Source organism: Centroberyx gerrardi, chromosome 2 (assembly GCF_048128805.1).
Source record: "Centroberyx gerrardi isolate f3 chromosome 2, fCenGer3.hap1.cur.20231027, whole genome shotgun sequence".
NCBI classification, from domain to species: domain Eukaryota; kingdom Metazoa; phylum Chordata; class Actinopteri; order Beryciformes; family Berycidae; genus Centroberyx; species Centroberyx gerrardi.
The window spans coordinates 38,174,141-38,292,950 of record NC_135998.1 but is presented as its reverse complement, the minus strand read 5'-3'; the positions used below and the strand labels follow the sequence as shown (position 1 = coordinate 38,292,950).

The window sequence follows — 118,810 nt, the reverse complement described above, 5'->3', positions numbered from 1 at the left end:
GAATTCTGTGTTTTTAAAGTGTTCAAATTTCTTTTCTGCAAAGTAAATATTGAGAATTTAAACAAAATAAGTGAACCACTGAAAACAATTGGAAATGTATAGATTCATTAATTTTCAAATTTTTTATTCATTTTTACAATTCTTTCCAATTTTATTTTCCAAAATTTTGAAAAGTTCCAGTAAGTATTTCCAAGTTGCACGGTTGTTTTGTAACTGTTGGAAATGATTTTTCTATATCTTCTGTGAAAGGGAAATGTTTTGAGGAAATATTGGAATTTTAAAAGAATTCTGGTATTTCAAAATGTATAATTTTTTTCATATTTTCTGTGAAGGGGAAATAGTTTTGGGAAATATTGAAATATGTAATGCATTTTTCGAAATGCATTCTTTTTTTGGAAACGAAAAAAGGAAATTTATGGATGTTTAATTTATTCATTTTTCCTGTATTTTCGAAATTTTGGGGGAATATTTCCAATTTGCATGATTGTTCGTAATTGTTTGTTGGAAACTATTGGGAAATATTATAATTTTAAAAAATTAGAAAAATATAGTTTTTTTTTAATCTGTTTTATAAATAATAATATAAAAGTATAATAATTATAAATACAATTTGGGATTTTTCTATATTTTAGTTAAAGGGGAGAATATTTAGAATTCTGGGGTTTTACTATTATGAAGGTTTTCTGCACTTTTTGCAATAGGAGAAAACACATTTTTGTTTTATTACATACACAAAATGGAAATTTATGTATTTGCAGATTTTTAATTCATTCTATACCTTGCCATTCATTAAAAATTTATTTTCCTGAGATTTAAACATTTTTCCAGCAATTTTCCAGGAAGGTTTTCAAGTTTCGTCATTGTTGTTGGCAAATTTTGTAACTTTTGATATTTTTCCTGTGAAGGTGGAAATATTGCTGGGAAGAAAAGTGATATGAATAATATAAAAAACAAAACAAAAATAAAATATAATAAATAATATTTTGCTAATAGTTTATTCATTTAAATAATTATTCATTTATAACTATTCGATTTCATTTTTCAATTCTTTGTTTCATTTTTATATTTACATTATAAATACATTCTAATATATTCATTTTTCATCTATTAGTATCCTCTTTAATTAGGGGTCCAAGCACATAGTGCTGGAACCCTATTGTTTTTGCTGGAATTGTTCTTTCTTTCTTTCTTTTTCTCCGCTGAAAGTATCTGTAGCTCAGAAACCATAAAGCAACCATATTTGGCAGGTGGGCCCCCCACTAAGCATCCCACACACATTGACCAGATGGTGGCGCTATAACAAGCAACTTCACATTTTGGCCAATAACTTCTGAACCGTGTGTCGTAGACTGGAAATTATTGTGTCCATAGATTTGTTGGAAGGTGCCGAGTCCACATATCACTTTCAATGTCCACCATGTTGGATTTGAATATTGTATTTGAATTGATTTAAGAAACAGTTTTTTCGCAACTGATAGGCAGTTCATCTGATTCACACAGAACTTGGTGTGTACAATCTTGGGACTGTCCTCTTTCAAAGTTGCATAAAGGTTATTGATAGGCCAAATGGTTTGGCTTTTATTGATAAATATACTTTTAACGGAACACACCCTAACACTAAATTCGCCATAACTCATTAACCATTCATCTAATCAAGCCAAAATTTGAAACACATGTTGAGCATCCACAAAAGCATTTTGAGCTCTACCACTAGTGGGCACTAAAAATGCAAAAAGTTCATATCTCATAATTGACTGCATAGATTTTTATGAAATTCTATACATGTTCTAGGATGATGTCCAAGTCGATCTGTGAAATTTGGTGATGATTGATGAAAGTGGGCGTGGCTTATTGCATAATAACCAAATCTTCATAGGTTTTAAAGTCACAACTTCAAAAATTCATTAAAGGATAACACTGGTGTTTTCTTACTGTCAACAAATCCTATGAAAATAACAAAATCAACAATGTGTTCGCTCTACATTACTTTACAACTTCTCACGTTCCCTTTTTAGCCTTCAAACTGGAAGACATTGGGCCTCATTCATGAAACTTTTCTTAAATTGTTCTTACTTTTGTTCTTAAGAAACATGCCTACGCAAAACCAACGTGGGATTCATGAAGCAGGCGCAGAGTCTCGATTTTTGTGTATTCCAAGTGTATCTGATGATGAATGCCACTTGTTCCTTAATTGGATGCGCGTGCCTGTTGATGCTAATTAGCATAGGTAGATGCCCTGGCAACTCCATAAAAAGTCTGCTGTCTGAAGGGTCGTGCGCAAATGGAAAGCATTACTGGAGTGGTGGAGAATGGCAAACAGACCCAAGAAGAAAAATTCAAACTCTGAAATAGAAGTGTTGTTGTCGGGAGTGAGAAAATTTTTTTTTTTTTAAAAGTGTAAGCGGTGGAGTGACAGCAACTGAGAAAGAAAACATGGCAAGAAATTACTGATACTGTCAATGCTGCAACATCAGAAACACACCTTGAATTAAATTAAAAAGAAACGGTTTGACTTACAGTTAGAATCTAAAAAGCGAGGGGGATAGTCTAACTCCAAATAGATGCAGTTTATTAGCTTCAGGCGGAGGGCAGGGTGCTGCCAAAATGTTTGGGGAAATAATATGGAGACTGTGCTGTCAGGTGTCCAGTCATCAGCGGAGTTGGACACTGGTTTAATTCAAGCAGCATCTCCATCTGATGGTAAGCTCAGACTTTAGACTATATAATAATACTGTTGGTTTTGAATGTAGCTGTTGACAGGAGCTTTCTTCCTGCGGTGTCCAAGCTCATCCAACAGCCTTCCAGCTCAGTATGCTGCGCTCGCTCTGTGGCAGAGCGAGTGCACGTATGCTATGTAACTCGACTGTACATGGTCAAATCTGCCCCAAACTTCACATGTTTGATAAGGGTCATGGCCTCAAGACATCGACATGGCAATATTCAGTTATAGTCATAGCGCCACCTACTGCCAAAACAGGAAGTGGTTTGTAACTCCACTGTACATGGTCACATCTGCCGCAAACTTCACATGTTTGATAAGTGTCCCGGCCTCAACATTTCTACATGCCAATTTTCAATCACAGTCATAGCGCCACCTACTGGCAACACAGGAAGTGGTTTGTAACTCAGCTGTACGTGGTCACATCTGCCCCAAACCTCACATGTTTGATGAGTGTCCCAGCCTGAACACATCCACAGGCCAATATTCAGTTATAGTCATAGCGCCACCTACTGGCAACACAGGAAGTGGTTTGTAACTCCACTGTATATGGTCAAATCTGCACCAAACTTCACATGTTTGATGAGAGAGCCAGGCTGAAGACATCGACATGCCAATAGTCAGTTATAGTCATAGCGCCACCTACTGGCAACACAGGAAATGACACGTTATATACTGAAAATTCTGAGCCGCGTCGACAGGTCAGTGTCCAGTAACGATGCGGCGGCTGCGGCACACCCCGACATGCGCGAAGTGCGAGGGCCCGATCATCGCTGCTTGCAGCTTTAATTTTTCTCTTATATTTGTTCTTGCACAAAGCAATAAGAGGAAAATAAGAAAATCCTACATAGAATTCATGAAATGTGCGCTGACAGCCAAGTCTGTTCTTACCCACCTGCATATGTTGATGAGTTGCGTTTGATCTTAAATTGGATGTGCGTGCCAGGCAATTTGCAATTAGCATAAGGAAACGCCCCAATAAACCTATATAAGGGCAGAAGACCTAGGTGCCGTGTGCAAACCAACAAGCCACAGCAATTTGACAGGTAACATTAAACTCAGACAAAAGAAGAAAAGAAAGGAAAAAAGGAAAGGAAAATGCCACCTAAGGGTAGCAAAAATAAAAAAACCTTTTTGTCTGCAGAGGTAGAAACTCTACTTAATGAAGTTTTGTTAAGAAAAAATATCTTATTTTCAAGTGTGAGCAGTGGGGTCACCGGTCCAGAAAAGCGCAAAGCATGGCAAGAGATCACCAGTGTAATGAATGCTGTATGTGCAGAAGAAGGAACTCTTAGTGAAATAAAAAAAAAATGGTTTGATCTGTGACAGCCACGGGAGGGGGCCAGGAAACCGTCAAAACAACAGACATGCGCATCGGAGCCGTGGCGGAGTCCTTTCTGAAGTTGTTACTCATCAAGAACAAGTAATAGAAAGTTTGCCCGTTGTGAATAACTCCAACAATGTGGTTGCAATGAAAAGATTAACTTGACAGAAATCACCGGCCAGACAAAAGCCGGTGCTAAGCCTTAACTAACAGACTGCTGTCTGATCTTCACATGTCAGTTTGTGTCTTTCTACCTTCTGTAATGTTTTGTCTGTCTGTCTTCTCAAATTGTGCTCGGACTCTGCGATCGCTGCTTGAGGCGATATTTATTAGTGTGTTGGTCTAACTGACCACCTGTCTACCTGACCACCTGTCTACCTGACCACCTGTCTACCTGACCACCTGTCTACCTGACCACCTGTCTACCTGACCACCTGTCTGACTAACCTGTCTAACTATCCACCTGTCTAACTGACCACCTGTCTAACTGACCACCTGTCTGACTAACCTGTCTAATTATCCACCTGTCTAACTGACCACCTGTCTGACTAACCTGTCTAACTATCCACCTGTCTAACTATCCACCTGTCTAACTGACCACCTGTCTGACTAACCTGTCTAACTATCCACCTGTCTAACTGACCACCTGTCTAACTGACCACCTGTCTGACTAACCTGTCTAACTATCCACCTGTCTAACTGACCACCTGTCTAACTGACCACCTGTCTGACTAACCTGTCTAACTATCCACCTGTCTAACTGACCACCTGTCTAACTGACCACCTGTCTGACTAACCTGTCTAATTATCCACCTGTCTAACTGACCACCTGTCTGACTAACCTGTCTAACTATCCACCTGTCTAACTATCCACCTGTCTAACTGACCACCTGTCTACCTGACTACCTGTCTGACTAACCTGTCTAACTATCCACCTGTCTAACTGACCATTTGTCTACCTGACCACCTGTCTGACTAACCTGTCTAACTATCCACCTGTCTAACTGACCACCTGTCTGACTAACCTGTCTAACTATCCACCTGTCTAACTGACCACCTGTCTGACTAACCTGTCTAACTATCCACCTGTCTAACTAGCCACCTGTCTAACTGATTAACCAACACTGATTATTATGGGATGTCCTATAGTTGTTATGGGCTGTGCAGTGTTATTATGGGCTGTCCTGTGATTGCAAAACCTTAGAACCACTTAGAAACACCTTAGCAACCACCTAGCAACCATATAGAAACCCCTAGCAACCACATGGAAACACCCCAGCAATCACCTTTTACATCCTAGCAACAACCTGTCTAACAAATCACCTGTCTTACTGACCCCCTGTCTGACTAAGTTGTCTAAGTACCTGTCTAACTCATCACCTGTCTAACTGATTCAGCTGTCTAACTACTTACCTGTATAACTGAACACCTGTCTAACTGACTGAGCTGTCTGTTACTCACCTATTTAACTGCACCTGTCTAACTAACTACTTGTGTAACTGGCCACCTGTCTAACTGACTGGCATGTCTAACATCCTGTTTAACTTAAGTATTCTTATATTTCCAACTGCTTGCAGCAAGCCCACACAGTTGCTTTAGGAACTGTTTTTCTATTTCTTCTTATCCCTCTTCTGGATTTTTTTCGGCACACTTTCTTTGTCTACAGTTTTTACATTACATAGAAATGTCATACATCAAACGGTGCGATCTATGTCGAGTGAGTGCGCGTGTATTTTTCTAAGAGATCTGTCACAAGGTTTTTTGACATATTCACGATTAAATGCAAATTTTAGATCAGAACTGGCAACATGACAACTGGCAACCTAACAGTTCATGCTAGGGTGAGCTCCTCTCCGCCAAGCAAGGATTTTAACCTTGTGTTTCTGACAGTGAAGTTCCGGTTTTTCTGCCATTAACGTTTATGTACACACCGGGACAGTAACGCTCTCATTTTTGTCCCACTGTTGGTCCACTAAGTATTTTCCAGAGCAGAGTGACCATGACCTGCATTGTAATAAACTGAAGCGTGCTGCATGCATCGGTAAAACGGCGATATGATAGAAATGTATAGATTTCACTTTTCACTGACTCCGCGGCTATGGCTCGTCTGCTGCGGGGGGTTCGGGGAGAGAGAGTTAGAAGACTGGACTGTAACTCTGGAACACTTCCATGAGATCAATTATGGATGTACAGACTTTTATTCTTCATGAGCAGTCTACAGCAGAGTTAGGCGGCTGGACCTTAATCAATTACAATTCTGGCCATTCTTGGGATTTTCAACACAGAGGGAAAAGCCCGTAGGCCGTGTAAACACACACGCACACAAAATATATACATCTATATTATATTGACGTTTATTCAGATGCGTGTGCACAAAGACAGTCTCCTGCTTCAGAGCGAGGTAGTGACTGAGCTGCTGTCTGGTGAGACGCGATCTACCGCTATGAAACTTTCCAACGGTTCTATGCTGTTAATGTATGCTGATAAAAACTATTTTTGCGGCCCAATGTTTAGTTACAATTAGATTGAGCAAGCAGATGTGTGTTTTGTGTAAAAGATTTGGGATTTATTCACTTTGGCGAATGTAAGACCAGATCAATCTCTCTCTCCATATAAACTGAACCTAGGTCTGCTAACAGTGAACAGTTCTCTCTCTCTCTCTCTCTCTCTCTTTCTCAAATTCAAATAAGCTTTACTCTCAGGACAAGACAATTTGTGTTGCCGGAGCATTTGCAAGAATATAATCATCAACAATCATATTAATGTAACCCCAGTCCCATGTAGCTAGGAAATATTGACTAATTGGGGTGTTGTAGTACAGTGGGACGGGGCCTGAGTTCGTCTAAAGATGGCGCTACCTGTGATAACTGTGATAGTGAAATAAAATAACTTGGCGGTGCCTCCAACAACTTTTAAGAAGTAAACACAAAATTTGGTACTTCCCCTTTAAATAATAAAAGTTCACTTTAACCTAATTTATATTTATCCAAATAGTTTTACCCTTATAATTACAACACAGGATTTAGTTGAAACAATCAGAAATATTTATTACACAGTTAATAATTGGATTTAGAAATTAGTTAACCAGTTCACTGTTGACCTTTAAGTATGCATGTATAACAGTATTCAAAACTCTCATATAATGCACTGGAAGGTTTGATACACAAATGACCACGGTTAAACCCACTGAGAGAATGTAAAATCAAAGTGACCAGGTCAATTCAAATGTCCACAGCCCACACTCACACACACATTCACACAGGGCTATTAAATGTAAACGAAAACAAAACGTTGCAGGCCCGTTCGATGCTTGGGAGCGTGGAGGCCAGAAACGAATGGCCACTTCACTGGGTTTTAACCAGCACAAACAAAAAAGCACGTGCAATGTGTTAGTGTACTCACGAAGCCTCACAGTCAGAGATGGAGATGGGGGGAAAAGGGGCAAAGGCAAGGTGCAGTTTCAGCGGCAAGGGGACGGAGCGTGCAGCAACACGGTGCGGAGAAACCACGCTCAAGTACAGCAGCTACAGTCTCTCTCCACGGTCCAGGGCTCTCCCGGTCCTCACTCTCTCCCTCTTATGGCAAATGTCCGGTCCTCTGGCATCTTCACAGAGTTCACACACATCGACCACAGGACGACTCTCCGTCAGTCTTGGAAGTTAGGAGTGTTTTTACTTTTACAGTTTACAGCTATCCAACTCGGACGCCGATAAAAGCAGGCTCTGCTACCGCTAACTTTGCTGCGGCACGTAGGTGACGCTAAGTCCCTCCTACCTGAGCAAGGTGAGGACAGGATTGGCTCTACAGACATACAAAGATGGGAGAATAAAATAAAAGATGCTTCACTACCCCACAACAATCGAGGTCTCCTTGTGCTGACGTTACCCATGAATGATTTTTAAGATAACACCACTCTTTTATCTCTGACTTGTGACTGTATATAACATGACTGTTTAACATATTTACACTTCATGAACTATTATGTATTACCAACACAAACATTTTAATATCTGTATATGAATGAATGAAACTAATAGCCACAGGGCTACATTAAGAAGTCTTTTATTATAATATAAAATATTATAATAGTGCATATTGTACAACAACAATTCCTATCTGTTCATGTTCATTCAGATAGCTTGGAAATATATACAGTCAACATTATTATTAAAATAGTACCTGGAATACAATCTAGCGATTGCTAATCCACGGGTGTCTTCAGCCAGGACCACCCATCATCGTGTGTTTCGACTCCTTTTCCTGGAACACTCTCAAGGTGGGGAGTCAGCAGTGATTGGCCAGATCACTGCCCACCCGTGGATAGCTTCCAGCTTGGTGCTGATCTTTCGCACCATATCTAACAGGAGGCGTTTTCTGCAGCACTTGCCAAGCGCTGCACTGCTGATCTTCTGTTCTTCCCCTGGATGCCTAGTGCTGTAAGCATCGTCCTTGTCGACTGTGCAGGAAACTCATGGCAGCCAACTTCAACTGGATAAACCCAGACTTTCCATCCTTTCTCCCACACCTCGTCAGCCAAGGTTGTGTATTTGGCTCTCTTATATTTGTTGGCTTCCTCACACCTCTCCTCCCATGGCACGGTCAGTTCTATCATTACCAGTTTCTTTTCCACCTCAGCCCCAAGACTATGTCTGGATGGAGGGTGGCACACCGCAGAAACCATAAATTTGCCTTTAGTGATTTCCTTAATGTGAGCATCGAATGAGAGAGCGAAAGTAACGCCAAGGTTTTTTACTGTGGGACTCTGGGTAATTAAGCAATCCCCAAAGTTCAGGGTAAGGTCTGCAACAAGAGGTAGTTGGGTTTTTGGGCCAACAACTAGCATCTCTGTTTTGTTGGCTTTTAGTCACAAGAAGTTTTGTGACATCCAATTTGTGACAGTGATTAGACATAATTCTAGGTTTGTAAGTTGTGAACGGTCGTCAGGTCTAATTGGTATGTAAATTTGAGTATCATCTGCGTAACAGTGAAATTTAATACCGTAGCTGCGGAAAATGTCACCATGAGGTAGCATGTAAATGGAAAAAAGCAAAGGCCCCAGCACAGAGCCCTGCGGTATGCCAAAGTTAACTTAAAAGTATTCAGATACAGTATTTTTATGTGAGACACAATGGGTTCTATCTGATAGGTAGGAATTTAGCCAGGAAAGCGCAGAGTCGCGGATGCCAACGTAGCTCGCTAGGCGGTTTAAGAGAATATTATGATCGACTGTATCGAATGCTGCACTCAAATCAAGTAGGATAAGAACAGAAGAAGAGTCGGAATCTGAGGCGAGGACCACTTTTGTGAGAGCAGTCTCAGTGCTATGGAGAGACCTAAAGCCAGATTGAAAGGGTTCGAAAAGACTATTACACGAGAGGTAGTTGGTTAGTTGGGTAGAAACTATTCTTTCCAAGACTTTAGAGAGGAAGGGGAGATTGAAGATTGGTCTAAAGTTATTAAGAACATCAGGTTGACGTTAGATTTTTTGAATATTGGGAGAAGTTCCTTAACCAATTTAGCCTAGCCGGGATCCTTATCCTCTTTCTCTCCCTCTCCAAGATGTCAGCCAATTCTCTCAGCACCTTGTGTTGAGACACATCACCATTGTGTCTCACATAAAAATACTATATCTGAATACTCTAAAGTTAACTTTGGCGTACCGCAGGGCTCTGTGCTAGGGCCTTTGCTTTTCTCCATCTACATGCTACCTCTTGGTGAAATTTTCCACAGCTATGGTATTAAATTTCACTGTTACACGGACGATACTCAAATTTACATTCCCATTAGACCTGACAACCGTTCACAAACCTTCACTTACAAACCTAGAATTATGCCTAATCACTGTCACAAATTGGATGCCACAAAACTCCTTGCGACTAAATGCAACAAACAAAACTGCTAGTTGTTGGCCCAAAAACCCAACTGCCTCTTGTTGCAGACCTTACTTTAAATTTTGGGGATTGCTTAATTACCCAGAGTTCCAAACTTAAAAACCTTGGCGTTACTTTCGACTCAGCTCTCTCATTCGATGCTCACATTAAGGAAATCACTAAGATAGCATTTTTCCACCTTCGCAATATCTCGAAAATTCATTCCCTGCTAAATACGGTGGATGCTGAAACCTTAATACACGCTTTTGTTTCATCAAGACTCGATTATTGTAATGTCTTATTCTCTGTCCTACCTGCAGTATTAAAAATCTACAACTCGATTTGACCACATTACTCCAATCCTGACCTCCCTTCACTGGCTCCCAATTCAAGCCAGATCTGACTTTAAGGTGCTTCTGTTAGCATATAAATCGTTATATGGGCTTGCACCATCATATTTATCTGACCTCATCATCCCTTATATTTCCCCTCGTGCCCTCCGATCGCAGGACGCTGGCTACCTGACTGTCCCTAGAATCAAGAAAAAATCAGCAGGCAGTAGAGTGTTCTCCTACCAAGCTCCTGTCTCTGGAACCAGCTACCTCTTACAGTCAGGGAAACTAATTCTGTCGAAATCTTCAAATTTAGACTATTTATTCTCGCAATCATACGACCTAAGATAGCACTGCTGGCTTGGGCTCGACACAGTCTTTTCTCTTACCTTAGCTTAGACAGTATTTATATAGAAATTTGCAGTTGGGAACATAGCATAGCGCTGCCTCCTGGTTGCACTGTGTCTAATCACTTCCTATCTGCTGTCTGTACGAGTGTGTCTGTGCCCAAATACGTCTGGGTTTGTGTGCTGCATTTGCACAGCTCTGTGTGTGTGTGTGTGTGCGGCTGGTTTTCTCCTCCCTTTTCTCAGATTCCAGTGCAGTCAGCAGACAGGTACTGCCCCAGCTCTCATGGTTGTTGGCGCCGGCCTCGGTCCCATCCCTGCTGCTGCTCCCACCTGATGTGTGTCAGACCCTGTGTGTTCTGTGTGCAGCTGTTTTTCTCCCCTTCCTCTGTGTGTGTGTGTGTCTGTGTGTGTTGTGTGTGTGTACACGGCTTCCTCTCTCTCCTCTTCTCTGACTCCAGTGCATTGTTCTACCTGGCAGTGACGGGTGCTGCCCTGGCTCTTCGTCAGTGCTGGCCTTCCTCTTCCCTGCTGCTGTTCCCACCTGGACGCTGAATTACGACTTCTGCCCTCGTTTTTCAGAATTTCTTGGGAGTTTTTCCTTGTGTGCATTAGGGTCTAAGGCTGGGGGTGCCGGGTAGGTTAGGCTGTAGAATAGGTAGATTGTATGTCTTGCTAAAATCTGCTCTTGCCTACCCTGTGTTTTTCGCTATGCTTGTCCTATATCGAATGATGTTAACCCTATCCTAAACCCTCTGTTTTGTGGTGTTCCCCAAGGTTCGGTCCTGGGCCCCATGCTGTTTGCATTATACTTGCTCCCTCTTGGGCTGATAATTACAAATTTTAAAGGTATCTCCTTCCATTGTTATGCAGACGATATTCAATTATATATTTCGTTTCATCCACAAAATGTTTCAAAACTGTCTGTTCTACTGAAGTGCCTCAACTCTATAAAAGATTGGATGGCTGATAATTTTCTTCAGCTAAATACTGACAAAACAGAAGTTCTTGTTTCTGCCCCAGATGACGTTGTCCCGAAGGTGATGGAAAGTCTTGGCTCTTTATCCTCTTCTGTTAAACCTACCCTCCGTAATCTAGGCGTTTCTATGAGCCAGGCTTTGAGTCTTGACCAATATGTAAATTGTTTGTTTCGTTCCTGTTTCTACCAGCTGAGAAACATTGCTAAACTCAGGTCCATTGTGTCCATAGCTGAGATGGAGATGATTATACATGCGTTTATTTCCTCCCGTCTTAATTACTGCAATTCTCTTTTCACTTGTCTTGGCAAGACATCCCTAAACCGCTTACAAGCGGTCCAAAATGCTGCTGCCAAGCTTCTCACCAAGTCCTCCAAAAGGTCTCATGTAACACCAATCCTGTTGTCTTTACACTGGCTTCCCATCAAATTCAGAATACAGTTCAAGATTCTTGTAATCACGTTCAGAGCCTTGCATGATCAGGCACCTGCTTACATTAAAGAGCTACTGCAGCCTTATATTACCAGTAGGACTCTGAGGTCCTGATCAGGGTTTGTTGGTTGTTCCTCGCTCCAGGCTTAAGACAAAGGGTCACTGTGCTTTTGAGGTTGTAGCTCCTAAACTTTGGAACTCTCTCCCACTGGACTTAAGATCTGTGGACACTGTGGACACTTTTAAAAAGCAGCTCAAGACCCATTTGTTTAGACTTGCTTTTGTTAAATTTTTCTTTATCCATTTTTGTGATGTCTTATGTTTTTAGCTGGATGTCTGCATTTAATGTCTGTTGCTCTGTTTATTATTTTGCTTTCTTTGTTTTATTGTGAAGCACTTTGTGACGTCTGTTCTTGAAAGGTGCTATATAAATAAACGTATTATTATTATTATTATTATTATCTGCGCAGGAACTAGCTTGCAGATCTCTCCAGCGCCTCCGCTGTTGTAACTGTGACCTCATACAGGATCAATAGCCAGGTTATCCTTGGGAGAAGGCCATGCTGGTACATCTAGCCCTTGAATTTCCCCGGGAGCCCTGACTTGTCTATCTTGTGGAGACTTTCCTTGAGCTGGTTTTGCAGGTTTTTGATGCTTTGCGTGTCCTTCAGGGTTTCATCATACCATTTGCCTAGACACTTCAGAATCAGATTTATTTCAGAATCAGAATCAGAATAAATTATTAATCAATCAAGAATTAATGGGGTTATTGGTGATAGGAGAGATTGCTTCCCCTTGGATCTCCAGGGTAGACCTGTTGGTAACCTTGCCTCTCCTTATCATCAGGCTTCTAGACTTCTGGGGTTTGAAGGTCATCCTAGCCCAGCTTGCTGTCTCCTCTAGTGCAGTGAGGATCCATCGGGCTTGGACATGTGTGGTGGTAGTGATGGTGAGGTCATTGATGAACCCTCTGTTTGGTGGTTGTCTGATACCCGCATTTGTTGTGGGCCCTCTGGTCACCTCTGCTGCTTTGATGATCAGGTTCATTCCCATCACACACAAGATCACCGATGTGGTGCAGCCTGTGACTATCCCTCTCTCCAGGGCTAGCCATGAGGTTGTGCTGTAATGTCAAATAAGTTTATAGTAGCAGAGAATATTTCTTTAAATTTAGGGTCATAGGTTTCTCTTATCTTGTCATTAGACATGAGAACAGAAAGTGTATTTCTGTCTCTATTTCTATGAGATTGCAGTGCTGCAGAGCCTCTGGTCTTTAGTTATCCATTTTTTTTCAAACCTGGAAACCTAAAGACCAAACCTGGAATTTTTTTTTCAATTTCCAGGTTATGGTCCCCAAGTCTATATATAAGAATGTTTCTTTCTTTAACTCTATGAATGCAAAAGTATTTATAACACCCAAAGAAGTAAGCGACGGGAAGTCAGATCGTGAGCTACAGTCAGACGGTTAGCATACAGAAAAAGGTTTGCATGCATACATGAAAAAAGTCCAATTTACTTTACATGTCATTCTCATGGTTTTGGATGTTATGTGTTTACAGGACAGTTGCAACCTGTTATCGTTGGCTCTCGTAAAATTAGCCGAAACAGCCGCGCGAGCATGACATCTATTGGTTGCCATGGTGACGACTGCTTCCAATTCATCCGGTAGAGTGGTGAGGGCGTCCCACAGTTTGTCAAAGTATTTCTACCCTCCACCTTCATTAGAAGGTCCTCCACAGTTGCGAGTGTAACTTGATTTGGAGTGACACTTGGTGGTGAAGTGGTAGTGGTAGAGGCTAGTTGGTTTGGGACTGGGCCAAGGCCACCATGGAGAGCAACAAACACAAAGAAAAGGGTGGTGCTGAAAAAATATGTGATAAACAGCTGAAGTCATTGGAGAGTGCCCTCATTGTGTCCTCCATCTCTCAGTGAGTATCTAGTTAAACTATAACTGAACAAAAATATAAATGCAACATGGAAAGTTTTGGTTCCATGTTTCCTGAGTTAAAATATCCCATTAATTTTCCATAAAAAGCTTATTTTTCTCAAATCTTCTGTACAAGTTTGTTTACATCCGTTACTGAGCATTTCTCCTTTGCCCAGAATTTCTCTCAAATGATTTTCTCATATGAACTGTAACCAAGTAAAATCTTGAAAATTGTTGCAGGTCAGTTTAGAAGTCCGTCCCTGCTAATACTACTGCTACTACTACTGCTACCACTTCTATCACTACTACTAGTTCTACTGCAACTACTACCACTACCTAGTCCAAACACCAAGTCAAAGGGACTGTTGCTAGGACAGCAAGCACACTTATATTTTCTACCTGAAAATTTAGCCTTTTCTAGTTATTATTATATCATTATATATTTCTGGTTACTTTTTGTTTTTAATTATTTTGATTACTATATTACTATTTTATTTTAATTTTTATTATATATTTATTTGTCATTTGTGTTATTGTCATTTATTTATTATTTGATTTGTTTTTACTTATTTGTTTATATTATTATTTATCATAGTATACGATATTTTTACTTACGGTATTAGAATTGTCCTTATTTTTTTTTAATATTTTTTATTTTTCCACATTTAATAAATGAATAAAATGAAATGACGTCACTCCCACAATGCCTCGCCAACCCGGAAGCGAAAACACTATCACCTCCAAGTTGTTTTGCTCGCGGGTCACGACCGATAAAAACCCCCCAAAATCCGCTTTTAAATGCAGTTTAACCGCGAATATCACGTCACGTAAATGCATCATAACATCTAATATTCCATAACGGGACCCAACTGACTTTCCCCCACTGATGTCTTCCAGGCGGCCGGACAGCTTCGACGGGCTCGGCTACCGCGGACGAGACGAGCCGCCGTACGGAGCGTCCTTCCCGGCCAGGCCGCTGGGAAGCTCCGCGGCGGAGCTCCAGCAGCACTGGGTCACCACGCCGCCTGACATCCCCGGCAGCCGCAACCTGCACCCATCCGAGCGGACACCGCTGTACGACGAGCCGCTCGGAGCTCCCGGGGCCGGGGGAGAGGAGCCGCTGCCCGGCGTGCCGCCTGCCGGTAGGTCGGTGGGGACGGAGGGACTGAGGTTAGCTAGTTAATGGTTGAAAGGGAAGTCTATGGGATAGACTAACGGCTACTTAGCTAATACACTGAACTATATGTTAGAATGTAAACCATACTGTATATGTCAGGCTAACAGATAGTTAGCTAGGAGGCTAAGGATAGCATGGGATATATGGAACAGGCTAATAGAAGTCCATGGAACAGGCTAACTGTTAGCTAACAGGCTAATGATAGAACAGGAAATCTATGGAACAGGCTAACTGTTAACTAATAATGCAATGTAAACCATACATATTAAGCTAACTGTTAGTTAGCTAGCAGCGTAATGATAGAATAGGAAATATATGGAACAGGCTAGTTAACGGCTAGTTAGTTTGGATGCTAATCATATACTGGAAAGTATTAGGAAACGGCCAATAGTTCGTTTAGCTCGCATGCTAATCACAGACTAGACTGTCTATGGAAGAGGCTAACAAGTTTGTTTCATGCTAACTGCAGCGCCAGGTGGGCGGGGCTAAAACGCAGCAGGCTCAGCTGTCAATCACCAGGAGAGAGGAGTTCTTGTCTGTATTTGGCTGAGGTGTAAAGCAGTTTTTTGTCTTTTTCGTTGTCTTTAATTTTCTTTTACTTCTTCCAATTGTTATTAATAGATCATTAATGTTACTTTTATTATTGTAATTATTAATAAAAGTATTTTTATCTCAGATTATTCCTTATTTTTAAAAATGACTCATGTTTATTGTTTTTATTATAGTATTTATTTTATTTGAAGTATTTATGGTGCATTCCATTGGAAGTCAGCCTTTGCCCATTAGGGTTAACGGCAGCTATCTGACAGCTCGTTACATTAGCAGGCGAGTTCATACAGCAAAGACTTCTATCTACTAACAAAGCGCAAGTCACTGAATTAAGTTACAAATGGAAACTACAAAGTTGTTACAACACGTTTTCATAACACAAAAACTACATATCAAGTAAAATCAAGTTTTATTAAGTACAGATTGATGCTGTGACGTCAGCTGTGTTTATGTCGGAGAACTCGTGCAGAAAGAATCTTTCCCGAATTTCCGACTGGGAACTCCGACTTGAACGACCGTTCTGTTGCACTTCTCCGTGTTGGAAGTTGTTTTTCTCTGAGTTCCTTGTACAATGGAATGCACCATTAATTTTATTTATTTATTTTATTGATTATCATGTTTCTGAATATATTTATATGATTCATATTTTTTGTTTCACTTTTTTTTATAGTGATTATCATATTTATTTCTGTATATATTTATATGTTTTTTGGGGGGGTTTCTTTCATTATTTTGGAGTATTTATTTCAAATTTTTATTGATTATCATTTGTTTCTGTATATTATGATTTTTTTTGTGGTTTATTTGTGAATATATTTAATGCTGAATATTTTTATAATTTTATTTTATTTTATTAATTAGCATATTTATTTCTGTATATATCTTTATGATTTTTAATTATTATATATATATTTTTGTTCATTTCAGAACAGCTGAATCGTTTGGCCGGCTTCGGCATCGGATTCGCCAGGTACGAAATGTTTATAGAAATATTTTAATTATTACTTTTATTATATTTCAGTGTTTCCTCTAGGATTTTTTTTAGCAGCGGGGGGAAAGGGTTTTGTTGTACCTGGGTGGTGCGCGTGCGGTCGGAATGAATATCAATAGGTAATTAAAAAATATGAAATAAATTGACACTTGACTGCAAAACAAACTTTAGAACATACTCCACTCTCCTCACTTTCTGCCCTCTCTCCTGCTTCACTCTGCTCTCTCCTGCTTCACTCTGCTCTCTCCTGCTTCACTCTGCTCTCCTGCTCCACTCTGCTTTCCTGCTCCACTCTGCTCTCTCCTGCTTCACTCTGCTCTCTCCTGCTTCACTCTGCTCTCTCCTGCTTCACTCTGCTCTCCTGCTTCACTCTGCTCTCTCCTGCTTCACTCTGCTCTCCTGCTTCACTCTGCTTCACTCTGCTCTCTCCTGCTTCACTCTGCTCTCCTGCTTCACTCTGCTCTCTCCTGCTTCACTCTGCTCTCCTGCTTCACTCTGCTTCACTCTGCTCTCCTGCTTCACTCTGCTCTCCTGCTTCACTCTGCTTCACTCTGCTCTCCTGCTTCACTCTGCTTCACTCTGCTCTCCTGCTTCACTCTGCTTCACTCTGCTTCACTCTGCTCTCCTGCTTCACTCTGCTCTCCTGCTTCACTCTGCTTCACTCTGCTTCACTCTGCTCTCCTGCTTCACTCTGCTCTCCTGCTTCACTCTGCTCTCCTGCTTCACTCTGCTCTCCTGCTTCACTCTGCTTCACTCTGCTCTCCTGCTTCACTCTGCTCTCTCCTGCTTCACTCTGCTCTCTCCTGCTTCACTCTGCTCTCCTGCTTCACTCTGCTCTCTCCTGCTTCACTCTGCTCTCTCCTGCTTCACTCTGCTGTCCTGCTTCACTCTGCTGTCCTGCTTCACTCTGCTCTCTCCTGCTTCACTCTGCTCTCCTGCTTCACTCTGCTGTCCTGCTTCACTCTGCTTCACTCTGCTTCACTCTGCTCTCCTGCTTCACTCTGCTTCACTCTGCTTCACTCTGCTCTCCTGCTTCACTCTGCTTCACTCTGCTCTCCTGCTTCACTCTGCTTCACTCTGCTCTCTCCTGCTTCACTCTGCTCTCTCCTGCTTCACTCTGCTCTCTCCTGCTTCACTCTGCTTCACTCTGCTTCACTCTGCTCTCTCCTGCTTCACTCTGCTCTCCTGCTTCACTCTGCTCTCCTGCTTCACTCTGCTCTCCTGCTTCACTCTGCTTCACTCTGCTTCACTCTGCTCTCCTGCTTCACTCTGCTTCACTCTGCTCTCCTGCTTCACTCTGCTTCACTCTGCTCTCCTGCTTCACTCTGCTTCACTCTGCTTCACTCTGATCTCCTGCTTCACTCTGCTCTCTCCTGCTTCACTCTGCTCTCCTGCTTCACTCTGCTCTCTCCTCAGCTAACCGGCCGGTCAGTGAGCTAGCAGCCGCTCAGCTAACCGGCCGGTCAGTGAGCTAGCAGCCGCTCAGCTAACCAGCCGGTCAGTGAGCTAGCAGCCGCTCAGCTAACCAGCCGGTTAGTGAGCTAGCAGCCGCTCAGCTAACGCCAGCTGACGTTGCCGTGATCCGCTTTTTATTTCTCTTCACAAAAAGCGCTCCAGGCAGCGCTTTTTCCACATCAAAAAATTTTACGTGTGAACGCAGCCTTTTAATCTACCTTTCTCTCTCTTCTCTTTCTTTTTCTCTTCTTTCTCTCTCTCCCTCTCGCCTCGGCCGGGTGTCGCCACTTCTGTATCCGTCGTTTCAAATTAAAAGCCCTCTGCAGAGTCGTGTAATTACGACTTCATGACATTTCATAAAATTCTGAAGCAGCTGCGGCAATAATTTTGCAGTGGCGGGCCACGCTGCAAAATGTATATAACGGAAACTCTATTTCAATAATTGAATTATTTTAAATTTTTTCATTGCAATTTTTGTAAGACTTTTTCATATTTATAAACTTTCATATTAGTAAATTTACGATCAATTATTATTCTTCACAAAATTAAAAGAAATGGTGGAAAAATTTGCTTTCAGAATTTTCCTGGAAGTTTTGGTAATTTTTTTTTTAAATAAAAAATTCAATAAGAAGCAACTTCTGACAGTCATAATTACTTATTGTTATGTTTTTTTTAATAAACCATTTCATGAATCATAATTGATTTTTTTTCAGTCTGTTCACAGAAAATGTGCTTGCTCATCCGTGCATTGTTTTCCGCCGCCAGTGCCAGGTAACAACTTTCCTCTTAATTATTCATGAACTCATTACTTAACCCTAATTGACTTCTGTTTATATTTTTGTTTTTAGTATTTTATTATTTTGTTTGTATAATTTTTGTTTTCAAATGAATTATTTTTTATATATTTGTACACATTATAAAGTAAGGTAACAAGTTAGCTTGTTGATGCCGAATTATTAATTAGCTCAGTAACCCCAATTGACTATTACATTATATCATTTAGCTTTTGTCCAAAGTGACTTACAATAAGTGCATTTTGTCAACAGTAGTGAAACCAACTGTGCATCACAGTCTTCATCAGCTAAGCAATTAATAGGAATAAGTAGCATTCGTTGAATTTTTTTTTGAATAAAGACTGGTAAGAAGACAGGTGACGGGGGACAGAGGAGAGGTAGAGTTGAGTGTCGTCAGCATAACCGTGATAGGAGAAGCCATGAGAGGACATCACATGGCCGAGGGATTCCATTTTATATGCTTTTTAAAATTTTTATTATTTTAATTTCAAATTTAACATGTAAGCAATTTGGAGTAAGGTAAGAAGTTGGCACGTTAGCCCCCTAATTAATAATGAGATTATTTAAACAAGGGTGCTCCAATCAGGATTTTTGGGGCCGATCACCGATCGCTGGAAGCAGGGTCTATTTGAAGCCTTCTATTCATCGTGTAGCATTATTTATTTATTTAACTATTCTTAACAACATTGTATATTAAGTATTAAAATTAAGAGATGAGAAAGTATCATGAATTGACAACTGTTTATTGGCAGCGACATGTGCAACATATTCCACTCTCTCTCTTAGAGACACAACTTAAACCACAGCAGCCTACGCTTGGTTATTGGGAGCAGCTTAGAGCTTAACAAATATAGCTTTCCTGTGGAATAAAATAAATACAATTTTATAAAATAAAAATTTGAATAAAAGCTAAATGTGCACAACACACCAAGTTAGAACAATAAATTATATATAGGCCTACTGAGGCAACAAAAATCAATTCCAATAGACGGAAAACACAGGGCCTTTATCAATTTACTCCAACTTTAGAGACTATAAAAACTGCAACATAACAAAATATTTTTCAATATTAATCTGGATTGAGGGAGCAAACAGTCAGAGTCAGAGTTAAAAAGTAAATATTAACATTTTCAGTCACTCAGTGGATACTGACTAGCACCTACAGTAGCCTATATACAGCTAACCTGCTGTGTTCCCAATAACGTTAATAACCCTTAGTTCTTCTTTTTGGGAATTCAGCCGGTCGTCTTCTTGGCATGGGAAAAATGTTGTGCATACAGTACAAATTGCAGCAAGATATTGAATATCACTGCGGACTCACAGTTTGACCGATCTGAACACCATTTGACACACTTGATATCTACCATCTAGAGAATGTCTGACAATTTTGGTAGCATATGAATGAAGACTTGTGGAGATATAGATGTTAATTGATTTTGTATATTTTGAAAAATATAGAGTGACAGACTTCTGAATTGACCATAGGTTGCAGTGAGGCAAACTTTTGTCACAATTCAGTGGATGTGCTGAAAACATTTCAGCTCTGTAGGATGTTTGGGTGATTTATTTAGATTTTTTGAATTTTGGAATGTGAAATGTCTAGAAATTTAGATTTCTTGTAATAAGCCACGCCCACTTTAATCAATCATTACCAAATTTTATGCATCGACTGAGTCATGACCCTAGATCGTGCAAACCGAATTTCGTACGAATCCATGTAGCCGACAATTACTGTTCAAGATTAAAACAGCTGTGCACACATGGTCATTGATGATATCTGAACATATTCACAAAGTTTCCTGATGATTGGACAATCGGTCATGAAGTTACGACAATTTAGCTGACAGGCCACGCTCTCTCTCAAATTTAAAAATTATTATCCTCGAAACGACAGTAGATATCAACAACCTTTTAATAAGATAAGTCTGTAGATACTACATAAACATTTTGGTGGTGATCTGTCAAACGGTGTAGGAGGAGATGTTAAAAATGTGTTTTTCAAAACTTTAAAAATATCTCAAAAACTTTACAGACGCACCTTGAGGGTCCATATGGCAAAGTTTAGAGTATGGTCACCTGTATAATGTGGACCAAGTTTCATGAAAATCGGACTTACGGTGTGGAAGTTATGGCCTTTAACGTAATAATTTAATTATAGCGCCACCTTAAGGCCGATTGGGTTCATTTTTCTGGACCTAGTAATGGTTACCAATATCTGTCATTGGGCCAAATTTGATGTCTCTGCGATGTACCAACTCACGGGAATTTGCGCCAACGTCGATGAACAATAATAATAAACCAGCACAAAAACAATAGGGTTTCAGCCCCTTCGGGGCTTGAACCCCTAATTAAGCTAAATATTTATATTCATTTTATTTTTAATTTTATGTTCGGCCAGTTCACAAATTTTCTACAAGTGAACACTTAATATTATATGTACTTTTTCATTTACTCTATTATTGTTTATCAATTTTATTTTTTATTCCATTTTATTTATTTTTATTTTTACTTATTTATTTTCAAGGTTTTTCATTATTTTTACCAGTGTAAAATATTTTTGTGTTGATTATTTAAATGATGTGAAAGACTGCGTTCTAATTGGTTGATTGCAGGTGAACTACCACGCTCAGTGTTTCCACCTGTCTCCCTTCAGCGCTGTCGCCGTCATGTACGCCATCGCCAAGGCCCAGGTAATGTTTGTAAACAATATTACACAATCTGAAAAAAAGAATATGACAAATATTTACTAATATAATAATTATTAAAAAAAAAACAGGACAAAAATTGGGTTCAAAAAGGCCTTTGTTTAATTTAAAAATAAATATTTGTGTATTTTTAAAATATGAAGGCTCAGTTAATGTTTATAAATCTTCTCAAATATGGAATTAAAAAAAAAAAAGATGACAAATATTTAGGACAAAAACTTTAGTTGAAAATCAGCTTTTAATTTAATTTAAAAATAAATATAAGGTATGTATTTTTTAAATATAAAGGCTCAGGTAAAGTTTGTAAATGATCTGCTCAAATATGGATCCATTTTTAAAAATATGACAAATAATTAGAACAAACGTGTGGGTTGAAAAAGAGCTTTCAATGTAATTTTAAAAAATTAATATAATTTGCGTATATAAAAGTTTTGGCAACAATTTTGACCGGTGGGATTAAATGGGTTAACCCATTTAATCCCACCGGTCAAAATTGTTGCCAAAACTTTTATAAAGGCTCAGGGCATGTTTATAAACAATGTTCTGAAATATGAAAAAATGACATTCAAAAAGACCTTTCATTGGTGTTTTATTAGTGTTTTCAATTGTCACTTTGTTTTACATAAACCAATTAACATGTGACATAACCAATATTTTTTTACTTAAAGGTATAATATGTAACATTTCTGCATTAAAATATCTAAAAACGACTAGACCTATGTTATTTTTTTTTTTGAGTTGTGTACATTATCCCAAATGTTTCCAACAATGTTCAAACCCAGAGAAATCCCTAATTTTATTCAAGGTAACCCCCCTTAATCCCCTTTACCCCCTAACTTCCGGGGAAACACGGGAAACACCAGCTGATACGTCAGAGAGTGAGGAAGGAAGTCGGCGAACTAGCTAGCTAGCCGCTCTAGCCTCTCTGTTGTTTTTTTCTTTCTATTGTTTTTATTGCTCACTCCTGATGGATCACGATTATTCACTCCCGTTTGCTGCGCGTTCTGTCGCCGAAGCTGTCCCCGTAAAAAAACTCCCATGATCCCACGCTACTTCAAGACGTCATCAAACTACGTCTTTTGTTATTGTTTTGATTGAGAGACCCCCAGCGGCAGAAATTACATACTGTGCGTTTAATTACATAATTATTTGTCAGAATTTATACTCCCAGGGCCCAAAAGCAATGTGGAACGACATGGGCAGCATGTTAACATTAATATTTTTTGTAATAATGATTTCATATTAGGGAGGTCACTTTGATTTATTTAAGCCAATCAACATACAATATAGCTGGCATATTTTTCAAATGATTTGACTTCATTACATTGTAATTATGTGATTTATTCCCCCAGCGCAAAAAAGCACTATACAAACGCATTGCCAAAACCTGAAAATTATATATATATTTTTTAAATACTTTGAACTCATTTTCACTTTGTTTTACATATGCTGGTCAACATACAATAAAACCATCATATTTCAAAAAAAATTCTGACATCATTACATACTAATTATCTGTCATTTATGCATCCAGGGTCCTAAAGCGTTATGGAAAGGCATGGGCAGCACCTTCATCGTGCAGGGAATCTCACTGGGCGCCGAGGGGATCATCAGCGAGTTTACTCCGTTGCCACGGTAACCGCTACTGCTACTGCGAGTACTACTACTTCTGCTGGTAGTACTAGTACTGCAGGAAGTATTGGTACTAGTACTGAGTGTTTTCTTCTTCTACTGCAGGGAATTGCCGCACAAGTGGAGCTTGAAGCAGCTGGCTGGACATTTACTGCTGAAAGGGTGAAGAAGAATTATCAATATTTCTATTCATATATGTAGGGCTGGGCAATAAAACGATAATGATATCTATCACGATAGAACTTATACTCATTATAAATATAATACATGCTCGATAGAAAGGTCGATAGAAAGCATTGCTTGGTTGATTAAGTAAGCAACTCCACACAGCGGAGAGAAAGCCTTGGAACAAAGTTAGGTTACACAACCAACGCATCAGCCAATCATATAGCAGAAATGGAGAAACCTCAAACCAATCATGTAGTATGATGTATGTATCATGTAGTCCTGCCTCGCATAGCGGGGTTAGGTTGCTGTACAAATCCTACACGTGCTTTCTGTATTGGTTGCTGAAGTTGAGAAGAGTGGTGGAAGGAAGGGAAAGAAAGAAATGAGTGTACCGTCAGAGAGAGGTTTGAGCGTCGGCTCGGAAGGAATCTTTAGAAATCATGTGAGTTGGCAGATTTTTGATTTCTAGTGCCCAGTTGCATTAAAAACCTTAGGTGTCATTTTTCCCTTTAGGCAAGTAATTCTTTAGGAGCGTTGCACGAAGCACCTAAAATGATCTCCTCAGCTAAGGGCTTGTATTTAGCGTTTTACAGTAGTTTCAGCTGTAACACCTCGGTTGAGTCCCTTGTTACTGTGGCAACCGCTCGCTGCACAATCCACAGAGGCTCAGCAGAGATCGCTATTATTTTGAAATATCTACAAAACTCAAAACTCCCCTTGCAATTTCATCAAAGTGTACATTTTTGGGACACAACACGAACACTGGAAGCATATTTGGCTATCTGGCTAGCCAGCTTGAAGCCTCCTACACATAAAACATAACTTTCTTAATATTCTTAATATTTCTGTAATATTAATTAATTTGAAAATAATAGGAATATTATAGCTGTAAGCAGCAATACGGCGACCAGGCTCAATCTAGCCATTTAGTAATTTATGCCATTAACAGAAGATGTCAAACACCTGCTTTGAGTTTTCTGCACATGAAACTTCAAAATGGCCACAGTTCACCAGGGACTTGAACTCACCACCTTGTGGTCCAAAGACCTGATCTGAACCACTCTGCCAACTTCTACTTCAGTGTTCCACACTGAAGAAAAAAAGGACAAGTGATTGGTCATAGGTGATAATCCCACATTTCTAGTATGAAATGACCACAGAATTCAAATTTTTCATCTACAACATGTCCTCTGTCTGCCAAAATATTTTTGTGAAGATTCAGAAAAAATTGGCATATTTATTAAGAAAAATTTGTAAAGTACCATTTACAGTAAAACATTTTAACCCTTTCATCCCTAGGCTATTTTTTTAAATTTTCGCCTAAATTGACATACCCAGATTGAAACAGTAATAACTCCACGACTGTAAGGTGCAGAGGCACCTTGTCTGACAGACAACACCTGGGAGAATGTAGATCAAGTGAAAGTTTTTATTTAACTATCATTAGGCCAGAGTGAAAGCAGATTAACCACAGCAGAAATTTTACATTTTACCTCCACCTGAACAAAACTCTAAATTAGACAGTGAATGACATCATTATAACAATGAGCCAGTAGCCATTGATGTTACTGAATCTGTTCTACAAGTTCTGAACTGCAACTCCTCCAAATCTGATTATATAGAAGTGAATAATAATTGATTACATTCATATAGCACTTTTCTAAGTAGTCAAAGCGCTTCACATATCGGGGGGGGGGGGGGGGTTTGCACCAGAACGCTCACCACACATCAGCTATCTCAGTGGAGAGTAGAGGACTGAAAGAGCCAATTAGGTAACGAGGGATGATTAGGTGGCCATGATGGAAGGAAGGCCTGTTTTTTGGGGAATTTTTGGCAGGGCACCGGGGTTACACCCCTACTCTTGCAATGAGTGCCGATGGGATCTTTATTGACCACAGAGTCAGGACCTCGGTTTAACGTCTCATCCGAATGACGGGGCTCTCTCACAGGACAGAGTCCCTGTCTCTGCCCTGGGGCTTTGGGGATATTATTCATGAGACCAGAGAGAAGAGCACCTCCTACTGGTCCTCCACAACAGTTCTACAGCCATTTTAGTAAGAGTAATAGTAGGCGGCCTACAATCAATACAATTGATTTCCATTACAGTGGGATAATTATACACTATGAAGCCTTTTCAGATTATATATGAACCATGAATCATTAGATTTTACCTTTGTGCAATTCATAAATACAAGAAACAACCAAATACACTTTTTCCACCTTGGGTGGGGTTTTAGGAAAAAAAAGTGTAAAATGTCAATTCTCCTCCCCTCAAGGCCAACAAAAGAACAAAAACGGGGAAACCGCTGCAATTTAGGCTAGGCCTATTTGTTATCGTGCCACGTCTGGTAGCAGTTCCTTTTAGAAGTGAGGCACAGAGGGACCGAGACCGTTTGTCTAGGACAGTCTGAAGATGCCATGTACCTAAGTCTGGTGCAAATTGAACAAACAATATGAGAGTAGTTTGATTTAATTAGTTTTACAGTTTTTGAAAAAATCTGAGTGATGGACTTCATAATTTGCACTAGGTTGCAGCATATGAAAGTTTTTTCTCACTCGGGCCTACATTTTAGTGAAAGTTGCAAAGCCGTAGCACGTAGGACTGATTTTTAAATTAATTTTCAGTTTTGAGTTGAGTTTGAATTTTCAGTTTTACAGTTTTTAACTTTAGACGGTTGCTATAGTGCCACCATGGGGAGAATTGGCACTGCTGTGCAAAATTTTGTGCATTTTCATTCACGGGAAGGCAGTTTTTGTCAGAAGAAAGAAAGAAAGAAGGAAGAAAAATAATACCAGCAATAACAATAGGCTACCAGCCCTGTGGGCCGGTCGCCTGATGAAGATGGCACAAATACTTCAGAGACCAGGGGAGGCCCCTTAACATTTAAGGAAAGGAAATGCCCTTAAGGGGCTTTCTGCAACCCATCAGCAATAATATATGATGACTTAAATTGTACTACCTTGCATTTGTGTTTTGGAAGGCACTGAACTCATTTTCATGTTCTCTTCTCATTGAAAGTAAAAAAAGCCTCCAAATAACATCGGTATCTTCAGCTGTCACTCAAAAGGTCATTTTTAAGCCTGACAAAGATGACTTGGCTTATATCATGATATATATCGCTATCGACTGATAAAAAAATATTACATTGTGATAAAGATATTTGCCATATCGCCCAGCCCTACATATATGTATTCATATTTGTACTGTTATATATTAGTATATATATAGTGTATTAGTAGTGCTATATTATTTTCTTATTGCTTATTAAAATATTAATTGATAGTAGTGGTATTTTAATTGTATACATTTTTTTCTTTTTATTTATAGATTATCTATATTTATATTTGCTCTTTAGTCTTTTTACTGTGTTTTTAATGTAACTATATATATATGTTTATTTTATTTGTTTACTATTATTTATTATTAGTAGTGCTATTCTAATAGTATATTAAACATTTTTGATAAAATTTTAATATTTGCTAGATTTAGTAGTATATTTTATTTGTTTTACTTAATTTTTTTACTATTTGAGTAGTATTTTTATAGTAAATAATTTTTTCAGTTTTTTTAATATTAGTAGTTCTGTATTATTATTATTATTATTATTGTTAGTAGTAGTAGTAGTAGTAGTATATCGTTTTTTTTACTAAATTGTATGTTTTTGTAATAAATTATTTCTTATGTAATTGTTTTAGTCATTTAATTTGTAATACATTTTGTAATAAATTATAATTTTATTTTTCACTAAATTTGTGTATTTTGCTTAAATAAATTATATATAAATTTGTTTTATTATTTACTATATTTACCATTTCATTTACTGGGATTTATTAGTAGTAGTATGTGTGTGTGTGTGTGTGTGTGTGTGTGTGTGTGTACATATATATATATATATATATATATATATATATATATATATATATATATATATATATGTGTGTGTGTGTGTGTGTACACCTTTTTTTTTCTATTACTATTCTATAACATCATCTCTCTTTTCTCCATTCATTCTCTATGTTCGCTCATTGTCTCCTCATTGTAACTCTCTCTCTCTCTCTCTCTCTCTCTCTCTCTCTCTCTCCATTCATTGTGTATGTCATTTGGCCGCAGCCTGACTGCCATCGTCGCTTTGCCCTTTTACTGCGCCAGTCTGATCGAAACAGTGCAGGTAAGAAATATGAATTATGATTTTTAATACTTACACGATGATCATATGGTTTCTGTTTCGTAATTATCTATGGAATTTAATAATAAATTCTGTTTTGGAAGCGTTCTCTTGGGTATTGTTATTTTACAATTTTTTTGCTTATTTTTTAGGCTTATATATCAGCAGAAATGGTTAGTTTATGGTTTAAAATTTATTTTCAAGTTTATTTGTGATTTTTTATTTATCTAAATTATGAAGAGTAGTTATAAAACAGAAAACATTTTAGTATTATTAAACAAAATCTTTATATTTTTATGTTGTTTTTTTATTTATTTTTATTGATTTATTTTCAGAATTTTCTTAGATTTATTCATCATTTTATATATTTCCGTTATTTAGGAAATGTTTTAAAAAAATTGTTAAATTAAAAACTTTTTTTCATACATTTTTCCAAAATTGTTTAGCGTTCCTAAATTTTAAGGAAGATTAATGCAAATTTTCAAATTTATTATAATTTTCTCAACACCCGTATTTCTGAAACTCGTCCTTATGAATTATTAATATTTTTCCATGGATAAGTCTATATATGTTTTTCATTATTTTCTTAAAGTCGTCTTATGGAATATTTTGATTATATAAGTGTACCTTCATATGAAAGGAAATATTTTTCAATTTTTTTTCTCTCTCCTAAAATTTTCCAAACATTAGTAATTTTAGGTTACTTGCATAACCCCCATTCTCTTAGTAGCATGAGTGAGATGTCTCACTGTGGCATACGCCTCCATGCGTATGTTCAGAAGCATTTATTCCACTACGGCAGCCCTGAGTGGCTGGCAGTCGTGATGCGTGCGTCCGGACCCTCCTCCTATATATAGGGCTGACGCTGCGTCACTCGTCATTCAAAATAAGCACACCTCTTCTTGCTTCACCCCAGTAGCAAGTAGGGCGGTCTGGTGAGACATCTCACTCATGCTACTCAGAGTGCCGGGGTTATGCAAGTAACCTAAAGTTCTCTTTCATAGCATTCGTTTTGATGTCTCACTATGGGATATGGAGACTCCCGTAACGTCCCGTAAACTCCAAAACTAACTTAATTCTCTCTCTTTTGCCCCTCCCCTCTCCCTCTAACCCCTCCCCTCTCACAGAGTGACATCATCCGTGACCCGCTCCCGGCCCCGCCCCTCTCCTCCCTGCTGGACTGTGTCCTGGAAGGCTCTGCCCGCCTGCTGGGCCTGGGCGTTCCACACAGCAAGCGCCTCCTTCCTCTCTCCTCGTTGCTCCTCCCCTCCTTCGCTCACGCCGTGCTCCGCTGCGCCGCACAAGCGCTCCTCCGGCGAATCGCGTTGCTCGTGAAGCCAAAACAGGAAGTAGAATCCAAAATCGACGCTTTTTTCCCGGAATTGCTGACTGAGTGGGTGGGGTCTCTGGCCGCCGATGTCATTGTTTTCCCGCTGGAGACGGCGCTGCACCGTTTGGCCGTTCAAGGCACGCGCACCATCATCGACGGGACGGACGGTGATATCATTGGTGATGTTGTGCTTCCTGTGAATAGTCAGTACGAAGGGTTTTTTGATTGCTGGCGCGCGATTGGTGGGAAGGAAGGAGGGGCGGGGTTTTACCGGGGGGCGGGGGCGGTGCTGCTGCAGTACGCCATGCAGGCTACGGTGCTGCTGGCAGCGAGGGCGGGGCTTAGAGCACTGGAGGGGCGGGGCTAAGCGAGAGAGGGGAGGGGCTCAGAGTGCTGGAGGGGCGGGGTTAAGAGAGGGGGAGGGGCTAGTTGTGGGGGCGGGGCTAGAGAGAGAGCGAGTTGACTAGTTATTTGGCTACCTGGATTCCAATTTGGCCACTTAATTAGTTGGCCAGTTAATTGGCTAGTAACCTAATTAGTTGGCTTGTTGGCTACCTATGTAACTAATTGGCTAGTTATATGGTTACTTAGCTAGATACTTTATTAATTGGCTAGTTGGCTAGTGAGTTGGCTACCTGGTTTCCAATTTGGCTAGTTAATTGTCTAGTAACCTAATTAGGCGACTTGTTGGCTAGTTGTCTATCTGTATGGCTAGTTACATTACTCATTGGTTAGTTAGCTAGTTAATTGGCCACCTGATTTCTTCATTGGCTAGTTAATTGTTTAGTAACCTAATGGTGGCTTGCTGGCTTCCTGTATGACTATTTGTCTAGTAAGCTAAATATATGGCTAGCTGGCTATTTGTATCACTGTTTGGCTAGTCAGTTGGCTACCTGGTTTCCTGAGTGGCTACCTGGTTGGTTATGTGGCCAGTTTGCTGGTTAATTGGCTAGTAAGCTGATGAGGTGGCTAGGCAGTTATTTAAGTGGCTAGGTGGCTCGTGAAATGGCTAGGTGGCTAGTTATATGGCTATCAAGTTAATGTGGTGGCTAGTAAGGTAATGAGCTGGCTAGCTAACTAGCCAGGTGGCTAACTGATGACTCGCTCTGTCTGTCTTCTGCTGTCACTTCTGTTTTTGCCTCCAATGAAGAAAAAAACCTGTGTCCAAATCAAAACCGTTAGCCACAATCCCCTCTGCTTTTCTATTGTTGTTTTTCACACGTTGCCATGGAAACTCATTTGCATCACTTCCTGTTAGCATGAGCATTAGCGTTAAACCTGTGTCAAAATAAGAGTCTTTTTTTTTTTGGTGTTTGTTTTTCGCTGACAGCTGAGTGGTCGTTGGGGTAAAAAAAAAAAAGAAACATCTGAAAAGTAGTTTTGTGATTGACTGAAAAATAATTTTTTAGATTGTTTTTGACTGGTTAAAACCATGGAAACTCCAAATCAATTTTTGTTTTGTTTTTCGCTGACATCTTATTGGTTGTCGGAAAAAAACTACAAATTTAAAAATTAAACAATCTTTAAAAATTAGTAGAATTAGTGGAAATTGATAAACAAGGAGGCTCTGCAATTGGCTGAAAATGTATTGTTTTTCTTAAAAACAATGCACAACCACAACATTTTTTTTTTACAGTGTGGGAGAATTCAGAAACTAGCAGAGTGAAAAGAAGCCGTCCTATTGGCCAGCAGCTGAAATCTGACTGGATTATCAATTGAATTAATGAAATAAATAAAATAAAATAAATGAAGAAACAAATTAAATTCATAGCAATTTTTTTTTACTACGAGTGGAGGAATGATCTAGCCAATTGTGTAAGAGGATTGCAGTGTTTTTTATTTTATTGACTGCATATATGAAAGTGCTTTGGGGTTTTTTTGGGGGGGGGGGGGAGGGGGGTGGTTTGTCCAACATTTTCACAAATTTTGCATTCATTTTCATCGCTGTTCATAAACAAATGGGTTTGGGTTTTTTTCAAAAAAATTGATGGTTGATTTTTCCTCCAGTCTGTTTAAAAAAAATTGAAATATGAAAAATGTACAAAAATTATATGAAAGAATTATGAAATAAACTCAATTTAAATGCGATATTCAATTAAAAAATTCAAGACACATGAGTGACATTTCTGCCTAGCGACCAATAGCAAGGCTAGTTTCCAAATCTTATTTAAGGGGGTGGAGCCAATTTTGACGTGTTTTTTTTTTTTTTACGTTTGTTGTATAAAGTTGTAAAAATGGAAAAAATATTCTAAATAGAAAAATAGATGTAGGTTAAATTATTTGTGATTATTAAATATAAACAAAATGTTGGACTGCAAGGAAAATAAACTTAGCAAGTAACAAAACGTTTGACAAACGAAAGGGAAAAATAACACTGAATGCAATTTTTTGCGTTACTTTTTTTGCATTTAGTTTTTTCTCACAAGAAATTTTTTTTTTCCACAATGGAGGTTATTTATTAAAAAGTTTCAACATTTTTCGATTCAAATGGGGGAAAAAACCCCAAAACAATTTCAAAAATGAATCACTGAAATTGAAAAAAAAAAACTGTACTAGATGTCAATTTTCTTTTTCTTTTTGTTCATTGATTTTGGATTATATTGGTTCATTTAACACAATTTTTCTGGAACTTTTTAAAAAAGAATCATTGAAATGTTTGGGGGAAAAAATTGTATTTGATGTCATTGGTTTTTCCTTTAATTGTTTTTCATTGTTTTTCTTTTCTTTTTTTTTGGACAATTTCAAAACAGAATCACAGAATCAAAAACTGCACTTGTTTATTTGTTTTTCTTTCTGTAATTTTCTTGTAAATTTGTGGAAAAATAAACATTTTCTTCTGGAATTTTTTGGAAGAATTGTGAGAAAATTTTGCTGTAAAGTTTCTTCAAACATTGAATGAAATCAAATAAAAAAATAAATATTAAATGTGGAAAATTTCCTTTTTTTTCATCTGTTTGAAATATAATGTAAAAAAAAGAGAAAACAAATTTAAGAAAGTAATAAAGTAAAATAAATAAATCAAATATATATATATAAATATATATATATACATATACATATATAGAAAATTATATTATTCAATGTTACTATTATATGTATATATTATATGGTTATAAACATATTAAAGTATATGAGCTTGTTGAATAATGGATTCCTCATGAAAGAAAGTAAGTTCTAAAAGCCCCTATGTGTAGGATTTGAAAATTGTTGATTTTGGCGATAGTGGTAGTGCCAAAAAAAGACACTGTCGCAAACGTCTGTGACCTCTTAGTGGCGTTTGTGATACCCCGCTCCATACAGCTGGAATATGTAAACAAAATAATGCTGCAGATAACTGTAGCTCAAACATTAGTTCCTATATTAGTCCTAATCACAGCAATGTACTATGAACTAGTTTGCTATTGTGAGAATTCAAGTTAACAGATGCTGTCGTTGTGAACAGCCTATCCAACATTTACTATTCTGATGCTACGAGCTGCAGCTAATGGAAAATGCTACCGCTAACAAACTAGACTAAACACAAATCAAGAAACATAGTTGGAGTATGGAGTTGTATTAAATGTGGTGATTACGGCCGATCGAGCTGGCAGAAGGCAGGACACATGAACCGGACACAACAAGGAACCAGACGGACAATGTGAACTAAACAAGGCAATTACAACCCACACACACACTGGACAGAAGGAACGCCAGGGTCTGCTCACTGTAAGTGTCTATGGTTTCTTTCCCTTCTGTAGCCAGGTACAGGTAGCTGACTACATAAATAAACTAGGATGCTGTCGGGGGCCGACAGCGAGGGTTTATCCCTGAAATTCCCCAATCCTCGAAGGCCCCGTTAAGTCAAATGTAATAAAAAGCCATTCAATAATCAAACAATAAGACTCCAGGGTTAATCTTCCCAATTATATTGGTTGTATGTCCCAAATATTTTTATTTTGCCAAATAATAAAATTTTTCCTTCTGGGCTAATCTAAAGTTAATTATATTATTATTACTCCTAAACACTCCAAAATGAATGGATGTAAACCTTTAGGGATTGTCTCCCCAGTAATAAAGGGTATGTACCTTAACTATTTTTTTAACGCTCAATAATAAATGTAACTAATTAAATATAGCCGCTAGTGGCGATGGCTGGGTTCATGCCAGTACAGCAGCCAGAGCTGAAATGTGGAAGTTTGCATTAAGTTTACTGTCAGTTTTGTCATATCAGGCTGTTGAGCTGTCAGGCCCCGAGCATCAAGTCTGATACTGAAGAATGTAACAGCAAGTTAAAAGGTTCAATATCCAACTTCGTATTAACTTTACTGTGTCTAGCTGTGCACTCAAAACGCTGCTGTTGGGCATGATTACCAAGTTTCATAGCGATTGGTGAAAGTCTGTTTGAGTTATAATCTAAAATGTCATAGGCCACGCCCACTTTAACTAATGACGACCAAACTTTAGATTTTGACAAGGACATGGTTCTAGAGCATGTGTAGCGAATTTCGTGCAATTTCACCTATTGGATTAGGAGATACAGTTTTCTGGCCTCTGTGGCGCCCCCTATTGGTCAATATTTCAATGGCTTTGCCCACATGTTCATTCATTCATTATATGTTAACATGTTGTCCAAGAGTCATGATGATTGGACCATCTATCACAAAGTTATAACAATTTAGCTTATAGACCACGCCTCCTTCACAACTTTAAGAGTTAATATATTCAAAACTACAGTAGATATCAACAATCAATGAACAAAATTTAAAGAGCGTCGGACCGTAGATGCTACTGACCGATTTTGGTGGTCAAACGGTGTAGGAGGAGATGTTAAAAATGTGTTTTTCAAATAATTCTAAATATCTCAAAAATTTTCCAGGTGAACCTGAGGGTCCTTATGGCAGATTTGTAGAGTACGGTCAGCTGGACATGTGACCAAGTTTCATGTAAATCAGACAAACGGTGTGGGAGATACAGCACTTTAAACTTTTTATTTTTGACCTTTGATTATAGCGCCACCATCAGGCCGATTATAATCATAAACATATCAAAATCAAATCAGTTCTTCCTCTAGGGGTCATCAATGTCCATACCAAATTTGAAAAGATTCTTATAAAAACTGTTCAAGTTATCGTGTTCAAAAGAACACGTATCCCCAAAACTCATTTCGGGGATATAACTATGCCATTACACATAACCGCAGATATAAACTACACGGGTCCTAAAAAAAATAGTTAAAAGCTTCGGTAACACAATTTGAGACCCTTATTTGTACTTCACTTACATGTGCAGGAGAAAGAAAGCCAGCTCTGTGTCGGTCTTAAACCCTTCAGCTCCCGTCTAGCTCTCTGGCGAGTGAACGCCCGGCCAGTTAACTCTGGTCTGACCTCTGACCCTGTGCTTTGTCACGCTCCTTCGTAGCTCTTTTAGCCTCTTATAGAGTCAGTGCTGGGCACGACGGGTCCGTGGGGCTCCTGGGGTTCGGTGACCGGAGTCTCCGGTCTGCAGGCCCGGATTAACACAGTGTGGTGCCCAGGGCGACCTCACCTGAAGAGCCCCCTTCCTTCCACTTCACATGCAAAAAAGTGAAATTTACTATGGCAATAAAGATCATAAATTTACATTAACTTAAACTATACAGGCTCAACACACATACTACAGACAAATGTAAGACAATGTACTAACCGACAAATTACTTTATACCATAGATTGACTTGAGCCTACAAATGCCATTTTAGGCTTTACACACAGAGCTATGCTGTATCAAATTTGCAACTCACATCAAAGACATCATGCTACAAGTCATTGTTTCCACCATACATTTCAAAGGCCTGAATGAAGACTAAATGCCAAACCATTACAGAGCATGACTAAAAAAATCATAAAACAAAAAAGAAAAAATTCATTACACAGACATCTAATGCAGCTTCAGCACTGCAGACAAGGCCCCACATACCACCAATAAGGCAAGCTCAGTGACTGTAGCAAGCAGTCACTTCAGGTGAGGTGAGGTGACAGTGGGAACTGTCACATCACTTCAGGTGAGGTGAGGTGACAGCGGGAACTGTCACATCACTTCAGGTGAGGTGAGGTGACAGCGGGAACTGTCACCTCACTTCAGGTGAGGTGAGGTGACAGCGGGAACTGTCACCTCACCTCACACATTCAGACAAAGTATTCAGGGATGGACTGGGACTTCTGTCCAGACCAGGACCAGGACAGGCCGGACACCAACCATCCTTGCTGGTGATTTCACAACACACCCTGCCAGCTCCGCGGCTCAGATTAAACTGTGCCTGTCATTTGATGTGAGTTTGTTTAACGTGGCCCAGCTTCCCGGTTGGGTGGAGTTTGCGTTTTTAAGCACTGTGATTGGCCTGAAGGTCCAAACACCGCCCAGCTGGTAAACTTGGTATAAAAACTAACCAAACCAGTTGTTTAAGCCACCAAAACTTGTATAACAACCAGTCCTGCTCTGTATTTATCACCTACACGCCAATACGATTCTTTCTCTTTATACATTTTCTTTTTTAGTATCAAAGGTTAATTTTGGCCGTGTATGCATTCCCACTAGAGAAATAAAGAAAATATGTACTTTTAAAAAATACTTTTAAAGGTGTAATTGTGGTTTGAATGCTGTGGTGCCCCCCCCCCCATCGAGGCAAAATGGCACTCGCCCGATGCCATATATGGATAATCCAGCCCAGCCAGTCTGCTGTGTTGCAGGGGGCCGGGGACCGGGTTCCAGGGGGCCGGGACGGGAACTTCAAGCCTATCGATCCGCGGGGCTCCCGGGAGCTCCGGGTCTCGCGCTGCCCTCCCTCTCCCTCTTAGCTGTTTCAGCCTCTTCTGTTATTGGCTTCTTGTTTTGTTTTGTTGCAGAGGGTCCAGCAGTTACAGTCCTGTCTTCCATGTTACCACTGTCTGCCATATTGATTAGCTTCACGCTGTTCAATCTAAACAACTAACCTGCATTCAAACTGCGTCCATCTGGCCGTCTGGAAGTTCTGGAGAAGTCCAGAATGGCCGCTTGTTGGTACGGCTGCCGGCCGCTGGCTTCCGGCCGCTGGCCGCTGGCCACTGGCCCATTCCGCGCGCACACATTGCTAAGATCTGGATGACAGTATATATCTATATATATCTATATATATGTATATATACAGTCGCCACAGAGGGCGCTAATGCAACCGTTTGGTTCCTGAGCCTCATAACACCCAAAGAAGTAAGCGACGGGAAGTCACATCGTGAGCTACAGTCAGACGGTTAGCATACAGAAAAAAGTTTGCATGCATACATGAAAAAAGTCCCATTTACTTCACATGTCATTCTCATGGTTTTGGATGTTATGTGTTTACAGCAGCGCCTGAATTGGACCAAAAAAGGTGCCAGTATGCTAATTCAGCAGTTGCATGACATGAGCATCACATGTGTCTTGGACATATTTATATTTATACACATATCTTGGTAATATATCCCACTTCAAATGTATTTTTGTATGCATTTCATTACATACAAATATAATATTGCATATATGCTACGATAAAACCAACTGAAAATGAAACAAGACTGCAGTCAGTTTAGCTGCAAAACAACTAGACCTAACCTACCTTGCCATTTAAAAAAAATCAACACAGAAAAATGTGCTGGGTTAGTGCTGTAATAATATCAGAGAAAGATTACATCAGAGAAAGATTACATCAGAGAAAGATTACATCAGAGAAAGATTACATACTTACAAGCATACAGAAGACTGATGCAAATAGACAGAGGCCAATATTGTCTTTATATAACTGACGACAGAGCTGTCTGTGCTTTTTGGAGGCAGTGGCAACAAAGCAATATTGACCTGTTGTTGTTGACAGTCATGATATAAGAAAACTAGCATTATGTAACTTTTTTCTCTCTATTGGCACCTGACCAGTAGTGTTGATTGAACATATTGGTGTTTGATTACCATGAATTTCTTCATGATTGACACTTTAACGGCCCTGTGCGCCATCAGATCAAGTGAAGAGGCATCACTCTGCTCACAATATAAATGTATTTATTTTTTTCTACACAATTAATATCCTTCCATTGTCGTTTTGCCCACAAAGTCCTGCATCAGAATGTAAGCCATTATATTCTTTACAATCTGCCTTTGCGGGGCAAAACGTCAGTAGAATGTTTTTAATATTGCAGAACACGTAATGACAAGAGGCTATTTAATTTAGACCAGAGTGACACCTCTTCACTTGATCTATGCAGCTTTGTTTTCGGATGCAGTTTGACTCCCTGTGTGAGCGGAGCTGCCTTCAGTCTGCAGGACGCTGTCTCCTTAAATGAAGCCCTGTCAAGTCTATGGCGCACTTTTTTCATACGGAGACTCTCTTCATTCAACTAAGGCGTACCAGGAGGTGGCGGTACGCAATAAGAAGTAAGGGTACTCATGTGGACAAAAATAAGAAGTGCTGGTACGCAATAAGAAGTAAGGGTACTCATGTGGACAAAAATAAGAAGTGCTGGTAGCAATAAGAAGTAAGGGTACTCATGTGGACAAAAATAAGAAGTGCTGGTACGCAATAAGAAGTAAGGGTACTCATGTGGACAAAAATAAGAAGTGCTGGTACGCAATAAGAAGTAAGGGTACTCATGTGGACAAAAATAAGAAGTGCTGGTACGCAATAAGAAGTAAGGGTACTCATGTGGACAAAAAACAGAAGTGCCGGTACTCAGTACCGGTGACTACCGGCCCATTTCAGGCACTAGTTTACAGGACAGTTGCAACCTGCTATCATTGCCTCGCGTAAAATTTGGCACGGCAAAACAGCCGGGCGAGCATGACATCTATTGGTTGCCATGGTGACGACTGCTTCCAATTCATCCGGTAGAGTGGTGAGGGCGTCCCACAGTTTGTCAAAGTATTTCTACCCTCCACCTTCATTAGAAGGTCCTCCACAGTTGCGAGTGTAACTTGATTTGGAGTGACACTTGGTGGTGAAGTGGTAGTGGTAGAGGCTAGTTGGTTTGGGACTGGGCCAAGGCCACCATGGAGAGCAACAAACACAAAGAAAAGGGTGGTGCTGAAAAAATATGTGATAAACAGCTGAAGTCATCATTGGAGAGAGCCCTCATTGTGTCCTCCATCTCAGTATTCCACTTACACTATACTGAACAAAAATATGTTCCATATTCCATGTTTCCTGAGTTAAAATATCATATATAATAATATAATATTAATTTTCCATAAAAAGCTTATTTTTCTCAAATCTTCTGTACAAGTTTGTTTACATCCTTGTTACTGAGCATTTCTCCTTTGCCCAGAATTTCTCTCAAATGATTTTCTCATATGAACTGTAACCAAGTAAAATCTTGAAAATTGTTGCAGGTCAGTTTAGAATAATATCATATTGTGGCGGACTCTATAGACATTATTCACCATAATCTGTGGTTTGGGTATGTTTAACACACAGTTATATTGTGTGCTTCTCAGGGTTAAGGAGACACGGTCCCTTTAAGAAAGTCTGGTTTTCTGAGTCTGACGTCAGCTTGACGTATGTTGTGTTTTTGCTCTGTGGGTAAAAAATAAATGACACACGAGTTGGTGTAGTCAACGAGAGAAGTTGTCTGTCTCAACTTTCCTGCCACTTCTACAACTCTGTGTATTGTACATAGTGTTCTTTGGATATTTATTATTATTCTCTCTTATCTCTACTTTTTTTATACCTTGTGTTTCTTGATAAATGGCATTCAGAGTGGAAGGCAAAGGAAGAATTTCATTGTACGGGGAAACCTGTTTTTAACTGTGCATATGACAATAAACGCTTTGACTTGACTTGACTTATACCATTGGAGAAGGAACTCTCTGCTGTACTGGATTCTCGTGGTTTGTTTGTTTGGCGATTCTTGGAGACACATGGTGAAGTGAAATAAAGTCCACAGAATGAAAAAGATTGACGCATCCATCGTTCATTCCTTCACTCCACTTCCCATGCGTTTTGGGATCAACGGGATTAGTTGCAGATCACAAGTAACGACAAAAAACTTGCGCAAACAAACACACAAACACAGTGTTGCACCTGCTGTTCGCCGCATGCGCAGCGCCCCTTAACTCGCACCTTCAGCAAGCACACAAATTATAATAATAATAATTAATAATTGTAATAAATATAAGATGTTGATTTTATATGGTATATTGATCTTTTCCACTAAAACGATTGTGACTGTAAAAAAGAATTATGTCAACAATTGTATTTTTTTTTAAATTTTATTTATTTTGTTTTACATATTTTTTATCTAGTTTATTATTTTTTTGTAATTTAATCTTCTTATATTTTAGCTAATTTAATTGTATTTGTTTATTTTTTTTTTTACATATTCTTTTCTTTTTTCTTTTTGTATTTTATTTTTCTTATTTAAGTTTTATTCTCCTTTTATTTTTTTCATTTTTTTTACATTTTCTTATCTTTATTTTTATTTTTGTATTTTAGTTTTTCTTATTGAATTTTAATTTTCTTATTTTTCTTGAATATATTTTATTATCTAATTTTATTTATTTTATTTAGTTTTTTTATTTTATGTTATTTATTTCAATACGTTTTTTTCTTTTTATTTAATTTAATTTTATAAGCAATTCTTCTTATTTTTACTATCTCACTTTATTTTTTATTTAATTTCATTTATTCATTCTTTATTATTTTATATTTAATAAATAATATAAATTAATATTAATTTCTTTCCAAAACGGAACAAACCTTTTTTCGCCCAGCGGAACCTTTCATCCCTGACGTCACTTCAGGTCGGAGCCTTTTTACCCCAACACTCTCCATGTGTTTTCCCACAACATGGGGCGAGTTTAGTTTCCTGTTCGCTTTCCATTACTTTTAAAAAATCGTATAATTCAATAGAATTAACGTCAAAATTCACGTTAAAACGATGCCGGTTGGCGGGAAACTCGGTGGCAGCTCTTTATTCTCCGGGTTCAGGGTTCTCGGGCTCCACTCCAATCACCTGCCGCACGCGCTCCGGTACCACAAGAAGCACCGCGAGTTCTACGTGGTGACAGCGGTCGGTAAATGTTTTCACACATACAATGTAAGTCTCATTTTTACTATTTCTCTTAACGTACATAAACCAAAAAACGCTTTATTTTTCAGGTATTTTGTCATATTTTTCCGAGGTTGTGTTAAAAATGTAGCAAAACAAAACCTCGGCTAAAAATTCGGCTTAAAGTACTGGTCACCAGGGTTCATTGAAAAGGCCTATCTATTTCCGACGCCGCCTTGCATAGCGGCAAACGTAACTCGCGTCGTCGGAGCGACTATTAAATCTAAAATGTAATATTCACAATTGATATTTTTGTTAGTTATGTGTATGCCGCATAGAAAAGGGATTATTGTTGATTCGAGGCAGCGCAATGGTCACGCTCGAGACATCGAGGAACGAGTGCCGGTAAGCAAAAGAGCAATAAATTGACAGATTTTGTAAAGGAGTCTGGTTTACTGTTATTTTCATTTAGCAAATGTGCCAGATCGGCTCGCTTGCGCGACTAGCCGCAGATGTTTTCACTTTAACATTAAAAATATAAAATTTTGAAGATTGAAATTTAAATATAAGTTTATGAAGTCGTTGACAAAATGGCGACTTTCATATTTGAGTCGTTAAATATGAAAATTATCGCGATTTTAGAGAGAGAAACGCGTCGGAAAAAGATTGTTTTTAGCCCCCCAAGGTTGAGCGTGTTGCGTTCAAAGACTGTCGGAGTCGGAAGACGCGTTCAAATATAGCCGGGAAATCTGAAGATTCTTTTCTTGTTTGTTTGTTTTATTTCCTGTTTGATCTTAACGACAGGAATTAGAAATAGTCTATTAATACAAAAAATAATTTAAAAAATGATAATTTTAATGGGTAAGTGGGAATTTTCTCATACCTGAGTTTGAAATTAAGGAAAAAAAGAAAAATGCGAAATGCGACAGAATTTATATATGAAAACAAAGTTATTTGTTGTTATTGTTATTTACCTTTAAAAAAAACAAAACATTTTCAATTATTTTGTTATTTATTTGTTATTATTTATTTATTGATATTATTTTTTTTTTAGGTTAACAAATTGGGAATCACCGCCGTCAGTAAGTATTTGAATTGAAATCAAATAGTGCATGCTACTTTACAATGGCAGTCTATGGGGATTCTATTAGCATGCTTGTTTAGAATGAGAGTCTGTGGGGATTCTGTTAGCATGCTAGGCTAAAATGAGAGTCTATGGGGATTCTATTAGCATGCTAGTTTAGAATGAGATTCTATTGGGATTCTGTTAGCATGCTAGGCTAAAATGAGAGTTGGCTGATGTTGTGATGTCATCGTTGCTAGGTAACAGTCTATCGGAGGACATTTCCTGTCTGGCGGCGGACAGAATGTTGGTGTTTGTCGCGGCAGGAAGTGAGATCAGTGCCTTCGCCAGGAACAAAGAGGTACTGCAGCATTTTTTTCCTGTATTGTTTTTTTATTATTTATTTTATCTTTTTTCTTTCTGTTTCTTTTCTTAGAGATTTCAAAAGCAAACGTTTGCACAACATTTCTTATCATCTGTTACTCAGATGTCATATTTAGATTGTATTTAGTGGTTCTGAACAGTGTTTTCCTTTTAAACCTTTTTTAAATTTGTCTTTCTTGCTAACAAAGCTGAGACCAGCTCCCTTAATGGGATTTTAGGGTATAGGATGGGCTGTCCACCAGAATACTTCTACACAGTTTGGGATACATGGTTCATTTATGGATGACATTAGAGTCCAATTCTTGAAGTTTCAGAGAAAATATAAATCATTACACTACCATCACAGTTTGGGAAAAGACAGAATTTGAAATATTGAGTTTTTCTTGTCCAATTTCTCCATTGACCTCCAGTAAATGATGGACAGGAAAACCCCACTGAAACTGCACCTTGTGGATTTTCAATTATAGTGACTGGAAAGGGATGATTCAATTTTCTCTGAAACTTCAAGAACTGGACTCTAATGTCATCTATAAATGAACCATGTATCCCAGACTGTGTAGAAACCCCAGGGCCGGACTGGGAAAATCATTCAGGCCGGGAAATATAGCGCGAAATATAGCTCCAGTCAGGCCACTTTTTAAGCAGGGGGTCTAAGGGTCCCCCACCAGGAAAATTTTAGTTACAAAGACTTCATTTCCTACTATTGCGCATGCGCACATTGCGATGACGATGCTAAAACGATGTATCGTGCAGCCCTAGGTGGAGGCATTTCTTGCATGTAGCTCCACTTTGGTTTAATGGTCATTTGCGCAGTTGGACTAACCGGCTGCGATGACGCAATTCAAACAGTCGTTAACCGTTAAGGTTAATCGACGTGATACATAACAAACAATAAATCGATCATCAATTTTTGTTGGACATCCCTACTACTCAATCATGACTTATGGCCCATTGGTAGTCTGTCACAGTGTGTGTCTGCTGAGACCCTGCCTTCTGCCTGGAGCTTGTTATTTCTGAATTTTCAGGACGTTTCTGGGTGTCGACCTTTTGTCAGCAGGTGTGTCCTGCAACCAAAACCAAAACACTGCTGAATTCTTTTATATCTAAAAGTCTCACTGGCTGCGGTAGTGGTCCGAACTCTAAAATAGAGCAACTGGTCAGAGCTAGCGTGTATCGTGAGCTGGCAGCTAGCTACCATTAGCGTAGCTTCTTTGAAGTAGAAAAGCTGATAGCTAAGCTAACAGCAGCTGCCTGTCCAACAGAAAACAGGCCGACTCTGCGTCGCTCATCCTCATCCTCTCCTTCAATACTCTCCAACAGGTGAAGGCAACAGATTCACTCTGGTTTTGGAATGAGCCTTGTCTGCTTGGTGTTTAGCCTCACTGTACTTTTTTTTTTTTTTACTGGTTTTTCCAATCTGGCAACCGCAGGGAGGAGGGGTCAACTTTTTCAACGATGGGTCAACGATTTTATACTCAATATCTAGGGTAATCTTTTAGCATGGCAGATGGGGCACAACTTTATTCTAGGCGACCCAAGAAACATGCAGTGCAAGGAAAGATGATGGGCGCAGTCGTAGCGCTTCTGCTGCTAGCATCCGCCATGACACCCACTAAAATGATGAACAACTGCTGTGTGCGGGCGCAGAAAATGGCAACATGGAAATGTCTCAAATTATACTCAGCGAGCTGCGAGATTTTCGGCGTGACACCAAAGAACAGCTCAAAGACATCATGGAAGACATTAAGACAACCAACAAGAGACTAGATGAAGCTGAGACAAGAATTCAAGAGACAGTCTAGCGAGGACGTCATGACCGAGATGCTAAAGCTACAAGTCCAACTCGAAGAGAGAATAACGGACCAGGAGGGGCGTTCCAGGCGTGAGAACATTAGAATATACAGGCTTACTGGAGGAGCCGAAGAAAATTGCTCTTCCACGATTTCCTTCGTGGAAGGCATGTTAAAAGAAAAACTTGGACTACTACCCTCCACAGTTCTCCAGATTCAGAGAGTGCACCGCGCCCTCGCTCCCCGGCCCGAGAGAGAGGGAGCCCCCCCGAGGTCTGTAGTGGTGAAGTTTCTCAGTTACAGAATGAAGGACGAAATTCTTAAACTAATGTGGCAAAAGAAAGGTTTCCCCTGGCAGGATAAGAGAGTCAACATTGATCACAACTATGCTCCGTATGTCCTCAGAAAGCACAAGGAATATACAGAAGCAAAGAGTGAGGGAATATTGATCTGTGAGGGAGACTTGAATGTAAGGTTAAACCCTAGACTAGACTCCTCAGGCCTTAATCCCACACAGTCAAAGCCTATATGTAGAAAAATTAACACTCAACACACAAAGAAATGGGCATTATAGATGTATGGAGGGATTACTATCCTACTAGCCGAAGTGGGAAGTAAATCAATGAAACTTTTATCTTATAGATTACGTAAAGAACAAGCAGACAATATATAAAATCAGAAATCCTCAAACAAAAATTGAGTTTTGAGGTTTTCTACAAGAACTTGTATTTACAGCCAAACAGATAACGATGCTCAGATAGAGGCATTTCTCAACACTTTGAATTTACCCACAATCACTGAGGAACAGAATGAGAGCTTAATATTAGAAATATCTGCTGAGGAGTTAAAAACAGCTGTTTCCAGACTAAAGGCAAATAAATCCCTGGGCACGGATGGCTTGATTGGAAAACAAACACAATGTTCTGAGCCTCTGGGACTCCCACTCATCCCTCACTGTTGGCACTAACAAAAATATGTAAATATATGTAAAAATATGTAACACTTTATTAACATGTTGGTTTTGATTGGCTATCACCTGGGCTACAGCTGGGTATTCACGCGTGTGGGAAATTAATGAATCAGGTTAAATTACCGTGGCAGATTCTGTTAGCGCAGAGTTTCATGGAAGAGCCGCTTCATCTGTTGGTGGGTGATGTTCACGCAGAACGGAAGACGGGACGCTGTCGATTGAGCCGAGGTCAAAGGTCATGTTCTACAATGTGACTGATCTTCATATTTTACCTTCAAAGAAAAAACTAAATAAATACATGAAAATGAATACATTAAAAAAAAAAAGCATATGGAGGCACTTTCAGTTTGACCTTTCCGATATCTGAGAAGATCATGGTCATTTATTTTTTCTTTGAACCTTGAAGACCTTTGGACCCCGATGCCATCCATAGGTGAAGCTCCCATTCCTCACTGTGCTCTTTCTGACACTGAATCATCCCTCACCCTGAAATCCACTGAGATTCCATTGAGATGTTATCAGCTTTTGAATGTCAAATAATGTTCAAAACCTCCAGCTACAACCTAAATATGAGACCTGAGATATGAAATGTTGATATATATCAAATATTGTCACCCCTTGCACCCCGTTTTTCATTTATTTGAATTTTGTAACTTAACTAAAAATATATAGAATTTTCTCATTACTTTTAGTGTAATAGAAAACATTGTATGGGTCTCACACAAAACAAATAAAATTTCTTTTTAAAATAAATTTGTAACCCAACAAATTGTGCTAAAACTCAAGGAGTGTACAAACTTTTTCACAACACTGTCCATACAGGAAAACAACAATAAAAGTCTGGGAGGGAAATTACTGGTAAAATTGAAATGTATAAAAATTTTCTGCTTATATCTTTCAACTTTTTTAGGGGTTTCCCTCCCAGACTTTTATTTTGTTGTTGTTCACTTCCTGTGTGGACAGGAAGTGAAGCTGTACTTTTTCTTGCTTTTTAGATTTTTTTTTTGTATTTTTTTCCATTCATTTTTTTGTATTTTCCATTTTGTTTCATTTGTCAGTTTTTTTTATTTCATTTTTTGTCCTTTTAATTTAAAAAACAAATTTAGTTTTTATCTTTTCTTTTTTTTTGTTTTTTTTCAAAATTAAAAATTTTTCTTTTTTTATCCTTAATTTGTATTTTTATTTTTTAAATTTTGTATTTATTTTCTTAATTTTATATATTGATTTCCCTCCCAGACTTTTATTTTGTTGTGTTTTGTGTGTGTACAGGAAGTGAGGCGGTACTCGGCTCACAGACAGGAAGTGCGTCTTCTTCTTCCCCTGGGAGATCAGCTGGTGTCCGTCGACGCCGGCGGTGACCTCATCGTCTGGGACACACAGGGCGGCGGTGAGGTCACCTCCTGTTTCCTTATCTCCTTTCCTTCTTTCTTTCCCTTCTGTTTTTCTTTCTTATTTTTTTATTTCCTTCCTTTGTTTCCTTTGGCTGACTGCCTGCCTGACTGACTGGCTGACTGACTGGCTGGCTGACTGACTGACTGACTGGCTGACTGACTGACTGCCTGACTGACTGCCTGACTGACTGGCTGGCTGCCTGACTGACTGCCTGACTGACTGGCTGGCTGCCTGACTGACTGCCTGACTGACTGGCTGGCTGACTGACTGCCTGGCTGACTGACTGACTGCCTGACTGACTGCCTGACTGACTGGCTGGCTGCCTGACTGACTGCCTGACTGACTGGCTGGCTGCCTGACTGACTGACTGGCTGGCTGACTGACTGGCTGGCTGACTGACTGCCTGCCTGACTGACTGACTGCCTGGCTGACTGACTGACTGCCTGCCTGACTGACTGACTGCCTGCCTGACTGGCTGGCTGGCTGACTGCCTGACTGACTGGCTGGCTGCCTGACTGACTGACTGCCTGCCTGACTGACTGGCTGGCTGACTGACTGACTGCCTGCCTGACTGACTGACTGCCTGGCTGACTGACTGACTGCCTGCCTGACTGACTGACTGCCTGGCTGACTGACTGACTGACTGCCTGCCTGACTGGCTGGCTGGCTGACTGCCTGACTGACTGACTGACTGCCTGCCTGACTGACTGGTCTGCATACCGTGAGTACACAGTGTACTCTACACTTGTTTTGAATTGCGAATGAATGCTTATTCTCCTGAGTTTTTTCCAGGTTTGAGTTTTGAATTGACTGTTTTTTCTTTTGAATGAACTGAACTGTACTGATTGTTGGGGAAATTGTGTATGGACTCCTTATTGAGTGGCGGACTGTTTGATCAGTTAAGTTTAAGCACATCTCACTCCTTCAGTTTTCATACATCTTTTGTACGGTTAATGTTGACCCTGTATAATATTTATAATATTTTGTCAGACTTGACTCCTTACTTGTTTCCTCCTTTATTTCCTTCCTTCTTTCTTTCCTTTTTCCCTTCTTCCTCCCCTCCTTCCTTCATTCATCTTTCTTCCCTTTCTTCCTTCCTTCATCTCTTTCATTCCATTTCTTTCTTTGTCTTTCTTTATTTCCCTCACTTCTTTTTCTTTCTTTCTTTCTTTCTTTCTTTCTTTCTTTCTTTCTTTCTTCCTCCCCTCCTTCCCTCTTTCCTTCCATTCTTTCCTTCCATTCTTTCCTACCTAAACCAATAAGGAGAATGTTTTTACCCATCATGCCTTGCTCTCTGTCAGATATTTACCTGCGGCTGCAGTTTGACCCACTGACCTTCGACCCGTCGGCCATCTTGCACCCCAGCACCTACCTCAACAAGGTACTGCTGGGAAGCTCCCAGGGTGCACTGCAGCTCTGGAACCTCAAGACCAGGTTAGCATCTTAGCATGTTAGCATTCCAATTGGTTTTCCCATTCATGTCATCGTCTATGCCTATGGTACACAATAGGTTTTTCCATTCACGTTAGCATCCATGCTAATTTAACACAATGTTTTTTTTTCTATTTATGTTAGCATCCAGGCTAATTATACACAATGTTTTTTTTCCTATTCACATTAGCATCCATGCTAACCACACATAATGGGTTTCAGTATCGCTGCTGGCGCTCCTGCTAAAGTTTTTGTTTTACTTTTCTTTTTAAAAGGAAACATATTTTTTAGAAAAAAAAATGCCCCCTTTTTTCATTGTTTATTTATTTATTTTATTAATATACATATATTTGTGTGTGTATATATTTATTTAATTTTAATTAATTAATTCATTATTATTATTATTTTTATTTTTTTATTTTATTTATTTATTTTTCTGGAAAGCTGATACACTTAATTATATTTCCTGTGTTTCTGTTTTTTTGTTATTTAATTTTTATGTTTTTTTATTAAATTTATTTGAATTATTTCTCCTACTAAGATTTGTATGGTATATGTAATTGTAAAAATCCCAGTGATTGTGGATGGAAATTATTATTTATCATCAAATCATCAAAGATAAAGCTAATTTATTGCTGAGAATGTATGTTGACATAAGTATTTGCTAATTCATTCATTCATTAGCTTAGCATTAGATTTTTAGCCCCGTGACATCAGGGGCTCTATGGATGTTATCGTCGGTCGGTTGGGCGGTTTTAATTAAACTAAATTTTTGCTATTCTACTCGCTGTGTCTAATTTTGAATATGAACATGTTTTATGAATAGTAATTATGTTTTTTCAGTAAGCTGCTGTTCAGCTTCCCTGGTTGGTCAGCAGGAGTCACTGTGCTGCAGCAGGTCAGTTCATGTTTCCATGGCAACATTACTTCAAAAATAGTCCTGTTAAAGAAGAATTTATACCAAATATTGACATGAATTTTTTTTAAATGAACTTAAATGTATTTATTTGAAAAGTTTACTATTTATTGTAAGAAATTGCAATTGATTGTAATTCATCAGTTTCTAAAAGTTAACTAGATTAAGTGTATTTTAATTACTTTGATTTAGTGTAAATTAGTAATTGTAGTGTAATTATAAAAATTTACTACAAAAAATAATGGGAATGAATTAATTTCAATAAATGTACAAAATTTTCCATGGATTTTTTTTCTAAAAATAAGTAGGAGTAAATTTATTAAATAGTTTTTTTTAAATAGTAAATTTTAAGTTTTTAAAAATGTAGTAATTTGTTAAAGATTTTTTTAAATTATCTTTCCGGTAATTACATTTAAATGTAAAAAATTGATTGAAAAGTTCATATATAGTTCATCCATAAGTTAGTATATATTGTTTAAAAAATAATTTAATAATTTTAATGAATTATATATTAATTTGTTATTGTAATTTATTTCACTTTTAAATAGTTTCTATAATGTATTGAATATTTTATTTATTTTCAGATAAATTGTAATAAATAGTTGCATTTGTATTTATTTTTTTCGTTTTTTTAATTAATTTCACTGACTTTGGACATTAATAGTTAAATGATATATAATACTACTGTTATATTTATTTTAGTAATAAAGTTTTTAATTTTAAATATTAAGAATTTAAATATTTTCAATTATAATTATTTGTTACATATTTTATTAGTGTCTTTTATTATTTTTAAATAGTAAAAAATATTTTTCCTTCCATTTGATTGCCTAACTGTATTTCTTTCCCCCTGAATGAATTATGCTAATGATTTCATTACCCATATTTTCAATTATATTTATTGTTACATATTCTATTATTGTTTTATAATTTCTAGTATTATACATTTTTAATAAAAATAGTTTTCCTTCCATTTGATTGGATAAATGCATTTTTCCCCCTGAACAAATTATGCTAATTACCTTATATATATTTTGTTATTGTTTCATAATTTCTCTTATTATAGTTCTTTAATAGTTCTACACTTTTTCCTGCCACTTGACTGGCTAACTGTATTTTTTTTCCCCCGTGAATAAATTATGTTAATAACCTCATTACCCAGAGTCCCGCGGCGGACATAGTGGGCGTCGGCACGGCGACCGGCCGCATCATCATCCACAATATCAGAGTGGATGAGACGCTGATGAGCTTCACACAGGACTGGGGACCAATCAGCTCGCTTGCTTTCCGGACAGGTGATTCGCTCTCTCTCTCTCCTATTCATTCTCTATGGAACTCGCCCTTTGTTCGGTCCTATTTAACTACTGTTTGTCTTTCCCATTCATTATCAGTTCAGTTATATCAGATTGATTGGCTGACTTTTTGTCAAGAGACAATCCCCATTTTCTTCTATGCTTTTCCATCGAGATCCTAGAGCAAGAGCACTGTCTATGGAAAGCACAAAATATGGAATCAAGCCTTTACTGGGGACAAAACGAGAACAAAAACAAGAAAAATGGAAGAAAATTCACCATCCATCCCTAAGGACTCGTCTCACCAACCAAAAAGGATCATCCAACAAAATAAGCCCGTCAACAAACCAAAACCCCCGTCCCAGCCCAAAGGAACAGTCAGCAGGTTGTTTTTTTGGTAATTTAGTGTTTTTTATTTTAAAGTTTAAATTTCCCTTTTAAGGGGGTGATTACATACATGAGGGCATACGAAATAATACAGATTACTTTTCACCCCCTATCACCCACCATCCCGCCCTCCATGGGACACACAAAACAGAGCGATCGGGTCCTAAAATATAAATAAAAATAGCAATATCCAGTTAAATGTTAAATTAGTCAGAGTTAGAATATTGAATGCATACAAAGTAAAATTGCTATTGTAAAAATAAAGGGGAAAAATAAACAAAAAGAAAACACAAGTACACTTTAAATTCATGTCAATAGCAAACATTTAACATCCTCTGCAGCATTCCTCCACATGCCAGTGTTTGTGTTTCAGCATCGTTAACCCTTGCTGATGACAACTCCAAGTATATCATGTCAAGGAGAGCTTGTAACCAATGTTTTAATGAAAGTAGTTGGGGAGGTAGCCAACGTAGAACTATGATTTATTTTTGCTGCTGTCATGCCGGCCAACCAAAGTTTGCTCTCTCTCTCTCTCTGAGATCTCGAACCTGGAGTCGTCGCTCAGCAGGAGAACAGGGTCTAAAGGGAAGTTAGACACCTTGTTCACTACCTCGACCCAGAACCTCCGCACATCTGGACACTCCCATAAGACATGCATCAGAGTGCCCAAAATCCCCAAGTTTCTTTTACGTGGAGTTAAACATGTTCTGTGACAAATTTTATAGTGAATTAACTGATGATTTGGGTTTTTAGATGCACCAAAAACATTATCCCATATATTTCTGCAGGGGGATGTGCCATGAGGCTGTCATAAATGTAAGAGACTATCCCCTTGTGTGGTGCTCTCTCTATCAAAGACACTATAGGGTGGCTAACTAAATCTGATCCCCAGGGAACCTTGTATGACCTAAGAGCCGATCTCAGCCTGAAGTAGAACAATAACACATTTCTTGGAATACCAAAGCGAGATATCAAGTCTGGGAAGTCAAGAATTGATTGTTGACTTGAGACATCGTCCAATATTCTTATGCCTTTTTGGGCCCATGATTCCAAAGTGAAGGATTTGCCACCTGACAGCAGATTTAAGTTATGCCAAATAGGTGAATGTTTGTGCCATTTTGACTTGAAGCCCAAGTATCCATGGTTTGTATTGTGTAGGATATTATTGGTCCATATTGTAAAGTGCATTTCCTATGATTTAGGCCAGAGAAGGCCACATCCCGGAGCCTTAATGGTGAAACCAGTTCTTGTTCTAAATATTTCCAAGGAGAATGCATCTCTGTGCCAAACCAGTAGTATAAGGAGCGCAACACAAAAGACCAATGATATAACTTAAAATTTGGACAGGCCCACCCGCCTTGAGACTTATCTCTTTGTAGAGTTGACCACTTAATGCGAGGTTGCTTTCCATTCCTAACAAAATCCCTTAACAATGAATCAAGCTTCTTCCAATAATTTACTGGGGGTGACAATGGTAGCATCGAGCTCACAAAATGAATACGGGGGATCACATTCATTTTTATTGTGGCAATACGGGCCGGTATTGATGATGGAAGAGGCCTCCATATCCCAAGATCGTCCTCAATCTTCCTCAAAATAGAGGAGTAATTGTTCTTTGCTGTTACAAAAACACAGGGGCTAATCTCTATATCACCTTACGTGCCACTGGTAGGCCGAATGCCCATTCTCCCTGTGTCTGTACTGAGTAACATCAGAATCGACTTACAATTTACAATTTCCCATTTGGCAGACGCTTTTATCCAAAGCGACGTACACATGAGATTTTAATACAACACAAGCAGGGATCTAGTCAGGAGAGAACAACGAGAGTAAGAGCCATGAAGCTAAGATCTGGTCCGACAGGACAGAGCAGCCGCGAGGCAGATAAAGAATTTTTTTTTTTTTATAGATTACACAGTCACATATATATATATATATATATATATATATATATATATATATATATATATATATATATATATATATATATATATACACACACATTCGTTTCAGTACATTTCATTGAGATAATAAGGTATTATGTTGAATACAAACTTAAATAAATTATGTTAATATATTGATCAACAGTTAATCAATTGAATACAACTCAAGAAGTCTTGATCTCAAAATTCTACTGAAGTATTTGCTATTAAATGTACTTAAGGATCAAACATAAAAGTAAATTTGAAGGTTTTGTAAACCTATCGGATGCTTAATCATTTTAATCAACTTAAACCTCCTCATCAGACTCCTCTCTGCCCTCTTTGCACGGTCCATGCGGTCTCCCTCCTGGTCCTGACAGTCCTGCACAGCATCACAGCTTCTGTGGATCATACTCCTTGATCTCTGGGCAGGACAGCTGGACCATAAGGAGATCTGACAGTGTGTCAGACCTTTTTCACCTGTTTCATGGTATTAAAACCTCTTTCACATTCAGCTGTGGAGGCAGGGAAGGACTTACTCCTTGTAAATATCGCCACATAATAGCTATTTAGTTAGCCTAACGGTAGCTAGCAGCAGACCGGCGGTAAGTGACAGTGGAGTAGCTGACGTCCCGTACGGTAAACAGTGCCGCTAAACTAGGAGAGCTTAGAGCCTAGAGCTCAGATTCAGAGAGCACTCTGTCGCTATTAGTAGCGACATAACAGGAATGTTTCACCAGGTGAGATTCTCCCTGAAGGCCCCCTGGTGTGACCTACAAAGCACGGTTCGAATTACGGGGGGGATTGGGGGGGTCTGACCCCCCTAATTAAGACTTGGACCCCCCCAAAAGAGGTAAAAACAACAGGTCAGGGGGGTCGAAATATTTATATATCCTTTTTACTTGTATTCGTAAATATTACAATATATTTCCCATATTCATGCCTAGAAGAATCTTGTAATACGATTTCAGACACCCCTAAAGTGGACCATACCATTTCTTAACCTTGACGTTAGTTGAACGTCTCGTCTGCCTGCCTCACTCAAACAAGGCTTTAAAGTCTATGCTCGCGTGCGTCGCGCAAGCCAATGGAGACGCCAGGGCTGCCAACTCTCACGCATTGACCGTGAGACTCACGCAATAGACACTTCCACACGCTCTCACGCCACAAGTCCATTTTCTCACGCAGTGAAAAACAAATTCATCACTGATAACGTCGCGGCGCGAAAAGAGACGCTGACAGCGCACGAGACGAGACAGAGCAGCACCGTGCAGCAGAGAGTTATTCAGACCATCGGGGGGAAAGCGAGAAGAAATATACACAAATCTATTATATTGTAGGCCTAATTTATTCCCATGCATGCTGCTCAGAGTAATCTCAGTCAGCGGCTCTTCTGCGTCTCTCCCTCTCCTCTCGCGCCACGCAGGCAGGAGTGAGAGTGAGTTGCTATGGTTACGGGGATGCTCTGTGTCTGTCGCTCTGAAACTTTCTCGCGATCCCATAATAGGTTTTTAGGTTAGTATGCCTATGCAAAGTCATGAATGTAAGCACCTCAATGCTGAAATCTAGTAATATAACATAATTTTACATTTTTGGTTAACATTATACAGGGTTGCTGTTTCTTGACTTAATCCAAGAGGTTAGGTGGTGTAGAAATGCAGGAAATTTGTTTTAAATTACAATTTTTTTCCTGGGGGAGGACCCCAGACCCCCCTGCCAATTATGTAGAGAACACTTTGTTGGTGACCCCTGACTACAGAAGTTGTTGTGTGGTACGTGCCCCATGAGCTGGTGTAATGGATTTGATTTATCATCATCTACAGACTGCAGACATTACGTTAAACAAGCAAGACGCTGTAAGGATTGTAAGACTTCAGTTTACTGAAGCACGCGTCTGCGCTGTACTGGGTTCCCTTTACGCCCTGGAGAAAAAGTTGACCCCCCCCGATTGTCATTGTATAATTCGCACTCTGCTACAAAAGGAAGCTCAACCAGTCATCTACGAGTGGCGAGTGCTTCCTTTTGGGACTCCTGGCAGCCCCTGCTGCGCCACGTTCGCCCTGCAGAAGCACATATTCGATCATAGCCAACCAGGGGAGGATGTTCGTGAGTCAATCCAGAAATGCTTCTACATGGACAATTGTCTACAAAGCCTGCCATTGCAGGGAAGGGTTGGGGGGGGTTGGGGGGGGTTGGGGGGGGGGGGGGCTGAGGCTGACTGTCTGAAGCTGTTGTTATTGCTGTGGTGGTGTTTTGTCTGTGTGTGCGCATTAGGGCTGCACGATTAATGATATTAAAATCGCGATCTCGGTTCATACCTCTATGCGATCTCATTCCTAAATGACAGTGATTCTGCCGCATGTTCATTAGGGACATCCGTTGCATCAAACCAAGCGCTCCTATCAAGTGACAACACTGCGTTTCACCACGTGACGACATGCAGAGCAGCAGAAACCGGCAGAAGGAAAACAACTCCAGAGAGAGACATAACAGAGAACAATAGACACTTCTAAATAAGATAAGAGAGATATAAGTTGATTGTTTTTATGATAAGTGTTAGATTCATCAAGTATTTGAATTTAGCTATTTTGTCTGTTAAAAAACAAGCGCATATCTTTGACAGGCCGACAGCGCGTGTGTTGAAGGGGATTAATAAAGTGCTATCTTATTCAATGCATTGCCACATGGTTATCAATTAAACTACCTAATTCCACTAACGTTACTTAAATACCACAAGGTAATGATGCTACCAACCTTAACGTTTGTAGGGCAGCAGATTACGAGTTATCAGGTTACTGTTTACATTAGTGATGCGTGGGTCAGGTTTTTTTTCAACCCGCAACCGCCTGATCCAACTCATACACACATCCGAACCCGCCCGACCCATTTTCATACACATAAAACAACGACCCGAAACCGATCCGCAACCAGAAAAAAAGATTCAGGAAGCCAGGTAATTTTCCAAAGACTTGTGTAACTAAGGCTATACTTAATGCTGCACTGTGCAGTGTGCGCAGGATTGATTGATGGCAGGATTGATTGATTAATTAATTTTATTTTTGGGTATAAAAGTACAGGCAGTAGTACATCCCAGAGGATAACACGTAAAAGCGTACTTAAACACTTGTTTCCAACGTGGTCCTCGAGGATAAACCAGCTGGAGATTGAACCGGAAGTTTATACCGTTAAATACATTTAAATTTCATTGGAATTTAGTCTATAATTACATTGTGTGTGTACTGTGTGTTGCCCATTTGACCTGCAAAGTTGATGTGACAGTCCCATTACATCCACTATCATATTTTTTGTTGTTTCTGTCTGCATCAGGCAAAAGAGTGCAGTAAAACTGTATAGTAAAAATTGTTCTGCTTAAGAAGTGAGAGAGAATCATGATCTCAATTCTAAGCAAGAAAATCGAGATTCTCATTTTATCCAGAATCGTGCAGCATTTATTTGTATTTATTTACACTGTCTCTATTGTTCGGGTATTTTTATTTTAGTACCTGTTTTCTTTTATGACCTTCCTGTACTTGACACATACTTGACTTCCTTGGTGTTCACCAGTTGCTGCTGTGGCACCTGAATTTCCTCAAGGGGATCAATCAAGTGATATCTTATCTTTAACTAGATGTTTCATTAAAGAACATCAAAAGTCAAACTCTCTCTCTCTCTGTCTCTCGTTCTCTGTCTCTCTCAGACGGCCCCCCCCTCGTGGCCTCTGGCAGTCCGCAGGGCCACATTGCATTCTGGGATTTGGAGCGGCGGCAGCTGGTGGCTCAGCAGAGACACGCCCATCGCAGCGCCGTCGCCGCGGCGACCTTCCTGCACGGCCAGCCACTGTTGGTCACCAATGGAGCCGACAACGCCATCAAGGCATGACGTTTTAATTTAGAATAATTTATGTTAATTATATGGGATTGATATTCATGCAAAATGTGAAATCCCAAAAAAAATTCAAAATCTGAAGATGCTAATTAGAAATGTTTGGTTATGTACAACTTTCTTTAAAAAAAAAAAAAAAAGTTTTATTAAATAGCCTACACACAAAAACACTATAGACAAAAATATAAAGGAAAGGGGGATTTTAATTTATTAAAATTTAGGTTAATGATATGATGGAATTGGGATTCATGCAAAATGTAAAATACAATTTAATAAAAAATAAAAAAAATAACAAAATCTGACAATGTTACATGTAAATTGTTGGTTATTTATGACCGTTTAAAAAAAAATTGAATATAAAAATTCATAGAAAAATATAATACATGAAAAATTAGATATTACATGCAATTACAAAATAATTCAATTGGATATATTTTTTTATTATTTTTCTTATATTAAATATTTTATATTCTGGTAATATATTGTTTTATTTGATTTTGGGTTTTTTAATTATGTTTTATTATATATTTTTATTATAATTTATGTTAATGATATGGGATTAGTATTCATGCAAATTTTTAAATACAAAAGATTTAAAGATGCTACTTTTTTTTTCATGTACGACTTTTCAAATAACAAAATATAAAAAAATAATATAAAAATATAGAAATATTACATGAAAATACCAATAGAAATCTGAAATATATTTTTGTATTGTATATTTTTATTAAATAATAAATATTAAAAATATTTTTTTATATATTTTTTTATTATATATTTTTTATTAGTATATTAGTATATTTATTAGTACAAGTTAATGATATGACAATTGATGTTCATGCAAAATATAAACATTTTGTACAAAATCTGATGAAAATATGAATGTACGACTGTTTATATTATATATTTTATATTGTATTATATTACATCAATTATTATAAATATACTATATATTTGATGATATACTACTTTATTTAAATAAAAATAATGAAAAAAAACAACTAAAAATGATCAAATGAATGAAACTACACTATGGCTAAAAAATATATTAAATCTTATATATATATTAAAAATATAATATATTTTTTTTATTCTTGTATTTTTTATTCTGTTATGTTTTGTTTAGTTTGTTTTTATTTGAAAATAACTGCATAATAAATTTGTTCATTTAACAAATAAAAATGTAATATATGAAATGATACATTTCCCAATATATTCATAATATTACTTGCAAAATATTTTATACATTTCAGAACTTATTTTTAATTTTTTTATATATTTTTTTCATTTTATCATATTTTATTTGCTTATATTTTTATATTTTATACTGTATTTATACTTATATTTTATAGTCACTAATTTTTATATTATGAAATAAAAAAAGCAATAAAAAGGGCTAATAAGTGGAATATTTATAAATACAGTATATCTACATATATATATTTATATTTCATAAAACTAATAATGTAATTTTTATTTAGGTATGGATTTTCGATCAGGAAGGGGGCGGAGCCCGGTTGCTAAGGAGTCGCCAGGGCCACAGTGCCCCGCCCACTACCATCCGTCACCACAGCAACGACGGACAAAACATCCTTAGCGCTGGTAAATCACCTGCATAGAGAATTACTTTTCATATTCATAGAAATGTTCTGTTTTCTTTTTTCTTAATTTTTGTATCTGTATTTTATTTTATTTTTATGGGTTTTGTTAGTTTAATTTTGTCTTTGTATTTTCAGTAAAAGTAATTTTATTTATATTTTTTTATTTTCTGCCATTAATTTGTATTTAAAAAAATATTTTTGGAAAATAAAAAAAATATATTATTTTTTTTAAACCTATTATTTATGGTCTTTTTTATGTTTTTAGATGTATTATATACCTTTTTCATTTTTTTGTCTGTTTAATGATTTAACTTTTATTATATAACTTTATTTTTAATACATCTTAGTTTTGATTTTATTACTGTTAGTTTTTTATGTTATTTTGTGATGCTGACCCTAATAATTAATAAAATAAATAAATAATACAATAATTATTACTACTTTATTTTATATTTACATTTTATTTTAGATATAGTATATATTAGTTTTTATATATACATGGTAGTATATTGTTTATATTTTCAGTTTATTTTTAGAATTTTAGTTCAGTTTTTTAATATAATGCTGTCGTTTTTATGAATTTTAAAAATAATTATACAAGTTTGAGATATTTTAAATGTACTATAATTTTAATATAATTTTAATTATTTTTTAACCAGTAATATCAATTGTCATTGTTTATTTATTCTATTTTTGTTATCATTTTAACGTCATGTATACTCTCTGCTATAATTACTGTATGTTTTAAACATTTTTCAGATTTTGTAAAAATTATTTTGATATGTTTCCAAAAATGTTTTAATATATTTTTAAATGTATTTTTTCATCTCTAGGTCAAGATGGAACGCTGCAGTCTTTCTCCACTGTTCACGAACGCTTCAACAAGAACCTGGGTCATGGTTGGTACCAAACTGAAAAAACTTCCACTTCCTTTCTCACTTCTCACCGGCAGAGAACATCTTGCACACTCGAACCCGACACCTCCTCTGATTGGTCAGCGCCTGCCCTTCGATTCAGCATCCGTGCTGTCCACCAATCAGAAACGTTTTCGCCGGCATTTGATGTTTGGTAACTGGTGTGCGTCTTTTTCCTTGTATTTCCCATTTAAACCTACGGTTAAAATAAATAGAAACAGTGTAGGGAGGTTGGTGAGTAGGGAAAGATGGGAGCAGGGAAGGAATTTGAAGGAAGGAGGCAATTAAGAGAAGGAAGGAAGAAAGCAAGGACACAAGGAAAGAAATAAATAAACACAGGGCAGGGGGGAGGAGGGAAGGAAGCAAGTAATGAAGAAAAGAAGAAGGAAGGGACTAAGGAGGTTAAAGCCCCTGTGTGTAGAATTTAGTGAAATACCAATAAGGGTCTCAAATTGTGTTACCGAAGCTTTTAACTATTTTTTTAGGACCCGTATGGTTTATACCTGCGGTTATGTGTAATGGCATAACGTTAGTTTATTTATGTAGTCAGTTACCTGTACAGCTACTGAGCTATGTGACCTAGCCTAGCAAATTAGCTTCAGATCGGTACAGAGCCGGCTGCCGACAGAGAGCGGGGCTGCAGAAGGGAAAGAAACGATCTATAGCGACTTATTAGTGAGCAGACCTGGCGTTCTTCCTGTCCAGTGTGTGTGGGTTGTAATCGTCGCTTAGTTCACATTTGCCGTCTGGTTCCTTGTTGTGTTGGTTTATGTGTCCTGCCTTCTGCAGCTCAACAAATGCTGCTAAGAGGTTGTAAAGACATGTGCGACAGTCTTTTTTTCCACTACCAGTAGGAGTCGCCAAAATCAACAATTTTCAAATCCTACACATAGCGTCTTTAAGGAAGGAAGGAAGCAATTGAGGAAGATAGAATGCAGGCTAGGAAGCAAGTAAGGAAGCTAGGAATTAGGCTAGGAAGCAAGGAAACAATTAAGAAAGGAAGCAGGTTAGGACTCTAGGAAGGAAGTGAGTAAGGAAAGTAAGAAAGAAATCTATGAAGGAAGAAACAAAGGAAGCTCGGAAGGATGAAAGGAAGCAAGTTAAGTAAACTAGAAATCTAGTTATGAGGCAAGGAAGCAAATGAGGAAGGAAACAGGTTAGGACTCAGTGAAGGCAGGAAGGGAATAAATGACAGAAGGAAGGAAAGATGGAAGGTAGGAAGCAAGGAAGGACGCTAGGAAGCAGTTAAGGAAGGAAGGCAAAGTGAAATTCACAGATTTTTTGAAAGGACTTTGGTTGAAAGTAGGGGTGGAACCGTTCACCGATTCACCGGTTTAAGATCCGGCCACATCGATTCAAACAGCTTGTATCGGTCAGCGGTTGAGAGCAAATCACGACTGAATCGACGCTGCCGTTTCTGTATCGGTAAAGCCGTATATGACATCATCATGTATCACATCAAATATTACTGTAGCAGGCGACTGAATTAATTTAGTTTCGCACAGTGCGTCGGCTTGTTAGACCCGGTGCTGCCTGTCAGTCTGAGGAGGGAGGCGGCTCCTCCGACCCTCAGGCATCTTCAACCAGCTGCAGCCGCAGAGACCAACTGCAGGTCTAGACCTGCAGTTCTAGACCTGCAGTTCTAGACCTGCAGTTCTAGACCAGCAGTTCTAGACCTGCAGTTCTAGACCTGCAGTTCTAGACCTGCAGTAAGTGTAGCCTACCTGCTTCACTCTTCATCTGCAGGTAGTTCCAGACCCTAACAGAAACTTATTTGAAAAATGTCCTGAGTGTATCATTTGCAATGGAATTACAAATTACCACAGGTGGTCCTAAAACAGCCCACTCCCCCTAGAGCAGCACCAAGGTTTTATTTTTTTTGTTCATTTTATTTTATCTGCACAGCCTTTCACTGGATTTTTTTTAGTTAAGCCTGCCTACTAGATTTCTTATTGCAACCAGTGTGAAGGATGTAGTAGAATTAAAATGGAACATTTTCCATTATAATGAATCACATCGTATCACATCTAAACTGGACTGAATTGAATCGTATCGAATCGTTGGCTGCTTAAACTGAACCTTACATGACTCGGATCGTTGATCCCGACTGAGAGACATATCGAATACTCTGAGGAGAGATACACCCCTAGTGGAAAGGACTTGTCTGTCACTCTGCCGTTCTGTCAAGCGAAAACAAATCAATAACAAAACTGCTTTTTTCTCAACATTAATTTCTGATCGCTGGATGTTTTCGAAGCCAAATTAACGAGCGGCTCCTCTTCCTGCGAGCCAGGAACCGTTAAACTCACACTTTTTTTAATGGACTTTGGTTGAAATGTCTCTCTTTCCCATTGTTTCTGTCACTATCATTCACTCAAGCAAACAGACTGAATCGATTACAAAATTGCTATTTTCTTGACTTTACTTTCTGATTGGTGGAATTTTTCAAAGCCGTATTAACGAGCGGCTCTCGACTAATCAGATGCCGCCTCGGGTTCGACCCTCCGACGCTGCTTCCTCTTCCTGCAAGCAAAGAAACATGAAAGAGTAACTAAACCCCAAACCCAAATCTGTGGTGAAGAGTGTAGAGTACAACAGGTGGTGACATCACCTGGCACAAAGACCAACCAATAGCAGATGGCCAGTTCAGTACCCTAGAATTTGGTTGAAATGTCTCTCTCTCCCAATGTTTGTCTATGTCTCTCGCCACTGCCAGGCTCCATCAACAAGAAAAAGGAGCAGAAGAAGAAGAAGGGGCTGGCCTATGAGGAGCTGCGGCTTCCTGCCATTACTGCCTTCGCCTCTGGTGGGCGCTGTTGCATTATAATCTTTTATATGATATTTTGGAATATTCTCAGCCATTTTCTTGTATTACATTATATTACATTACATGGTCTCTTTTCTCCATTAACTTTCAAGCTCTCTTGCCCATTTACTCTGTTATGATTGACAGCTGTGGCTCGTCAGTCAGACTGGGACGGCATCGTAGCGTGTCACCGCGGCCGGCCGGCTGCCACCACCTGGAACCTGCAGAAGTGCACCATGGGAGCTCACCGGCTGCTGCCGCCCGGTGGCCGAGGCGACGACAACGCCGCAACGGTAAAGAAAAACAGCAAAAAAGAATATAGCTTCAGCCACAGGCTCCTCCTCCCACGCTGCAGGTTGGAGCGCCTCAGGCGTTCCTTTGAGCCGACAGCCGTTGGACTGTTCAACAACATCAGTGACCCCTGTGCCAGCCAGACGTGACCCCCCCCCCCCCAAACACTCACACCCCCACACCCTGCACAATAACTTGGACCTTGGACTTAGACCCTTCCCCCAATCTCCTCCTTCCCCTAACCGGCTATAATAACTGAACTCCAGACCACTGACTATGTGAATGTGTTCACTGTGTGTGTGCATATATGTGTGTACTTATTTATTACTAGTAGTAGTATTATTAGTATTGTTATTAGTAGTATTATTTGCATTCATTTGCGTTTTTGCACTGTCTCTATAGTTTTATAGTATCTACATTACCTTTATCTTCCTGGTACTGTTCTGCCAGTTGCTGCTGTGGCCTAACCTAACCTCAAGGGGTGCAATCTTATCTTATCTTATCTTATCTTATCTTATAAGTAAACACAAAAATCAGCCAAACAAATGCCCCAAAAATATCAAAAAACAACTAGAAAACACATGACAAAAAAACAAAAAACAAAACAAAACAGAAAAACTACCAAAAATAACAATAAAAATACAAACAAAAAACAATCAAAAATATTAAATAAAATAAATAATAAATAAAACTTAAAACAAATACAAATAATAAAAAACAATACAAATAAAAAATTAAACAAAAAATACAAAAACATATAAGACAACAAACGCCACAATACACAAACGCAACAAAAAAACGCAAAAAAAAAACAAAACAAGAATACTAAAAGATTCAACTTCCTTTTGACGTCACCTCACTTCCTGTCTCTCTCCCACCTCACAGGCTGTCGACATCACTTCCTGCGGCAACTTTGCCCTGATTGGCTCATCGTCGGGCCACCTCGACGCCTACAACCTGCAGTCGGGCCTTCACCGCGGTTGCTACGGCGATGATGGCATAGGTAAGGGGGATGGGGTGGAGTCGAAAGGGTTCGGCCAATCACATGTCTGCAGGTTTAAATGGCGTGAAATGCAGGTTTTTTGTTTTTTTGCTCTCTCTCTCCCATTCATTCTCTATGTAACTCGCCCTTTTTTTTCTGCCATTGACTTCTCTCTCCCATTCTTTCTCTAGAGGAAAAAACTAAAAAAGAAAAACAGAATAGAGCAGAAAAAGACAAAATGACTGAAAAATAACATGAAAACGACAGAATTGAGCAAAAAAAAGATGACCAAAAAACAACCAAAGACAAGAAATCAAACAACAAAAAATTACTAGAAAGTGACAGAATAGAGCAGAAAACAAAAAGGTTTTTCTCCTATTTTGCCATTTTTTAATGTTCTGTTGTTTCTCTTCTATGCTGATGGTCTGTGATTCTCTCTCAATTTTCAATTCTCTCTGTCTGTCTCTCAACTGCTATTAGAAAATGGAAAATGACAAAACAACAAATGACAGAAAATGAGAAGAAAACAGAAGAGAAGAAAATAACAAGACAAAAATTGACAGATTGACAAAACAACAAAATGGCAATTTTCAAAAAATGACAAATTGACAAAAAACAAATGATTAAAAAAATGGACAAAAAATGACAAACTGACAAAGGACAAAACATGACAAATTGATAAGAAATTATGAAATGACAAATAAAGACAGAAATTGTCAAAAAAAGCCAAAAATGACAATTTGACAAAATGACAATTTCTGTCTTTCTGTATTTTCTTTATCATTTTCTGTCATTTTGTTTATTTGTGAAATTTTTTTTTGTCTGTTAATTTCTCTTTCTGTATTTTCTTTGTCACTTTTTAACAGACAAAAAACAAAAAATTCACAGAAAACAAAATGACAAAAAAACGCTAAAAAGTGACATTGTAAATGTCTCTTCCTATTTCTTCTTCTGTTGTTTCTTTTCTTTTATTCTTGTTTCTTTCTATGCTGATGTATGATTTCTCTCTCTGTCAAGAAAACTACAGAATAGAGCACAAAATGACAAAAAATGTCAAACGACAAAAAATATTTTTTCTCAGTTTTTTTTGTTTTCTTATGTTTCTCTTTGCTAATGATCTGATTTTTCTCTCTCTCTCTCTTTCTGTCTGTCTCTCTCCCTCTCTCAGCTCACAGTGGGGGGGCCGTGCGAGGCGTGTGTGTTGACGCTCTGAACCAGCTGACCTTCAGCGCCGGCGGCTCTGATTGGCTGCTGAAGATCTGGCGCTTTAAGAGCAGGAAGCAGGAGGCAGAGCTTCAGCTGAGTGCTGCGCCGGCCGCCATGAGGCTGCACCGAGAGAGGTGAAAAACATAAAAAGAGGATAATTTCAGAAAATGAAAAAGATAGACAAAAAAAAACAAAAAACATTACAAAAACAACAAAATGACCAAAAAAAAAAGACAGAAAATGACCAAAAGTCAGAAAATGACAAAAACATCAGCAAATGACAAAAAATGACATCAGCGAAAACAACAAAACCAAAAATGTCAAAGATGACATGACTGACAGGAAACAACAAACAAAAATGACAAATAAAAACATTAGAAAAATGACAAATACAGAAGATGACAAAAAACAAATGACTGAAAATGTGAAAAAAGACAAAATGATGAAAATGACAAAAAAAATTTGTAGAACACTATGAAATGACAGAAATGACAAAAAAAATAAATGATTTTTAGATGTATAAATCACAAGCTACCTGACATGCTAACAGGCTAACTGGCTACAAAAATAGAGCAAATAAACAAGAAAACCTTCAATAAAAATTTGTTTTTTACAAAATCACCAGAAAATGACAGGAAATTGCAAAACAATTACCAAAAACAAGTCAAATGACAGAAAAACGTTAGAAAATGACATGAAAAGGCTAGCATAAAACAAGACAACAAAAGAAATAAAATAGTGGAAAATTCAACAAAAAATGAACATTCTCACTGACAGATTAACACTATCGATATTATTTTTTTTTTTCCATTTGTCATTTTTTGCATTTGTCATTTTATTATCTTGGGTTATTTTGGTCTTTTCTGCTCCATTTCTAATGTATTTTTGTTTGTTTTTTCCCCCATACTTTTAATATTCTTTTGTCATTTGCTCAAGTTTTTTCAGATGTTTAGGTAATTTCTTGCTCTATTTTGCTTTTGTTTTTTGTTTTTTTGGGAGGGGGCTGTTTTAGTGTTTTTTTGTTTCTTGCAATAACAAAAAAACAACCAAAAATGACAAATCAGAACGGAGTAAAAAGTGGCACAAAACTGACATGCTAACTGAATAGCTAATAGATGGGTAACTGACATGCTAAGGGGCTAAGTGGCTAACATGGTAACCTCTGACCTGTTTTTTATCTGACCCCCCCGTGACCTCTGACCTTTAACCCCCTTTTCTCTGTCTCTGTTAGCGGCATGCTAGCGTTGGCGCTGGACGACTTCACGCTGCTGGTGGTCGACACGGCAACCAGGCGCATCGTCAGGAAGTTCACAGGTCACAGCGGCAAAATCAACGACATGGTGGGTTCCGAAATGCTAACATGGCTAACGCTAACAAATATGTCTTGTTGGAAGTCATTCGAAACTAGCATGCTAACAGAAAACTCCCATAGACTCATTCTAAACTAACATGCTAACAGAACCCCCATAGCCTCCCATTCTAAACTAGCTTGCTAACAGAATCCCCATAGAGCCACATTCTAAACTAGCATGCCAACAGAATCCCCATAGAGCCACATTCTAAACTAGCATGCCAACAGAATCCCCATAGAGCCACATTCTAAACTAGCATGCCAACAGAATCCTCAGACTCGTTCAAAGGTTTTCTTAATTTTCCGTAATGTTTTGTCTGTTAATGTAATGTTTCGCAATTTCACGTTGTTTACATTTGTTTTTCATGTTCTTTATTTCTATAACAAATCCCGTACACTTTGTTTAGGTTTTAGTGGGTGGGTTAGGGTTTTATATGTTATTGTATTCATTTCTTCATATTTCTAAATGTTTCATACAGACCTTCAGTCCAGACGGCCGCTGGCTGGTTACCGCGGCGATGGACTGCACCATTCGCACCTGGGATCTCCCCTCCGGATCGTAAGAATTTTATTAAAATACAATGAATTTTATTAAAATAAATCCTTTTTATTTAAAATATACTTTACATATTTACCAATTATTTTACAGTGTTTATTCAAAATAAAATGAATTTGTATTGCAAATATGTTTAAGATGTTTATTCATTTTTTAAAGTGTCTTGTTCAGAAATATTTTTCAAATTTTTTTGTCTCTATTTTGAGATGACAATTTTAGAATTTGTCATTAATTATACATTTTTGTTTTTATTTCAATTAGCTATTTATACATTTACATATTTGTATTAATACATTTTTTTTGGTGTTATACTTCACATTAAAATTAGCGGTCGGTCGCTCTGTTCTGCAGACTCTAAAGCGGGACACCAGTTAGATTCCTGGCAGAGACGCTTCCTCAAAATTCAACATAGCAGCTAAGTTGGCACGTTAAATATACTGCAAATTATAAAAGAGTAAATATTTATTTTATTTAAATTGATAAAATAAGTTAAATTTGTGTTTCGAATTTTAATAAATATATTTAAAAATAAATAACATGAATTACAGAAAAACCACCAATAGAATAATGAGACTTAAGGCTGATTTATGGTAGGGCGCTCGACACCTTTGATAAGTGTCGCTCGACAGAAAATAAAGAGCCGCGCGACGTTTGTAATTTATGCTTTGGCGAAAGGTTTCAGTCGTCTCCATGGTAACCAGACGCTATCCTCCAGCCGGAAGCAAGGATAGTAAACATAACCTACCTGTCCCGTAGATTTTTCCACCGACGTTTGCAGTCCAACATACTGATATTCAGGGTATCGGCAATCTCTTTCCACGACGTTAATACCATCTGCGCGTCTTTGTATTCTTTCATTGAAGAATCATGCAGGTGGCGATACTGTCTAACTTGTTCTGCCAGTCTTTCATCTATACCCTCCATATTTGCTACGAGCTAAACTAATTAAACTAATTAAACAAGGACGAAAAAGTTACAGACCAAAATATCAATAAGGACGTTCAGTTCAGTGAAAACTACAATCTCCATGGCGACGTTAGTGTGACGCAATGTGACTATCCAATCACATTGCGTGACAAAATGTGACGGTGTCCGCGACATAACAAAATTCTCCAGGTGCGCAACATGAAAGGAAAGTGTCGAGAGACTTTTTCTGTTGAAAATACGTCACTTATGTCAAGCGACACTTATCAAAGGTGTCGAGCGCCCTACCATAAATCAGCCTTAAGTCTCATTATTCTATTGGTGTTTTTTTCTGTAATTCATGTTATTTATTTTTAAATATATTTATTAAACTTCGAAACACAAATTTAACTTATTTTATCAATTTAAATAAAATAAATATTTACTCTTTTATAATTTGCAGTATATTTAACGTGCCAACTTAGCTTTGTAGTTTTCTATTTTTTATTTTATTTTTTTTTACATTTTTATTTTCCATTATATTCATTTATTTATTAATATTTCAAATTTAAATGTTGTCTCTCTTTCTGTGTAGTCTAGTTGACTGCTTCCTGGTTGCCATGGCGCCGGTGGGTGTGTCCCTGTCGCCAACTGGAGACTTCCTGGCGACGGCGCATGTCGACAGCCTGGGCGTCTGCCTCTGGTGCGAGAGCCAATCAGCTTTCAGGATTTTCTGACGGAGAAAAAACAAATGAAAACTAATCCTGAAACTAAAAGAAAAAGAAATGTAACTCTGCCCGGCAACAGCTGACTGGTTTGTCAGTTGTTAGCTGTAAATCCTAAAACCAAAGAAAAATATAAATAACTGTTACCGGTCAGATTTCCATTTTTATTTTAGTTTTATCAGGTTTTTTTGCAATATTTTTGACAGCCAATCAGGTTTTAGTCATTTTGTTTAAAGGTCTCATCAGGTGTAAACCAGGACTCCCCTTGCCTCTGCAGTGTTTCCCCTAGAATTATTTTCAGGCCCGGTGGTACGCACTGAAAAAAACCCGCAACAGACGAGGTGCGGGACGGCGTATCGGCGCGGTCGGCTTCGGTCAGATGGCGCAGCAGGCGGTCTGCAATTTATATTTGCGTTTAAATTTTTGTTCGCTTGGTATATTCCAAACTTAAAACAAAGTTATCACAAGGAGAGGATGACTTAATAAGCTGCAATTATTGCATAAAAATAAGCTGTGTAACCTATGACCTTTGCAAAACATTAGCATTATGATCTTTGCAAAACATTAGCATTATGTCTTCCATCTTCTTAATTTCTCCCTTTCTTCACAAACTCCCTCATATCAAAGCTGTCACGTTTATAGAGCTCAACAGTGACCGCCCACTTTTGAACGGCTCCGGTTCCAGGAAGTGAATTTCCCATTCATTCCTCCATTGACGTTTCAGAAAACATTTGATTCGGAGCAAAAAATAAATAAATTGGAAAACGGAAAAAAAGGCAAAAAAAAACCTTTGCCTTTTTTTCTGTTTTCCAATTTCTTTTGCTCCGAATCAAATGTTTTATGGTTACGATTCATCTCGTAGTTGGTTGGCTTGGTTACAGGCTTAAAACTCTTTATATAAGGATTTTCTGAAACGTCAATGGAGGAATGAATGGGAAATTCACTTCCTGGAACCGGAGCCGTTCAAAAGTGGGCGGTCACTGTTGAGCTCTATGTGTTTTCTCAGCAAGAGTTGTGACTTGTGATCAGGCAATAATTAGGAAAGCCTAGGGGACCTAGATCTCTCTCTCTCTCTCTCTCTTTCTCTCTCTCCCTCTCCCTCTCTCTCTCTCTCTCCCTCTCCCTCTCCCTCTCCCTCTCCCTCTCTCTCTCTCTCTCTCCCCCTCTCTCTCTAAATAATGACATAGGCCTAAATAAATTAAATAAACAAACCTAAACATGTATCCTTGTTTACTTTTGTGGTAATTCAGTAACAGACGCGATTTTCAAAAGACAAGTGATAATTCAAAACCAGAGAGACCATCATCCTACAATGTGTTGCATTTAAAACTTGCATTAGTACAGATGGATTCATCAACAACAGTGAAGACCCTGGTAAGTTGATAATTTAATATATTTGTGCTTCTGTGGTGATATAATGGAGATATGACCATCTATAGTGTTTTCTATGGTGTTTTCCTGTGAAATGCGCACAGTGGCACGCGGAGAAAATAGACCAGACACCGAAACTGGCGCTCCAGATTGCGAGCCGCCGCGGCGTGGCCGGTCTGAACGGTCAAATCGGTTAACATGGGCGCCGAAAGGAAACTGGCTGCGCTTTGCGGCGCTTCCGCATGCGTTCTGAACCCGGCGTTTAGGACACGGTGTGATAGCAGTGGCACTCGCATCGCGTCAAGAGTTTCCCAGGCAACGACACAGAGGTTGACTCACGTTTCGGAACAGCGCCGCACAGAGGCTCCCAAACGCAAATGATTATTGATTTCCGAATGAATGGATATTTGGCGTTATTTTTGGCATTAAAAAATATATTTTTTTGGCCTGGCGAGGGATCTCGTTGGCCTGGCGGCCCGCCAGGCCTGTACAATTATAGGGGAAACACTGCTCTGTGATGATAAAGGAGTTGGATGTGTATCTAAACATGGTGAAAGTATCAAAACTAAATCCACACAATCGAGCCTCTAAACGAGCCGTTTGGACTTCCGTAACTTTGTGGCGTCACAAAGGTTCGCTCATTATCATTTTTGTAAGAAATAATAGACTAACAAAGTGTTTTTTTTCAAAGCGGTTGAGCGGTTGCTGGAAGATGAATGTATAAAAATGGATTGAGAGTGTTTCTGGTTCATGACACCACACAAACACTGGAAAGTGTAAAATATGGGACCTTTAACAGTCACATTCTAGTAATTATTTTTGACGGCCAATCAGGTTTTTATTCATTATTTTGTACAGCTAGTCAGGTTTCAGTCATTATTTCTAATAGCCAATCACATTCTAGTAGTGATTTTTAACAGCAATCTTTTTTTTTTTTTTGCTTCATTTTCAATAGCCAATCACATTTCATAATTTTAAAAGCCAGTCAGGTTTCATTGGGTTTTCCAACAGCCAATCAGGTTTCATTAACTATTTTCAACAACCAATCAGGTTTGACTGGTTTGCTTTTTTTTAAACAGCCAATCAGTTTCTTTACATTTATATTTAACATTTCACTACTCATTTCTAACACCCAATCACGTTGTAGTCATTATTCTAACAGGCAATTACGTTGTAACTGTTCATTTCTGCCAGCCAATCACATCGCAGCCTCTCCTCCCTCCTCCCCCTCAGGACCAATCAGAGCCTGTGCAGCCTGGTGTCGCTCCGCCCCCTGCCGGCCGACTTCCAACCAATCACGGTGGCCCTCCCCGGCGCGCGGCCAGGTGCCATTCAATGTCTATCTGGCTCGCCCCTCTCTCTCTCTCTCTCTCTCTCTCTCATTTATTCTCTGTCGCTCACCCATTTTTCCCACATTCACCTCTCTCTTTTTCATCAGATGAGGCTGAACAGGAAGTGACATCATCAGACGAGGCTGAGGACGAGGAGTACGCGTCGCCGCAGCAGCTGGAGGCGGAGCTTGTGACGCTGTCGCTGCAGGCGGAGTCTCGCTGGAAGAATCTGCTGCAGCTGGACGCTATCAGGGTTAGAATGCTAATGGCTAGGCTAACAGGCTAATAATAATTTAAAAATTCAATTAAATTGGGGGGGGAAAATACTAGGCAGATTTTTTGTTTTAGGATTTCCACCAATCAGGTTAGGCGGCAAAAAAAAAAAATACTGTTACTGGGCAGAGGTTTTTTTTATAGGATTTCGACCAATCAGATTTGGCTGTTAGAAAATGTAATGAGTTACTATTTTTTAACGGCTAGGCTAACAGGCTAATGTTGCGAAATAACCTGGCTGATAAATAATAAAGATTTAAGTCTGATTTTTTTTTTTTAATGATTTATGCATTTAAAAAAAAAAAAAAATTTAACTCCTAAATCTTAAATCTTTTAACATTTCAATTTCAATTCATTTTCCAGAAGCGGTTTTATATTATATTATGTTTCTTTTATTTTTGTATGATTTTTTAATGATCATTTTTTAAATTATTTTTTTCTTTTAAATTTTTCTGTTGTAATTGTCCGTTGGTGCCCCCTTCTGCTTAATACATTTTTAAATCTATTCTAAATCTAATCTAATATTGTTTTTTATTTTTAATATTTATGTATATATATTTTTTTATATTTTCCAGAAGCGTAATCGTCCCTCCGCTCCTCCTGCTGCTCCAGCAGCTGCTCCCTTCTTCCTGCCGACGCGTGCCGGCCTGACGCCTCACTTCCTGTCACCTGACCAAACACAGCAACAACAGGAAGTCCAGGTGATGTCATCAGTTTTTTTTTTTTTTAGAGTATATTTATATAATGTTCATACAAATGTAATTAGCCTTTCTTGTTTTAAAGGGATAGTTAGGTATTTTGAACCCTGGGCCCAAATAACATGTTTTCCGTCATCAGACCTGCCAACATATTTTATATGTGTGTGTATATATATATATATATATATATATATATATATATATATATATATATATATATATATATATATATATATATATGTATGTATATATACATATAAGCATTTAGCGTAGCAGCTCCGCATTTTTGTTTATTTGTTTATTTGTTAGGATCCCCATTAGCTTTGCCCTAAAGCACAGCTAGTCTTCCTGGGGTCCACATTTAAAAACATTCATTAAACATTACAGTCAACACAAATGGCAAACATAAACATAAGACATATATTTAAAAAACAAAACAAAGCAAAACCAAAAACAAACAAAAAAAACAAAAAAAACATTAATATGTATGAGTAAAACTTACACTGATGACTGTCAACAGTTACCGGCAAACACTACAAATCTGCATATGCATAGCATCCTACAAATATGATGTTCCAGGTGTTTCCTTATTTGCTTTTTAAACATTGATTTTTGTGTTCATTTAGTCAGGAACAGTGGTGAAGAATTCCATGTTTCCATTGCTCTATATACTACTGTGCGTTTAAGGAAATTAGTGTTTGCCTTGGGAAGTGAAAACCAGCCTTCTGTTGCCTGTCTGGTGGCAAATGTATATGACTCTAAATTGTGTTTTAATTGACTGTACTGATATGATGGAGTTTTTGATTGCAAAACTTTCCATGTTGAGAGTAGAAGCGCAGCGATCAGCCCGTCTTCAACTCTTAGCCAGTTGAGACAGAAGTGCTTTCTATTGATGTTGGTGCCGTACGGACCGGAGAGCAAGGTGCGCCGCCTTGCTCTGTACTAGCTGGAGTTCGCTTAAATCTTTTTTTGTGGCATTCGCCCGTATTATCTGGCAGTAATCAAGCTGCGAAAGAATAAGAGTACTTAATACAAGTTTAGTTAAATCAGGTGTTAGGTATTTTCTGCATCGCCTTACTACAGCTAATGCCTCGCCCATTCTACTGACAATAGTGTCGATGTGTTTTGACCAGGACAATTTGTTGTCAAGGGTGATGCCCAATAGCTTGGTTTCCTTTACTTGCTGGATGGATGTTTTATTTATAAAGAGTTAAAGCTCTGGCTCTCGCCTTAGAGAACGATTTGAACCAAATACTATGCTTTTAGTTTTGGATATGTTAAGTATCAGTTTGTTTTCAAGGATCCACTTTCCAATAAGATCCAGCTCCCTGTTCAAGATGGCGGTCAGATCAGCAGATGTTGTTGCTGATGCATGTACTGTAGTGTCATCTGCGTACATAGTTATTTAGCATTTTTTAGTACGAGAGGTAAATCGTTGGTAAAAATGGAAAACATAAGTGGGCCTAGGCAGCTCCCCTGAGGAACTCCACATTCCACAGACACGCTATCTGAGTAACTTCCATTAAAGAAGACTCTCTGCGATCTATTTACCAGATAGCTTTCCAACCAAGCAACTACAGATGGTCTAAATCCAGAACACTCAAGCTCTTCAAGAAGAAGCTTGTGGTCAATAACATCAAATGCTGCTGTAAAATCTAACAGGCTCCACAGATCATTTTGTTGTTCAGATCTCTGTACCAGAGCTGTGCATGTAGAGTGTCCCTGTCTGTAAGCATGCTGGAAGCTTGTTATCACATTATTTACTGAGAGGTATTCTTGTATTTGATCAAATACTGCTTTCTCAAAGATCTTACTTAGTGCAGGTAACAAGCTTATGGGACGACTATTAGGGCCGCTAAACGATGTCTTCCTGTCTTTGGGCAGTGGAATAACTTTTGCTTCTTTCCAAACCTGTGGAAAGATTGATTGTTTCAGGCTGGTATTTAGTATGTGACAAATTGGGTGTGCAATATAGTCTATAGCCATTCGAATCAGTTTACCATCTATATTATCAATCCCTGGTTGTTTGTCATTACATGTTAACTTTATTAATTTATCCACTGTTTCCACTTTTAATTCACTGAACTCAAAATGGCAGGGTTTATCCCTCATATAATTTTTTATGTTAAAAATGGATAATCTATTGTCTGTCCCATGTGATAATTCTCTCCTTAATTTATATACCTTGCTTCTGAAGTAATCATTCAAGTAATTTGCAATTTCTTTGGGTTTTGTGATAAAGGTACCCCCACACTCAATAAATGTAGGTTGTGGAGAGGTGTTTCTTCCCATTATATTATTTAGTGTACTCCAAAACTTTTTCCCATCATTCTTTGTGCTGCTTAACTGTAGAACATAATATTGTTTCTTTTTCTTTTGATTAAGTTTCGTGACATAATTCCTCAGTTTACAGTATTTTTGTCCATCATTTATACAACCACTTTTTTGTGCTGTTTCCTTTGCCTTGTTCCTCTGAGACATATAACCTTTTAATTCCTCGTCAACCCATGGCGCTCTGCAAGTCCTCACCTCAGTTTCCTAACAGGTGCATGTTTGTCAATAACCGGTTGAAACTTTTTGAGAAATAGTTCTAATGCTCCATCTGGTTCTTTTTCATTGTAAATGTTTGACCAACATATATTACTGACATCCTCCAAGAAAGCTCCTGAGAGAACCTTCTATAGGACCTTTTGTACACAACTCTTGGCTTTGGGTACTTTACTTTTTCTTGCTATTATCGCTACTACATTGTGATCACTACAACCTGTTGGAACTGATACAGCCTTGGTATATAAATCATCTTCACTCAAGTCAATATGATCGATACAAGATGATGTGTTGATACCCTTGTTGTTAGTGCTTAATCTAGTCGGTTGTGTCACCATTTGTTTCAAACAGCATGCGTCAGTTATGGTAACCAGTTGATGTTTTAAGGGACAATTATGTAATAGCCAGTCAATATTTAAGTCTCCCGTAAAAACAACTTCCATATTCAGTTCACATACTTTATCCAGCATCTCTCCCATAGCTTCTAAATAATTACGGTTTGAGCTCGGTGGCCTATAGCAGCAGCCCACTAAAATAGATTTAATATGAGGTAAGTTAACTTGAAGCCGTAATACCTCAGTTTCATTACACATGATATCCTCCCTAACTTTCACAGGAATATGATTTTGAACATAAAAAGCTACACCGCCCCCATACATGGTCCTGTCCTTTCTATATAGATTATATGCACACCCTTGTATGCACACAGCTTCATCATCAAATGTCTCATCCAAATGGGTTTCAGATATTGCAAAGATGTTAATTGTGTTTGAAAACAACAGATCAGTAATTTCATACACTTTGTTCCTTAAACTACAAATATTCAAATGAGGAATCTTCAAGCTTTTCTTTGGAAGTAAAGCAGCAATAGACATGAGACATGAAAAATATTTCCCACCTTAATTTTACCTTTATATATCGTGTGTGTGTTAGTGCGTATTGTTCGTATGTCATCAATTAGAAGTTTCTTTCCTTTCGCCTTAATGCCGTTTGTGGACGATAGGCTTGTCGTACCGTATTTTGACATCAGTTACCTGTTACAAGTTATTACTCTAAACTACGCCAAAGCAGACCTGCCAACATGCACGCGTTTTGTGTAGCATTAATGTGTTTCTGGGTTGGAGTCGCGGGTTTGAAGATGTGACTCAGCTACATGAACATGAGCCGCTGATCCGTCCCGCTGTCAGAGCAGCAGCAGACTCTTCCTCCATGCAGCCTCAGCAGCTCCCCGCTCCTCTTCCTCCTCCTCCTCCTCCTCCTGCTCCTCCTCCTCCTCCTCCTCCTCCTCTTCCTCCTCCTCCTGCTCCTCCTCCTCCTCCTCCTCCTCTTCCTCCTCCTCCCGCTCCTCCTCCTCCTCTTCCTCCTCCTCCTCCTCTTCCTCCTCCTCCTCTTCCTCCTCCTCTCGCCGTGTTGCCCGCTGCTGTTTGAACTGCGCTGCGGCCGGCGAGCGGATCGAGTCTGTTCATTTCACACGTTTAAAATGTATACCTCGAAAAATAAATCATGAGATAGTGAAAACGGCGGCGGAGCATCCGGAGCTGCAGCTGAGTCTGCAGGTTCAGACTTCAGTCAGCTGTGTGCAGAGAAAGTAACTGACGAGCTTCTCCTCCGTCCCAGACTCCTGCAGGCTTGTAAGTTTGTAATGTTACCCTGATATTATTACAACACCACATTTTCACATATTTCTTGATTCTTAAAATAATAAAGCAGCTGTCTGGTTAAAACTTCAAAAATCGTACAAGCCAGATACAGCAGCGCTTGTTAATAAAATACTTGCTTGAAACGAACGCGGTCGCCATAACGATGACGACAAAACCGTTTTAGAGATGAACCAACAGGTACTGTACTGGCTGTTTGTGTGTACTTTACGTTACTGTCGTCTTCACGTTAAAGCCGTGTTGTAGTACGGCTTGGGGAAAAACACACATGCTCTTAAAGTGGAGATGAAACGGAAGTTAGAGCGTCTTCAGCTTCTGTACTGTGACGTATTTCCCAGTGAAACTGAATATTTGAGCGGTGTACAGTTACAAGAGGGATTTAAATCAAATCCTTCGCATTTGATTGGACCGCTAAACAGTGGGCGGGGCTTAGAGTTTAGCGGGATACGGAGCTACAGAGGACCGTCGGCTCCACTCCTCCCTCACCTGTTAGATCAGGAGGAAGGGAGAGATGAATGCATCAGACCTCAGTGACATTGTTTTGGAAATGAAAACACAGTTTTTGCCCACTGATATCCAAACACACATCTCTTCCTGTCTCTCTCCATATTGCTGCTCAGCTGCGACCCCGACACGGTGAAGTTTGGTTTTATATGACCGGTGTGGCTCGCTAGAGGCTGAAGAATGATTGATGGGTGGATGTCATGATATTATTGGTTGAAATTGGTTATGGGCATGCTTACGTAAGCACACGGCATATTTTGTTTTACAGGAAGAAAACATGATTGAATTTTGATATAAGAATACAAATAAATAGATTTTTTGTATTTTTTTTGGCATATATTGTTAAATAGATGCACAGTATGACCGGGGATGTGATCTAAAAGGGTTAAAAAGGCATTTTTCATTTCATCTCGACTTTAAAGGGCCGGCGCACCACAGCATGAAATGACTAGAAACCACATAACATCACTGCAGTTAGTTGGAAGGAATACACAATGACATAAAACACACAAACTGTACTTATTCAAATTATTCTTATAATTCCTACCATTTATGAGAAATAAATTATATTTGTAATTCGGTGTACTAATTGAGAGACTTCAGTTGGTATGTTCAGTTGGTATGTTCAGCACTAGCAGGCGGACCTCGTCTGTGTCCCGGTGTTAAATAATAAATTTGTGGGAAAAATAGATGTGATTTGGCTATTAATGTGCCAGGGTGTGTATAGCTTAGAAGGGTCAAGCTGCAATGTTATCATACTGAGGAATTTCACTGTTAATTCAATGGTGAAATTCAGTGGTGAAAAGTCAACCAAATTAGATCTAATGGTCAACATGTTAATGTTATTTCTGGCCACCCACAAACTCTATTTGGCCGCCTGGTGATAAAATCCTGCTGCTGCCGGATGGAGAGTTGAAGCCAGCGGCCGTGTGAGATGAAGAAGAGGACAGGGAGAGAGAGAGAAAGCTGTAGACGCCCCACAGAACTTTCTCCCGGTTATAAAGAGAGGTGGGCGTGTCCTCGGCCCGACCGTGCGACCCCCTCGCACTACTGCAGTAGAAACCTAGAGGCATACGCCGCAGTCTCTGAAAACTATGATAAAAGCTGTTTTTCAAAACGCGACGCTCACAGTAGAATCATACCGGTGTCAGTATGTTACCTTGAAAAAATGGTAAAAAAACGGAGCTTTCTGTCAGCAGTTATTTTTGGAGACAGTGGCATTCTTCTGGCTCTCGTTTTTGCTGCATCCGTGGAGGGATATTTGAGAAAATAGTTCCTATCCAAATAGAACACAAGTATTGACAGAATGCTTTGGCAGAATTTTTTCAAGATAACATACTGTATGATGATACTGTGAGCGTCGTGTTTTGCAAAACAATGTTTATTTTTTAAAATTTCAATTAAGTTGAATTTTAGTTTTGATCATTTTTTATACTAATACTAATATTCATTTTTTTGCTGCAGTCCAAGGTTTTGCAGTGGGGCGTTTTGTCCCAGAAATCAGAATTCTGCACTGCTCTGGAATCAGCTTTAGAATCCAATTCATGTAAGTTTTTTTATTTTATTTATTTATTCATAGTTTTATTTCACCATACTCCATTTAAAAATCAGGTTACCTTTGAACTCTATACAATCAAGAGCGTCCACTCTTCATTTTCGGCATGTACATAACTCATCAAACATTAAATATGTTAATACATTTTTTAAATGTAATAATCGGTTCTGCGATGCGAGTTACATTTGCTGCTGTGTGAGGCAACGTTAGAAATAAGTTTTTGAATGGACCCTGGTGATTCAAATTAGGAGTATTATATTCCGGACTTGTGCAAAACTAACTTTTTTGTTTGACACCAGCGTCTATTTAAAAATTCACACAATTGTTGCTGCCTTGCGTACGAGGACTCATTCCCTGCTATACACAGCGTGACCTTTGACCTACAGAACCACTAAGGTCCCCTCTTCAATTCGGCATGCAAATAACCCACCTAACATTAAACATGAATATTAAATTGTAACTTTAATAAACAGTTTAATGACGCGAGTTACATTTGCCTCAGATAGTTGATTCACCAAAGTCTGTTCCAAAAACCTGCGGAGTATGATGTAGCTGTATTTCAGATTTACTTTGCGCGCTCTCTCTCTCTCTCTCTCTCTCTCTCTCTCTCTCAGTCGATCGCCCCCTCCTACTCCTGAAGTCGCTCGGCCCCTCCTCTCTCTCCATCGAGATCAGCAGTCTCTCGGCCGAAGGGGGCGGAGCGAGTGACAACAGCCTCCTATTGGCCTTCCTCCGCATGATTGACGGCATGCTGGCCAGTGGGCGGGACTTCGATCTGGCGCACGCCTACCTGGCGCTCTTCCTGAAGGTTAGTATGCTAACAGAATCCCCATAGACTCTCATTCTAAACTCTAAACTCTCATTCTGTTAGTTTTTTTTTAAATATTTTTTTAAATATAATTTGAAAGATGTCTTTTCTAATTTCTGTATTTAATATTTTTGCGTTTAAACACTTTCCAAATAAAATAAATTGGCTGAAATATTTTTGGTAATTTCACATTGTTTACATTTGGTTCCTCGTGTTTTTTATACTTTCGTTTGAAAAAGATTCCATGTTGAATTTTTTTAGCACTTTTCAAAATTTTGGCTTAATTTTGTTGAATTTTTTCTATGAAATATTTTTCGCAATTTCACATTTACGTTCGGTTTCTTGTATTTGAAGCGAAAAAAAGATTCCTAACTCTCTCTCTCTCTCTCTAGCTCCACCTCCGCTCGTTGTCACGGGATGCCGGCGCTATGGAAACGCTGCTCCGCCTCTCCGCCCGCCTGGAGGCCGGGTGGGCGGAGCTCCGTGCCTCCTTTGACCAATCGCTGTGCCTGCTGGCGTACGCCAAGAGTGCGCTGCTGTGATGTCACGTGCACGCCCGCACACATTGTTTTCTACTTGTTCACTTCTGTTTAAATAAAGTTTACTTGATGTTGAAACTTATTTTGTGTTTTGTATTTTTTATTGTAATTAACTTTTAAAAATGTTTCTGTTAGTAATGAAATAATTTTGAGTGAAAAAAAAAAAAATATATTTTTGAAAATATTGTATTTTTAATGTCATGAAATGATTTGTCAACATAGTACAGTATGTCATAGTATAGCAGGGCCGGATTCAGCCTGCTTTCACTGGGGGGCATCTTTCTTTTTACAGTCATGCTATATAATATAAAAATATAATTTACTATATTATTATAAAGAATTGGGCTCACTGCCATAAGTTTGTTCCACTTACATTTGATTTTTTCATTTTTCCCCACAGCCATCCACTCCTAATAGATTTTATTGTTAATTGTAACATCTTGAATTACACAGTCACTTTTACCCGCCACCCCCACTTAGGAGGGCATCTTTATTAATAATTTATCATTTTTGTCAGCATAGATTAATCATTACAGTTCCAAAAACACATTGTGATCCAGACATTGGTTGGTGTTTACTCTGCATGGAGAGAGAGAGAGAGAGAGAGAGAGGGAGAGAGAGAGAGAGAGAGAGGGAGGAAGAGGAAGAGAGGGAGAGAGAGAGAGAGAGAGGGAGAGAGAGAGAGAGAGAGAGAGGGAGGGAGAGAGAGAGAGGGAGGGAGAGAGAGAGAGAGAGAGAGAGGGAGGAAGAGGGAGAGAGAGAGAGAGAGAGGGAGAGAGAGAGAGAGAGAGAGGGAGGGAGAGAGAGAGAGAGCCGGCTCCTTAGCGTCGGACAAACTTGATAAATTCCAAACATTTCATGCAAAAATATTCACTGGAAAAAAAAATATTTTAGGGTTATAGATTACAGGCCATAGCTAGCCTATCACTGTACAGTTTACTTGAATCTTAAATTGATCAAATTAAAGATCTTATAACATGCCTCTGTATTATAATGGAATGGAATTGTTTTATATAATTATTATAATGTAATGGAAGATTTCCATCACACTGAGCACTAACAGCTGCAAACATAAAGAAAACAGAAAAGGCTGAAGCCATGTGGAGTAGAGTCCGGTCTGGACCCGGGTTTGGCTGGTCTGTCTCTTGTTGTCCTTCCTGTGATACTGATAGAATGGACATTACCTTTAAACGATACAATTCACCTGTTTCATATTTTACTAGTGTTTCCTTGTTTGAAGGTGATCGTACCTGAGTAGCTCTCAGTATTTCTGCCACTGTCTGTTAGAATAGAGCAGCATGTGTCCAGAGGTCGCTGGTCTGTCTGTAGACTTTAGCAGAACCAGGTCTCCACAGACCAACTGGACCTCTGAGCAACATTCTTTCCCAGGAACAAAAATGACCCTTCACCTTTAAAGTGACAAAACTGTCACCTTGACACTGACCAAGACTCAGAAGTGGAGCTCCTCCACCAATCAGAGACATCTTGTAGAATTTACAACACTTATCTGCGATCCACATCAGCCTGCAGACCGGGATCTCTCTCTCACACACACACACACACACACACACACACACTCATACAAATTAAAATAAGAGGATTTCTTTTTATCTGGACTAGAGGACTGAGTTATATGGAGCTGATGTTGGACAATTCGTCACATTAGAGAATTAAATACATTTTATCACGTTACCAAAAGGATCAGGAATTGTTTTCTTCATTCTCTCTTTAGTCTTCTCACTCCACATGGAACGACTCATAAATTCATAAATTCCTCACATTCTTTTACTCTTACTCTCTACTTTGTATTTTCTAATGTCTCCAGTGAGTTTCTAACTTGGTTAATCATGTACTTTATGCTTTAGTTGTTTTATCAATAGTATCCTTTTCCTGTTACAATGTCACTTACTTTATCTGAGGAAATGGTAAATTCTCACAGTAAAACCAAGCCGTTCCCCTGGACCACTGCCACCTACAGGTCCATCTATATTTACACATTCTGCACATCGATAAAGTTATAACTCTATTTCATCGTTTTCCTTGTATTAATCACCAAACTTGCTATGTATTTATGATTCAAATATTAAGATTATAAAGTATGTATCTAATCTGCTAAAACAACGCAGTTCATAGCAAAAGATTGAACAAGGAAAGTTTTATTCCTATATTCATGTTTCTCAGGTTTCATGATTTTCACCGATTGACAACAGGTTGAGTGTGAAATCCAAACACGTTATTTTATAAAGTCTGTTCTGTTTCAGTTGAACTGGGGGGGGGGGGGAGTCCGACCGGATGGCCGGATGGCACACATCATCTAGCCATTATAGTTCTGTTTTGTGGATTATTGGTCACATTGCTGGTGCTGCTGCCCCACAATGCACCTGGGTGAGCAACAAAACCATTTTGGACTTGTGTCCAATCAGTATTGTGCGCCACTTGCAACAGGCCAAGTCTTCTGGCAAAGGATCATGGGCTCGGCCTGTGGCGAGCAGCCATCTGTAGCAGTGAGAGGGACGGGTTCTGGATCGGACAGTCTTTACACATCATGTAGTTCCTTTTTGGACCGTGTTATCCCCGGGCGTTTTGGAAACTGTGGGTCTCCGCACAACTATACCAGGAGACAGATGCGTAGGAGAGGACTGGGAAGCCGGCAGAGCACATAGAGATTCCCGCACACTGTCTATACTTGCAAATAAAACATTTATTAGAAAAAAAAGCAATGTTTCGGGATTGAGAACTTCGTCAGGCAAATATTTTTTCCCACAATGAGAGGCCATCTTATATAGGGAGTGGCACTCAGTGAAATGATACAGGATTACTTACAAAAAAAAAGTAATATATACATTCACATGCACAATTTACTACCTATTTAATATTCAATCCATCATCCATGTCGTAGTTCACGAAAAAAAATAAAATAAAAAAAAAGATCTGTCAGGAGCTGCAGGAATGTCATCTCAGGTTAGTTTCTGGCAAAAGAGGAGAGGAATGCAACAGAATTATCTTTTACAGAAGCACACCACAGATTCTATATATGAACTGTTACATCTCTACAGTGAAACCACAAAAAGACATTTAAAAGAAGTTCATCATTAAGACCCATGGGAGTGTTTGTAGGGTATGGATCCAGTCAGCGGTCGTTTCTGTGTGTTGTGCTCTTGTGTTCACCGAGACTTTGTTTCAGTTTTCTCACGGTCTTTCCCACATATGCAAGACCACACGGGCAGCGTAAAATATAAATCACATCTGTGGAAGCACAAGTGATGATGCTGTTTATCGGGTATTTTCTGCCCGTGTGGGGATGACAAAATTCTGTGGTTTTCATAGTGTTGTTACACAGAGCGCAGACTTAGAAGGGTCTGGGTTGTGTGGCTCGATCTGTTTGGCGATGAACCAAATGATCTCTCCGATTTTTACCCCGTTTGTTTACAGAGGCGGGTGTTTAAAAGTGAAGGCAAGTTCAGGGTCTGATGCTAAGATATGCCAGTGTTTTCTGAAAACAGACTAAATGGCATGCATGAGAAATTCTTTTCTTTTTTCACATTCTTTTGAAGTAGTTCAGAGCGATGACGTGATGCTCTTTTGAGTGAAGACTCATAAGCTTGATCAATCCATGAGGATGGATAACCACACTCGGCAAACCTCTGCTTCATGTCAACAGCCTTTACCATAAAGTACCCATAATACCCATAAGGCTGAAGAACTGACTGCTAGGGGAAACTAGTGGCCAGCAGCAGAGTTTCTATCAGTTTCTTTTTGGTAAAGGGTTGTTTTTTATTACCCACGTCTAGAAAGTTGACTTTATCACTGCTGTGGTTCGATGTAAATTTCAAATTACAATCAAAACTGTTGAGGAGGGTAACAAAGTCAGCCAGCTCCTCAGTGTTGCCTTCATATGCGCAGAAAATGTCATCGATATATCTGTACCATTTTTTCATCTTAAGTAGATGTTTGTTTTTGGCAGGATTCAAAACAAAATTCTTCTCAAAAAAGCCAACGAATAGGTTTGCATAGCTTGGCGCACAGATCGTACCCATTGTACCTGAAACCTGCAAATAAAAAGCACTGTCAAAGCTAAAATAATTGTATTTCATAACTAGAGTGGCCAGATCGATGATGAAATGGTTCGGGGGGTTTGCTGTACTGTCACGATCTTGTAAATAAAAACGTAAAGCCTCCAGTCCACCCTCGTGGGCAAGATGGCGCCAGGTAGCTCAGGCGTGTCAGCAGCGTTGCGCGTTTGTTTTTTCAACTTTTCTGGCATTAGTACAATCTCTAAGCTAAATTTTGCAATTGACACCAATGGATATTCGTTGTGCATCGAGCAACTAATGGTGATCGGAAATCATGGCAAGCACTTTGGATACGGCAAAGCAATTCTGACCAACACATTCCTATATGTTCGGTGGTCGCCGATGATGGAAATTTGGGAGCCAACGCGAGGCCCGGGCGGAGAGCGAGCATCACTGGTGGAGGGTTCCCGGCAGGACCAGCTCCAGGACCGGCTCCAGGACCGGCTCCAGGACCGGCTCCAGGACCGGCTCCAGGACCGGCTCCAGGGCGGCTGCAGGACGAACAGCGCAGCGCAGGAGTTGGCAGAGGAACGGGTGGAGGGGACAGATCAGCTGTGAATACTGCAGCTCATGGGGATTCGGAGGTTGGACCCGGTGGAAAACGAGCCACGGGTTCCGAAGGTGAATCGCGGGAGAAAGGGTCAGGACTGGATAAAGTTCTCAGGCCCAAAGGACTACACTTCATACACCTGAACGTTAGGAGCCTTTTGCCAAAGATTGACGAGGTCAGACTGCTTGTCAACAAAGATCGCGTGGGAATTCTCTGCCTGACGGAAACATGGTTGGACTCTAGTGATTCAGAGATTTAAATCGCCAACTACTCTCTGGTAAGAAAAGACCATAATCGAAACGGGGGTGGTGTATGTGCTTATATTAGATCGGACATTAACTTTATAATTATATCGGATTTAACTGACGATGACATTGAAATTGTGTTGATGGACATTTGTCTCCCCAAAGCCACGCCCCTGCGGTTGGGGGTTTGCTACAGGCCGCCCAGTAACAACAGGTTTTATGAAAGCTTGGAAAATGTCCTGTTGAATTGTAAAAGCACTTTGGAAAGAGAATGTATTTTGCTTGGTGATTTTAATACAGACGTTTCAAAGGAGGGTTCCTCATAGTGTTTTTACAACATTTTGTAAATTATCCCATTTGACGCAACTAGCCAACCAGAATTTCTGAAAAGGCTCAAACCACCATTGATCTAATCTGGTGTCTGATAAGGCAAATATTACTCAGAGTGGAGCGATAACTTATGGAATTAGTGACCGTTTCATTACCTTTTGCACTAGGAAGGTCCTCAGGAAAACATTTTTCTGTCATAATACCATTCAAATTGGCTCCCTCAAAGCCTACTTCTGAGGATATGTAGTCGGGCTGGGCTGTACTGTGCCTAGCATGCACTGTCCCTGGCTACGAAGTCTGCGTTGTGTATTAGTTCGAAGAAGACGACACTGGACCTCTGCTCTCTTGCCAACTGCTGGGGTTTATTCTCTCCTCAGCAAAGCTCTTAGCAGGCTGAATGAATTCAAAAAGAAATCAAAACAGCAAGCTTGTAAGGTTCGGGTTTCATGCACACCTCTCTCATCAAAGCTCCCAGCAGACTTAGGTTATACATGGTAATGTGCAGTTAAATTAAACTTTAAGTTTACAAAAATATATATATATGAATGACAAGAAAATATACGACTAGAACATATAGTTCTGAATAAATCCATTAAATACATTACTGTAACATCAATACAGGTAAATATTCCTCATAACATCTGAAATGCATTATTTCCCCATCCATCAGTAGCTGTTTTACTAGTTAATACCAAATAAAAAGATGCTGGATTAAACCAACGAACAAACAAATGTACTTCTAAGAATACAATATGTATGATACATAACATGAGATTATTTCCATGAGTTTGTGGTATAAAACAAATGAAGAAACCACATACCTGAATGAATTAAAAAAGAAATCAAAACAGCAAGCTTGTAAGGTTTGGGTTTCATGCACAGCTAACGAGACAACACGGAGGGGAGAAACCACACAGAACCGCCCCAATTAAGATCGCTTGGATTGGAAAATTGACAACAATAAAGTGCTGCACTCGACAAAATGCTCACTTATGTATAAAGAAATAAGAACAATGGTATGTGGACAGTTATGTTATCATACTACAGTCTGGATTGCGACACTTTTGAACACTTTTAACCCTTTGTTAGCGGGAACACTTAGGCAAGCTCACCTCTCTCATCAAAGCTCCCAGCAGACTGAGGAGAGTGAGCCAGATTACACAGGTAGTGACATCACCAAACGGGTCAGAGGTCATACATTAAAAATAAATAAAACAAAGAAAAAGCTTCTCAAAACTATGCAGCAACTTTGATATAACAAAATGAATTACAAAATACATACTTACTTAATACAAAATAATTAAATAAAAATTAAATAGAGATTTTCTGTGAAATGCATTACATTCTCTTTTTATACCTGCTACAGATACATTTAGAGCTTTTTTAGATAAAGTAGACTGGGCACCTGTGCCGACTAACCACAATGTGAATGAAGCATGGGAATCATTCAAATTGCTGTTTCTCGCAATAGTAAACAAAGTTGCCAACATCAGCTTGGTCACCAAAGGTTGCTGCACACAGATTTGTTTTTTTCCCTCTCAGAATGGTGTTGAACTGATTTACTGTCATAAATCAAAGGATATTGAGATACAGTATTTTCTATTTTTTTCTTTACATTTCCAATTCTCAGATAAATTCGTTGTCCTAGTGTATTTTATTTTGCTTAGCTGAGTGTTACATAATGTATTGAACATGACATATCTTGCTGGTGAAAAGGACAGGGACAAAGTCCCAGTTGATTTTAATTTTTCTGCTGGAAGGGGGAGATTTGCCAAGGCGGAGTTGCCAAGCTGCCCCCTAGCTCCGGGAAGTATGGTAAAGATTATATTCAGAGATACTACTCTGAGAAAGGGGTAGAGGGTAATTCCTTTTACTTCTCCATGGTATCTGTGGCAAAAGTGGCTAAGATGTTAGCAGCACTAAACATTGTCAAAGCCGCAGGTCTAGATGACATCTCAGCCAGGTTCCTAAGAGACTCAGCAGAGCAGATTGCACCATGCATTACTCATATCATCAATCTGTCATTAGACCAAGGTATTGTGCCCAGGGATATGAAAATTGCTAAGGTCATATCTCTCTACAAAAAGGGGAAAAAGACAGATCCAGGAAACTATAGGCCAGTATCTATCCTGAGTGTGACTTCCAAAGTCTTAGAGAGAGTGGTCCACGAACAGATTTACCAGTACATCAATGAGCACAACCTGCTCTACAGTCTTCAATCTGGCTTCAGAAAATCATGCTCCACAGACTTTATATTTAACCGATTTCATAAGAAAGGAAGTGGATGAAGGGAAACTGTGTGGTTTGGTTTTATTAGATTTACAGAAGGCCTTCGACATAATCGATCATGGGATTCTGCTCACTACCCTGAAAGCACCAGGGATGGATACCATCGCTGTTGAGTGTCTAACCTCTTACCTGTCTGATAGGGAGCAGTGAGTAGAGGTTAGTCGGCACTTATCCAAGGCCAAACCCATCTCCTCCGAGGTGCCACAAGGTAGTGTGCTAGGGCCTCTTTTGTTATTGTTGTACATCAATGATATGGAGTTTGCCTGTGTGGGTAATCTCTCCTTGTATGCAGATGATTCAGTAAGTTGTGTCACATAGGGACAAGAATAAGATACAGGAGATTCTAAGCGAGGAGGTCTTAAAAATCAGGACTTGGTTGATAGACAATAAGCTGTCACTGCATTTAGGAAAGACTGAATCAATTTTATTTGGGTCCAACAGAAGCTGAATAAAGTCCCAGAGCTACAGATTCAGGTGGGAGAGTCCCAGTTCAGGTAAAGAGGGCAGTGAACTACCTGGCATGTGTTCGGGAAGAGAGTCTATGGCATTGAAGGTGTTGCAAGGTTAATGCCAGGACCAGATACTTAGCAAGGATGGCTAAGCTACTGGACAAGGACCGTCTCAGAGTTTAAGCTACTAGCCTAGCCCTGTGCCATTTTGACTATGGTAATTGTGCATGGTTTGGAAGTCTGACAAAAAAACTTAAAAAGATGCTCCAAACCTCCCAAAATAAACTAGTCAGGGTGGTGCTGGGCCTTGACTTCAGAGGTCATGTGGGCAGAGAGCATTTCCATTGGTTGCCTGTGGAGGCTCGAGCCCCTCAGCTGCAACTAACCATGATCCACAAGATTATAAACAGCAAGGCCCAGTGTACCTGCTCAACTTCTTTTCAAAAGTCAGAGAGGTCACAGCTATAGTACCGGAGCAAGCTTGGCCAGCTTGAGTCTGACCAGGTTTAAAACAATGATGGTAAATCCTCCTTTCTGCACTCTGCAGCCACTCAGTGGAACAAGCTACCTTTGACAGTAAAGAATATCACCAACCAAGTCAGCTTCAGGATAAATGAATGAATGAATGAATGAATGAATGAATATTTTATTTTTGTGTCTGGTCATTTACATGACCCATCCCTCATGGGATTATTCAGACACATTAACTAATAACAAAACAAAACAAACATTACGGCATGTTAACCCACCATCATCTAACAGCACAATACTTCGTTATCATCCAAACATCAATATAAACATAAACAAAAACATAAACATCATCCAAACATCAACATAAACCTCCCACAAATAACGCTCCAGGAGATATCCCACAATGGAAAAAAAAAACAGCAAATATACAAACATACAAACACGGCCCCCGAAGCACAAGACACAAATCCAAACAGGATTAGTGCCAAACTCTGTATATTTGATCCACTTCATAAACCAATAGTTTGCAATCCATATAGAATAGAGTATGAGGAATTTATCTATCATATGTTACTTTTCTCCTCCTATCCCATGCTTTAGAGAGATATTCAGAGAATGCAAAAACATCAAAAAGGTATTCAATTAAAGCTCCATTCTCAATACCTATCAAATCTAAATCAGGAACATGAACTTTTTTAAACAATATTTGTCGTAAATCATGATATAAAGGACAGCTAAAGATAAAGCTTAAGACCTGGCTCTCTGAAAGCATTCCTTTATGAAACATTGCCTTATAATTTTTTTTTTTATTGTTTTTAGAGGCAAACAATGATAGTTAGAGGATGCGCTATTTTAAAATAGTTATATTTTTATAACTGAGATATGGGATTGTGTATTTATCTTTATAGGATGGTGTATTTACTGTGTATTATTTTTTATGAAACATTAAGTTGCCGATAGATTTTTTAGAGCCAAGAAAAGATCTTGGCCAAGAAAATTATGTGTGATTTTGACAGAATGTATTTTTTTGTAATTGGTGATAGGGGATTGGTATTTAATTGGTGTTATGAAACTGTTGGTTGATGTCTGCGACCATCTTCTCTGTACATGTTCCACCAAGGACCACAACGGAAATAAGTCTCGGAAAATTTTTAAATCAATTCCGAATTTTACTGGTTACCAATGGAGAGAGGCTAAAATGGGGGTGACTCTGACTGATGATGAACCAATGATAAGGACCTCGGATTTATCACTGTTGAGCTGTAGGAAGTTGAGTGACATCCAGTGCTGAATATCTAGCAGGAACTTGGTGGTTAACTCAGCTATATCGCCAGGTTTAATTGGGAGATATAGCTGGATATCGTCTGCATAAAAGTGGAAATTAATAGTGTGTTTTCTAATTATGTGATATTATCCAAGTGGAAGCATGTAGATGGAGAAGAGAATAGGGCCGAGAACAGAACCTTGGGGAACACCACAGGAAGCCGTTGCATGAGAGGACCGAGACTCACCAATGGTCACAGAAAAGATTCTATTCATTAAATAAGAGTCAAGAGTCTGAAGCCCGAGATCCAACCCAGTGTTTAAGTCGGTTAAGAAGAATAGAATGGTCAGTAGTGTCGAAGGCTGATTCTGATTCAGTACTATGCAGAGCTCTAAAGCCAGATTGAAATGTCTCAAAAAGTTTGTTGCTGCACATAAAGGAGATGAACTGGTTAGCCACTATTTTCTCTAATACTTTAGACGTGAAAGGTAGTTTAGAGATTGGCCTATAACTGTTTAAAGAACAAGGGTCAAGAGAAGGTTTCTTAAGGACGGGCTCAACAATTGCATTCTTAAAGTAAGAGGGAACAGTGCCAGACATCAAAGAGGAATTTATTATTCCTAGAATATTTGGGTCGACCAATTCAAGAACTTCTTTTAAAAGCGTAGTAGGCAGGACATCCAGTGCACAAGACGAGGGTTTCATTTTAGCTATGGGTCTCATTAAGAGAGCACAAGGAAACAGTAGTGAAACCAATGCCTGTACCCTCGTATCAATTGTTTTACTCATGTAAGTGCAATAAATAAAAAAGCAATTTTACTGCTTTTTGCTTTTAGTTTGTCAATGCAGAATAGGAGTTAAGTGTTGCAGAGGCGTGGACAGAACCGACTGACTGTCAGATCTGACTCCAGGCAGGACGGAGCTCCATTTCAGAGTAAAAGTGTCAGTAACAGATGTTGGTTGGTCACCAACTACTGGTGTTAATATGAGTGTTCTTAAGGACTGTAAGCTATAATGTGCACTGTTTGTTTTTATCTAAGGCCATAGTAGGATAATTACTACATAATTTCTTTAATTTTAAAAACACACACACACACAGATCAAGCGATTTTTTATGATAATTCAGCCAATTGGTGCACATTACATTAAAATAGACAGAAAAATAGCATAGGGATGTTTAGACTGCTCATCAGTCCATGATGAATATTCATAATTGAAACAAAAGGAATATAGAAAAGACACCATTTTTCAGAAGGTGTCCATGGAGAGATGAGATCAGTCACAGCTATTGCCTGGACTATAGCTGTGAGTCCAGACGCCAACAGACCATCAGCATTACAGCTGAAGCCTGCATCCACAACAAATCTAATAACTAATGTAGCCTGAAAACGCCAGACTTCAAAACCTCACCTTTGGGATAAAACAACACAATAAAAAACAATATATACAGAGGAAACGGAGGCTTAGTCATTACACTATTAGTTATATGAAATATTACAGGCACAAAGCCCAAAGTGCTAGAGTAGCAAAACGGCAAAACGAACTGTGTAATTAAATGATTAACAGTAACGAACTAGACGGTATTTCATAAACATGGCAGGATTGTTCAATCATCCTGAATTTACTGCATGGAATTCCTGGAATGCGCTTTTACGCGCACACTCATCTCATGTTTCCTGTAGCCTCTCGCAGAGTTATGCTGGTTGGTGTTTATGTCCATGTTTATTGCATGCACACCCGTTTAACCTGGTTTGGACATAAACAACAAGCATCATCAGCAGAAAAAGTCAGACTCGTTACCAACAGCGCCGCAGCAGCCACTGTATCATTACGCACAGCCATTACGCACCACTATATATTGTGAGCCATAATAGCTTACTGATTGATCACACATGATTAGGTCTAATTTATGATCCGATAGGCGTTATTCTTATTTCCACATTACTGTACAATTTGGTGACATTATGTAAACCTGTTTACTCACGCTAGAATAAAAATCCTGCTTGGAGAAAAAAGGATACGGAGGAAGATGAACTTGTTAGAGCTACTGCAGCAGGAATAGGAAGGTGAGGTTATTCCAGACAGGACTTTCAATTAGTAAAATGGTCTTTGCACATATTTTCTATCAGAAATATAGTTTACTAGTATTATTATTGGATTACACAGTGTCCCGCTCAGTTTCTGTGTCTCGCTCTCCAGGCCTCCACGGTGCTGAAAGGGCGCACGGCGCAGCGGCTACTTCTCAGTACCAAACATAAGGATCTCCTTCCCACGCGTTACTTTATTAACATGAGATGTCACCAGAGGGGCTCCGTAAGAAAGCAAGCTGTGAAGCTTAAAAAACATTATAACGGAGCTTATTCAAACCTACGGTCAGACAAGTTAGAAAGTTAAGACCGGTAAAAGTAAGGCTTTTACTCTGAAATGGAGCTCCGTCCTGTCCGGAAGTCACAGCTGTCCTGTCCACGCCTCCGCAACACTTAAAAACAAAAAGGAAAAATGCACATCGCTCTTTCCTTTTCTGTGGTGTCGACTCAAATGCAAAAGCAAAGCGGCAGTAAAATCGCCTTTTTATTTATTGCATTTAAATGAGTAAAACGATTCTAATATTGTTAGGTTTGTTCACAAAGAAGTTTAAGAATTCTTCACATTTCTCAACAGAAGAATCAAAGCTGGCAGCAGGTGGAGCACATAGAGAAATAACACTATTATAACTATTATAACTGTTATATCTCTATGGTGGAGCATCTGTGGCACGCTAATGACGTTTTGATGATTCTTATCAATAAGGTTTGAAAAATAACAAGCTCTGGCATTTTGAACTTCCAGGTTGACGAATATTTTCAGTTAACCAGGGTAAGGAAGATTTTTTAGGTTTTCTCAGTTTAAATACGCTGACTTGACATCTCACAGATCAGTTTTAAGAAATTTGTGCCTCGCCTTTCACAGGAATTATAACCTTCAGATGACAAACAGGACAAATGTATTACTTGTTGACATACAATGACATATTTGTCTTTACTGCATATCTGTATCCCCTGTCATGTGAAAATATTATAATATATTATATATTATATTTATATATAAAATATTTTTTCAGTTGACTGAATGCTTCTCTCACACATGCAGTACATTAAAGAGACATGGTCATCATGATCATAAGGTCAAACTCATGTTCCCGAGCCTTGCTGTGATTGATTTTGTATCAGACTGGATTCACAGCAAAATCCTCCTGTTGACTGTTGAAAGTATGAATGGCCTGTGTGGTCGGTGCTGAGAGTCACAGCTGTTCAAGAGCTTTTTTTTTTTTACAGCTGAAGCTTTGGGGAGCGTTCCACTGAAGCAGCTAATAGGACTATAGCTGCTAGCTGACACTTATTGGCCACAGTAACATGAGCTTCAACTCAAGCTAGATGCCTCATTTAAACTTCAAAGCTAGCTACCAAAACCATCATTAAAATATTAGATTGATTATAAACTAGCTAGAGAAAATAACACAGAGCTAGCTGGCAAATATTTACTTTATTATTTGTTTTCTTAATTCCAGTGTTGAGGCGAAGACAGCAGCAGTTTCACTGTAGATGCTGCCTGGATGTTGCAGGATGCAATTTATCTATTTTCTTGACTGCTGTTAATTTTAAGTCTATTTCTAGGCTATAGTCACCTTCTCTAATCTAAACCACTGTCTATTTTTGAATATGCAAAATCATTTTGCTAAATTAAATTTAGTCAAGTAAAAAATCCTTCATTCAAGTTTGACCTGACACCAGCATAATTTAAAATCAAAATTGATTGAATAGAATGACAGGCCTAGAGGTCTGCTAAATGAAAACAATTATTAGGATACTTTTAAAATGGCACGACCTCATCGACTTACACTGTGAACACACACATGCAAACAAACACATGTTCACACACACACACACATCTGTGCAAACACTCACAAATACACACATACAAACACACATTTAGACTGTGTGACTACCGCCTGAGATCACATGACAATCCCACATCAGTGTTTTGGAAAAATCCTGTTTTCCCCGTCCACTAAAAAACGCCGTCTGAGTGTGGATGGAGGGAAACTTTTTAATTCTCAGTCCTCTAGGGATCATTTTCTCTAAATAATCTAAATAATAATCTAACAATGTGATCAAATGCAGCTGTAACTTCAGTTCTTTTTCAGATAGTTTGTTCAAGTCAAACGTCGACTTTTTCACATCTGTACTAGGTGACAAACTTTCAGGGCCAAAAAGAGTATCAGAAAGTATAATGTTCTGGCCTTCTTCTGATGAGTAAGAAAATAGAGTCTTAGCCGTATCTGCTGTGGATCAGATCCCAACGTCCTCAGAACGGAGCAGCTCCAAAACAGGACAAAAAAGATGCTAGGTCAAAAAAAGAAGAAACGTAGCGCTGCTTGGTGTCTCTAGTACCTTCCACCGCTGCTCTTTGGTGACGGATCAGTCAAAAAGGAGGTCCAAGGCACTCAAGTGGATTTGGTTATTAAAAAAATCTTTATTAAGTTGGGCTAAAACATTAAAATAGCTGGTGACCTTCATCGGGGTGTCACGCTCATCGCTCTAGGCATTTGTGTTTGTTGTTGTCCTCTTTTATTAACTTGAAAACCTTCTGCAATAGATTGAGAAATGTCACATGGGTGAGATGCACCGTTTGCATCAAAAAAGTCTTCATCCTCTTCTTCTCCCTCTCTCTCTGTCTCCCAGCTGCTTCTTGTTTCCCTCTCTCTTGCATCATCACAGCCATGGCAGCTGCCACTGCCACAACATCATCATCCTCACTTTCATCAGTTTTAATGTCATATTCTCGTTTGATGTCTTTTAGTTTTGGATAGAGGGCTTTGTAAGGAGGTTGACTGTTTTCCTGCAGTTCTAGCTGCGGCTGTGTTAAGCACTCCAGCAGCTCTCAACAGTTTTGTCAGACCATTGACATAATAATAATAATACATTTAATTTGTAATGTACTTTTCATTAGAAGTAAATCTCAAAGTGCTACAGAGTAAAAGAAAAAAAACAGGAGCATAAAAACCGATAAAAATTAACCAACAGCAAAGATCATTAAAAGCAACACAAAGGAAAAAGGCCTGATTAAAAAGGAAAAGTTTATAGACAATGCATAAAAACAAAGATAAAAAACCAGCACAAAGTTAAGGAAAGAATCTGTTAAAAAGGAAGGTTTTTAGGCCTCTTTTGAAAGCGTCGATAGTCTGTGGCGCCCTCAGGCGGTCAGGGAGAGTACTCCACAGACGGGGTGCAGCCGAGCAGACGGCCAGACCCCCCGCGGTGCGGAGCTGAGTCCTGGGGGGATGGAGAAGGTTGTTATTTCTGGATCGCAGGTTACAGGTGGAGGTTTGCGGTGTGAGCAGTTCCTTGAGGTAGGGAGGGGCATTTCCGTGGATGCACTGATGCGTTAGCAGAGATATTTTGTATTCGATCCTGAAGGAGACAGGAAGCCAGTGTGGTGAGTGTAGGACGGGTGTGATATGTTCATGTTTTCGCACTCTCATCAGGATCCTAGCAGCACTGTTCTGGATGTATTGGAGCTTCTGGAGGCTCCTGCTAGGAGTCCCAATGAGAAGTGCGTTGCAATAGTCCAGCCTTGAGGAGACAAAGGCGTGGACGAGTTTCTCCGCGTCTGACAGGCTAAGTGTGGGACGGAGTTTGGAAATGTTCCTGAGGTGGTAGAAGGAGGTCTTGCACAGATGTTTGATGTGGGCATCAAAGGTCAAGTGAGGGTCGAACCTAACGCCCAGGTTGGAGGCTGATGAGGAGAGGGGAATGTCTTGGCCAGAAAAGGTGATGCGAGTTATGGGAGATGACTGGACCTGGACATCTGGATTTGGAATACGTTCTGCCCATTTAAATGTGATCGTTATTTCAGTGTGCGGTCGGGCTCCTGCTGTCCGCCTCGGAGTATAGTAGTTTGTCATAGTAAATTGCGAATATTTCAAAATATTTAAATAAATATTTTTAAATTATATTTAATAAAAAAAATCTAACATACGAAATTAGAATTAGCATCTATCAGAAAAAATATTTTAATTAATAAATGAACAATAAAAGTTATGATTTAAAAAATCCGCAATATCGAATATCCATATCATAAATTAGTAATCGACTTGACCAAATTTCTTCTCTTCATAAATTTTATTCGTGTTTTTCTATGATTCCAGCATTTGTGACAATAATTAATAGTTTTTATACATTTTTATACATATTACGTAAAACAGTTTCCTTCACAGACAGTGTTTCCACAAACGTTTTATCGTAAAACATCACTCCTTTTTCTTTATACCAACAAACAAAACAGAAAAATATTTGACATTTCGCACCAGGAGGAAGTTGATAAGCGTTGAAGTTTGTTAGCTTTGGCCCCTTTTACTGAGAAATATGCGAAAACTGCAAAACACTTTTGAGAACACTTGAAAATAGAGAAAATGTTGTGTAAAATTGTGCCAATTTTGCGTAAATTTGTGAAAAAAAGTACAAAATTGTACGTTGAAAACCATTCTCAGCTTGTTTACTGAACAAATAACAAAAATGGATATAAAAAATTCATAATGTTTTGTTTTTCTGTAAAGTGTTTATGCTGTTTTTGTTTACATGATTGAGTAAAAAAACAAAAAACAAAAAATGTATCTAGCCAAAAATAAAAATGCATCTGTTACTGTTTTATCGCTAAAGTTCTTGTACGTTTAGAAATTTTTGTCTGGAAAAACATTTTTTTATATATAGTTTCAGAAAAAAAAATCCAGTAACTGCGATATCTGTCTGCTGCAACCTGATAGGTCTGGTCAGTAAGCTCCGCCCTCCTCTCGGTGCGAATTGAAAAAAAAAAAAAAAATCACAATAAGACAACAAAAAGTTGAACTAAGACAGTCACAAAAAAAACATCACGAGAAAACAGTCGGATACATAAAAACTAAAATACACCAAAAAAACAAATTAAAATAAGAAAATAAATCGACTCAAAAAAATTAAAATTAAAATCACACCAAATAATGATACGACAAAAAACTTGGACAAAGACGGATAAAAAAACAAACAAAAGTTTTTCAAGTTTCTACTTCAGTGAAGTCGATTTTTCCCGAATTTTTCCCAAATATTTGCAATATATGCCGTTTTATTTTTTGAGTAATATTTTTCTTGTTATCATTAGTGCGATTTCTTGCTTCAACAATCATTGGTTACGAAGCGCTGCGGTGTGGAAACAGCACCATATAAGGAATTTGAACAATAAACAAAAAAGGTTTGTACTGGCCTAGACTGTGAAATTTCACTAGCCGGTCTTCCTGTTTTGTTAGCCAAAATGGCTAGCAATTAAGGCAAAAAGGGTTTTCTGTGTTTTTTGAGGCGAAGGTTCTGACATTAAAAAAACTCACGAAAAAATTAAAAGGAAAAGGTAAGAAATGAAAAGCTAGCTGCTGTTTGAAATGAGAAAAAAGAAAAAAAGACTGTTTTGTTTTTCAACTGTAAAACGATTGGAATTTAGCGTAAAAAAAAAACCTGGACAGAAAAAAATTTAAACCTGGAAATTATGAATATTATTTGATTTATGCGATGAAAAAATGGAAAAAAAAGAATTTGCGAATTAGTTCAGGTTGTTAGAAGTCTTAGAAAAAATACTGCCAAACATTTTTATTTTGAAGACGGTGTTTTCAAAAAAAGTTTTTTTTAGCTACAAACTTTTGTTACTGATCAGAATAATAATAAAATTAATAATGTGTTATGCTGTTTTAATATCTAGAAAAAACAGTTTTTGATCGGAATTTAGTGGAAATCAAATATTCAAGAAAATTATAACTGAAACTTTGATGTTTGAAGAAAAAAATTCAATTGTACAAAACGAGATAGCTGCTATTCGAAATTAAGAAATAAAAGAAAAACAGCCAAAAAAATACTTATGTTTTTTTTTTGTTATACATAAACTTAGTTATTTATCGGGATGACAGTAATAATAATGATGATGTTTTGATGTTTTTACAGCTAGCTGAAAACTTTGTTACTGATCATAATTTTGCATTTTTTTTATTTCCTTAATTGAAACTGTGAAGATCATGAATTTCTTTGTTTGGCAATTCATCTCAAAAAAAAAAAACTTGGCTAATGAATTTGGATCGTTTTTTTTGTATACGTAATAATGAAAAAAACTTGTTGGTAACGATGTTTTATTTGGATGTTGACGTATTTTTTAAAAAATGGCAGATTTTCGGCAAATGGGTTTAACAAAGTGCACGTATTAGACTTTTAAAAAAAATAAAAAATTTTAAACAATTTAAGCATCTTTTCACTTTGGTGATTTTGCCAACATATTTACGTGAATTTTTTAAATAAATGAATCTCAAATTGAAAAAATGAAAAAAAAAAAAAAAAAAAATCCCCAAATATTGTTTAACAATTAATGGAATATTCTGTTTGTTTATTTTTTCCTAAAGTCGCTAACAATGCTATCCAACAAAAAATTGCAATTTATCTTGTTTTTGTACTTTACAACACTGTTTTAAACACTAACGTTTTTTGGCTAGGTGTGAAACAATATTCCAGTTTATCATGGCACTACAACAACAAAACAAAGAGGCGCTGTTAGCCAATCAGACGCTTCCGATACATACAGAGCTCTGACTGGCCAAAAAAAAAAAATCATAGTTTCAATGTCAAGAAGAAACATTTACAAAAAAAAGGGGAAAAAGTGATTGTAGTTTTTCCCAACATAAGGAATCATGGGAATTGTAGTTTTTCTAAATCTAGCTAGCTAGCAAACACACATTTCTCGCGTTGCCATATTTACGAAACTTTTTTTTCACCTTTAGTGTCGTTTTCACGCAACGAATTAGTGCATTAGCAAAACAAGCCGCCGTAAACTTGCGTGTGATTGGCTAACCAGCTAGCATACTACAATGTTAGTAAACACATAATCTAAATCAGTTTTTTTTGCGATGTTAGTGCTAACATTAGCGTGAATGATTGTACTTTTCTTGTATTTTAGCACGCAAACGCTAAGATAAGTTAGCTTAGCATGCTAGCTCAGTGGCAATGCTCTGTGATGTCGACCACCACCGCCTTCCGCCAGCTGAACAGGAAGTAGCCAGCGCCGGCACCCGCCGCCACGGCAATGCAGAGGAAGCCGTTGTAGGTCATGAAGACGAGCATCAGGAAGTAGCTGACCACCACCTGGAGCACGTGCAGTACGGTCTGCAGGAAGTGGGCAGGGCTTAGCATCCGCTGGCTGGAGAGAGAGAGAGAAAGAGCGAAACGACAAAGTGAGTGTGAAATCTATTTTTGATTGCGGCAAATGTAACTTGCATTGTTGAAACCAATATTAAAGTTAGAATTTAATATTCATATTTCATGTTTAGTGGGTTATGTGCATGCCGAATTGAAGAGTGAACGCTACTGATTCTGTAGAGGTCAAAGGTCTTGCTCTGCATAGCATGGAATGAGTGCCAGTAAGGGAGATAAAAAAATGCAGAATTGAAGAGCTGACCGTAGCAATTCCAAAGACGTCAAAGGTCATGCTCTACAATGCTGTGCGCAAGGAAGCAACTAATTACCAGATTTTTGAATAAAATCTGATGACAAACAACAAAGCTAAGTCCAGAATATAATACCGTATTTCCTCTAATAGTGGCCCAGGCCTTTATTTACCTCAACTGCAGAGGGTACCAGGCCTTTATTGGAAGCAGGCTTATATTAGAGACAGGCCTTTATTTCTAATTCCCTCTGTTTGATAAGTATATTTGCTCATATTTTAGTACGAAGCCTCCTTGTTTTCTGATCTGCTTCTGTTGGGGTACGTTAGGTAGACGTTTTTTTGTTACTGCAATGCATTACGATAATTACGGTAATCGACGACGGCACGCTCCAGAGTCTTCCGCCGGCCGAGCCATCTTGTGGCATACTGCCATCTTGTGGCACTTGTATGTTACTACAAACTACAGTTACATGTATAACAGGCGCCAGGAGTTTACCGGTATCCACCGTTGTTTGCATGTAAGATGAAGCTAGCTGAAGCTAACTGAAGCTAAAGTAGAATCTATACAATTATATTATATCGCCGTTTATTTCGATGCGCGAGCTCAGTCCACCTGACAGCCCTCTGTTCTGTCGGCGGCACGGAGGTTTCGGTGCGCCGAGGGCTTACTGCCGACCGTGGATGTATTAGCTGCTGACGCTTCGAGTTTCCCGGGGACACGGTTCCGGCCGGTGCCGATAGCCGGGCGCCGATTTGTTCCCGGTGATCCGGCCGAGATTTCGGCGGGGTCCCGACGCCGATGCGTCACCGGGTGTCCCCGATAGGTACGGGCCGTGGGCGCGGTGGAGAGGACAGTGGCGGAGAGAGGAGACGGACACGGTCCAGCCATATACTGGTTTTGACCTAGTCTTGTGTCCTTTGTTTTTTTCCCCCGGCCTGTATTTGAGGCCGGCCTTTATTTGTTCGTGTCGACCACGGCCCCGGCCATTATCAGAGACCCGGCTTTTAATTGACTACCGGCCACTATTAGAGGAAATACGGTACTCGCTATTTGAATCACCAGGGTCCATTAAAAAAAACCTACCTATTTTGTTGCTGTCCAGCATAGCGGTGAATGTAATGTAACACGCGCTGCAGAAGCGATTATTAAAGTTACAATTTAATATTCATATTAAATTAAAATGAGTTAATTGAATTGAAGAGCGGACCTTAGCGATAGAGGTCAAAGGTCACACTGCATTGCATGCAAAGAGTACCATAAGCAAGGGAGTATTAAATTCCAGATGACTTTTCAAATGAAGTCTGGTGTGAAATACTTTCCATTTCTTTCCGTTGTTTTCCATTCATATTTTCATGATTAGTCACACTAGCATCGTTAGCGTTATCATGACTGTTTCCATTCATATTTTCATGCCTATTATTATTTCCACTCATAAATTTTAGTTAGCGTTAGCATTAGCCACCCACCCGACCGTCTTGTGCGTCTCCATCAGCACCGTCCCATCAGCCCCTGGGAGTGGCATGGAGTTGTAGCGCACGTTGACCTGACTACGGCGCAGCAGCGTCTCGCGGCCCATCTTCAGCCCCTCGTAGAAGACAGCCAATAGGAAGACACCCACGCACGCCCCCACCATCTCTGATTGGACGAGAGAGAGGAGGCTGGTTTGAGTGGAAAACGTGGGCGAGAGACATTGGGATAGAATGGGTACATAGAATACATAGAGAAAAATGTATTGGAGTGAATGGAGAGAGAGAAATTAATCAATGGAGAGGGCGAGAGACATAGAGATGCTAATTAGAGAGAGAGAGTGAGAGGGGCGAGAGACAGAATACATTGGAATCGTGTTTCCATCCGCTTCCATTCATTTTAGCTTTTCTATTCAAAGTGCTACAGAAAGAGAGAGAGAGAGAGGGGTGAGAGACACAGAGAGTGAATGGACCAATGGCTGACCTCCAGGTGAGTTGATGAGCAGGCCGGTAAACAGCAGCTCCACGTTGCTGTAGCCGAAGTAGAAGGTCATCGCCTAGGCAACCAAGGTAGCGTGTTAGCATGTAGCATGTTTACATAATAATGTATTGGAGCCTTCTATAATTGCAGTCACATTTTAGTGTTAGCATTAGCATGGTAACACATTGACTGTTAGTTGTAATGTAGCATGTTAGCATAACATGTAATTACATGTGGCATGTTAGCATCATATGGAATTACATTTGACATGTTAGCATGACATAATTACATCATACAGTAATAGATATGTGGTGTGTTAGCATCACATGTAATTACATCATGTAGTAATAGATATGTGGCATGTTAGCATCACATGTAATTACATCATGTAGTAATAGATATGTGGCATGTTAGCATCACATGTAATTACATCATATAGTAATAGAAATGTAGCATGTTACCATTTTAGCATTACATATTTTACAGTAATAGACATGTAGCATGTTGACATTAGCATTTACCCCAAGCCAAAAACAGTTAACATATTACAGTTAACTTAATGTTATTCATCATATATTGTAGCAGGTTAGCATTAGCATGATAGCATATAAGCATCACATATAAATATATAATCAAAATGTATCATGTAAGTATCAAATAGTACATTATTATACATACATTATTGTATATAGTGATAGATATGTAGTATGTTAGCATATTAACATTACATGTTATAGTTATCAAAATGTAGCATGTTAGCATTTTAGCATCACATACTATTACAGTATACACTAATAGAAATGTAGCATGTTAGCATATTAGCATTACATACTGTAGTATATAGTAATAGGAATGTAGCATGTTAGCATATTAGCATTATAGCATAAATAGTAATAGAACTTAGCAAGTTAGCATCATATAGGGAATTCCCATAGTATATTAGCATGTTAGCATCAGAGGCCATGCCCCCCCTTACCATCCCACCATGTCCTCCACATTTCCCATCATGCTCTCCTCCGTGGACGTGGCCAGTGGCGGTGGGCGGGGCTGTGGGCATCATGTGGTGGTGGTGGGCGTGGTCAGCCGCCATGGCGCTGCTGTGGTTCATGTGGGCGTGGTCCATGGCTGTGGGAGCCAATCAGAGCAGCATGAAGAAAAAAGACAGAATATACATTTTTGGATATTTTGTTCGCTTAAAAAAAATTAAAAAAAATAAATATTAAGACAAAGCCAAATAAAAAAAAATGCGATCTGAAAAATGAAAAACAGGAGAGGTGAGAGTGATAAATGTGCGGAGAAAAAAATCATAAATAAAGAAAGAAAAATTCCTATAACTAGATAGCAAACACAAAGACAGATCTGTGGCTTCTATTGATGTTTTTCCCGACAGCGACCATTTTGAGTGTGTGTGTGGGGGGGGGAGTGGGTATCTGGAAGATTGTTTTTATTATTATTATGGTTGGATTTTTTAAATTTAATTTAATAATAAATGTGCTTTTATTTGATATCATTCAAATTTTTCTTTTGTTTTTATTATGAATTTTTACTAGTGCAGTGCCCGTTCACCCCGCTGCTGCACAGAGCGCTGTTCGCTTGTTTATTCAAAGTTTAGTAATATTGAACGTGTCGCGTGTCCAAATTGCACCAAATCCGACACCGCGGGTCCCCGGGGTCCCAGCGACACACCCGCCGAGTGTGAAGTCGGTCGGACGGACGGTTCTCCAGATATGCGATGACACACAGACAGATTCATTGCTTTATAGTATGATGTTATTTTTTGGTTGGATTATTTTTTATATCTAATTTTAGTTTGGATGCTTCGAATTGTATATTATATTTATTATATAATATTTATATTCTATTTTCATTATTATTCGTTTTTTCTATTTTTACATTATTTTTATATTAAATTGTATATGTCTGATTTTATGTGGTGTGATTCAAATTTGTGTTTTGTTTTATCATTATTATTATCATTAATTTCCATGTTGTTTTTTTATTATTATTATTATTTTCTATTTAATTTGGTATGAATCTGTTTTTTTTTTTGGGGGGGGGGGGGGGGGGGGGTTCACAATATATAAAGTATAAAGTCTTAATGAGGAACTGGACTAAATCCATTAAATAAAAGCCTTAACGAGGAACTGTCAGCCTCTGAATCAAAACCATAAAACCCAAAACATCAAAAGTCTGAATCCAAACTGGAAGATGAAAACATTGAAGACCGTCACTGTCCTTTTTTTTTTTTTATTTCCTTACCCCTTCTTTATTTCCTTGTCTCCTTTTGTATCTCCTTATCCTTTTTTTACTTCTTTGTCTCCTTTTGTATCTCCTTTACTTCTTTGTCTCCTTTGTATCTCCTTGTCTCCTTTTTTTTAATCTCCTTATGTATCTCCTTCTTTCCTTCCTTGTCTCCTTTGTGTCTTGTCTCCCTGTCTTGTATTCAGCAGCATTATCAGAACAAACATCAACAATCGACTGGCCAACTGTCCTAAAATAAACTTTTTATTAGAGAGAGGGGCGTGCGACATAGAAACACATTGACTTTTCCATTAAACGCATTACAAAAGGAGGATGACGACAAAACCGGCCAATCGGAGCACTCTGCTGCCGTTGCCGGGCGACGACCGGACCAGACACCGCGCTGTAATCCGATTGGCTCCTGGCGCCCGAGGCGAAAACAGACAGATTCTCGACCCAATTAGATTTCAGCGGATTAACAGAAGGCAACGAGGATCTTTCTTTACTTCCTTGCCTCCTTCTTTACTTCCATGTCTCCTTTTTTATCTCCTTATCCCCTTCTTTACTTCCTTGCCTCCTTTTTTATCTCCTTGTGTCCTTTTTTATCTCCTTCTTTACTTCCTTGTTTCCTTTTTTTATCTCCTTCTTTACTTCCTTGTTTCCTTTTTTTATCTCCTCGTCTCCTTCTTTACTTCCTCGTCTCCTTCTTTACTTCCTTCCTAGTTCCCTTTCTTCCTTCCTTCCGTCCTAGCTCCCTTGCTTCCTTCCTAGTTCCCTTTCTTTCTTCCTTCCTAGTGTCCTTCCTTCCTTTCTAGTTCCATTCCTTCCTTCCTAGTTCCCTTCCTTCCAAGCTTTTTTTAATCTCCTTTACCTCCTCATTCCTTTTTATCTCCTTTTGTTTTTTATCTTCTTCACCACCTCCTTCACCTCCTTCCTCCTTTTCTTCTCCTTATCTCATTTTTACTCCTTTCCTTTTCCCCCTTTCTCTTTACCTCCTTTCTCTTCACCCCTTTTTTACTCCTTTTCTTCTCCTCTTTCCCCCTTTTTCTTTTTCACCTCCTTTCTTCCTCTTCTTTTCCTTTTCTCCTCTAACCCCACACCTCTGCCCCTCTTTTTCCTTCTCTCCTCTCACCTCCTTTTTCCTTCCCTTTCTCCTTCTTCAACATTTTCCCCTCCTTTTCTTGTTTCTTTTCTTCATTTCTTCTCTCCCGTTTTCTTTCTCCTCTTTTACTCATTTTCTTCCTCTTCAGCTCCTTTCTTTCTTCCCACCTTTACTTCTTTCCTTTCACCTCCTTTTCTCCTCCTTTCTTTTTTGACTTAATTTTCTACCTTTTCTTCTACTCTTTCACATCCTCTCATTTTCACTCATTTTTTACCTTTTCATCTTTTAACCTTTTTTCTTCCTCTTTCCTCCTGTTTCATCTCTTGTTCTGTTTGAACTCCCTTTCTTCTTTTTCACTTTCCTCTTTGCCTCCTTCTTCACCTCCTTCTACACCTCTTTTTCTACTCTGTCCTTTCTGTCCTCTGACCTCTCTTTTCATCCCTTCACCTCCTTTTTCTACCTTTTCACCTCTCACCTCCTTCTGTCCTTCTTTACCTCCTTTTTCCTTCCTTCCCTGTTCGCCCAAATCGAGGGCGAGCAACATAGAGAATACATAGAGAGGAATTCCATTTAATGCATTTCCAGACAATTCAAAGCGAAAAAGAGAGCGAGACGGACAAGAGACATTCCCTTACAATGGAGAGAGAGAGAGAAAACAACCTCTTACCTGGAGAGGAGAAGAAGGAGGGAGGGGCGATCAAGAGCCGCGGCGACTGTCTGAGAGAGAGAGAGAGAGAGAAAGAGAGAGAGAGGGCGAGTTACATAGGAAACCAATGGGAGAGAGAGAGAGAGAGAAAAGGTAAAGCGACATAGAAAACCAATGGAAAAAAGCGAGAGCGAGCACTTTATTATCTGATTTGCTTTATGGCGGGGGGCGGGGCTTAAAAAAATAAAACAACCAATAAAAAACAAGATAAGGATGGACTTTAGCTGTAAACGTGGAGGAAGAGAGCAACCAATCACCTGGCAGTTTGCGTTCTGTGGGGGCCAATCACCTGGGAGAGTGCCAGTGAGCTGATTTGTGGCAGCCAATGAGATTTGAGGATGAATAGTGATAGCCAGTGAGTTTCTAGTCTCGTTGTCTAGCACCAATTAGATTTTAGAATCAATACTCACAGCCAATGAACTTCCAGTCTCTTTTTCTAACAGCCAATGGGCTTCAAGAACTGTTTTCTAACAACCAGTAAGCTTCCAGTCCAGCCAATGAGAATCTAATCCAATTTCTAACGGCCAATGAGGAGCTAGGCTGCCAATTCCTCTCAGCCAATGAGATTAGTGTGAGTTCTAACAGCCAGTGAGATTCTAGTATGATTTCTGACAGCCAATGAGGCGCTACTCCAACTTTTCTACACCAAATAAGAATCAAATCTGCTTCTTTTTTTCAGCCAATGAGCTTCTAACCTGTTTTGGCATGAGCTGCTTCCTGATTGGCTGCCAAAAGAAACAGGGCAAAGTTCTTTGTTTTTAGCTGCTCGTGCTAATGCTAACTTTTAATCTCGCGTGAATTCACAGTGTAGATTTCACGTAGTAAATACAAACAAAAATGTTTTCCCACGTAAATATTCCTGAAGGACGAAGGAAACAGACGGTGTGTTTTCACAGGTTCCGTCATTTCCATGCTTCCCATTAGTTTTCTATGTAAACAGTGGTGCAATGCATTCTGGGAGTGCCACGGTGCATTCCGAGAGACGGCGCGTCACGTCAGCCACTCCACATTTGCATAAAGTTGAGGTGTAGTCTACTTTATGCAAATCAGGGGCATCCAGCGACTTGCCGCCTCTGGAAACTCCAGAAACTCCAGAAACTCCAGAAAGTTCAGAAAGTTCAGAAAGTTCAGAAAGTTCAGAAAGTTCAGAAAGTTCACCATTAAAATCAAGTGCAGAAGGCAGCCGGCGGGGCTGCTGGATATTTTACTGCAGCAGCTGTGTGTTTAAACACAAAACCTCAGCCTGCTGGTGTTTTTCTTTTATTATCAGTATCAGAGATACAGAAATATCCAAAATCATAAATGCAGTAACAGTACAGTAACAAAAAATAACAAACATACAACGTCAGGGGTTACAAACAAAGCTTGACACAAACGAATACAAAGAGAAAACGGTGCAGGAAACATTACATTAAGATGTTAAATTTGGAGCACAAATTGAAAGTTTTCACAGCTTTTCTATTGCATGAGGTAGATAATGTTCTAATGTAGGACTCTGCTTCCTTTATAAAAGTACAAAAAAGGGGTTTAGTTTTTAAGACCTTGCATTTATGGATGTAAAACCTGGCCAGCAATATGATAAGATTACCCACAAAATATTCATTTTCTAATTCTTTCCTATAATTTGTAAAACCAAACAATACAACATTCAAGCAAAGTACAAAACCATTATAGACAGAGTCCAGTATAAAACGACAGATGCCTTGCCACAGACTCCGAGTGTGTTCACAAGTCCAAAACACATGGAAGACAGTCTCTGGGTGCAGGTTACAAAAAGTTCAGGTTACATCAATTTCCTTCTTGAATCTCACCAAAAATGACTTGACAGGATAACAGCGATGAATGATCTTAAAAGACATTTCTTTAACTTTGTTAACCAGTAGATATCTATTAGGAAGAGACCATATCTTTTCCCCAGCATATGTTCTGAACAAGCTTATTCCAGGTTGCAATTACATATGGGACAGAAACACATTCAGTTTGGAATAAGGTGCACATTTTTCTGTTATTTTTACAGGAACCAGGCTGAAAACATAATTTTCCTATAGGTGTGTCAACAGGATCAAGCGAAGGTGTCACAGCAGAAGGTGGAGAGGCATAATCCTTACAGAGCATGACAGCAGATGGGATGCCATCAAAGACTACAGCAAGTTGTTTAGGACTCACAAGGATCTTATAATGATAGAGAAATTCTTGGTAACCAAATAGTTTTTCCTCCTTACTGAATAGTTGACTCACCAGTACAATACCATTCCAAACCGAGGTAGGGTTTTTTAAGTAGTGCCTAATCCAATTAACCTTGAAGGTGTTGTTTAATGTACTAAAATCAAGAAAGTTGACGCCACCGTTATTATAGTTATTATATAAAAAAAGTCTGTCTTAATGAATAAGTTTTATCTTTCCAAATAAAGTTATAAAGCAACTGGTCAATGTCTTTTTTTTGGCAACATCTAAGGAAATAGCAGCTTGGTAACCCTTCGCCTTAGAGAGTAACGTTCTACCCTTTAAGTCTCTCTGAAGGCATTGATTATATATTTTCCTGGTTCTCTCTAAAATCAGGATAAAGTTCAAATCACATCTAGCTTTCTGTTTTTTTGTTATGACTATTCCCAGGTAGGTGACTGTCTCCTTTAGGGATGCACCGATGCCACTTTTTCAATGCCGATACCGATTACGAGTATGAAAGTTTAAGTATCGGCCGATACCGAGTACCGATCCGATCCATTACTTTTACTGAACAGTGCAGGCTTACTTCCTTAGTTTGGGCTCAATGGACAAAATTATTGAGATAAAATCCTTGTTTTTCCCACTGTTTGAGAAATACAGGCTTCTATGTGCCACAAATGCATAAAATCAAGACAGTTTGCTTTTATTTCTTACATGTTACTCATGGCTTTCGGTATCAGATTTTAGTCTTGGGTAAAATCTCCGATACCGATATTCCATTTTAGCCTGGTATCGGCACCGATACCGATACCAGTATCGGTATCGGTATCGGTGCATCCCTAGTCTCCTTAATTGGAATATTACAAATAGATGGTAACTCGCAATTATTGACAGCCATTAATTCGCACTTCACATTTAAACAAAGAAGCATTAGAGAATACCTGAATTATATCAAGAGCCAGAGGAATTTGAGAGGAGTCCTTTAAAAAAAAGCTAATAATTGGCTGGATAGCAGAAATAAATAAGGAGAGTTTGCACAACCCTGGAGTATGCCACGTTTTAACTCAAATCTGGGAGATGCGCCATTTTTTTATTTCATTGAGCTATTTCCATTAGTGTATAATGTTTTAATTGTTCTGCAAAAAAACCCTCATCAACCCAGACTGTGTTTCATCTATGATACCATCCAAAACAGCTTTTATGCGCTTAGCAAAAACACTAGCTAAAATTTTGTAATCATTATTTAGAAGGCTAATCTGGCACCAGTTATCAATAAGCAATAAATCTTTCTTAGGTTTAGGAATAAGGGTTATTAGACCCTGTGTTAAAGAGGGAGGGAGAACACCTTTGACAACACTTTCATAAAACACTTCTAATAAAAGGGAGCAGGTTTTGTAAAATACTGACGTAATTCCATCCACTCCAGGAGATTTATTGTTCTTTAAACTATTAATTGAGTCTACTATTTCCTTAACAGTTCTACCCGAAGGTCCCCGGTACCGGGACCCCAGTGGTGTAGTGAGGAAAAGTCGCTGTGAAAAGTTGAATTATTTTTATAGATGACATGAGTGTTATACTGTTTTGAAAATATGGGGTCTTGAGCTTTCAGAATCCGTAAACCAATTGTATGTTGTCCAAACTATGTCTGATTACGAAGTATTTTAATAATAATGTCATACAAATATAAACTTCGTAAATATAAGAGCCAGTTGCGTTCAAAGGCACTGGGATAATTTTCTCGTCACTCTACAACAACGCGCTTGTTATCGAAGGAAACTAGAAATTCCCAGCTTTCCAATGACGCTAAACGCATCACCAGCCGAGCAACACAACCTCCGCCGTTTCCGGGGAAACGTAGCAGTCAAACTTCACGTTTTACAGTCACACTGACAAAAATCTATGTTCTTGCCAAAATATTTCACCAAGGCTTATGTTATTTTCACCAAAAACAGCAGATTTTAGACCAGACAGACTGAAAGACTATGTTGGGAACGCATGGTCTTTGTCGCCATCTGCTGGCTGTATCGAAGTACTGACCCAATGAGTCCTCTACCATTCGATTCCACTGACTGAGAGGAATCTAGGGATGTGTCACATGACCCGGAGGACCCAGCCATTGTCTATAAATATGCCCGCGTAGAATGGAGCTCTGTGGCCCTGATTCAACGTCATTACGCAGGGGGTACAAGAAACTTGATCAATATTCATTGTATGTTTTTGGGAGATTTCTGTTATTTGTAACATGGCTATATGGAAATAAATAGTATTTTGAAGTAAAATTCCCAGTAAACAGTCAGAAAACACAAAAAGTACAGATGGACACTTTGTCCATCTGTCCATTTGTCAATTGGCCAAAGCATGGAGACCGCCTGAGTACAGGCTATCTTTATAAATTGCATCATAAATGTTGTATTTTATTGTTTTTCATCAAATTTACAGTTACAGTTTTAGTCAAAGAGTAGGAAAACACATTCAGTTGCATCATTATCCATGGGATCTTGGTTATAATGGCGATATTGCCTTTGAAATTTAGATCATATACTAGGCAAGGATAGGGTCGGGTACCGAAACCCGGTACCACTGTGGCACCGGTTCCTTTACGACCGGTACCTACCGGACCAAATTGCACCGCAGATTTCGGTGCCTCATTTCCGTGCCGTGTCCGAGCTGCCGGTTGAAATATCCGCCCTCCGGGGCTCAGAAACGCCACATGCGCCTTCACAACGTTATCGTTTGGAGCGCCGCTTGAAATCCTCTGTATTCCTCTGTATGACGTGCCGCCGCTTTCCTCTCCCGTGAGACTCGCCTTCCGACTTTTGGTCGAGAGCCAAACAGCGGCGGCGCTCGTCAATGTCACATTAAGGTCGCTTAGCCAATCAGATAAAGAAGAGGCGGGTCGTAAAAGTTTTCACTACCAATAACGTCCGGTTCATACAAACTGTCAGTTATTTGTTAACATGTAACATGTAAAAAGTATATGAAAAGTAATTAAGGACAAATGGGTTTAGTTCATAAATAAGGTCATATTTTGCCAGAGAAGCAGACATGGTTATATTTGGGCAAAAGAACTGTTTAAGTAGAAGAATTTGTAGAAGAGTAGAAGTTTGCACTTGGTATTTCTTTTGCTGTTATTTATTAGTATTGTAACTGTTATTTACTGTTAAATTATTGTAGTTGACTTAGGTTTTATTTATTATTTATTTATTAATATATTGTTCAATTTCTTTGCATTTGCAATAAAAAAAACCTTCTTTAATGTTGTTTTTTTCACTTTAAATTAAAACAAGTATCGGTTCAGGCACCGGTACCGTTTTAAAAGTATCGTTTTAGCACCAGTATCGGAAAAATACGAAACGATACCCATTCCTAGGCAAGGATGAAAATCTTATTTTTTCCTTTATTGCATCTCCATTTACTCTGGAATGGTAATAGATATAGATTTACTTACATGGATTCATATTCCTTAGCTTCTTACCTATCAAAGGAGACCAGAACTATGCATATAGGCCTTATGGTTGAGGAGCTATTCCTGATTCATTTTGGGTATGTCATTTTAGGCGTTTTTTTCCTGAATTTTGGGTACGGTCTAGAGATTGGATGATCACAGAATTCTTGGTCAGCAGTGTTAACTGGGTTAGTAGAAAGTAAGAATTCAGAAATGAAACAGTACTATCTACTACTAATTGAGTCAGGTGTGCAAGCCGTAGCTGGAAGACGCCGTCGAGCCACAGTTCTCAACCGCAACAAAGAAAGAAAGTAGAATATAAATGAAACGAGTATAAAGAAAGGAGTTATTAGAGAGAGAGAACATTTTATTTGAGTTTTGCTCCTTTTGATTTCATTTGACTTGTAAAGGCCAGTTTTATTTTTATTAATGTATTTGAGTTATTATTTGTTCGGAACAAGCCAAGCCAACAAGAACACAAGATCAACAAACTGTGAGTACCTGCGCGCTGGAACTTTACGGCGTATAGTGGCTATAGTTTTAGATAAAAGAAGCCGACAACTGCCATATACATTTTCAGTTTGAGCCTCACTCCAGTAGACTTGTATTAGTTCTTTAACCCTGAGTTTAACTGCTTCATGACACAAAACAGAACTATTAAGTTTCCAATATGAATTCTGTGGAAGATTAGAAGTCTTGGCTGAGATACTCTCACTCCGTTCAGTATCTCAGCCAATAGGAGAGCTCCGTGACGTCAGCGCCGGTCTCAGCCATCAGGTTGAAGCGGGTGGTCCGGAGCACGCCGCGGCGTCGCCCGTTTAAATATCAAGTGCTGACTCCGCCTACCCGGGCCAGTTTCGGCGTACACCGGTGACAATTACAAGTGGATCCCATCTACTTTCCCTGTTAATTGTCATTAACTTCTTCCAGCGAAATGGCTAACGTAAAACAACTCCAAAAGTTGAAAATTACAACATGATAGGTGGGTTATATGTATGCCGAATTACATATGAGACCCGTCGGATTCAGAGAAGGTCGCAGGTTCCATTCCCGCACGTGCGGTTCGTTGCCGATGAGCAAGAATCGTCAAACTGCATGATTTTTCAATGGATAGTTGTATAGCGGCTAACGTTAGCTCGGTTAGCTTCTCGTAGCAGAGGTCACTGTCTAGCCGACTTCCACACACACACACACACAAGGAAGACTTACCAGGAAATTTCCCGCGAATATTCTTCTTCTTCGAATGTGTCTTCCGTTTTGGCTGGAAACAAATTCGGAAGCTCGCGAGGAAAACGTAGAAAAACAACAAATAAAAGAAAGTCGGTCGTTTTTTTAACTTCTTCTTGGTCTCTCTCCACAAGTCTCACCCACTTCCAGGTCGTGCGTGCTGACGTCGTGACGTAGCGAAGACGGCAGAGGGGTTCTACGGACTTCGTCCAATCACAAAGCGAGATTTGCTGAGGCGAGGGGGCGGGGAATGTTGGAGCCACGTAAACAGCGTGAAGTGGGGTTTACGTTGTTGATGGTGACGTCATGACGTCACGTGGCGACCGAAGTCAGGTGATAGAAGCGTGACTGTAAAAAAATATATATTTTCAAATGAAATACAAAATGCAAAGACAAACATAAATAAAATAAAAATGAAATAGCCTACTAAAATTAATATAATAATAAATAATAAATAATCAATGAAATAATACAAAAAAGATATTTAAGTATAAAATTAAATACAAAAAATATATTAAAAAAATAGAATGGAAAAATACTATAAAATAATGATATATAATAAAATATATATATAATAAAATTACAATATAATATAATATAAATTTATAAAAACGAATAAAATAAACAATAAAATGAAATAATATAAATGATAAAAAATAAGATAAAAATATCAAGTTATGAATTCAAATAGTTATATACAAATATAAACACAACAAAAAATATAAATAGCCTACTAATTTGTGAAAAATGTATTTAAAAAACAATATATGTATAAATCATAGTAAAATAAAAAAATAATCAAAAAATAAATATTAAACAGAATATAAATAGAATATTAAAAAACATGAATATTAAATTTATTAAATAATATAATACTACACAAACACATGCACTTTAAAAATACTGGATAGAAAGCCCATCCAATATCATTACTGTAATATACTTCAGAAGTACAACTTTTTGAGTTTGGGGAATTTTAGATTTGATGTGTGTCTTGTTTTAGCCCCTCTCCCCTCTCCGGAGAGCACTACAAATCCTCTAGAACACTTCGAGAGGGGATTGCTCTGTAGCCCTCCATGGCTCTTGTTTTGGGCAGTCCGCTCTTTCTGTTAAGGGCACTAAACACACAGTAATCATTTCCTTCAGTTCCTTTAGCAGTTTTAAAACTGAATTAAAAGTCTGGCTTAAAGCTAAACAGACATGCAACCACTAATTTGCAGACTGCAACTGACTTAATTTTTAATGCACATGCTTTTTGCACTGGTTTTTAATCTTTGTATACTTCAATGTCTAGTGTCTATCATGTGTTAGTGTTGTGTGTTTGTATTTTGTGCGGAGTGTTGTGTGTTTGTATTTTGTGCAGATTGTATATATGTATGTTTTCAATTGTAACCTGCCAAGGGACTGCAGATGAAAATTAGCTCTAAGATAAATCTGGTACAATACATCAAATGGTAACATTTATGTTTAACATTGTAAATGGTCCCTTACAAATAAACGAAATAAATAAATAACATAAAATAAATTAATTAATTAAAAATAATATTATGTATAAAATTGTATTATAATATATAATATTATATGTCATATATATTATAAATAATATACAAAATACAAATATAAATATGTAAAACTACCATAATTAAATAAATAATAGAGCTGAATAATAAAAATAAATAAAAAAGAATAAAAATAGGAATAAAAGGTCATACAAGACATAAGTAGATACAACTAAAAACAAACAAAATAAACAGAGATACAATTAAAAACAGATGGAACTTTATATAAAAGTGTGTGCCTAACCACTTTATTGTAATTGTCACGCTCATTTTCTTTTCTTTTATGGAAAGTACTTTGTAACTTTGTGTAGAAACATGCTATATAAATAAAGTTATTATTATTATTATTATTACTTGGTTAATTTTTGAAATATATATTGTCGACATTATTTGCTTTAAACACTGAATAAACCCCCTCTGTTGTGTCTAAGGTTTGTTGTGTGGAGTAAGTTTACTGCAGTTACTTGTTTCTACCACTAGATGTCACGGTGTCCCTGCTGATGGTTCCTACTGGACTTGTTGAAGCCTTCTTCTTCTCTGTGACTTTATCCTGCCGGCCTCCAGAGTCGGGAGAGGAATTGGCTTTAATGGATGCAGATTATTTCTCAACAGTCGTGTCATCCTGCTGACACATTGTTACAATCCAAGTTTAAATCACTGGTATACTGGTGTTTTTTAAGGCTGTCCATTTACTATGATAGCTACCCAGACTTCAGGGCTGAAATGAACAAGATTTTGGAAAGTAATGTATGGGTCATGGACATAGTTTAGTGTGTCAGCCTGTATATAAATTGATACAGTCCTCAAGACTAGTTCCCAGCAGACATAGCCCACATGTGAGTTATTTGAAGCATTAGATGTTATTTTTGTTCAAAGCACTGGAAATCAGTTTCATTTTGTGTCTGATGACATGCCTCTTTATTATCTCACAGAAGTTACATATCCAAGTTTAGCTCAGCACACTTCCATAGTTGTCAGTGAGGATGTTCTGGACAAAAACAATACAGTGAAATAATGTTTGAGTGATTTACAATATTCACTGGAGACCTCTTCGGGGTGGAAGATAGAAGCCTGGAACACACCTTGCCTAACTCATTGAACCAGAAAACAACATTTCATCATTCACCCAATTGCAATTTCAACTGATTAACCCGTATGGATCAAGAAGACCCGACCTGTTTTATTAATACATGTTACATATTTCATTCATTCTACAACTGTACAACTTAGAAAAAAAAAAAAAAGTAGGCTACAGAAACGTTTGCCTATTTGCCTATGTTTTTTAACGTTTAGATTTAGATACTGTAACCATAAGCATGCAGGTGTAAGACTCGTGTTCACTTACATGTAATGTAAGGGCAACTGATTCATTATTAGGTGCTGTTAGTGTCAGGACTGTCAATTTCCAGGCGCATCCTGTGCGTTACGTCAGGATGCCCTTTGATTGGTATCTCCGCGAGAGGTCGGGATTTGTTTTGATTTGATGAGTGCGTTTTTTGGCGCAGGCTATGGCCTCACAGCAGCCTGTAAACATTAATTAGCCTAACCTTTTATTTACTTTAAATCATCAGATCTTGTCCAATTATTGGAATGTTACAATACTAACTCATCACTAAGTCATTTTACTCATGGCGCATGCACACACTAGCAACTTCCTTTGCCCCATGAAGACCTCTACCGTACGCTACAGTCAACGTCACAAAAGTGTAAAAATATAACCTACTGGTAATCAGTAGCTAACTGTTTCTTAGAACACACCCTCTTGCAAATATCACATAGGCTACATTTGATTAGCTATAATAAACCCAAACTAATGTTAGGTCTGCTGAAATTGGTGACATTTTGACATATAGGCTACATACAAACCAGTTTCTAAACTGAACAGACCATGAGTAGCCTAATCTGGTATGGTGAGTGGGAATCTCCTATCTATTCGTCAAGATCCAGTCCGTTCAGGATATTTTCACGTAGATTGAGGTAAAGGTCTGTAATTTTGTAGACATCCTCGGGCATTGCAAGGTTTTGTTCAGCCATAACTTCCACACACAATTCAAAGACGTCTTCATCACAAGGGTAGTCCTTTGGACAACAATCCTCTCGACAAATATTCAGTTTGGTCTGGTCAACCGTCTGCAGGTAACTCTGAGCTCCAGATTGGGGACAGCATACATGATGGACGGTCGACCACTGGGAGCACGGGGGTTGTGTTGAGGCAGTCACCACTCCATCAAGTTCCTCCTATATAGAGAAAGAGAAGAAATACAATAACGGGTATTGTAAAAGGCCTCGTTCATTTATGGAGCTGATTAGGCTACAGCGGCATCAGAACTACATATTACACAGTTATGAGTGTCAGAGGTAGAATTTCTACTTGAAAGTCAGAAGTATGGTCCGTGGATTTTTTGGTCATTGTATTTTCTTTACAGAAACAGAAATTAAGAAATGAAAAATGAATGGTGATTTGATTTAAATTTCAAAATCCAAAAATGAACCGCATACTAACGTACTATTCATACTAAGTATGACGTGAAATTGAGTATGTAGTGCGTTCCAACTGCATAGTATGTGAATTTTGTGTACGCGAGAAATGCCCGGATGTATACTAGATTAGCAAGAATTTCTGAGTATGCGGCGTGAGCTTACTGCACATACTCAACTGCCCCAAAATGCATTGCGTCTCTTCAGACTGTGGAATGGCGGACTGCGAGGCGGACGGTCCTGGTCCCAAATCTCCAAAAACGTCGCAGCAGATTTACAAACAGGCGTTATTTGGATAAACTGACCACATATTGGGAATCTACATGGTTACTTTCTCACCTGAAAAAATATTAAAACTTAATAAAGTGACATATTAACAGTCGTAGAGCCAAAATTACAACAGCTTTTAGCCTGCTTTAAAATCCCTGCTATCGCTGCCGGCTGGTGCGAAATGCATTCTGGGATACTTGGCTGTATACTTCAGTGTGAACAGTCTGCTGGTAATGGCATACTTAATTTCATAATTTCAATAATTGAGTAGGCAGTATGCACTACATACTCATTGAGTATGTAGTAGGCAGTACGTTAGTATGCGGAGAGAGACTCTCTCCATGGTGCTGAAAAGCCACACAGCAGTGTTTCAGTCTCAGGCAGTTTTGCAGGCAAAAATGCTTTGTATTTCCGTTTTTCATTTGTGGATTTCGAAATGAAAAATCACCATTTGTTTTTCTTTCTTAATTTCTGTTTCTGAAAAGAAAATAGAATGACCAAAAAATACACGTAGCAATTACACTAATATTAAAATATTTTGACTTTAAAATCTGAATTTCGGGAACTTGAAATAAAGTAGAAGCCTGCCTGCTTTGCATTGACAATATTTGCAAGATTGCACACTCCATAAAGCTGCATAGTTCTGCACCTATGCCAAGGTGAAATGGAGAATAGCCAATGCTCCTCAGCTAAATGCAGACCAGGGTTACATGTCATTATTGTTAAAATAAAAATGACTTCTAGAGTGACTTCTACTTCATCCCTGTCATGCAAATTTGCATTAAAAATTAATTTATATAAATTGCTAATTTAATTGTGCATTTTGATTGTGTACATGATTAATATTGACATTATATTCTTGAAAAATAAAAAATTGCACGATCATTTGGTTTTCTTTAGCCTACATGACCCTTTGTACCCCGTCTTGGTGACAAGACAGTCTATCTTAAAAGCTATAACACTTCAGGAGAATAGTATTGAAATTGTATCATTCACTTACCTGGTTAGCATTTTGGAAACAGAACTGAATCAGAGTCAGCGAAGTGCCCATCTTCTTTCAGTTGTTCAAAATGGTCCATCCAAAACTGAATGCACTGGCTTCTCAGCGTGGCCCACCAACGTTCAATTTGCTGGTTGCCAGTACTTGGACCAAGAGTGACACACTCTGTCCCATCTTCATTTGTGTTCCACAGAAACCGTTGCATCTCTGCAACGTGGGTGTTTTCAGTCCCACGATCAAGACGGAGTCTTTGTGGACATCCGTTATTTTTAGTGATAGCATCTATAAAATAGCTTGCAATAACTCGCGGGTCGTCGTTGGTTCTATATGCTTCCAACCATATCATTTTTCTTGAGAATCTTTCAATACACCCGCTTATACATATTCCACAGGGTTTGAGCTTGTCATACCCATCAATATGCCACACATAATTGGGACCTCGACTGTTATATATGCGGCGTCTCAGACGATTCCTTGCACGCATATCCACTCCTTGTCATGATGAGGTGTGGTGAGGACCCAAATGCAGGACAGCGAGGCAGGTAGTGATCAAACCCAAGACTGGGTGTTTAATATAACGGGTGCAGGAAACAACAGGTAAACAGAGACGGGAGCACTTAACTGACACGTAACAGAAAATAATGAACCGACAAAGACTGACTGGGGAACAAGACTAATATACACATGGGGAGGTGATTACAAATCAGACACAGCTGGGGCAGACAGGTACACGTAGAACTAAAAGAACTAGACAGGGAAACAATACACAAAGAAATACAAAACCTAGACAATGAACAAAGGGACTGAAAGTCACATTGCCTGTCCATTAGGCGCAGCAGCTGACGGACAGTTTCTCTATCAGTTACTATACCGGCCATCCAACATTTCTGGTGCATCCACCGGTAACCGTGCGGTCTGCCTGAAGTTTGAAGCTGCTGGTTTATGAAGGAGGCCACATCAGCTTCATCTGTTTTATTTCGTCTCTTACGCAGCGTTCTCTCCAGCATCCGAAGACTCATCTTAATATTATGGAATTCCCCCAGTAATGCCAATATCTCTTTGTTTGTGAATCCCCAATGAAAGTAGTCCTTCATAATCGCATTCATCTTGGAGAGGTTGCTCGGGATGTGATCCCACCACAGGCTTTCCAGGTTATGCCTTGTGAGACTGTGAAAGGAAAAGCCAGAATTGTGAGAAAAAAGTCAGAATTGTGAGATATAAAGTCAGAATTCTGAGACAAAAGTCAGAATTGTGAGATATAAAATCAGAATTCCAAGATATAAAGTCAGAATTCTGAGACAAAAGTCAGAATTGTGAGATATAAAATCAGAATTCCAAGATATAAAGTCAGAATTCTGAGACAAAAGTCAGAATTGTGAGATATAAAGTCAGAATTGTGAGATATAAAGTCAGAATTCTGAGACAAAAGTCAGAATTGTGAGATATAAAATCAGAATTCCAAGATATAAAGTCAGAATTCTGAGACAAAAGTCAGAATTGTGAGATATAAAGTCAGAATTGTGAGATATAAAGTCAGAATTCTGAGACAAAAGTCAGAATTGTGAGATATAAAATCAGAATTCCAAGATATAAAGTCAGAATTCTGAGACAAAAGTCAGAATTGTGAGATATAAAGTCTGAATTCTGAGAAAAAGTCAGAAAAGTCAGAATTGTGAGATATAAAGTCAGAATTCCAAGATATAAAGTCAGAATTGAGAAAAAAAGTCAGAATTGTGAGATATAAAGTCAGAATTGTGAGATAAAAAGTCAGAATTTAGTCGTTTTTTTATTTTATTGAGTGGCAGGAATGGGCTTCCATACATGACAGTCATCAACCGCATTTTGAATGTTTCCCAGAAAAGATAGAGAAAAAAAAGAAAATTCACCCCACCACGGGATTCGATATCACAGACAAAATACTGCAGATATGTGGCACAAGCTACCTGTTATAATACACCTGCGCTTCAATTTACTTTCAACTTCAATTTATATAGACTTACACCGACAAGTGAACAGCCGACACGACACAAGCGTCTCCTGGTCTGAACAGTACAGCCAGATTAACTTGTGACCATGCACACTATAGCGTTGCAGCCAGGAGCGGGTCAGGGACACTGACGCAAGGGGGTGGAGCTGTCTTTTTAGGCCCCCACCCACCCATCCTTAATAAATTGCCTACATAAATAGGCTAAATTAGGTTAACATAGCCAAAAATAACGATAGCATGTAGTAGACATAGCCTACAACTTTTTGCAGTAAAGCCAGCAAACAATAGCCTAGTCTAGCGTTGGTTAACTAGAACATGTCTCATAATGCTTTACACCTGTAGAATGAGGTCACTGTTCCTCACAGTGAATTATAAACTGTGTACTAGCCCTGAATCTTTTGAAGGTGCAAGCCGTCAATCTCTCAGCTGTATCCAAGGTATGGATACAGCTGTCCATGCCAAAGAAGTAACCTTAGCTCATACCGATTCAAATACTCTATGAAATCATAAAACATCTGTTTTGCCATGTTTTAAATAACGTTTTCATATATGTAAACAAAAGACTGCTGCAGATAACTGTAGCTCAAGCATTAGTTCCTATATTATTCCTAATCACAGCATTGTACGATTAAGTAGTTTGTTACTGTGAGAATTCAAGTTAACAGATGCTGTCGTTGTGAACATAGCCTATCCAACATTTACTATTCTGATGCTACGAGCTGCAGCTAATGGAAAATGCTACCGCTAACGACTAAACACAAATGAAATAACGCAATTGGAGTGTGGAGTTGTATTAAATCTGGCGATTACGGCCAATCAAGCTGGCAGAAGGCAGGACACATGAAGCGGACACAGGACGTTGTAACGAAACGGCAAATGCGAACTAAACGATGCGATTACAACCTGCACATACTGGACAGAAGGAATGCCATGGTCTGCTGACAAATGTAAGTGGCGATGATAGTTTCTTTCCCTTCTGTTGCCCCACTCTCTGTCGGCAGCCGGCTATGTACCGACAAAGTGAAGCTAATTTCCTAGGCTACAGGTAGCTGACTACACAAATAACTAACGTTATGCCATTACACATAACCGCAGATATAAACTACATGGGTCCTAAAAAATAGTTAAAAGTTTCGGTAACACAATTTGAGACCCTTATTGGTATTTCACATATGTGTAGGAGAAACCCTTAAATCCTTCAGCTCCCGCCTAGCTCTCCGGGGAGTGAACGCCCGGCCAGTTAACTCTGGTCGGTCTGACCCTGTGCTTTGTCACGCTCCTTCGTAGCTCTTTTAGCCTCTTATAGAACTACTGCTCCGTGCCGATAGGTCCGTGGGGCTCCTGGGGTTTGGTGACCGGAGTCTCCGGTCTGTCGTGTTGCGGGGGGCCGGGGAACGGGAACTTCAAGCCGATCGATCCGCGGGGCTCCCGGGAGCTCCGGGTCTCGCGCTGCCCTCCCTCTCCCTCTTAGCTACTTTAGCCTCCTCTGTTGTAGGCTTCTTGTTTTGTTGCAGAGGGTCCAGCAGGTTCTCTACGCGGTTCAAATCGTCGGACGCTGCGCCACTTATATTCTCTTCTTC

The 118,810-nt window shown here is 38.7% G+C and overlaps 3 protein-coding genes across 5 annotated transcripts; 2 read left to right on the top strand and 1 right to left on the bottom strand.

Annotated features, from left to right (window-relative positions):
• Positions 1-14,665: 14,665 nt before the first annotated feature.
• Positions 14,666-29,262, top strand: slc25a46 (solute carrier family 25 member 46). The gene is made up of 8 exons (XM_071926404.2): positions 14,666-15,070; positions 16,582-16,624; positions 18,814-18,871; positions 21,507-21,584; positions 23,134-23,234; positions 23,337-23,393; positions 27,511-27,568; positions 28,693-29,262. The coding sequence occupies exons 1-8, from the start codon at positions 14,815-14,817 to the stop codon at positions 29,260-29,262; spliced, it is 1,221 nt and encodes a 406-aa protein (XP_071782505.1). The 5' UTR covers positions 14,666-14,814.
• Positions 29,263-39,691: 10,429 nt separating this feature from the next.
• On the top strand, positions 39,692-78,026 carry wdr36 (WD repeat domain 36). Its single transcript, XM_071926402.2, has 23 exons — positions 39,692-39,944; positions 40,951-40,978; positions 41,220-41,320; positions 45,373-45,490; positions 46,797-46,929; positions 47,770-47,824; positions 49,005-49,137; positions 55,141-55,316; positions 56,807-56,927; positions 57,760-57,825; positions 60,557-60,646; positions 60,794-60,939; positions 61,823-61,940; positions 63,088-63,259; positions 64,357-64,465; positions 64,956-65,035; positions 66,531-66,638; positions 69,265-69,356; positions 69,470-69,615; positions 70,211-70,336; positions 76,507-76,588; positions 77,212-77,405; positions 77,798-78,026. The coding sequence occupies exons 1-23, from the start codon at positions 39,786-39,788 to the stop codon at positions 77,945-77,947; spliced, it is 2,703 nt and encodes a 900-aa protein (XP_071782503.2). The 5' UTR covers positions 39,692-39,785; the 3' UTR covers positions 77,948-78,026.
• A 17,989-nt stretch (positions 78,027-96,015) lies between these two features.
• On the bottom strand, positions 96,016-110,074 carry slc31a1 (solute carrier family 31 member 1). Of its 3 annotated transcripts, XM_078287430.1 has the most exons (6): positions 109,919-110,074; positions 103,060-103,109; positions 100,026-100,174; positions 99,053-99,125; positions 98,569-98,737; positions 96,016-96,855 (listed from the first exon to the last, which is right to left on the bottom strand). In XM_078287430.1, the coding sequence occupies exons 3-6, from the start codon at positions 100,170-100,172 to the stop codon at positions 96,654-96,656; spliced, it is 591 nt and encodes a 196-aa protein (XP_078143556.1). In that variant the 5' UTR covers positions 100,173-100,174; positions 103,060-103,109; positions 109,919-110,074; the 3' UTR covers positions 96,016-96,653. The 3 variants fall into 3 exon arrangements, with proteins under 3 accessions (XP_078143556.1, XP_071782506.1, XP_071782507.1); XM_071926405.2 differs by lacking the exon at positions 103,060-103,109; XM_071926406.2 differs by lacking the exons at positions 103,060-103,109; positions 109,919-110,074 and adding an exon at positions 101,359-103,016.
• Between the last annotated feature and the right edge of the window lie 8,736 nt (positions 110,075-118,810).

Coding starts and splice junctions, on each gene's coding strand:
- slc25a46 (XM_071926404.2), top strand. CDS start 14,815: ATGTCTTCCAGGCGGCCGGACAGCTTCGACGGGCTCGGCTACCGCGGA. Junction 21,585..23,133: donor ACGCCATCGCCAAGGCCCAG/GTAATGTTTGTA, acceptor TTATGCATCCAG/GGTCCTAAAGCGTTATGGAA. Junction 23,235..23,336: donor GAGTTTACTCCGTTGCCACG/GTAACCGCTACT, acceptor CTTCTACTGCAG/GGAATTGCCGCACAAGTGGA.
- slc31a1 (XM_078287430.1), bottom strand. CDS start 100,172: ATGGACCACGCCCACATGAACCACAGCAGCGCCATGGCGGCTGACCAC. Junction 99,126..100,025: donor GTGGAGGACATGGTGGGATG/GTAAGGGGGGGC, acceptor TTGGTTGCCTAG/GCGATGACCTTCTACTTCGG. Junction 96,856..98,568: donor GAGACGCACAAGACGGTCGG/GTGGGTGGCTAA, acceptor CTCTCTCTCCAG/CCAGCGGATGCTAAGCCCTG.
- wdr36 (XM_071926402.2), top strand. CDS start 39,786: ATGCCGGTTGGCGGGAAACTCGGTGGCAGCTCTTTATTCTCCGGGTTC. Junction 40,979..41,219: donor ATTGGGAATCACCGCCGTCA/GTAAGTATTTGA, acceptor CATCGTTGCTAG/GTAACAGTCTATCGGAGGAC. Junction 45,491..46,796: donor CTGGGACACACAGGGCGGCG/GTGAGGTCACCT, acceptor GCTCTCTGTCAG/ATATTTACCTGCGGCTGCAG.